The sequence below is a fragment of the Pinus tabuliformis genome, chromosome 3_1 (assembly GCF_031772625.1).
Source record: "Pinus tabuliformis cultivar Carrire ecotype Pingquan chromosome 3_1, CPIR1, whole genome shotgun sequence".
Lineage (NCBI taxonomy): Eukaryota > Viridiplantae > Streptophyta > Pinopsida > Pinales > Pinaceae > Pinus > Pinus tabuliformis.
Genome location: NC_142301.1, coordinates 759,134,671 through 759,278,849, shown reverse-complemented (window position 1 = coordinate 759,278,849; position 144,179 = coordinate 759,134,671). Strand labels below are relative to the sequence as shown.

Sequence of the window (144,179 nt, the reverse complement as noted above, 5' to 3'; positions counted from 1 at the left end):
CCTCCCATTCACATTCAATTCTTTGTTGATTTAACTAATAAGCTCTTCCTTAGATAGAGGTTTTTTATAAAACTTCAACCTGTAACCATTGACAAGTAAGGGAAAACCTTCTTCATTAATTGTTCTGATTTGGACAGACCTAATCTCATGACATCTTTCCACTCAATAGGGACCCAACCATCTTGTCATTAATTTTCCCTTGAAATCATTAAATCTAAAATCATACAGTAGGTCCCAATCACCTTCTTGAAAATTATTCTCCCTAATGTGTTTGTCATGCCAAACCTTCCTCTGTAGCTGGATTACCTCAGTGTGCAGGAGAACTAGCACCTAAATTCATCTAAACCATTGAGTTGGAGAAGCCTCTCTTGTTGTGTTGCAATCATGAAGTCCAAGTTTAACGAAGTTTCCATCCTTAAGGTATTGTATTTAAATTCAATGGAAAACAAGGCCTTCTTCCCATAGACTAGTTCAAATGGATTAAATACAATGGTGGTCTTTCGAGTGGTGTTGTAGGCCCAAGTGGCTTCTACAATTATTTCTTCCCAATCCTTTCTGCTACTGCTAAAAACGTTGGTCAAAATGTTCTCCAATGCTCTATTTCTGACCTCCACTTGCCCATTTTTCTAAGGGTGGTGGGTAGTGGATGTCCTATGCTTGATGTGGTGCTACTTCATGAGATCTTTGATTAGATTTGATGTGAATTGTGTTCCTTAATCAGTGACCGACTCTCTTGGAAAACAAAATTTGTAGAATATGTTCTCCCTTAGAAACTCAACCACCTTCCCATTTAGTCAGGTAATCAGTGCACACAATGACATACTTCTTCTTTCTCGATAGGGGATCAATGGGCCTAATGAAATCCATGCCCCACTTATCAAATGCCTCTAGAGTCACTTTAGGTTGTAAGGGAATTTCATCCTTAGGTGTGGCCCTACCCATCCTTTGGCATTGATCACACCTAATGGTGTACCTTCTTGCATCTTGATGTAAAGTGGGCCAGTATTAACCTACTTGTAGAACTTTTAAGGTTGTCCTCTTAGTAGCCAAGTGGCTTGAGCCACAAGTTCCATCATGGCATGATGAGAGGATGTCAAAGACCTCTTCTTCCCTCACACATATCCTCAAGATATGATATGGCCCCAATCTGAAAATATTTTCCCTAATCACCCCCAATCCAATTGAATGGGTCACTTTTCCTAACAATCTTGTTTTTCTTCTTGGAGGACAGATTAGGAGGGAAACTCCCAACAACCAAGTAGTTGGCTATACTATCAAACCAAGTAGAAAGCATCGAGATAGAAAAGAGGTGTTCATCTGGGAGTTGATCACCTACCATTTCTTCCTTTTTTGCAGGCAAGGTTAGTCTTGACAAGAAATATGAAACCATATTCTCTTTCCCTGGTTTGTCAATATTAGTCAAATCAAATTTCTGCAATGTTAAAAACCATCTAATTATCCTACCATTGACATTAGGTTTATTCATTTCATTAAATAATTAACGGCTACATGATCAGTGTGAAGAAAAGTTTGATAACCAGTGATGTAATGCCTAAACTTGTTTAAAGAATGTACCACAACAAAGCGTTCCTTTTTAATGACTGTATAATTTAACTCAATTGTAGAAAGGTTCTTACTGATGAAATAGATAGCATAAGGCAATTTTTCTTCCACCTATCCTAAGGAAACCCCTAAATATTTATATAATGCATTTGTGTGTATATGGAAAGGTAATGCCCAGTAGAGACCTCTAAGGATGAGTGCAGTGATCAAATTTTATTTTAGCACTTTGAAGGCTTCTTGACAATTGCTTGTCCAACAAAAGCCTAAATCTTTAGTCAGTAGTCCAAACAAAGGTGAAGTCAGTTTACTAAAGTCTTTAATGAACCTTCTATAATATCCAGCTGATCCAAGGAAGCTCTAGATATCTCTTTTTTTTTTAGGGATAGGAACCCTTTTAATGATGAAAATTTATTTTGGGTCAACCTCTATCCCTTCCTTGGATATGGAATGGCTAAGGAAAATCCCTGCATTCATTAAAAATTCACATTTCTCAGGAATCAATGAAAGATTCATTTCAATGTATTTATTTAAGAATTTGCACAAATTAGAAAGAGATTCCTGGAATTCACATCAATAAGGAGTGAATTCATACATGTACATCTCGACAATATCATGAACAAGTTCAACAAAGATGCTTTGAACACCCTATGGAAGGTAGCAGGGGCATTACAGAGACCGAATGGAAGGACCCTATAGCCAAAGGTACCCCAAGGACATGTGAATGTGGTCTTATCTTGGTCCTCAGGGCTGATCTATATTTGGTTGCACCCACTAAATCCATCTAGGAAGGAGAATAATTTCTTCCCTAAAATGTCTAGGAGTTGTTCAATGAAGGGAAATGGAAATGGTCATTCTTTATAGCCTTGTTAAGTTCTCGGTAGTCAACACAGATCCTCCACTTCCCATTTTTCTTGCGGACTAAAATAAGAGGGACACCCACTCACTATCTTAAATGGGCTATATGAACCCTACATCCAGTAGCTTTTGTAATTCCTCTTTCACAATGTCCTTAAGATATGGGTTCATCCTTCTATGGGGTTGGCGCATAGGCTTGCATCTCTCTTTAATATAGATAGGATGAGTATAGACTGAGGGATGCACACCCTTCATCTCCTTATAATCCCAAGAAAAAGCATCCAAGTGTTTCCTCAACACATTGCATAATTGTTCTTCCTACTTGATTGAGAGAGAGGGGTTGATCTTTAGATTTATGGATGGGACAATCTCCATAACCTTGGCATATTCTAGCCTAGAGTCAGCAGAGCACAAATCAATCCAAGGATTACTCTCATATTCTTTCATCATTTCATTAACTATCATGGTAGTGGGGGGTTTATTATGTAATATGTGGTCGATAAGATCATATTCATTAAGTTGTCCCCCCTATAACAGTATCTAGAGTCCAGACTGGGTATCGGGATGTTTGATAAAATTCTTCCTCTTCCTCATCCTCTAACCACAAGGGAAAATCATGCTCAATAGAAGGTTGAGCAAGAGGATACAACACAAATTGTTTTGATAGGTGCCCATTCTTAATGGTCATGTTCCCAACCCTGCAACTAACGTAGGCATCAATAGTGGCCAACCAATTAAACTTGGTTTTAGGATAGAGGACCAGGAAATCAATGGGGTACTCCCAGGAGTCAACAGAGACCATGACATCCTCAATAACTCCCTCAGGAGCTATTGTGGATATGTCTACAAGTTGCATCATTGTAGTGGTCTTCCTCAAGGCCCCTTGGAGCTTGAACTTCAGCATGGTTTCCCTGGTCATCACATTGATTGCATCCCCAAGGTCAATTAAGGTATTAGGGGCCATAATGAAATCAATGTGCACATCCACTACTAGGCTACTAGGATCCAAGTACTTTGGGGAGATTACCCTTCCAAGCATCATATCAGACATTTGTACAACAACATTGATAATGGGTGTATCTCTTCTTCTTCTCCTAGGCCTTTTGAAACATTCTTCCTTAATAATATTGTTGTAAGTGGGAACATCTTTGATGGCTTGGAGAAGGGGTATCTTGACACAAGTTCTTGAATTTTCCCAGAAGTTAAACCTATTCTAGTGTGTGTTGTTTAGGGTTGACCAACCTTTCAGGATAAGTAGGTGCATGGGCTTGAGGAGCACTCTCTTCCTTCTATTCTTCAAGCTCTTCGAGTGGAGAAGGTGGTTGATTATCTAGGAGAACCTTCCTAGACTGAAGCTTGGTCTCTTGGATTTCAACAGCAAAATAAGGATAGGATGTCTCCCCACTATAAACCTATTGCGCCTACTTATTATTCGGGTTCAGATTGGGTTGATCAGGCATTTGAGTTTTCTTAGGTGGGGCATGGTGAGGGAGCTATGACTAAGATTGAGGTGGAGGTAGTAGAGAAATAGGTTGGGTTGTTTGAGGCCTCCACCCTTGTGAGGGGTTTCCCCATTGGGAAGATTGGGGTGGATATGGATGGAAAGGAGGGTGAATAGGTTGAGGAGGATATTGAGGAGTATAAGGCCAAGGATGAGGTGTGAGCCATACCAAGGCTAGAAAGGTGCATTTTGATTTGGATTGTAATGAGGATAGTGTGCACCTTGCATGCCTTGTTGATATGGTCGAGGACCTTGAGTCCTTCTTTGGTTAATGAAATAGATCCGCTCTTAACCACCTCTTGCCACTTGGTATAAATCCTTTAGACCTGGAAGAGAGGGACATTTTTATGTTGCATGGTTCTCTTCATAGAAAGAACAGACTTCTATGACATTCAATGGGCAATCATTCTTAGGGTGTCTCTTAGTGCATCTATGACAGGAGATAGCTAGTGCCCTTTCTTCTTCCTCTTGCTTCCTTTTAATTTGCATAGTATCCATTTGCAGGGAAAATTTATGCAAAATTTCACTCTTAAAATCCTCCAAAATACTTCATATCTCATGTTCAATGGTTGTTGTAGAGGGAGATGAACTAACTAAGTCATGGCTAGACCTACCCTTTTTCCTAGCAGCCCTAGAGTGATTCCTGAATACATTTTTGATGTCATCATAAGGAAATTGGTAGATATCTCCTCTAGGCAGCATGTTGAGGGTTTCCATTACATCCTCCCTGATCCCTCAGAGAATAACTAGCTTGAGTGACTCAGGGTCAAGGGTATAATTAGCCCTCCTATAATTGAGTTGGAATCTTTCCTCATAGTCCTCTAAGGATTCATCAGGTCCAAGGGTCATCCTAAAGATGTCCTACTTTGTTTCTTTGGACCTACAATAATCCCTATATTTGTCATTGAAGGCTTGTTGCATTTGGGCCCATGTAGTGATACTTCCTCCAGGTAAAATCATAAACCATTTCAAGGATGCATCTTTGAGGGTACGAAACAAATTCAACTTTTTTTCATTAGAGGCATAGTCATAGGTCCTATAGATAAAAAAAACTCAAACATGAAGGTATCAGGATCCTCAGAGGTTAGGCCATGGAAATTTGGAAGGGAAGCATGGCTTATATTCTTCATTTTGGCCTCTCCATTGGTTTCTTTGATAGGGAAAATCTCATTGTGCATATTCTCAGCCATGTTTGGGGTAGGTGAGTTAGGTTCTTCTTCCCCTATGGGTTCCTCAGAATTTTTAGGTTTCTCACCTAGAGGGTCTTCTAACTCCCTTGTATTTAGAGAGGAAAGTTCACAATCACCAAAGAAGAACGAAGGTTTATTGCTTGAGGGGGTGGGGGTTTTTGGTAATAATTTCCCTTGACTATCCCTACTGATCCTACGAGGCATGAAAGAATTAGCTCTGTTTTTTTGAATTTGCTCTTTTTCTTTTTCTTTTTTAATTTTCAAATCAATAAGAGGATGTAAAATAGAAAAAACAAGTAATTACTAAGTGGAAACAACACCTACCTAGACACCTCCCCAACAATGATGCCAAAAAATGATGAGCCTTGGTGCAATACCAGAGATCATCAAGCTCCAAAGTAAATATCATCCAATGCAACTTACTTGGACACATTTTCATGATTTTCATGCTATTTACAGGGTAATAGGTTGTTTACTTTGATATAACCTCTTAATTTATAAGAATAAGAAAAACTCATAAAAATATCTCTCACTTATTTGATTGTAAAAGTAAAGTGATAAACCTATGGAAAAGGAAAAAAAGTGATAAAACATAATGTTTTAAATTTCAAATTTGTTTATTTATCTAAATTAAAGTATGAGAATCAATAATTTATTAGAGTGCCTTGGCTAGGTCAATTAAACCTACTAGTTTCCACTATAACTCAAGAGTATATCCAACAACTGGCAAGATAGATATACCAATAACATGTAACTTAGCAAGTGTCCAGGTGTCCCTAAGAACACCTAAATGAACATCTATGTTTGAGACATCTATCCTTCTAACCTTATCACAAGTGAACACTCAAATATTATAAATAAAATTAGTATTATTAATAATAATAATTATCATCGTCATTATCATAAAATCATATCTAATTATAAATTTTGTCTTTCCAATAAATCACCACACGTATTTTACAATAATAAATACAAATTTTTATATCAAAAAATAAAAAAAATACAACACAACCCAAACTTAAGCATCTAAATAAAACATTCATAAAAACAACCTTTGATTCAAAAATTTGTGGGGCTATCAAGTTCAACTGGTTAATTTACCTTCCTAGCTCTTATATTAATCTCCCTCCAACCAGCCCCCATGTAATTTTGTCCTTCTTTTCTTATTACTTTGTTAATTAATCCTCATTTCTAATCCTTTCATTAAAGAAATTTTGAGGTCTAAAATGGGCTTCAAAACAAAAATGTACAACCAAAATCACTTTATAAAAACCAATAGGATTCAAGATGATGATGTCAACCATGGGGAATGATTCACCATTTTTGGAGTAAAAAAAAAGTAAAAATATTAAAAAATAAAAATAAAAATAAATGAATTTTTCAACTCATATTTTCAACTTATCTCTCTACGGGTTTACTTAAATTTCGAGTGGGAGCACGCATTGGATGCATAATTTAACTCATCATCCAATAAGTACCCATGTTGCATATTTTAGATGTACCATGCTACACAAAAAATAAGAAATACATGAAAAATGTGATTGCAATCACATTTTTTCATGTATTTATTATTTTGCATGTATCCTCCATCAAAAGTATGCAACATGGGTACTCCTTAGATGAGTAATTAAATTATGTAGCCAACCAATGCTGTTGCTCGAAATTTGAGTAAACCCGTAGGGAGATAAGTTGAAAATACGAAATGAAAAAATAGTTTTTTCCTTTTTCCCTCTAAAATTTGATGATGTAATCTAATCTTATTTTATTATTTCCACTATTATTTTATAATATTCTTGAAGAGACTCATTTTAGACTTCAAAATTTCTCTAATGACTTGTTTTCTTATTATTTAATTTAATTAATATATTCAAAAATTATTGTTATTTGAATTTTCTAATTTTAAAAATTTCTATTATCTCATTAATCTAAATTAGTTTTCTATTTTTATTAAATTTCCTATTATTATTTGATTAATTTTTTATTTTTTAAATTACTTTATATTTTATCTTCCAATTAATTACTTTTTTATTTCTATCGTTTCTTTTGAACATTCGAATTCCTAATGATCTTCTAATGGTACACTCCTAACATTCCTCTAACAATCCTCTCCTTTCCCTGCACCTATATAATATTTTTGCACTCTTTTCTGATCATCTTGCTTCATTTGATTCCTCGAGATGGGTAAATTGTTCACCTAAAACATTGGACACATTCCTTGCACCATTCACACATCAAACACATCTAGAAATATTATTACTAGAAAAACACTTAATAAATATATATTAAAAACAAATAAGGAATGTGTAAATTTAATGATGCTCATGCTCATGATAAAGATGGTGTACAATTTTCTCTCTCACACACACATATATAAATTGTTTCAGATCAAGGTTTGATTTGCAAGTTTAATGGATTTTGGACATGGTTAATTGATCTTCACAAATGGATCTTTGAGTCTTGGAAATCTCTCTTGATGGATGATTTGAATATTTATCCTATGGCTCAAATTTTTTGTTGTTGTAGTTTTTGAAAATACTAAGGATAAGAAGATTATTTGTGATTCTGAGTAATGGTTATGGGGTAGTGTAGGTCTCTTCATACAACCATGGTATCCCACCTTTGATCTAGTTACAACATCAATCTCCATGACTCTAGTTTGAGTAAGACTTCCAAACCTTCCCTTGCATCTTTTGAATATGCCATCGTTATCCTCCATTGGGAATGCATTAAGAAAGTTGTATTGTCGTAGCCCATAAACTAAAATTTTTATTAAGACTACTTGTGCTTGAATATGTGTGGAGATGGATTTCATTAAGGATTTTCCCACTGAGATTAATCTAACGACTCTATTGGAAGAATTTGTCACTGATGTCAAAGGAGAATTAGCTTTTTATATGATGATAATATGGTTGCAAAATGTCAGTGAATTTGGATGCATCTCCACCTAGATTGATAGCCTTCATCAAACCATTTCATATGATAGGTTTCATGCCTTAAGTGTCATCTTGGTTGAAGAAATATTCAAGGTTAAAAATTGATTCCCCAAAGAATCCATAGTTTCAAAGGTTCATCATTGCCATTAGAAGAAGGCATAATGTGTAATCAACCTACCCATGTCCAAGTATCCAAGAAAGGAGACATTTGAAAAACAAATTTAATATTTTTATGAAGTTTAATCCTCCTGCTTCAATTCAACCTCAATTGGTTTTGGTTATCTCTAGTCAATAGATGTTTCTTTTTAAGGTTTATGTCAGCCCCAAATTAGGGCTCCCTCAAACAATATTTATACACCAGTTGTTGTAATTCTAGGGGCAAGAATTCAGTGATTCATCTGAGATTCAAGGAGCAGTCTAAGACAAAATATGTTAGGCCTTGTGCTTAAACAAAAATACTAAGAAAGGAAAATGTTTTTTTCTTTTACCTTTGCTTTTGGCTTAAGGTTTTTAGTTATGGGTTTTTGGTGAGATTTTTATCTACATTTGAAGTATATCATTAGAGCTCTACTTGGAAACCTTGTATCGTTAATCACAAGTCCTTTTGAAGAGTAGAATTCAGCTAGGCATTGGAGGAATTTCAGCCTCTTTACAATTCATAGTTTCAGCCTCTTTAAGGCCTGTAGTAGACTAGAATTCGACCCATCTCTGTGAATTTTGGTCCTATGGAGAAACAAACTCTTAGGCCTGAAAAATGTGTCCCTCTTTTGTGGCCTCCGATGTCTCGGCTTGAGACAAGAGATTCGACATCATAATACAGAGGAAAGAAATATTTTATTGAGTTGTGTTTTGAACTTATCTTGGAGCAGATTTGATACATATTAGAAGGAATTTTTCAAGCAAAATTTGACAACAAATCATATTTTGAAGTGCATTTGTGGAGCAAACTTAGAGTATTTAGGAGCACTTTTATTTTGAGTAGAATTGACACCATCTGAAGTAGACTTGCACTGCCTTGAAGCATAATTGTTGAAATAAACTTAAAGAAATTTTTGTAGCATTCTTGAAGGCACCTTGAAGTTGTTTTTGAAGGAATTCTTGAGCAAACCTTGGAGAATATTTTTTTGCAGACCTTATAGCCCTTCTTGAAGCAGACCTTTGGACTAGAATTTGAAGAATCCTCAAAGCATTGTTGGAGAATTTTGATGCAAATGTTGAAGGCCTTTTAAAGTAGATTTTTGGAGTATCTGTTGAAGCATTCTTATGGTCATATTTATAGTAGAACTAAAGTTATTTGAGTGTTGTTGTAATTGGGCCTTTATCCCTGGTATAAGATCCCAAGAAGATCTTATTTTATCTTTTATTCTATAACATGGTAGGGTGGTGCTAGGGAAGGAAGTTGTAGCTTCCTTTGTAATATAAAAATATTGTACAGATATATATATATATATATATATATATATATATATATATATATATATATATATATGTATTCATTAGATGTGATGTTATTGGTTAATAATTTTGATACTTAAATTATTGAAATTTACAAAATATTGATTCACCCTGCCCTCCCCCGCTCAGTATTTCCAACGATTGGTATCAATGCAATTTACCTTCTAATAGTGCAATCAATAGAGGGAAGATCATGAGCAGATATGGAAAAGGAAGGCATCTCTTCAAGAACAATTATGGTGTTTGATGGAAATGATTATCCATTATGGAGAAATTGTATAGAAACCCACTTGAAGGCTTTAGGAGTGGATGTTTGGCTCTTCATTATAAATGGTTACAAGGTTCCTAAAAATCCTCCAAACGATCCTAATAGGAAGAAGTTGTTTAATCGCAATTCAAAATATCTTCTTACCATCCTGGGTGGTTTCTCAAGAACCATTAAGTCCAAGTTGATGACCTGTACTACAATAATAGAAGTCTAGGATAAACTTAAAACTTTGTATGCCGGTGATGATACAGTCAAGCATGTCAAACTTCAAAATTATAGAACCTACTTTGAAAATATGAAAATGGATAAAAATGAAGAAATTGTGACTTACTTACTCAAAATTGATGAAGTTGTCAACTTCATCAGAGGATTAGGAGAAAACTTGAAGATCCTTTGGTCATACAAAAGGTATTGAGATCACTTCCTTTGAAATGCAATGCCAAAGTATTTTCCATAGAAGAAACCAAGGACTTAACCAAGATGACAATGGAAGAATTACATAACACTCTTACAACATACGAAATTAGAATAGATACAGAATATGGACCATCATCTTGAGAAACAACTTTTAAAGTCACTAGAAAGACAAGAAACAAAGATCTCAAAGTCGAATGAGCTCCAAACAATGATTCAGATGTAGATGAAGAAAATTTCATCAGGAAGCTATAAAGGGGACCCAAAAACAAAAAAGTAAGTTACCTTTTAAATGCTTCAAATTTGGTAGAATAGGTCATTACACTTAGAGTTTCCTTTTAAGGAAAATAATAGTTTCCATAAGAAAAATATTTATTCCAAAGAAGACAATGGCTCTTCAAACGAAAGTGATACAAAAGAAACAGATGCAAGAGAAGTCATTTTCATAACCAAATAAAATCATGATGATGATGATTTAGATGATGAAGAAGCAAATATGAGAATAGATCCTTTTTGGGGAATCAAAAAAGATTCAAAGACTGAACAGGGAGATGAATATTTTCAAGAAAGTTGAAGAATAGTGAAAAAGAAAATGCCTTGGTTAGAAATAAAAATAGAGAATTGAGAAACTTTCTTAAAAAGTGTGATGAGGAAATTGTCTCTTTAAAATTTCATCTTGAAGAAGCAAAAATAATTGAGGAAGTGATGAAGATCTGGATGAAGAAGCGTGTAAGAAGCTTGAAGAGGAAGTTGTAACACTAAAATCTGAAGTTGGTAAGCTTAGCAAGAACTTGAACATCTCACTATTACTAGATAACATTCTTAGCTATCGAAGATCTCCAAGAGATAAAAACATATCTTGGTTATGAAGGCACATCTTTAAGAAACGAAGGCACCAACTCTAAGCCTTTGAAGGGAGAAATTAAAAGGGAATTTGGAATGTTACTACTTCAAGAAGTTTTGTTGATGTTCCAAAGAACATCCAAAATAAACAATGGTTTTAACCTCCTCTAAGACAAAATAACTTCAGAAGGTCATCCAAATCTTCCATGGGGTTTCACTCAATGAACCTCTGACATATCACATGTGTTCGTGGCATGTTAAACAATACTCTTAATTTGACTACATATTGAAAAATACCTCTAAAATTCACATTATTTAACGCCCTACAAATATAAAACCAATACACCTTCCCAATTTAAAAAACCCCTACTTTCACTAGATATTGTAGATATCCATTTTTTTTATTAACATTTTTTATACCCTTTTATATTTTTTCATTAAATTTGAGCTCCATTTTTATACCTAACAACATAGAAACCCTTTAACCCCTATATATCCCCCAGTATATTATGTCATTTTTTCCTCAATATATATCACCAAATATGAACCCGCATGGTATGGCATCGCTCCCCTAGTGAAGATCATGTGACTCTCCTAGGTATGAAAATATTTTTCTTTGTCATTGTTACTCCTACTAAAATTTTGGGCATAAATAAATCCATTGTAAAATCAATACACGAAGCATGAATGATTATGGAAGGAACCAATTAGGAAACATTGATGTTTTTATCAATAGAAACTAAAATCCATTTGAACCACTAATGAATTAAATTAGAGTGTGCTACAAATGCAATAATATTGATCACAAGGCACAAGATTGCAGGCTTGAAAATGCCCCAATCATAAAGACAAAAAAACTATTTATGAAATGGGAAAGGAAAAAGAAGGGAGATTGCAACTTAGCATTTATCGGTGAAGATAAAGAAGATGAATGGTACATAAATATTGAATGTTCGACACATATGACTGGAGATCAAAACAAATTTGTCACCCTAAAAGAAAAGATCAACAATATTGCATTTGGATAAAATTATTTTGTCAAGATACTTGGAAAAGGTGTGACAAGTCTTGGAAGTGAACATATGAAGGCACCAAATGTTTTTCTAATTAAGGATTTGAGGCACAATATTCTCAGTGTTGGAAAGATGTGTGATCATGGGTAAAACATCTTGTTTAACTCGTAGAAATGTAAAATCAAAGAATAAGACTAAGGAAGTTTGGTTGCAACGGCCACAAGAAGACCAAACAACATATACATTCTATACCAAGTAGAGCAAAAGAAATTTACATCCAAGAAAAAGATTCATAAGAATGAAAAATAAGGAAAGGATAGGAATAAAAAATTCATTTTGAGTGCCATATGTCCAGGAGGAGCATCCCCAAAGACATGTCACCTTTTCCATTTATGTCAAAGGGGGAGAGAAAAGGAAGTGTAGAATGTAGATGAAGGAAGTGAAGCATGGAGATAGGGGGAGAATGAGTGTTGACATCAATGAAAAAACGAGACATTGCTGGAAGAATTTTTCATTAATGTCAAATAGAAAATGGTATTTTGATATGATGATAATATGATTGCAAAAATTCATCAAGTCCCGCTAGCACAACTGGTTGAGGATGGGCCTCATCAATAAGGCAACCCAGGATCAAACCTCATGGGGGGTGGTTGTACCCTGTGCTCGGGGGAGGAGACATGCTAAAAAGTACATTTAGCTAAGGGCTGGTGTGGCCCAGGCCGAGTGCGATCCACGGGTGACTTTGACAGCTTAGATGGCGGTCAGGTGATTTGAAATTGGAGGAGAACTTCTCCTTCCTAAAAATTGGTCGTCCTCTAACGCCTTGCAAGTAAACAAAAATGGGTCTTATGTAAACAACTTTTATGCTCTCTTCAAGAATGATGAGTTAGTTTTCATATGAAATTTAAACAAGTAACATATCCACATGTAAATCACAAAGGAAATCAAGAAGAGAGACAAAACAAAATTTGATGACAAAGTTCACACCTCCTGGGATGCATCTCGAGGCATGCTAACACAACTAGGCCACTCCATAGATTTTAGTGATAAAGAGTACATGAAATGTGTTGACAAAATGAGTGGTTTGCTTCCCCTTCAAGGAAACATTCTCCTACAATTAACTCTCGCTATAAAAAGTATGACCACCTATAGTTAGTCATAAAATAGTCAACATGAAAAGGGCTCTCACATCAAGACCTTGTACTCCATTTGAAAATGAGCATAACATGTACAACAACTCCACATTGAAGTACTACAAATATCTTTCCTCAAAACAAATAATGACAAAATACAAATAAGAGATCCACCATAGAAGTCACAGGTGCTGTAGATAACATATAAAGGTTGGAAAACCCTTACAAGGTCCTCTCCATGCTAAAAAAGCCTTCAAAATTGCTTCAAACCATTGATTGTCCTAACACTCAAGTAATAAAGCTTGCAAAACGTCCTCCTAGAAGGGATCCAATCAGTAAACAAATGTTTCCAATGTATTCAGAATGCCCAAAAACCCCTATATGGGGCCTTATTGAGCTCAAAAAGACCAAAAACTTATCAAGTTATGGCTCTCCCAAGTTTTTTCTATTATTCATCCTCCAAATTGGCTGAACCTACAAATTGAGCAACAAATCCACCCTTTAAACTGTTCGGGAGGCAACAATTTCACTTGTAATAGGTGCATTTTATCACCTAGTTTAATTTCCCAATAACCCCTTAAGCACAAAAATAAGGCCACATGGCACCATAAGGCCGAGGGCTAGGGCAATGGTTTGTCCTCAATGACCTTAGCACCTTTCCCATCGGGTGGTGGTCGCATGGAGCATGATGTGGCGAGGAGTCGGGGCTAACCTCCCACCCCCACCACACTAGCTCCCGAACCTCCACCAATGGTTATTGCTCCTGAACCTCTGTCAATGGTTACGTGCTAGTATTGTGACCTGGTGAAAGGCCTCAAACTCCACTCAGCTCGACCCCAGTCATATGGTATGTCATAGCATCAAGGGCTATGGATGAATCCCCTCCCCACTTTGATAGCACCTTTCTAATTGTGCACAGGGTCCTTTGGGAGGTTCCATGACCATGGGTTGGGGTTGGTCCCCTCCTTGCTCCTCTGATGCGCCCGCACCAGGGTTCTATGCATGGTGGTCGTGACAGAGGGCTTAATGCCTATCCCTCTCCGTCGATCCCTCTCCCTATTCGCCTATGGTCCCCTGGACTGGTTTGATGACTAGGGGATAGTCTCCACTCCATTTCAGTCTCCGCCATGGTTCTGTCGGTGTGATACGACTGAGGGTCTAGGCTCACTGCCCAACCCATCCTCCCAAGGCTCCTAACCATAAAATTTAAATAGATGCAAAGATCTTATAGGTTAAGAAACATGGTGTAGACGAGATGGTATAGGCTAGAGTTGTGTTACGGTAGGTCATTGGTTTGATCTCCTCCGAGTCCTTCTAGCCCTTAACAAATTTTTAGCCAATGTGGAGGTGCCATGTGGCAACCCCCGGTTGGGACACATGGTAGCTTCCCATTGGGCCACTAAAAATCACATCGACCAATCAAATTGTGAAAACCTACACCTATATGATCATGACATTTGCCAAGCTCTGATTGGTCAATTGTATGCCCAATAGGAATGATGACGTCAGCAATAAGGACTACCTAGTCATCAACCCAGTGAGCGCACCTACAAATTTTTTAATTGCTGAGCTAAACGATCAGAACATCACAATTTTTTCATACGACATCGGATTGAGACGATTCAAGTGTCATTGGAATCATAGCGATGAACACTACGAATTGAAGTTGGTTTTGAAATATTTTGGGAACTTTCATTTTTTGAGAAAAAAACTGATCTCCAAATCATACCTCCCCACTAGGAACTTTTGGACTCCAAAAGTTTATCTTCTCCTAGCAAACAAAATAAGGAAAAATCTCATAAAATTTCCCAATCTCAATTCTTTATGTTCTATTTTAATTGGTGCCTTCAAGCTCCAATCAAGGTACTCCACCTATCTTCTGCATGAAGTCCTTACCTTCCTGTCGAGAATCAAGCCACAATTCTTATAACCATGCAAGAACAAAAACATCGATGGATGGAATCTAAACATTCTCTCCAAACCATCTTTCATGGCTCAAAAAACTTCATCTTGAAGTTCCTCTTTGTTGAAGAAAAACATGACTTTCCATCTTGGAAATCAGAAGCAACTCAATGCTTGTCGTGCATTTATTCAAATTTTTCTTTACTCCCCTCAAATTGCACTTGTACACAAAGGTACTCTAGCTACAATAATTCAGTGACACATTTGGCTTTGTCCACAAAAACATAGTCATTTTCTATACAATTTTTATCAAAGAGTTCATTCACAACAAGCTTCATCTTGAAACACTTGTATTAGTGAGTACATGACGCAGCTGTAGACATTTTGGACAACATACAATGTTCATCCCAAAATTCCTCAAACAACGACTCAATAAAAAGCCAACATAACCATGACATGTCAAAGAAATACATACTTGTTGCAAATAATTGATTATTCTTGTTTCACTTTACAAAGTACCGAAAACAGGGAATGAACAACAAGTATTAAAAATTTACAAAGCAAGCAAACTATAAAAAACAATCTACCTAATCTTTGCCTCTCCTAGGCTTATGGGTTCTCTTTCTGCATCTATTCTTCTTTGAAGGATGCCTTAGGAACTATACCAGTATCCTCTTTGCCACCTGTCGCTTTCCTTGAATTCGATTGCATGACCTCTTTATCCTTTGTTGGACCATGCCCACAAATTAGATTCATCTTGAAGGAATTCTTTGTTTTTTCTGGACTGGAACTCTCACCAACTTGTTCCTCTAGTACATGCTGCAACTGAAGGCGCATGTGCCTCTTCTCCTCCTCCACAACTTCAAGCAATCTCCTTAGCTCAACATTCTCCATTTGAAGAGACAAGTTAATCTCCTCTAGCTCTTGGAATTGAAGTTTCTTGCACATACCTGCAACTTGTTTAGAACCAACTTCGATACCAAATGATTTGAAATTGGAGGGGAACTTCTCCTTCCTAAAAACTTACCATCCTCTGACGCTTTGCAAGTAAACAAAAATCGATCTTATGTAAACAATTTTTATGTTTTCTTCAAGGGTGACGAGTTAGTTTTCATATGAACTTTAAACAAGAAACATATCCACATGTAACACATAAATACAATCAGGAAGAGAGACAAAATAAAATTTGATGACAGAGTTCACCCCTCCTGAGCTATATCTCCAAGCCTACTAACACAGCTAAACCGCTCCACAGATTTTAGTGATAAAGAGGACATGAAATGTGTTGACAAAATGAGTGTCTTGTTTCACCTTAAAAGAAACATTCTCCTACAAAGAACTCTCACTCTAAAAAGTATGACCACCTATAGTCAGTCATAAAATAGTCAACATGAAAATGTCTCTCACATCAAGACCTTGTACTCCATCTAAAAATGAGCATAACATGTACAACAACTCCACATTGAAGTACTAAAAAGAGATACCATCAAAACACATAATGAGAAAAAAGTTGCATCATAGAAGTCACATTTGTTGTAGATAACATATGAACGCTGGAAAACCCCTCCAATGTCCTCTCCATGCTAAAAAAGCCTTCAAATTTGCTTCAAACCACTGATTGTCCCTAACACTCAAAGACTAAAACCTACAAAAATTCCTTCTAGAAGTGCTCCAACTAGTAAATAGAGGTTACCAATGGATTCAGAATGCCCAAAAACCCTATCTAGGCTCTTCTTAGACTCAAAAAGACCAAAAACTCGTCAAGTTATGGCTCTACCAAGTTTCCTCTACTATTCATCCTCCAAATTGGTTGAACCTACAAACTGAGAAACAAATCTACCCTTTAAACCATTCAAGAAGCGACGATTTTACCCACAATAGGTGCATTTTTTCACCTATTTTAATTGCCCAATAACCCGCTAAGTGTAAAAACAAGGCCATATGGTGCCATAAGGCCGAGGCTTGGGCCAACAGTTTTCCCCCACCTACCTTGGCACCATTCTCGTCGGGCGGTGGTCGCATGGAGGATGATGTGGCCAAGGGTCGGGGCTAACCTCCCACCCCTACCATGCTAGCTCTTGAACCTTCGATGGTGGTTATGTGCTAGTATCATGACCTAGGGAGAAGCCTCAAACTCCACCCCATCGGACTCAGCTCCACGTCGGTCATATGGTGTGCCATAGCATTAGGGGTTGGGGCTGAATTCCTGCCCCGCTCTGGTAGCACCTTTCCAATTGTGTGGAGGGTCCTATGGGAGGTTCTATGACCAAGGGTTGGGGTTGGTCCCTGCCCTTCTCCTCTTTTTCACCCGTGCCATTGTTCTATGCATAGTGGTTGTGACCGAGGGTCGAGGATTAATTCCTAGCCCTCTCTGCCAGGCCCTCCCCCTATCCACCTATGACCCCATGGACTAGTGTGATGACCAAGGGTTAGTCCCTGCTCCACTGCAGTCTCTGCCATGGTTTTATAGGTGTGATACAACTAGGGGCCAAGGCTCACCACTTGACTCCTCCTCCATAAACTTTAAATAGATGCAAAGATCATATAGGTTAAGAAATGTGGTGTAGGCGAGATGGTATAGGGTGGAGTTGTGTTGTGGCAGGTCATTGGTTCAATCCCCACCGAGGCCTTCCAACCCTTAACAATTTTTTAGGCAATGTGGAGGTGCCACGTGCTAGCCTCCCTGGTTGGGCACATGGAAACTTCCCATTGGGCCACCAAAAATCTCATCGACCAATCAAATTGTAACAACCTGCACCTGTACGATAATGACACTTGGTGAGCTGTGATTGGTTGATAGTTCACCAAGTAGGCATGCTGACGCCAATAGTACAGACTACAGAGTTAGCAGCCCAGTCATCACACCTAGAAGTTTTTATTTTTTGAGCCAAATGATCAGAACATCATAACTTTGTCATACAACATCGGATTGAGGTGATTCAAGTGTCGTTGGAGTTGTTGGAATCATAACAATGAACACTGTGTGTTGAGTTGGTTTTGAAATATTCTAGGAACCTTCATTTTTTGAGCAAAATTTTGATCTCTGGATCATCGCGGCTCCTCAAGCCACAGGTCAAGCCTGGAGGATCAAAGACAACTTGACAAACAAACAAAAAAATATGGTTGCAAAAATTTAGTGATTTGGATGCATGTCCAACTAGATTGATAACCATCATGAAACCATTTCATGTGATAGGTTGCATGCCTTAAGGGTCATCTTGGTTGAAGAAATATTGAAGGTTAAATATTGATTCCCCAAATGAATGGGTTCATGCCCCAAGAATCCATAGTTTCAAAGGTTCATCATTGCCCTTAGAAGAAGGCCTAATTTGTAATCAATCTACCCATGTCCAAGTATCCAAGAAAGGAGCCATTATGATATATATGTGTGTGTGTGTGTGTGTGTGTGTGTGTGTGTGTGTGTGTGTGTGTGTGTGTGTGTGTGTGTGTGTGTGTGTGTGTCTATAAAGTCTAATCCTCCTGCTTCAAGTTGGCCCTAATTGGTTTAGGTCGGCTCTAGTGAATAGATGTGTCTTTTCAAGGTTTAGGTTGGCCCCAAATTAGGGCTCCCTCAAACAATATTTATACACCAATTTTTGGCATTCTAGGGGGAAGAATTTGGTGATTCATCTGAGATCCAAAGAGCAGTGCAAGATAAAATATATTAGGCTTTGTGCTTAAATGAAAATATGATAAAAAAGTATATGTTTTTATTTTTATCTCTTTTTGGCTTAAGGTTTTTGGTTATGGTTTTTGGTGATATTTTGATATGCATTTGAAGTCTATCATTAGGTATTTACTTGGACACCTATTAATCACAAGTCCTTTTGAAGAGAATAATTTAACCAGGAATTGGAGGAATTTTGGCTTCTCTACAACTCACAGTTTCAACCTCTTTTAGGCCTGTAGCAAACCAAAATTCATCCCCTCTGTGGGTTTCGGCCTTGTGGAGAAATGGACTATGAAAACTGCAAAATTCAACCCCGAGGCTAGAATTTTGGCCCTCTTTTGTGTCCTCTGATATGTCAACTTCAGGAAAGAGATTCAACCACCTAAGACAGAGGAAAGAAAGAGTTTTTTGAGTTGTGCTTTGATCTTATCTTGGAGCAGATTTCATACATCTTTGAAGGCATTCCTCAAGTAGAGTTTGGAGCAAACTCTAAACCTAGATAACATTTTGAAGTGCATTTGTGGAGTAGACATGGGGTATTCAAGAACACTTTTATTTTGAGCAAAATTGAAACCATTTGAATAAGATTTGAATCGCCTTGAAGTAGAATTGTTGAAGTAAACTTGAAGACATTTTTGTAGCATTCTTAAAGGCACCTTCAAGTAGCTTTTGAAGGCATTCTTGAGCAAACTTTAGAGAGTGCTTTTGTGTATACCTTATAACCCTTCTTGAAGCAGATTTTTGGATCAGAGTTTGAAGAATCTTTGAAGCATTATTGGATCATTTTGATGCAAATCTTGAAGACCCTTTAAAGCATATTTTTGGAGCACTTGTTGAAGCATTCTTGTGGTCATATTTGTAGCAGAACTGAAATTATTTGAGTGTTGTTGTAATGGGCCATTGTCCCTGTTATAGGTTCCAAAGACTATATTCTTTTATCTTTTATTCGATAGGGTGGGAGGGTGGTGCTAGGGAAGGAAGTTGTAGCTTCCTTCAAGAGGTTGTTGTCTCCTTCTAGTAGGACCTGGTAAATCTTGAGGTTGTAGTCCTTCTGGTTATAGTTGGTAAACTAGAAGTGGTATCTTCCTTTGTATATATATATATATTCCCTTAGAAAAAATCGTAATTTCCATTAATTTTGAAAATTACATTTTATAGATGCCGAAGCATTGCAAAGACAAGGCTGTGAAGCCTGACAAAAAATGGTTGACACAAGTGTCAAATACAAAGAAGAAAAAAAAAACTGGTGAATAATAAACCATGACTGGAGCACTGAGATGCCTGGTGGGGGAAAGATCAAGTTTTCCTCCCCTTTTTCTTCTCTACCTTGCGCCACTCACCTTGAGCGGGATGCATGGGAACGAGTTGAAATGGGTTTTCCTCACCAGGTCGAGGGTTTTCCTTGTCTGAGTCCGAGGTGTCCGATTTATGCTGCCTTTTGGTTCCACTGAGTTCCATTGTGTCGGAAGCCTTTTCCGATTGCGATTCCATGGGCACTTGTGGAGTTTGTTCCTGCGGTTCTGCTTGGCTGTTCTCATTTGGGATGGGTTGTTCTTCCTCACCTTCTTCCTCTTCCTCAGGGTCTGGTGGGGGGAATGTCCACCCTTTTTTTTTCCAGATTCTGGGCAGGCATTTTGAAGGTGCCCTGTCTGCCGGCATATTCTGCATCGGAATGTTGTGTTTTCATAATCTATTGTTTGCATCCAGCAGTGATCTTTATGCTTCAGTACTATGCGGTCCGGTAATCCTTTGCTGAGATCAACTTCCACACAGATTCGTGCGAAAGTGTAGATTCCATCTTCCACTCGCTGGGTATCCATTTTTATATATCTGCCAAAGGAGTTTCCAATGCATGCGATTGTCTTTTGGTCCCAAAAATGTGCAGGGAGGTTATGTAGTCGTACCCACACTGGCACCCTGGAGACAATGAAGGTGTTTGCGTCAAACTCTGGGGTCCAAGGTGTAATGAAGAGTCCTGAAGATCCCCAAAACCACGGTCCCTCCTGTATAACTGCGGCCCTGACCTCTTCTGAAGGAAGTTTGACTATAAAAAAGCCTTTGGAGCAGAGCATGACGTCACAATTAAGAGACCATTTTGTGAAAATCCAATGAAACAGGTCCATGGGTTTTGGCCAGAAACCGTTGAAACGACAGATGAGGGCTTGTCTTTCGTAAATGTTACGTACCTCCTCTGCTTCTGCTGTGTCTATTGTTAGTTCAGGTGTATAGTTCAGTTGCTCCACGATATATGGGCTGGGTTCTGTTCCGACCTGCTGTGGGGTTGTAGAGGAAGATTTTCCCCCTTGTAGAATATGCTTGTAAGATGTTCCTTCGCTTTTGCTCTGTTGATGTGGATCTGGGCTGTGTTTTGCTTTAGATCCACTGCCCCCTTCTGATTGTTTTCGTGGGCCACTGGCTGCTGCACCTCCCCGTAGTCGCATGTTTACAATAATATTAGATCCTGGCTTGATGTTGTAGAATCCAATTGCTCTGTGATCTTGTAACGATCTGCCTTCGGAGAGCAGATGTTGATATCCTTCCGGGAGGCCGATGTGATTGGCAATGTTTTTCTTCAGATTTGAGACACTATCTGAGGCATGAACCCAGATTAGGGTTGTTTTCCCAGAGGGGGGTTTTATACTGATTTGAAAGCGTGGATCTGGTGAGGTTGCCGCCACAGAGACTATGGGAGTTGTTCTCCTCTGTTTTGTGTTCTGGTTATCCTCGTGCCATATAGCCCCTTCTGGGATCTGGGGGATCAGATCGGTGAAGAGTGCCTGTACAGGTCCCATCCTCACTACCGAGGCAGGGTTCTTGAAAGCACAGTGTAACGGGTGGCTGTAGAGTTGCGCATCCCCGTTCGGCTGGCCTTTCGCAGCCCAGAGTTCCAGGGCACTTGAGATTTGGCGATTCTTTTGCTTGTTGACCGGATTGGGTAGATCCAGTCCAGATCTGGAAATTTTGTATCTGTTCACAGCAGGCAGGTGCAGATCCACTTCATGCAGTCGGCCTCTGTTGTTTTCAGCGCTGGATCCGATGGGAAAACCCATCTTATCCAAGCCTTTTGCATTTTCATCTCCAGGAATGACATCTGTATCCCTTGGAGGGGCTGAAAGGCCAGCCTGTGCCAGGCCGGGAAAGAAATACCCTGCAGAAACATTGCTAGAGACGATTGCATATTCCTCTAATGATCTGTGGACTATATATGTACCTGAGGCCTCGAAGGATTCCAGAAGCTGAGCTTTCTCAGAGATTGTAGAAGCCGTGAGCTCCCTGGCGGGAAAGAAGGTGGGATGGCCGAGATCGAGGCTAGTCTTGGCTGCATGTCGTCCTGTGTAGTCTGTCGCGTCGATTATATGCACTCCGTTGCTTCCCATCTCGGATCTTGCAGAGAGAAATCGCTCCAGCGATCGAGTCCCGGCAGCTCCCGTTCTTTCAAATCCGTGTTAATGTCAATATATATATATATATATATATATATATATATATATATATATATATATACACATACACATATATATATATATATATATATATATATATATATATATATATATATATATATAGTGTTCATTTGATGTGATGTTATTGGTTAATTGTTTTAATACTTAAATTGTTGAAATTTATGAGATACTGATTCACCCCGCCCCCCGCTCAGTATTTATAACAGCTCCAGAATATGTCTGAGTTGAAATGATCAATTATGAAATGTTCTATTTCGATGTAAAGCATGTTATGAGACTAAGCATGTAATAAAAAATATCCCCAAGCATTTGTACAACAACAGAGTCTAGAAAAATAAATACAAACCCAAATGGTGGGAAGGAACTCAAAGCGAGCATTATATGACATACAAAGAAGAAGATCCTCAAGATAAGAAAGAAGTAGAAGATAAATAGGAAGAAGGCATCATAAAAGAAAATGCATTAAAGGTAGAAATAACCAATCGGGAAAAAATGAGTGTTAGTGAGGACCCTCCAAATTCAACAATAGTGGAAATATAGCAAACTCACGTGAAAGATGGATCCCCTCATAATATCATAAGGAATAACGCTGAAAAAATAACTTCTTGGTTAGACAAGCAGATGAGGGAAATCCTAAAATTAACAATGCTCACTCACTGAAGAGCGAGTCATCAGAACTAGCAAAAAAAAATGAGTTGGATTCAAGTTGGGAAGAAAGGCAAAAGTATTCTGCGAAAGAAAACAAGAAGCTAGTCAAAATCAAATAAAAAAATAGTGAAAATAGAATATAAATATATTTCGATATAGAAATTTTTTGGGAAAAAAATTACCATGATATACCAGCTTGAGAATTCGAATTGAGCCTATGTACTCAATCTCAAACTTACAAAAAAGAAAATGAATAATTTTAAATATATAAAAATTCTAACCTTATAACCATATTAATTTTTAATATAAATCTTTACCCATTTCTTTCTCTATATGTTAGAGATTGAAAAATAAATATTTATCACTGCACATCGTTAAGCCAATAAATATATAAATGTTAATTCTATGTTAATTCATTAAAGTTTAATTTTTTTTATGGATTAATCACCTCATCATTCCTTTCCTATAATCACTTTATGTATATTTTATTTATATTAATAATAAAAACAACTTTATTTATATTAATTAAGTTTATAGATTTGAAATTTTAATGATATTTATTACTACACATCGTTTAAGCTAATAAATATGTAAATGTTATTTCTATGTTAATTCGTTAACATTTAAATTTTTTGTTATGGGTTAATCACCTCATATAATCACTTTAATGTATATTTTACTTATATTAATAATAAAAACAACTTTATTTATATTAATTAAAATTAAATTTATAGATTTAAAATTTTAATATTACATTGTATTAAGTATAATATATATTTTTAATTTTAAAATTATTAATAAAAAATATAATATATTTTTCATTAAATTATATAATAATTAAATATATTATTAAATAAATATATAAATTAATATTTTACATAAAATTAATAAAATAATATTATTATTAAAAGTAATTTTTTAATTGAATTTTGATATAATACAATTGATTAAGCACTCACTTCTGAAAAACTAACTAGATGTTGGAGATTGAATTGACAATATGAGGAGCAATAGGGAGCTAGGGTTTGGAGCTATGCAGGGTTCAGGGCCGAGGGCTTAGGGCTCTGCAGGTGGAGGACGAGGGGATTGCGAATAGGACAGGGAGGTGTACGGGAAGTGGACCATGGTAGGAATGGGGCTGCAGGTGGCGTGCGCAAGAGCGGTCAAGGACAACAGGAGTGCCCGTAAATGGAAGTTCTGGGAACTAGGCATCGTCTGATGCCTCCCCTCAGATAATGGCAGCTGGAAGTTTTATGAGGTTAGGAAACCTACTAAGCTGCGCTGCCGCCTTCCCCGAGCAGCACGTGATTGTTAACAGCACGACGAGAGGTAATAGGAACGGACCGTTTTCATTTTGGGGATTTCAACAGTTACCAAGCGTAAGATAGTTAAAAAAATGGTCAAACCGAGTGATGTTGTTGATTTAGATCCCGAACCTAGAGATATTTTTTCGGTTTGGGGTTTGGAGGTCTCAAAACAGAACATTGAAAAATATATTTGTCCAGCTGGACGCTCTGGGAAGGAGAAAGCAGGCTCAGAGGTGGCTTGGAACCAAAAGAAAACCCTAGGCTTGCTGGAGGAGAGCTTAGGGCTAGCTTTTTTGAGCGGCCAGAAAGATTCAGCAAATTCTCTTTACTAGGAGGCGACATTTCAGTGGGCAGGGGCAGAGAAAGTGATGCTCCGACGAACCCTCATGTAAGTATGAGATCCCACACCTGCTTAGTCAATTTTACTCTGGGGGGCTCGAGGATATAGTTATCAGTTGTGGGTTAAGGAATTCGTAGGAAAGAAGGCCAGGTTTTAGGCCAAAGGCAGAACTAGGGCTTGTGGAGGTGGATCAGCCGTCGGCTTCAAGGAAGGAACTGAAATTATGGGGTCCAAGAAAACCCAAAGATTTATCTTGGATTGATGAATTGGGGCTTGAAGGGGGATCGAGTTTAAGGAAGGAAGCCAAGGGATTTGGAAGGGGTCTTGGGCAAAGGGGGAAGGAAGGAGGAATAGTGGTATTAGAGGCACTAGAGGAAGGGTTAGAAAGCAGGTCAGCAAAAGCAAGGGAGGGAGGAGTGAACCTTTTCATCATCGCAGGGATGAGTGCAAGCACACAACAGGAAGGATTAGCAAATGTTGAAGCATCCACTCAGAACAGGGAGGAAGGGTCATCCAAGAGGCAGATGGGGGAGAAGAGGAAAAAGCCAAAAATAATCAAGAAGAAGGAGATTGTTGCAAATCTAGTCCTGGGTATGGATGTAAAGATTGATGAAGCCATTGAAGTGGCAGAGCTTACTCTGGTGGGAAGGGAAAGGGGGAAGAAATATTCAGCCCAGTTCATTCAGAATTGGGATTTACAGCAATGGAAATCGACACCCAATAAGGAAATCCAGGTAACAGCAATGGCGAAAGGATGGTTTATGGTGAAATTTGAGAAGAAAGAGGTAGCAGACTGGGTTTTGGAGAGGAATTGGGCTTTCAGCAACCACCTAGTACTGTTTAAATGATGGAATCCTCTGTTTGATGTGCAGAGAAAGAAAGTGGATGAAATCCGAATATGGATCTGTATGCCTGGACTTCCACCATTCCTGTGGGTGGAATCGGTCTTTAAATCAATTGGGAATCATCTTGGCACATACTTGGAAACAGACATGTCTTTCATTTAGACGAAGGAAAAGGCGATGGCTCGGATCCTGGTAAGATTGACCCCGCGGGAAGGTTTAGCAGAAGAAATTAAGCTTCAATACAAGGAGTTTAATTATGTTCAACCTCTTGATTATGAACATTTTCCCTTTCGCTGCCATAGGTGTCATGTTTATGGACACCTGGCAAAAGAATGTCTGCTGGGTTATAGGCGACGGAGGAAGCAAAGGAAGGCCGATACTGGAACGACCGGAATGGAGGAGACAAGGACACAACAGACTAAGGACTTGGGGACGGGCCATATTGAAATTGATCAGCCTCAGGAGGATAAGACTGAGGGCATGAAAACGCAGGAAGATCCCTTACTGATAATCTACCAGCTCAGCCGCAAGGAAATGAGGAGCAAGACTAGGCTATTACAGAGGCATATGTTATTCCCTACTCAGTCAACATTAAGGGTATGAGACTGAACTCTAACATTCCTTCTCATTCTCCTTCTTTCTCGTTAAAATCTGTTAGTTGTCATTCTAGTGCTTAGAATATTATATTTCCTATTTCTAGTTCTGAAAACACTCATGTGGATAGCATTATTACTTCTATCCCCAATCTAGATTTGAACCGTGAGTTGGCTAAGGGTGAAGAGGAGGGTGTGAGGGAAGATCTTTTCCCTGGCTCAAACCATTATAACCTTAGATCTCGCGAGAGAAAACCGCCACCATGGGGGGCTGTGGGGGGTTTGGGAATGGACCTTTCTCAGATTAGTGAGCGGAAAGTGAGAGGTAGGAAAACTAATTTGTCAAAGGCTCAGGTTCGAGCTAAGATAGACATTGTAGATGGAAAACAAATGTCTATTTCTAAGGTGCTTAGAGCAGTGAAGCCCTGTGCTGAGGTTGACAAATGATCATTCTATCTTGGAACTGTAGGGGTTTAGCCAGTAAACCTAAAAAACTGGCTCTCAAAGAGGTTATCCATCAGTACAACTCGGATTTCCTCCTCCTATAGGAAACTTTGGGTAGGGGAGAAGATGTCACAAAATCTTTCTCAATCCTCCTGCCGAGGTGGAATTTTCAGGCCATGGACGCCAAAGGTCACTCTAGAGGTTTAGCCATGGGTTTCAAGGAAGGAAATTTTAAAATTCAAAATTCGTGGGGGATGGATCATGTAATGGGGATGGAAGTCCACTCCTTAGAACTATGTTCCCCTTTGTTGTTAGTAAATATATATGGACCGTGTCAAGGGAGAGCTCTGTTCTAGAATTCATTACTTTCCAAATCGGTTATGAGAAACCCCAATCTTGTGGTAGGAAGAGACCTAAATTTCTCAATTGGAGCTGCTGAAATTTGGGGTCCCACTGCTAGTGAAGACTCCTTATCTGACTTTTTCTACAATATCCTTAGCTCAAACAAATTGGTGGATATTAACCTGTTGAAAGTAAGGCCCACCTGGAGGAATCGAAGAACAGGGTAATATAGAATAGCAAAAAGATTGGATTGTTTTCTCTTATTTGAAGAGGTCGCAACAAAGGTTCCAGCTTTCCGTCAATGGGTGGGAGAGGGAGGGACCTCGGACCACCTTCCAATACTGCTTGAGCTTTCCAAACCTCCTAAAAATCTGGCAGCCCCCTTTTAAATTCAATCCCGCTTGGCTGCAGGAGGACTCATATAACAATCTTTTCAAAGAAACCTGGAGAATGACGAGGACCAGCGATCCAGAGGATAAAGCATTCCTTTTCATGGAGAACCTCAAGCGCCTGAAAAAGCAACAGCGAAATGGGTGAAGGCAAAGAAACAAAAGCATGATGAAGAGTTAAGCAAAATTGGGTTGAAGCTACAAGACCTGGAAAGTCAGATGGCTATGAAACTCAGGAAAAAAGGGATAGAATATTGTTATTGGAAGGTCAAAGGAGTAAAATCCTTCTAGCAAGAGAAGAACAATGGAGATTGAAAAGTAGAGCTATATGGCTGAAGGCAGGAGATGAAAACACCAAGTTTTTTCAAAATTATGCAAGAGGAAGGAAGAATATAAACACAATCTGGAAATTGAAGGATGAAGAAGGCAGAGAAGCAAACTCTTTTGAAAATCTGTCATAGATGGGGATAAGCCATTTCCAAAAGCTCTTCACAGGACAAGCGGAAGCTTCACTGGCTAAAGTTATCAGGACAACCCAAAGTTTCCCTCGTTATGTGGATGAGGAAGAAGCAATGGATCTGATGGGAGAAGTCACGAAGAAGGAAGTGGAGAGCATCATCAAATCAATGGCAAGGGACAAGAGCCCTGGTCCAGATGGGTGGACAATTGAACTATTTCAACATTTTTTCGAACAAATTAGACAGGAAGTGACGGATGTGGTTGAAGAATCCAAGAGGAAAGGACTACCTATTCCCCTTTTAATGCAACTTTCATAGCCCTAATTCCAAAAAAGGAAGACCCAGTCTCTTTTGAAGATTTTTGACCAATCTCCTTATGTAATTGCATTTACAAAATAATCGCAAAGGTGATAGCTGTCCGATTAAAACCTATCTTGTCTAGATGCATCTCAAAAGAACAGTTTGGGTTCCTGGATGGTAGACAGATCCATGAAGCAATCGGGGTTGCACAGGAAACAATCCACAGTGTCAAACAGAAGAAGGGGAAAGGAGCAGTCGTGAAAATTGACCTTTCCAAGGCTTATGATAGAATAAGCTGGATATATATCCGAATGTTACTAACACATCTGGGATTTAAAGTTGATTTCATAAATTGGATCATGGGATGTCTAACAAGTGTTAGTTTTGTGATGATGATAAATGGGGTTGCTTCTTCTTTTCTCAAAGGGAAAAGAGGGCTGAGATAGGGATACCCCCTTTCGCCACTTCTCTTCCTACTGGTTGCTGAAGGGCTGAGCCAATTAGTGTTGAAAGCAAAAAGGGAAGGAGTCATAAGAGGACTGGAAGTGGTAGTAAATATATTTATATCCCATCTTTTATTTGTAGATGACATTTTGCTCTTCAGTAATGGAAACATCAATGAAATAAAGGAGTTTAAGAGGATCTTAGACCTTTTTATGAAGGCTACAGGAATGCAAGTGAACCAAGGGAAATCCCAGCTGATTCTGGAAGGTTTTAATAGACAAGAAATAAATCAAATATCAAAAGCCTTGCCTTTTGAAGTTCGTAAGCTCGATGATCCTTTTAAATACCTGGGTTTTTGGCTAAAACCAAATGCCTATAGAAAGCAGGATTGGTACTGGCTATTAGCAAAAATTGAAGCCAGAATAACACATTAGAGTTTTAAGTGGCTCTCAAGAACTGAAAGATTGACCCTTATTAAATCTGTTATTTTGGCAATTCCAGTTTACTAGGCAGCTTTGACATGGGTTCTGAAAGGCATCTTGGAAAAAATAAGAAGGATATGCAGTAGATTCCTATGGGCAGGGTCTAAGGAGGAATCAATTCTCCCATTGGTAGCATGGGAGAAGGTGGCAAAGCCCAAAGAATGGGGAGGTTAGTGAATTAAAGATATCACAGTTTTCGGGCCTTCGTTAGCAGCGAAATCATGATGGAGGATTATAAAGATGGAGAACCTATGTGCGATGGTGATTAAGAGGAAATATATCGACCCTATTCCTTTAGAAGATTGGATAAGAAGTCCAAACAAGAAAAAAGGGAATGCATCAGTTGTTTGGAAGACCACCATATATGCTTTCAAGATCATAGAGAAAGGTTTGTCTTGGCAGGTAGGGAATGGGGAGAACATCCGGATAGGGAAGGACCCATGGGTAGGCTGTAACAAAAACTTTGCTCTATCCCCGGACCTCATTATGCAACTTGATTCAAAAGGAATTCACTTCCTCAATCAGATCAAGAAGTAATGTCACTCCACCTTTTGGGGTCAAGCTTGGCTCTCAGGGAGGGACCTAGATTTGATGCCACAATGGTGGGAAGAATGGAATGTTTTTATCCAAGAGCTATCCAGATCAAATGTGAGGCTGAGAGAAAGGTCGAATCAATTGGTGTGGGTTCATGCCGACTCCGGATCCTACTCTCCAAAATATGGATACAAGTTCCTTATGTCTAAGAAAGGTTAGGGAAACCCGGATTAGTGGGCCAAACTCTTGTGGAAGTTAAAAATTCCTGCAAAAACTAGACTTTTCTTCTGGTGCATACTCAAGCGGAAGGTACTAACATGGGACATCCTTCAGGCCAGATATAAGACAGGACTTGGGAGATGCCCTTTATGTAAAAATGAATCTGAAACAATAAGGCACCTATTTATAGATTGCCCTCTTGTTAAAAAGGTGTGGATGGAGGTCGGAAGACTGCTTCAAAAGTTTGTATCCTGGGAAGGTGATTCTTTTCCAGAAGTCTGGCAAAGATGGTGGCAGCGATATCCGGAAGGGAACATGTGGAATCTGCCTCTTATCATAGCCTGGGGCATTTGGATAGCAAGGAACAGCTGCATTTTTATGGATAAGTATACTCCCTATGAGGCCATTGCAATCCAATGTACTTCAGTCTATGCAAGTATACCCGAGCCTGTTAAAGAAAACTCCTCCAGGATATCTAGAGTGGAACACATCAAGGAAGGAATACCGTGGGCTTATTTTGATGGGGCTTCCCAAAACAATAGAGTTGGAGCAGGTTTGGTAATTCACATAAATCAAAGCAAATGTCTTAAAGCCTCAATGGGGCTGGGGACTGGAACAAACAATTTTGCGGAGCTATCAGCTCTCAAATTTCTCCTTTGCTAGCTTATTCACCTAGACATTCTCACGGTTCAGATCTTCGGGGACTCAATGAACACTATAAAATGGTTCAATGGAGAGAGCAGATGTCAGAATTACATTTTATCACCATTATTAGAAGAGACAAAACATCTAAAGTATTCCTTTAATGTTTTTTCTCTTTGCCACATCTACAGGGATCGCAATGATGCAACAGACAAGCTTTCTAAAGTGGGTTTGCAACAAGATATGGGTAGTTGGAGGATAGAGGATGAGGACTAGGGCAAGATCATGTGTCGCATCATCCACCATATTCATAGCTCTTTATTTACTGGTTTCCATGTCTTTATACCAGATCGCGATTCTGGTGTGGTTTCATTTTTCACATGCTCTAGATTGTGTCTGCTATTGTTTTTATTTCAGACTCTTATTTTCATTGTTCTTCTTGTTTGGGTTGTTTTCCTCTTCGATGAGGCCCGGGAAGATACAACAACTATTTGGACGCTTTTCAATCCTATGGACAAATTGGTTTTACTGTTATGAACTGAACAAAGGGGTTGTTTTCCTCATAGAGGAGGCCTGTGCAACAGATCAGTGGTTTATTTTCATGTATTTTTTACAGGACTGTATAACCTACATCCTGTGAGCTCTATGATCTACAAATCATACAACAAAAATGAATGCTTATGCATATACCATGTAACTTTTTATTTCGGTTAATAAAAAGTTCAATTTTTTCTTTGCAAAAAAATTTGATTAAGCTCTAAAAGTTCTTTAATATAGGTAAAATTCGTTAACCATTAAAAGTCCTTTAATATAGTTATGGTTAAATTTGTTATCATCATCGCCTTGTCTCGCACTCAGCTCTTTATTAAGAATTCATTTATAATTTGGTTTGTTTATTCTAATTACATTTTTAAAATGATGAAGGTGGGTTTAAGCTTTTATTTTAAGTAAATTTGGTTGAAGAGTAATTTTTTAATTGTGATTATAAAATTATATGTTTAAGTAATTTTGTAAAGAGAGTTATTTTTTTAATTTAATTATAAATATAAGTTGGAGTGATTTTGGAATAGTATTTTTGGTTAATTAATTAACGTTTTTTTTAAGTGTGTAAGATCATAAATTGTGTTTTTTTTGTTCTATTGGTGAGACATGTTTGTGATTTTGGAATAGTATTTTTGGTTAATTAATTAATTTTTTTTAAAGCATGTAAGATTATAATTTATTTTTTTTTTTGTTCTGTTGGTGAGATATGTTAACTGGATTGAACTTCCAATTACTTAGATATACAAGGGTTTGCCAACATGTTTTTTGCCAATTGTATTACCACCACTAACAAATTGTGATTTTAAATTAATTTGTGTTATTTCATTCTTTTTTTTTTTGTAAGTTTGGCAGGACTATAGCTTCAACATGTCCAATATATCACATCAAGGAGTGTCTTAATAGAGCACCCCATCATCGTCTATCTAAGACCCAGTGGACTGTTGTTTCATTCAATTTTGATTGATAAAAAAATGTTAAAAATATATGTTATCAAATGTTTTTTTTTTTTTTTTTTTTTTTTTTTTTTTTTATCAGTACAAGGGTTATTGTTTAAATTTTGTTTTTTTTAAAGATAACCACACACACAGGTGCACACGCACACACACACACGCGCACACACACAAATATAACTAGAAAAGTGTATTTGTATTATATTATTCTAGGTTCAGTTCACAACAAATACATCGGGTATTACAAAGCTAATTTATCAAAATTTTCCAATTTTTTTTCCTTTTCAATAATAATACATGATTTTTTTAGGAGAATATATCTTAGCAACAAAAAAATGGGTTTAGTAGGTGAATACCTTACAAAACTGCACCAACATAACACAAAATTTATGGCACATAACACTAATAGGGAATATTTTTAATAGATTTGATCTGAGATTAGGGAATTGTAACAGGCTTGATTTGGCCATTAATCTTTCATTCACCTATCTTCAATTTATACCCCTCATTAGCAAACTTTTCCGCTTTTCAATTGAAGGCTCTCAGGACATGGAAATATGCATTAGATGGGATAACTTCTATAATTTTCCTAATTCTTTTCATTATGGTTTCCATAGATTTCTCCTTTGGGAGGGAGCATTTGACCAAATTATGCAGGATTACAAGAGAATATCCCATAACCATAAGTGTGTCCACTCGATATTCTTTGGCTAACAAAATCCCTTGGTAGATACCATATATATTTTCTTGATTATCTTTCATGTGACCAAGATCCCAAAAGTACATAAACACCTTATCTTCCTCAAGGCCATAGAGTACACATCCCTCATACACCTCTAATTACACATGAATATTTAATTAATTATTAATTAACAATTTTATTATTATTATTATTTTAAAGTTGGATTCTATTTCCGTTGATGGGGTGATTAGCGGTGAAGGAGAGGGAGAGGGGACGGGTTTCCACCACCCCCCATAACCAATAGGTAGGGGGACGTGACAACACACCCCCACCATATGTAACAAACATGCAAACAATAATAAATCCACAATCCTTGGGCTAGATGAAGGGATGTTGAAGGATTGAGGGGAGTTGATTTACGCATGCGAGGAGAAAGGAATTGACACTATACATGGCTACAACTCTTCAATAGTTGGATGTCGGTACCCAGACAACATTGGATAAAATTTGGTGTGAATGCTATATTAAGGTTGGCAAGGAGGCGTTGCAAGGAAAAGGGTCAAAAAAATCTAGTGAAAATTGTAGAGTGCAACGACTCTCCTCACCTGAGAGTGTTGTGTCAAGGAAGAACAATGTCTGTAGGTGGTGGGGTAGTTTAAGTCTAGTAATTCCTCCTCACGAGTGAGCGACTTGGAATGTGAACAATATAGTCTACAGCCAAAGGAGTGTGACACTAAATAGAAACTTACTCATCAACTCAAATAATTATGGAAAAGCCTCATTCAATCTGATAATTCCTCCTCTCTTTCACTCATGCATTCCATTTTAAAGGTTGCAGAGCTTCTTATCAACCCTAGATCAACATTATCATAAGGTTTGAATCAGCTATAACTCTCCAGGAATGTTGAGAAACTAAAAATTTAAGCCATAATCTCAATCCCTAAGAGAATCTTTACACATGTGATCGAGAGAATGGTGAAATTTAAAAAATAAATTTTTAAATTTGGTTGTCATTTATTATTTTTTTAATATATATGTGTGTGTGTGTGTGTGTTAATTTTTTAATTTATACCATACCCACTTGAATTATATAAATTTATATATTTATGAATACTTATATCCAAACGATAATAACTCCACCAACCTTGGGCTGTATGAAGGGATGTCAAAGGACTTAGGGGAGCATATATACACATGTGAGGAGAATGGCATTAACAATATACATGCATGCAATTATTTAATAGTGGGGTGTTGGTACCTAGAGAGCATTGGAGAAAATTTTGTGTGAATTCCAAATGAATGATGGCAAGGAGGTGTTGCAGGGAAAAGGGTTAAACAAATGTAGTGAAATTTGCAAAGTGTGGTGACTCTCCTCACCTAAGAGTGTTGTGAAACATACAGTCTATAGCTGAAGGAGCAGGACACTAAATAGAAGCTTACTAAGTAGCTCAGACAATTGCGACAAAGCCTCCTTCAATCTTACCTAGGTAACTTTTATTTTGGAAATGAACATGTTTTTGTAGTGTCTTTATGTTGTTCAATCTTTCTCCAATCCTTCCAAGGGACCTCCTCCCTCCTATTTTGGGTTGTGAAGGGAAGATGGGAATTTCCTATTTTTTTTTCCTTTATTAAGTTGGAAGTGGAGTAGGGTGTAGGTTTTGAAGGGAATTTGGCCTGAATTTTCTTTGGTGGGAGATAAATTTTGTGGGATTAGGTTGAATTATCTATTTTGTAATTTCTTGAGTGTATGTTGTTTTCTGATACTAGTGTGATTGGTTTGGTGATGTTATCCTTACCAAGTATTGGTGGACTTGGGTGTGGTTTAAAAGTCTACTAGGAGGAAGACAATGTATAGCATTGTGGGATGTCCCTTGCTTCAAATGACATAGTGACTGTCATCCTTGGGTGTGGGTTGGGAGGATGTTGTAGCCCTATCCTCTTGAAGTTGTGTGTGTATTCGGTGGAGGTCGTGTCATCGCCCTCTGGGTTGGGGTCTGAAGCCAGGCTGGTGCAGGTGGTGGTTGAAAAAAGTGGTGCATAATTGGTGTTTGTAAGCTGGTAGTGGCAAGAGTTTGGAAGAGACATCAATCGATGTTTTCTTTCCTGAGTAGGGTGCCCCTTTCGCTAGTTTACGAGCCACGTATTGTGCAATATCTAGCTACTTATAGGCAATGTGGATTAGGAGGAGAGAAGCCCTTGCAACACATCATAACTCTTATTTTCCCTAGGGAGGTAAATTTCACAATGCCAAGAAAGAGAGGTTGAGTGAGGAGAGGGGCAGCCTACTATGAGGAGAGAGCCCACAGAGGAAATTCCTATTTACATAATAGAGTGGAAAGATTTGCAGCTAGATACCAAGTTGGAGTGACCTAGATAAATGTGCACCTAAGGTGGGATGCTCTCAAAGATAAGAATAAAGTAATCCAAACCTTGCATCTCATTTGGAAAAAGAGGAGGGAAATCTAGGAAAGTGTGCCAATGTAGGAGGGTTAGACTATATACAACCATAAATGACCATCAAAGGATGAAGGTACTCTAGGAAAGTGTGAACATGTGGAGCATTCTTCAATAAAACATCTCATCCACTCAAGTAAACCATCACAAATCTCAAGGTGCATAATTCAACTAACACTATGCCAAAATTTAGGAACCCCTAAGTTAATGGGTGTTTTTCTCTAATGTAAACTAAGATTAACATGAATGTACACATGCCCAACAACCAAGCACTATCTTAAAACAAAAATCCAATAAAGAATCATAAGACTTAGGAAAACCTTTATTTGGTGGGTTTCTTTTTCCATGCCATGTGCTAGTGGAACAATCAAGTACTCACATATATATATATATATATATATATATATATATATATATATATATAAGTGGACAACATCTCATTAAACACATCAACACCCATAGTGTTCAATAAATGTTATTGTTACAAAAGAATGCCCTAACAAAGTGCGCACAAGTGTCATCTAAGTCACCTGGTTCATGTTCGTGTTCAAGTTTGATGACTTTAAAGTTCAACAAAAAATCGATAGTTAAAATTTTGAAATAAAATTCGGTATTAAATTCTATGTACTAAATTTCAATTCTGTTTGAGTGACATGATCATGAGAAATATTGTTGTAATTGCTTTGTGCCTTTGAATAATGTTACATTGACCTTAACTCTCACCCTTCTAAAACAGTTAAAATATTTTGTAATATACATATGTTTCTTTTATATATTTAGATGTTAAATATTTTTGAAATATATATATATATATTCCAATTTTAAGGTCACGGAAGCTAGCCACCAAATTGGTGTATGAGACTTCTTTGTTTGTGGGACAAGGGACCCACCTCCCCGCAATGATTTGACTACTAAATCTACAAAGACATATATACTCTACCTCTATAGTTTTAAACCTGTAACCTTTAGGAGGAAACATATGCTCTTAATCATTAAGCCCACTCAAATTGTATATATATATAAATAATAAAAGACAATTATATATATTTAATTTTTTTATTTTATTGAAATACTAAATTTCTACTTCTATTATAACTCTCTTTATATATATTAGATTAAAATATTACAATTTTATTATAACACGTAATAAATATTTATAATATAATTATGTGTTTATATATATAACTTTTCTATTATATTATATTGAAATATTGCAATTCTATTATAACAGGTAATAAATATATTTATAATATAATTGATACACATTTTTTATTTTTTATCCTATTATGACAGTTAATAAATACATTTATAATATAAGTCAAAGTGTCTGGTATACGTAAAACAAATTTAACGTATATATTAAAAAATAACCAATGATAATTAAATTTTCAAATTCACAATTCTCAAAGATTCTCATGCTCAACTATTCTCTCAGGGATTGAGGTTCTGGCTGAAGTTTTCAGTTTCTCATCGTTGAGAGTCATTGAGAGTTATAGCTGATTAGAAGCTACTGATAATCCTGATCTAGGGTTGATAAGAAGCTCTGCAATCTTTAAAATGGCAAGCTCAAGGAGAAGAGAGGCAAGTTTTTCCATGTCCACTGTTTAATTGCCATGCATATAGGTCAAAGGGGTCCAGCTCGTTACAGTTTTCAATCGCCTCAACGATTATTGCTTCAGTGTTTCTCCTGTTTTCTAGATTTGCAGCGTTAAAATATGATATGTGCTGAAATTTTCTGTGTTTTCATCATCATGCAAAGCTCCGTTTGCATTTTTATGTGATGTTTCTGGGTCGTTCTGTCAAATTCGTCGTCAAAATACCTTAAATTAGTGTGCAGCAATCTGTGGTACTCTCTTGTTTTTTTAGTGCACATTTGTCTTCCTGATTCTTGTTGAGAAGTTCATTGATATTCAAAGTCATTATGATACAGGAAAAGTGAGAAATTTGAACTTTGCTGCTTGTGGCAACTTTTCATTCAATTCAAGGGAGTCAAACAAAAAAACATGATGACATTAAACTCGCAAAGTTTGAAAGCAGAATATTTAAAATCCTTCCATTTGACAAAAAGAACCATGCATTCTTGATTATTTGGTGAAATGTTTTTTTAAGTGAATCCGCTGGTTTTTTGTTGATTTTTTCTTGCAGACCGCCGAGAAAGAGGCAAGCAAAGATGACTGGCTTCCTGTAACAGCTTCTCGAAATGGAAATTGGTGGTATGCAGCATTCCACAATGTCACAGCAATGGTCGGTGCTGGAGTCCTCAGCTTGCCTTCTGCAATGACATGGCTTGGATGGTAAGTTCAATTTTGATCTATCATATCTCTTGTGCCTTGCCTTTAAGATCTGGGTGTATGCATAAACATTGGTATGTATGTTTGTACACACAATTCTTCTGTGTACAGACAACTATGCATGTGCATATACTTATTAGGTACAGCCAAGGTAGGGGACTTTACAGCGCAGGCAGGTTGAAATGTGCTTTGTGTCTGCCCTGTCTCCCTGTAAGACCCCTACCCACATAAGAGAAGTCCTACATATATACTATATAGAACATAAATTCATGTTATCCTGGAATGAGCTTCTCACCTCTAGTTATTTTTAATCCTTATTTTCTCTTCTTCTTAAAGCAGGGTTAAGTTGAGTCTATGCCCATATGATATTCATAGGTGATAACTGTTGTTATTTTTCTGTTTGATGTTCAGGGGACCAGGTGTGGCAGTTCTGGTGCTTTCATGGGCAATTACTTTATACACACTCTGGCAGATGGTGGAAATGCATGAAATGGTTCCAGGGAAGCGCTTTGATCGGTATCATGAGCTTGGGCAACAGGCATTTGGGGAGAAACTGGGTCTATGGATTGTTGTTCCTCAACAATTGATAGTGGAAGTGGGGGTGGATATAGTTTACATGGTCACAGGTGGCAAATCACTGAAGAAGTTTCATGATTTGGTTTGCCCTTCCTGCCATGAGATCAGACAGTCTTATTGGATAGCCATCTTTGGATCCATTCATTTTGTCCTGGCACAGTTGCCAAATTTCAATTCAATAGCCGGGATTTCACTTGCAGCAGGAGTCATGTCTCTAAGGTGAGTTTAAGTTTATTTGGTGCCGTAGATGGTTGTATTTCAATATAGTTTCGGGTTTGCCTGAATCTTTGTTTCCCTTTTATTTTGAACCGTTATAATAACTATTGATATAACAAATTGCAGACTACAATAAGCTTTGTATGTAAGTTAGTCCATTTTTAGAGTCTTGTTCTCCGATAATAAAAACTTCGTATCCTTATTCTCAATTATCCTATATCATGAATTTTCTCTCTGCTATATAAATCCTCAATCCCCGGGTATAGATTAGGATACACTTTGAATATAAGTTAAACCATTTTAGAGGTTGTTCTCTGATATGATTGTGAAAGAATCAAGAATTTACTATATAAAACCTTAATCTTGGCGTATAGAATCAGTTTTTTGCTTAGAGAAAGCAAGATTCTCTACAGAGCTTTGTTCTCTAATTTAACTGTGCATGAATTAAGCTAGTGCCTAAAGAGAAAGCAAGAAGGTATACAGAGTCTTGTTCTCTGAGTTGACTCTGCAGGAAGGAATTAAGTTATTTTCTAAAGAGAAAGCAAGATGGTCTACAGAGGTTTAGTCTCTGATTGTGCTGTCGTATAGAAACATGATCAGAGTCGGCCTTTGGAAATGCTAGGAGCTCTGGTGTCATCTTTTCTGAAAATGGTTGCCAGCAAGAGTTCAGTAAGTCATTCCAAAGTGCAGTTTGAATGGTTATTCAGAAATTTAAAGAACATATATCTGCTAAAGATATTTAACCAACGATGAAGTTAGAAAAGCCCCAGAATGTGCTGTGGAAGGGTTGCATTTTTAATGTTCTGTTTATCCATGCTTTTATAATTCGCTTATTATCTATTGACCTTTGAGTGCTCAGTGCACCCAACATAAAGCAAGCAACCCATGTCTAATGGTTAATGATGGAGGGTATCTACTATCGAGTGCTCCAATTTGTGGACTTTTGAAGCAAATCATTTTGGTTGTAGAGACCCCAGATATAGTTTCTGTTTCAGATATTTTGGCTGTTGTTGTGAGCCGACTCTTAGATTCACCTTTATGCCTACTAATTAGTGCCTTAACTGTGGTGGATTTCGACCCCACTAGTGAAATGATGCCCCATTGCAGTCTGGCCTGGCTGGCCAAGACCATCTACAGGCAAAACAATCTCTGTTGTGGCATGCATATGGTTCTGGATTTGAAGGTAATTAGCTGCTGGGCGTCAGACACAATTATACAAAGCAGAATATACAGGAAGATTCCATTGTACCTGAGACCACCTGCTGCTGTCTCCCGAGGAATTGCGAACATAATTTCTTGCTCTTATATGGGATCTGAAACTTCCACTCGTTTGTTCTGTTATGCAGCAATCATGCTGAATCAACTGTGTGGTATAAAACACTCAATATGCATAAAGCACATTACCATCTGGCTTATCCTTTACCATGAAATCTTATATCGGAAACTAAGCTAGTTATAAAGCCCTGTATTCTATGATATATCTAATACCAACTTTCTAATTTGTTATGCTTTTGCGCTGGTAGTCCAGAGTTACATAACTTTTTCTTATAAATTTGATATTAGCCTCTAATTGTGTGAAATTGATACCATGTCAGATAATTGAGTTTCAATATTTTATATGGTTACTTGAACTTGTCATGCAGCTTTAAATGGTATGCATTAGGGTCTGTATTCCTTTTACATATGCCTCTGTTTAGAAGCAGCAATGACCTTTTGTCTATGCTCATGCTCTGGCCTAGTTGTTTTTGCAGTCCCGTGTAAACTCCAACAGAATCATCCAGATTGTGGTCTGCCTGTGACATCTGCCAAAACATTATGCTCTGCTTGTATTAAGTCATACATTCCTGCTCCGGCGTATGGTGTTCCTTTTGTTTGTCCTCTAATTTCCCTATGTTTTAAACCTTGGATACAACCTGCATAATTTCATTCATGTCAACAATTTGTTCATGTTGCCTGTCTACACCACTATCTAGTATCAAGCTGCCTTTTTGGATGTTTGCTACGCTTCCTCATGTTCTTGTCACACGCCTGTCTGCCTCAGATGCAAATCTCCCGCATGAGTTTTTCTCTGCCTGGAGACAACACTAACCCTTCTAGCGCTCCCTGACATTATTATTTTACAACAGATAGCAGATGTCACAATTATGCTGCCTGATGAAATCCATTGCTGGGCTGGTAATCTTCCTCCGTGTTAAAATTTGCTGATCTGTAGCCATCATCTCTGTGATTTTCTTTTCTAGCCAGGAATGTTTGTATCTGTCCTTGGGCCCAGCGCTGTGAGTGTTGAATGTGGTGGAGCCGAGACATATTGGTTAATCTACTCTTGTGGGCTTTCAAAGCCCCAAAAAGTCTGGTGAGGGGTAACTTCCCGAGACATATTGATTAATCTACTCTTGTGGTCTTTCAAAACCCCAAAAAATCTGGCGAGGGGAAAGTTCCCTATTGTTTCTGTTGGTGTGTATTCCTGCTCTACTCTCGCTAAGCTGTGGCATGTATAAGTGGAGGGATGACAACTGGGAGATTTCTCGTTGAGTTTATTTGTTTGTTGGTATAGGTATATTACACAGAAGTCATCTACAGCCTATGTAGGGGAAAATGTTTGTTACTTCCATGTGTTTTGTATTTTATATTATCTGTATTCATATATAAACACATGTCCAACAGAAAAGAAAGGAGAGGGACAGGTGCTTTACAGCTTGATTAAGAAAAGATGTTTGTTACTTCTGTGTGGTTCTTATATGTCTGTACACATATAGAAGATAAATCTATGTTAATTTTCCTTTTCACTTGTTCTACTCAACCCATTGGCACCCTGTTAATTGATTGAAATATGGGTGTTGTTGCTTTGTGCAGCTATTCCACTATCGCTTGGGTAGCTTCTGTTCATCATGGTCAAGAGCCTGGTGTATCCTATGCTTATAGGGATACCACGACAAGCAACACTGTTTTCGGTGTGTTTAACGCACTGGGAGACATCGCATTTGCATATGCTGGACACAACGTGGTTCTGGAAATTCAAGCCACCATTCCTTCGAGTCCTGAGAAGCCATCGAAGATCCCAATGTGGAGGGGTGTACTTGTGGCATATTTAATAGTTGCTATCTGTTACTTTCCTGTTGCGATTGCTGGCTATTGGGCCTTTGGACAAACCGTCGAAGACAATGTGCTTTTGACACTCGACAAGCCCACCTGGCTTATTGCAATGGCAAATCTTATGGTGGTTGTCCATGTCATTGGAAGTTATCAAGTATATTTCTAAGGCTTTAGACCCCTGTTTCTTTAGTTGTGTAAGTTCTGTTTGTTTAATATCAACAATTGTAAATATATAGCGAGTGGTAAGTGGGTGAGACAGGTGTTATTATATAAATAACTTAGACTCAAGTAAATCAGTGAGGGGTTGGGACAGAGTGCAATAGGTTCAAGTCAGAGTTATTGTATGGTAAGTGGGTGGGACAGGTGTTATTATATAAATAACTGAGACTCAAGTAAATCAGTGAGGAGTTGGGACAGAGTGCAATAGGTTCGAGTCAGAGTTATTGTATGCAGTTTAAATCTTGTCAGAGTATAGAGTTATTGTATGTGAGGAAAGTTGTCGAATTTTTTTAAAGCTGGCTTTGCTGGAGTGTAACTAGGTTGCAGGTTTTGAAATATATAGGAAATTCTATAAACATGAGCTAAGTCGACTTTATTCATATCCTTAAAATTTTCATAATATTTTGAAATTTACAAGATAAAGATGATCCTTTCCAAAACAGATTAACAAATATCAGTCAAAAGCTACAAATTTTGTTGCGTATAGAGATAAAGATGATCTTTTCCAAAACAAATTAACAAATATCAGTCAAAAGCTACAAATTTGGTTGCATACAGAGCTATTGTATGAGAGAAAAGTCGCTCTAACTTTTTAGAGTTAGTTTTGTTCCCTAAAACTTGAGTGTAACTAAATTGCAGATTTTGAAATATTTAAGAAATTTTACCAGTTTGACTTTTGAAATCTATAATCAAGATAAACTATTAACTTTACTGTGGAATTTCTTATTTATTTCAAAATCTACAAGCTAGTTATACTCAAGTTTAAAACCCAAATGTAATTAGATTACAGATTTTAAATACAATTTAGTTATACTCAAGTTTAAAACCCAAGTTTAAAACCCAAATGTAATTAGATTACGGATTTTAAAATATTTAAGAAATTTTACAGAAATAAGAGGAGTAAATAGTTTGACTTCACTTTCATATAGTTGAAAGTTCCAAAATATTTTGAAATCTACCATCAAAATAAGCATAGCACTTTACATATCAGTGAAAAGCACTTGCAAGTTTAAAATGCCTTAAAAACTAGTCTAATGAAAGTGAAAGTTCCAAAATATTTTGAAATCTACCATCAAAATAAGCATAGCACTTTACATATCAGTGAAAAGCACTTGCAAGTTTAAAATGCCTTAAAAACTAGTCTAACATATCACATAAGTCAGTGAAAAGCACTTGCAAGTTTAAAATGCCTTAAGACTAGTCTAACATATCACATAAGTCAGTGAAATTCATATTTTTGGCCACCCTGTTGTGATACCTTAACAAACACAATTTGTATAGTCATGCTATGTGATATTCGAAATCTTGTTGTGTGCACTCTGCAGCTATATGCCATGCCGGTATTTGATATGATGGAAACTGTTCTGGTCAAGAAATGGCACTTACCTGCAGGATTGCCACTTCGCCTGGTAGCTCGATCTACCTACGTTGGTAAGTCTGCCCCTTCCAGGTATGGAATTACAATGAAAAACTATTGATGGCTCGTTCAATCGGTACAACACAGAGGCTTTAGTGTACTATTGCAATTATTATTCTCTTACATTCCTTAACCTTTCTTATTGGCAGCACTCACTTGTTTTATTGGCATCACGCTCCCTTTCTTTGGGGATCTGCTTGGTTTCTTTGGAGGATTTGCTTTTTCTCCAACGACCTTCTTTGTGAGTAACTCTGCAAACCAATCTTCTTACTGTTTCTTCATATGGTTTACCATGCATTTTGTTTCCCAAAACTGCAAAAGGAGAACATTGCATTTATCTAAATTATAATATTTGTTTTTTTGAGCTGAATGGAGGATAATGCATTTATCTAAATTCTTTTTTTTCTTTCGTAGAAACCCCAAATTGTCAATCTAGGATACTAAATCTGCATGCTTGTGAATGTAATGATGTTGCAGTTGCCTTGCATTATGTGGTTGACCATTAAAAAGCCCAGGATATTTAGCTTGTCGTGGATCATAAACTGGGTTAGTTTTTCAAAACTCTTGTTTTTTTTAATTAAAAAAATATATTTATAATACAAATGAACTTACCATTAATAATAATTTTCTAATAGTATTAGAGATAAAAATAATATTATAGAATATGCATTTTCAAAAGTATATTAAAGAAACAATGAAATTACAATTAAAACAAAATATATTATCATACTTTTAAAGAAACAATGAAATTACAATTAAAACAAAATATATTATCAAAAATATAAAATGCTCAAAACAATTAAAATAAATATATAAATATATTATCAAAAATATAAAATGCTCAAAACAATTAAAATAAATATATAATTTTAATGTGATGTAGTGTAAGCAATTATGTATAAGTTTTTCTTTTTATTATTTATAATAAAGATATTTAAATTATATTAATTAAAGCATTTTTAATTTTACACTTAGATTTATTAGTTTAAAAGGGATGTAGTTGTTTACCAATAAATAAATAAGGCAGTCAACCTTATATTTTTAGTTAATTATTTATTTAGAGATAATAAGTAGAACATTTTTATTTGTTAACTTATTTGTTAATTTAAAGTAAAAAGATAAATTTGAAATAGTAACTTTGAACTAAATTACACATTCATTGCATTTTATTACTTATTTTTTTTTTTGGGTTTTATCTTTAATATGATATAATTTATTTTGTGGTATTATGGAATAGTTTTACAATTATAAAATTGTCTCCTATCATGTTATATAGGGTATTTTGTGGTATCATGGAATACCTTTACAATTATACAATCTTCTTCCCTCATGCCATATAGTTTGTTTTGTGGTATCATAGACTATCTTCTACAATTACAAAATCTTCTTACTTAGTGCTAATAAACCCCACCATGCTATGATCTTTAAATGCCAATAGGATTGTCCATAGAGATTTTTCACCCCCTCCCACATTAACATAATGGTTGATTGGTTACTATTAGCAATCATATTGTGTGTGTAAAATCACCCAAACTTGCACTTTTTATTGAGTCTTTAGACTAAAACTTCCACGAGATAAATGTCTTAGTAAGATTAATCCTACACTCTCTATATAGTGCTAGTCTTAAAAGGATCCATTTTTTTAGATAAGCTATTTTACTTTCTTAAAAAACATAAATTTGACTTCTGAACCGATTGCATATACAATGGAAACCAAGTATCATTGTGAAATATTAGTGTTACTAAGTGAGCCTTAAGAAAATACAATGATATAATAAGGAGTAACACGATTATATTATTAGTTACCTTTAGCCATTGATATCTAATTGGAAGGGAGTTGTAAGGAAATAAAATGATATAATAAGGAGTAACAAGATTATATTATTAGTTATCTTTAGCCATTGATATCTAATTGGAAGGGGAAGTTTTTTCTAGATACGCTAATTTACTTTCTTAAAAAACTTCCTAAAAAGCCATATAACATAATTTTGACTTATGAACATATTGCTTTTACAATGGAAACCAAGAATCATTATGAAATATTAGTGTTACTAAGTGAGCAGTAAGGCACTAAAATGATATAGTAAGGAGTAACAAGATTATATTATTAGTTATCTTTAGTCATTGATATCTAATTGGGAGGGAAAGTTTTCCCTTAGATATCATATAAAGGTGTTATTGAAAATTTCAAACAAATGGTCCAATGAGCGAGTAATTTTAAAAATAAATAATCTTTTAAAATATCTTTAGGACAGAGGATAGTTAAAAATATTATTAGGTTCAAGAGATGTTTAATCAGGAAGAACCTTAGATTAATAGTCTTATATATTTGTACCAATATAGATTCATCATAAGCATGGGTTTAACATGAGCCTAGGGAGATCAAATTTCTTCAGATGCAAACTTATTTTAGACTGCAGAAAACAATGTGTAATTTTTCATTGTTTAAATTGTATTTTTGAATGTTATAGAGATTACATAACTCGTGCATTAAGCCATTTTATCAATCCACATTAAAATGGTTTTTTTTGTTATTAATATATTTTTAAGTAGACGTCAATATTAATTCATATTAAAATATTTTATTAATAACCCACATTAGATATTTTATTATATACAACATACAATATTTTATTTTCGAATTATATATATATATATATATATATATATATATATATGAAATTGATATCACGTGTTAAAATATTTTTGAAAAGTATAAAGTTTAAACATTTTACTCACATATTTTTTTACTTCTAATTACTTTACATGAAATTATATTAGGTCATATGGACAACTAATTAAACATGCATAGCATTTTTTTATTATAACCAACATTGTTTTTCCATTTAGAGCACATTTATTTTTATTTTGAGAGGGGCACGTGTCAACTCCAAGTTGAGGAAGAACATACTTACACATCCCCTTCACATTGGGCTGTAGAATGAGCCTCTTAGCTCAATAAAAGTTCACATTGAATATATAAATAAATAAACATATTTTTGTATTAATGACCATTTCAACAATATGGAAAGCTTATGGATAATGGGATAGGTATTTCTAAATAGTGTTTCATTATAATTATTACTCACTTTAAATATACAGAATATATTTTTGAGTTATAATAGTATTTACTTGCACAACCACATTAGTAAATGTGGTTGATAAACGCCGATAGACCTACATAAACCACATTTATAAATACACATCAATACGCATTTATATAAAGGTATATAGATATACATTTATATGAACTTCCATATACAATATTGTGCATTTATATATATGAAATGTACATTATTGTGCATATTAGTATATTAATGTATTTAAATATACATTATTGTGCATTAATGTACTTTAGTGTATGTACATTATTGTAATGCACACTAATGTATATTAATTAAAGTACATTGATGTATAGTAATGTATATTAATGTACATTAATGCACTAGCAAAACCACATTCAAAATATTAATGTGGTTGATATAGGCAAAGGCTTCATTTGTATCTACCAATGATAAATATATAACAATAGAAATAACAAGGGATTAATACTAAAAACCTTGGGGTTTATAATCCCTTGGGTTTTTACTATTAATCCCTTGGGTTTATAATATCAATCCCTTGGGTTCAATACTAAAACCACAAGGGATTATAAACCCAAGGCAATAATATTAACCCAAGGGATAATAAACCCAAAGGATTAATACTAAAAACTCAAGGAATTATAAACCCAATCTTTGAGACAATCCTTGTCACAATGCAACATTGGACCATGGAATAATAAACCCAAGGGATACAAATTGTAAGCCTAAGGTATATAATCCCTAAGATAAATATTATAAACCCTAAAATAAACATGTTTAACCATGGTTGACCTTGGTTGATTTCCATATTGAGATAATCCTTGGTTGAAATTGCTTGACCATAACTGATTTTCACCATGGTTGAAAATGATTGACCATAATTGATTTTCAAATCGAAAGAATCTTTGTCACAATGCAACATTGAACCATGGCTAACCATAGTTGATTCTTTATCATCATGTGACGTTGTACCATGGTTGAGACAATGATTGATTTTCATATCAAGACAATCTTTGTCGCAATGCGACATTGGACCATGGTTGATTTACATATTGAGACAATCATTGTCACAATGTGATATTCTACCATGGTTGACTATGATTGACCATGGTTAACCATGATTGATATTATAAAACCAATGGATTAATATTATAAACCTGAGGGATTGTTATTATAAACCGAAGGGATTAATACTAAAACCCCAATAGATTATGAACCCAAGGGAATAATATTAAGCCCAAGGGACTAATATTGTTGATTCTCATATGGAGACAATATTCATCACAATGCGACGTTGGACCATGGTTGACCATGATTGATATTATAAACCCAAGAGAATAATAAACCCTAGGGATTAATACTAAAAACCCAAGGGATTGTAAATCTAAGGGAATAATATTAAAACCTAGGAATATGAACCCTTAAATTAATAAACCGAAGGGATTGATATTATAAACCCAAGGGAATAATAAAACCAAGGGATAAAAATTATAAACCCAAGGTATATAAACCATAAGCTAAATATTATAAACCCTAAAATAAACATGGTTGACCATAGTTGGCCATGGTTGATTTCCATATTGAGACAATCATTGTCACAATCCGACATTGGACCATGCTTGACCATGATTAACCATGATTAATTTTTATGTCGAGACAAACCCTGTTACAATGTGACAGTGGACCATGGTTGATTTACATATTGAGACAATCATTGTCACAATGCAACATTCGACCAAGGTTGACCATGTTTGGCTATGACTAACCATTATTGACTATGATTGATATTATAAACCCAAGGGATTGATATTATAATAAACTCAAGCGATTGATATTATAAACCAAAGAGAATAATAAACCCTAGGGATTAATAATAAAACCCCAAGAGATTATGAACCCAAGGGAATAATATTAAACCCAAGGGACTAATATTATAAACACAAGGTATATAAACCCTAAGATAAATATTATAAACAATAAAATAAGCATGGTTTACCATGGTTGATTTTCAAATTGAGACAATCCTTGTCACAATGTGACACTGGACCATGATTGAGCATGCTCAAGCATGGTTGCTTTTCATATCAACACAATCTTTGTGACAATGCGATGTTCGACCATGATTGACCATGATTATCATATTGAGACAATCTTTGTCATAATACAACATTGGACCATGGATGAGACAATGATTGATTTTCATATCGAGATAATCTTTGTCACAATGCGACATTGGACCATGGTTGACCATGGTTGATTTTCAAATGAGACAATAATTGCCACAATGTGACATTCGACCATGGTTGGCTATGATTGACCATGGTTGAGCATGATTGATGTTATAAATCGAAGGGAATAATAAACTCAAGGAATTGATATTATAAACCCAAGGGATTAACACTAAAACCCCAAGGGATTATGAACCCAAGGGAATAATATTAAACCCAAGGGACTAATATTATAAAACTGAGGTATGTAAACCCCAAGATATATATTATAAACACTAAAATAAACATGGTTGGCCATGTTTGACCATGGTTCATTTTGATATTGAGACAATCCTTGTCACAATACAATGTTGGACCATGGTTGAGCATGCTTAACCATGGTTGATTTTCATATCAACACAATATTTGTGACAATGCGATGTTCGACCATGTTTGATTTTATAAAACATGGTTGACCATAGTTGGCCATGGTTAACCATGGTCGACCATGATTATCATATTGAGACAATGTTTGTCATAATACAAAGTTGGACCATGGTTGAGACAATGATTGATTTTCATATTGAGACAATTGTTATCGCAACGCGACGTTGGACAATGGTTGACCATGATTGATTTTATAAAACATGGTTGTCCATGGTTGAATAATATTAAACCAAAGGGAATAATATTATAAACCCCAAGGTAAATATTATAAACACTAAAATAAACATGGTTGGCCATGGTTGACCACAATAGGCCATGGTTGATTTTCATAATAAACATGGTTGGCCATGGTTGACCACAATAGACCATGGTTGACTTTCATATTGAAACAATCCTTGTCACAATGTGATGTTGGACCATGGTTAAGCATGCTTGACCATGATTGATTTTCAAATTGAGAGAATCTTTGTCATAATGCAACATTGTACCATGGTTGATTGTCATATCGAGACAATATTAATCACAATGTGACGTTGGACCATGATTGAATTTATAAAGAATGGTTCACCATGATTGATATTGTAAACCCAAGGGAATAATAAATCTTAGGGATTAATACTAAAAACCTAAGGGATTATAAACCTAAGGGAATAACATTAAACCCTAGGAATATGAACCTTTAGATTAATAAACCCAAGGGATTGATATTGTAAACCCAAGGGAATAATAAACCCAAGGGATAAGAATTATAAGCCCAAGGTATATAAACCCCAAGATAAATATTATAAACCCTAAAATAAACATATTTGACCATGGTTGACTAGGGATTACCATGGTTTATTTCCATATTGAGACAATCATCGTCACAATGCGATGTTGGACCATGGTTGACCATGATTGGTTTTCATATCGATACAATCTTTGTTACAATGTGACATTGGACCATGGTTTCCCATGGTTGATTTTCATATTGAGACAATCATTTTCATAATGCGACTGTCGACCATGGTTGGCTATGATTGACCATGGTTGACCATGATTGATTTCATAAGCCTAAGAGAATAATAAACCCACGGGGTTGATATTATAAACCCAAGGGGTTGATATTATAAACCCAAGGGATTGATATTATAAACCCGCTAGAATAATAAACCCTAGGGATTAATACTAAAACCACAAGGGATTATGAACCCAAGGGAATAATATTAAACCCAACGGACTAATATGTTGACACCTAATCATGGGGATTGGGTGAACAGTTGTAAATAGTGTAAATAATAAATAATGGAAAAGGAAGAGTCATTGGGAGATGAAACCCAAGAGTCACTCCCTCATGTATATAACTATGAACAATCTAAATGAATAAACAAATTTCATTTGAGGAGTTACCTCCTAGCCTGACATGGTATCAGAGCTAGCCTCTATTTTTAGTTTCTGCTCTTGTAACTCCCTTATGCCATTTTTCTGGCAACTCCAGAATCTGTCATTTCTGTCAATTTCTTTGCCTGTTATCATTCTCTGAGTTCTGTCCTATCTGAATTGACTATTAAAATCGTGACTTATTTGTTGCATAAGTTCTGTAATGTTGGTCATAATGTTGGTTAAATCATGTTGAGTGTGAAGACCATGGTGTGAGCTATATGTTAACACTCTAGCGTTGTCTATGCATTAATACTGTAGTGGAAGACCGACAGTTGTGTTCAAATACTGTGATGGTCATGTTCCTACGTCCTACCAAGGCAAACCATGGTGTTGAGAGCTGTGCAACGGAACCGTGGTGTCAAGAATGGGATTGAACACAAACCCTTTCAGATGCACAACTGTGGGCAGCTATTAAGGAACACAGGGCTTTTGTAGTGACTCTGCCCGGAGGAGCTTCTGTCATTGATGAGCAGAGTCCTGGTGTGCATCACGTGAGGTATCATAGTACATTGCATTGTTTCTTTTAACGTTGCCACTATTGTATAACAACGTTACCCATCCCAGTAGGACATCCTGCAAACATTGTTCATTTTAATATATTGGTCTGTGTGTTTTGTTTAACACTACCACTATTCTTCCCACACCACCCTCCGTAACCCCCTGGTTCATATAAGTCCAACACTGCAAAACCACTCTCCATGGCTCTCTGTTGCCCCACCCTCCAGTCGAACATTTCACTACACAGTCTCCCCATGGCATACCATTCCACTCCCGTTTTTAATACATGCATTTTTAATATATAACGTTGACCTCCATTGTGGCATCACCCTCCGGCGTGATAGTCCCGAACCCGCCTCCTCCAAACACGCTGCTATGTAACTCTGCCTTCACATGTAATGCCTCCCCCTATATAACCCCTCCCCCATATAATACCTCTACTCCTTATATATCAGATTGTAATTTTTTACACCAGAACTGCATTTTATACGAAGTGCAAATTTTATACATTGGCAGCAGAAGTATTTTTTTACAGTACACAGATTTTAAAATGCATTCATTGATATCTATTGTGGGAGTGGTTCTCACTGGAAAGGAGAACTATCCTGAATGGTCGCGGAAGATCAAACACACTCTCATTTTTAATGAGCTGTGGAAAGGAGTGTGTGTTGGAGAAGGAGACAAAGAACCAGAAAAGCCTACCTCAGACAAGGAATTCGCCATTTGGGAAAATAAGAACAGCAAGGCTTATGCCTTGATTGCAACATCGGTGAATGAAGAGGTGAGTCGCCATATTTTTCCATTTTCAAATTCTTTCGAAGCCTTACAAAAACTGAAGGAACTCTATGACTCGCACTCTGCATTTGAAGTTGTTCAACTCATGATTAAATTTTTCAGCCTTGAATTACAAAATGATGATCCTCTTGCTCTTGCATCAGAAGTAAAATCTATTATGCATGATATCAAAGTCATTAATGTTGAACTGGACATTTATCTGATAGCTTTTGTCAAGGCACTTTATCCCACTTACTCAAATTATGTTGAGTCATTGCAAGAAAATGGAAACCTCATAGAAATTACCTTTGACTCCCCTGTGAAGAAAGTTTCTAAGAGAGAGAAAGATTTTGGGAAGAAGACAACTCCTTAGTCTTCTGAAGAGGTTGTGTGTCTTGCACATAGAGAGAAGAATCTTGCTCAAGATTCTTCCAAAGGAAGAGGTGGTTGAAGAGGAAGAGGAAGAAGAAATTTCAGAGGTAGGGCAGGCATACACTCTCAAGGAGAAAAGTCAGATTTTCATTTCATATGTTGCAGTAGAGATGGATCACATGATGCATCCACATGCAAGTTTCCTTGGGACAGAATTAGGCAGGAAAGAAATCAACCCAAAGATAAAACTAATTACAAAGGGAAAGGTAAAGCACCTGAATCCTCTCACTATGTTGTGGCACATTGTAATATTGGAGTAAATGAAGACTTGTTCAATGCTTCACTTGCTTCTTGGAAAAATGATTGGTTGCTTGATTCAAGAGCAACTTGCCACTTGACTTTTAGAATATATTTTTTTGAAGAATTTACTGACAATGTTGTTGGAGCAATATACTTTGTAGACAGATCAAAACTCAAGCCATCAGGGCTTGGCACAATCATGCTTAAATTTCCTGGTCTTCCAAACTTTCTTTTGCATGTTGTTTTATATCTCCCACAACTGAGGAGAAACTTGTTGTCCTTGGTCCACATCCGACAGCAAGGACGCTCCATTCATATGTTTGATCGAAAGGTTGAGGTGAGGAAAGCATCAAATCACTCACTTGTCATGACAGGCATATAAGAAGAAAGGCTTCTCAAGCTGCAAGGTACCTCCGCTTGTGCACAAAATTTCTCATACAATTCTCATTATGATGAAGGTATATTTCCATCAAGTTTATTATGGCATGCTAGATTTGGACACTTGAACTATGACAACCTTCGCTTGTTGAAGAAAAATGGTGTTACTGGTTTGCCTACAATTCCTAGGAAACTTAAACAATGTGATGCTTGCATTCTAGGAAAGCATAACAAATAATCTTTTCATGATTCACATTCGAGAGCACATAGAAAAATTAAACTCATTCATTTAGATTTATGTGGTCCAATTCTTATTCCTTCTGCAAATGGAAATAAATATATGATGACATTTATTGATAACTACACAAGAATGTGTTGGGTTTATTTATTGAAGAACAAATCTGATGCTTTTCAAACTTTCAAGAACTTTCATACATGGATTGAAAATGATGCACAATCTCATATTGACTCTATTCACACTGATAATGGAAATAATACACTTAAAATGAATTTGAAAACTATCTTCAAACAAATGTGCCTTATAATCCCCAACATAACGGAATTGCTGAAAGAATGAATAGGACAATCTTAAATATGGTGCGCTCCATTATGTTTTTCAAGAATGTCAAATTGATGTTTTGGGATGATGCAATTCTATGTGCAGCATATGTAAAGAATAGATTTCCATCTAATACTATTACAAACAAGACTCCTTATGAAATGTGGTATGGCTACATTCCTTCGATAAATCTTCTCAGGGTCTTTGGTTCCACCTGTTATGCCTTGATACCAAAGGTACATAGAAACAAACTTGGTGCAAGGAGTCGTAAGTGTATCTTCTTGGGGTATTCAAACACCTCCAAAGCATACCATCTCTATGATGAAGTTAATAAAAAGTTTTTTGTATCTAGAGATGTAATCTTTCTTGAATCTTCCAAAGCTGACAATGTTGTTGAGTGGCAACTTGATCGCTTGGATAGATTCGCAAATGCAAAATCATTTCAAGAATTTGATAATCAGATTCCACATATTGAAGGGGGGGTTCCTATATTGGATCAATCTGTGTAATCTTCTTCTAAAGCACTCTCTCCCCCACATGAAACTCCAACCACTGATGATACTTTGAGTGATGTGATTGACAGAATTGGGAGACTCAATCTTGATTCAGTCCCAACTCAATCAATTGAGCAGTTTGGACCATCTCAGAAAGGTCCCCCAAAGTGGCTGACAAAGACACTTGAAAGTGTTCATCCTGATGAGGTTGGAAAGATAGGAACAAGAAATTCAACCCAGAAAAATGGAGGTGATGTAGATGACTCTGATTCACCTGTTGATATGGATGTTTCTTATGATTGTGAATTGAATTTGTCTACATATTTTTAACCAACTTCCTTCAGAGAAGCTTCTTCTCATGGTGAATGGAAAGAAGCGATGCAAAAGGAGTATGATGCCTTGGTAAAAAATGGCACTTGGAAGCTTCTTGATCCTCCATTGGGAACAAAACCAATTGGTTGCAAGTGGGTCTACAAGAACAAGTATAAAGCTGATGGCTCACTTGACAAGCACAAAGCCAGGCTTGTGAAAAAATGTTTTTCACAGAAGGAAGGGATCAATTATGAGGAGACTTTTGCCCCCACAACAAAATGGGCTACCATTCTGATACTCTTTGCTCTAGCATCTCAGAATGGTTGGAAAGTCAATCAAATGGATGTAAAAACTACGTTCTTGAATGGAGATCTAAAACAGAATATTTTTATGTCCCAACCTGAAGGATTTGCTGTGAAAGGACATGAACATAAAGTATGAAAACTTGTGAAATCCTTGTATGGGCTCAAGCAAATACCGCGAGCCTGGTATGAAAAATTAACTGAGCATCTTCTGAAACTCAATTTCAAACATATGATCTTGATGATGCAACTTTGTTTGTCAAGAAAGTTGGGAAAAAATTATATATCTAGTGGTAGATGTAGACGATCTTTTGATGACAAGGAACAATAAGAGCTACATTGCATCCATAAAGAAGGAATTGAGGAAAGGTTTTGAAATGACTGATTTGGGCTATGTTCATTACTATCTTGGTATTGAAGTAACTCAACATCCGAAGTCTATATTCCTTTCTCAAAAGAAGTACATTAGAGATCTGTTGAACAGGTTTGGCATGGCTGAATGCAATCCTCTAACTACTCCAATGGAACAAAACTTAAAGCTCACATCCATTGAAGGAAAAGAATTTGAGGATGCAACAAAGTATAGACAGCTTGTAGGAAGTCTCAACTACCTGACTACTACCAGACCAGACATTTTGTTTGTTGTTGGAATCCTCTCCAGGTTTATGCAAAAGCCTTGTGAGGGACATTGGTCTGTTGCAAAAAGAGTTCTAAAGTACTTGAAGGGAACTCAAGACTTTGGACTCAAGTATACACAGGTGGGCGACTTCAACTTGATTGGATACTTTGATTCAGACTTCGATGGAGACAAAGAAACTGGGGTATCTACTTCTAGTTATGCTATGAGTCTTGGATTAGGAGTTGTCTCCTGGAGTTGCAGCCGAGGCAACAAAAGAAACTGTGTGGCTCAGGAAAATCTTGGAATATTTGCAAGTAAAACAAGTACATTCAACTCCACTCATGATTAACAACACCTCTGCAATAAAGTTAGCCAAGAACCCAAAGTTCCATGATCAAACGAAACACATCAATACAAAATACCATCTGATTCAACATCATGTTGAGGCCAAGGCAATCCCTCTACGCCATTGTTCCACTAATGAGAAAATTGCAGACACCTTCACCAAAGCGCTTGGAAGAGAAAATCTTGAAAGATTCAAAACGATGTTTGGACTCACCAACATGCCTTCAGATTAAGGGGGGGAATGTTGACACCTAATCATGGGTTTGGGTGAACAGTTGTAAATAGTGTCAATAATAAATAATGGAAAAGAAAGAGTCATCGGGAGATGAAACCCAAGATTCACTTTCTCATGTATATAACTATGAACAGTATAAATGAATAAACATATTTCATTTGAGGAGTTACCTCTTGGCCTAACATAATATTATAAACCCAAGGTATGCAAACCCTAAGATACATGTTATAAACACTAAAATAATTATAGTTGACCATGGTTGATTTTCATATTGAGACAATACTTGTCAGAATACGACGCTTGACCATGGTTGACCATGATTCATTTTTATATTGAGACAATATTTGTCATAATGCGACGTTGGACCATGGTTGCCCATGATTGTTCGTGTCTAACGATGGTTGACAATGGTTGATCATGGTTAATGTTGATATTGAGACAATGCGACATTGGACCATGGTTAACTATAATTAACAATGATTATAAATCCAAGGAATTTATATTAATCCCTAGGATTAATATTATAAACCCTATGAATAATATTATACCTAGGAATATGATCCCTTAGATCAATAAACCCAAGGGAGTGATATTATAAACCCAAGGGATTAATACTAAAACCCCAAGGGAATAATATTAAACCCTAAAATAAACATGGCTAACCATGTTTGACCATGGTTGATTTTCATGTCTCTGTCACAATGCAATGTTGGACCATGGTTGACCAAAATTGATTTTCATATCGAGACAATCTTTGTGATAATGCGATGTTGGACCATGGTTGACCACAGTTGATTTCCATATGAAGATAATTTAATGAAATAGTCCAATAAGAAAGAAATAAGTAATTTTCCAATTAAAATATTTTGTTTAATAAAATGAAATAAAATAATTTAAGTAATATTTTTCTAAATTTAATTTATTCATTTAATTTTTCTAAAATTATTTTTATAAAATTTTAAAATTAAAAATTTAAATTAATGTAATTGGAATGAAAACTATAAATATATTTATATCATAATAATTGATTACAAAATATCTATTTATTTACTAGATGATGTTTTATAGATGGGAAACTTTTTCATCCTCGGGGACGGTGGGATTCACGCTACCTTCTGACCACAGTAACAATAATTTATTTATTTATTACATATTTTAGGTTTATATAACGGAATAAATTCATGTTAATAGTTTTGGGATTTATCAATTTTTATGATATAACATATTTATGTTAGTGATTTTTCGGATTTATTAAATGGTTTAAAATTTTTATGCATAGAGGATCATTATAATTAAAAATACAAATGATTTGCTCGATCAAAACAATCCATTTGACTCGTAGACTTCATTAAAGGCAGATTTCAAGTTTTACATGTTTTCTCCTCCATGGAGCTATTTCGAATCCTGAACCAATTAATCTCCACCAATATTCTTCAATAAAGATATTTGAAGACTTTAAAATTTGAAAGGAAGAGTTAGGCTTCTTTTAGATATTAAACAAATTCACAAATGGGATGACTTTAATATTGACAGGAAAGTGAATGTAAAACATAAATGATATGTAAAAACTTACCTCTACCTAAATGTGCATTGAATAAAAATTGTAAATGTGAGAAACTTTGTATGGAATCTGTAATAGAGATTAAAAACAAAAATTCGATGCTCCTTTTCACAACCTTACTTTATTATACATCTTTATCGTACTTCCTTATACCTTCTTAAGTTCCTATGGTACCTGTAATTCATCACATGGAATGATTTCAGGGACTCGCCGGACTATGAAACTGAAAGTGCAATCGGTGGAATAACAACTGCAACCTTCTCCAAATAAATAATTCGATTAATTGCCCAAATCCCTTCTCCAAATAAATAATTCGATTAATTGCCCAAATCCCTTCACGCTGCATCCATTCGTTCGCCCTACGCTCGGTGACGTGCAAGGAAGGCTCAACCACGTCACAAGCAGCAACAGGATTGGCACACGTTCAAAATCATTTTTTCTAAAATTGAAATTATAACCCTTCGGTCTCCCTTCACAACGGTCGTTCATCCATGACTCAGACGAAGGATATTCCCTTCAAACTCAACGTCTTCCAAAGGCAATGAAATTGACGTCAATCCTTTTTAATATCTAAAGCCCTTAATTAATCCTTGTGGTTTCACAGGAAATATTGATACATGGTGAAGAGTATGGACGTCTCGAGGAAGAAAGCTTCCTCTGCAATTCCACACTCCGCATAATGCATCAACATTATGAAGACTTGTTCAACCCCTATCATCAACATTATGAAGACACTCCGCATAATGCATCAACATTATGAAGACTTGTTCAACCCCTATCATCAACATTATGAAGATTTGTTCAATCTTCCACTTTTTTGTTTCTTCCTCCGCACGTGGCACAATTATCATTAGGGAAATTTTGAGGTTTAAAATGGGCCTTCTAAATAAATTATAAAATAATAATGGAAATAATAAAATAAGATTAGATTACATCATCAATTTTTTTTTAAAACTCGTATTTTCTACTTATCTCCATATGAATTTACTCGCGAGAATACTTATTGGATGCATAATTTGATTCCTCATCCAAGGAGTACCCATCTTGCATATGTTCGATAGGCCCTGCTACATGAAAAATGAAAAATGCATGAAAAACATGATTGCAATCACTTTTTATCATGTATTTCTCATTTTTCATGTGGCATGGTCCATCGAAAGTATGCAACATGGGTACTCCTTGAATGAGGAATTAAATTTTGCATCCAACGAGTATTCCCACTCGAAATTTTAGTAAAACCTTACGGACATAAGTTGAAAATACAAGTTGAAAAATTAGTTTTATTATTTTTTAATCTTTTTATCTTTTTACTCAAAAACGGTGAATCATCCCCATGGTTCACATCATCATCTTGAATCTTATTGGTTCTTATAAAGTTTATTTTGGTTGTACATTTTTCTCAGGAGGCCCATTTTAGATCTCAAAAGTTCTCTAATGGGATATTTGTAAGACATAACAATGTGAGTGTCATGTCAGAGCACTCCATAACCCCCTTGAGAGCACCGTGTCAATGTCAATGTCAAAGCACTCACCGACAAAATAGCCACTCATAAAATTAGCCTTTTTTTATTTTAAAATGATTTATTAGGCACTCACAAAAACCGAAAATAAATCTCCTTCCACCATGGGAATTATGTCACATTAAGGCTTATTCACACAATGGAAAATTAGAAATAACATTTTAGAAATTAGAAAACTAGTTTTGAATTTAGAGAAAATTAAAAATTTCAACATTTTCCCAAAACTTTGGTTAAAATTGCAAAAACTCTGCAAACTATTTGGAGTCAACAACTTTGATCATGAGATGAGCTTACCCAGAAACACAAACTCTTAGAAAAGTGTTTTTCTCCAAAATAGTCAACATAATTTTAAGTACAAATATTATTATAAAATATATAAAATCGATAATTATCCCCAAAAAAACAACGATAATGTGTAGAATATGAATATTATTTCAATAAAACAAACTCAAATAAAAATTGAAGAAATAATCGATAAATAAGGTGTGAGATTTTGGTTATCTATATTATTTATGAATTTGGAACGTTTTAACTAAAATATATGATCCCCTACTTAGGTTTAACAAAAATTGACATATTGGGTATTCTTCAATACGTATAAAAACTAAACCAATAAAAAGCATGGGAACAAAATTTGACATATTGGGTATTCTTCAATACATATAAAAACTAAACCAACAAAAAGCATGGGAACTTATAAGTAATAAATTTTATAGGCTAGAAATTGTAAGTTTGTATTGGATCTTTTAACATAATAGAAACCATTTCAAAATGTGGTTTATATATTTGGAATGATAAAATTGTGCAAATAGATTTTTTTATTGTAGGAAAATGAGGGTGGAATTGGGTGAGAGCTTTGTTATGGTTGTGCTTAAGGTTTTGTTTTAATTAGAGTTTTTCAATCCCCACATTTAGAGGAAGGATTGTCATGTCATGTAGATGAAATCACTTTTCAATCTTTTACCTTGAGAGAAAGGATTTTTCTCAAGGATTTTCCCATAATATAGATGCAACTATTTAGTAAATGCATCATTTGTCCCTATTAAATATAGATGTTGTTTTTAGATGTTTAGTAATTCTTGTAAGTGATTCAAATATCAATAAATGTTGATTAAAATTGTAAAAGAGTTGAATGGAATTCCAAATTTCAAAGAAAACAACTTGTAATTAGATGAGCAAGTTTTTGCACTGAGAGGTGTATTCTACCACCCAATATGATAGTGATGTATAAGTATGTCATGTCTCCAATAAATAAAAAATAATAAATAATAAATCTCAAATTCCATTTTTTTTACCTTATTAAAGTTCCAAATTAGGTAAAATTATAAACATCTGTAGTCTTCACTAAAGCCAATTTAGTCTTTAATCTTTTAATATTTCTTTATTAAATATTTGTAAAATGAATCTTTAAGAAGAAAAAGCATATCCTATTGATATATTAAAATCTTTAAGGACATAAACATTTCCACGTTAAAGTTGTAATATTTGAAAATATTAATTTGATCCTTCTCGGGGCATGATATATCTCGAATTAGATGGATCTAGCTTGGTGCTAGAAAAATTCATGGGGTGTGATTGAACTTTTTTTATATTTTAAATTTTAATTTATCCTCCCATAAGAATTTGAGTCAATTTGGAGCTACTTCATATTTGTTACTTTCTTTAAAAAATGGTTGAATAGTTTACTACTGATATGTAATTCAACTTAGTAGTATCGAGAGAATTGAACCTACAACCTCTCAATAGAAAATGTGCTTTAACGATGAAAACTCGACGAATTAATGCAAATTAATAGTAATATGCAAGTAAAGCATTAATATTAATAAGTGTTATATACATTTCATTTATCACTGAATTTAATAGTGTTATAAAAAATTATTAATAATGGTAAGAAAAATATTAATATTACTAATCATCTATATATTCTATTTTTATAATTAATAATATATAAAATGGCCACAGAGGCAGAGGTAGATTCACCAGAGTGGCATCCCGGCCAGTGCCATCTGGCGGTACGTGAGCTATATCGAGAGTCATGTCCCGTGGCCTCACGCCACACCAAATCTAGCTAAGCGTACAACAAATCCTAGGCTAAGCGACTCGCCCAAGTTACAAAGTAATAGCTGGTAAATTCACGTGCACTCAGTACCCATAATGCTAGTTATCATCAAGGTCCCGGAGGGGCTTGCGCTTCCTAGTGCAAGGACCCGACAGGGGGCTCGACTGATAAGGACCTTTAGGTGCTCGACTGTTAAGGTTGTAATAATAGTAAAAATGTATTAATATTAATAATTATTTCATAATTTTATTTATAACTTAATTTAATAATGACATAGAAAAAGTATTAATATTAACAAGAGGAATAACTACAATGCAACATAGTCCTTGCCTCTACCACCAATTAATTGATTAAGGCAGTGTGGGGTCCATTTATTGTCATTTTTTGAGAATGCTTCATTCTCGCAATCATATATGCAATATTGTTATTATTCTTACCTCTGCTGATATGTTATACTAACTTGACGGTGATAGGAAAAATTTTAAGTAAAATTTTATGTCTTTTAGGCAATGGATCAGTTTGCAAAAGCACATAAAATAAGGTTTTTAAAACTCAGTTAACAACATAAAAATAGAGACAAATATATCATATACAGTAACACAAGACAACAAAATGATAAAGGAGTTCACCCCTCGTGGGTTACATCTCCTAGCCTAGCTTCCAATGTTTGCATCTTTCATTAAGTGCTCAAATTCATGTTTACATGGATTTACAGTGCTCATAATGTAAAATTATGTCTCAAATGACTCCAGAATAGTCAAAAACCCCAAGATGAGCTCTTCTTGAGCTCAATTTGGCAAAAAACTGAAGAAGTTATGCTCTAGAGAAGTTTTCCTGCTAATTGCTCTACAAACTGGACTACTTTCCTAACTATTCTACGAATTCTACCATTCTAGGGACCGTCGAGTGCTAATTTTGCCCGACACCAGCGAGATTCTCGTCGGTTCAAGTGCAATTTGTTCGTTCGTTTAAATTCCCAATGACGCCTTCTAGCAGAAAACTGGGGCCACATGGGGTCATGCGCCCAGGGGTTGGGGCTAACCGCATGTCCCCATCGGCATAGCCCCTAGTTTTTAAGGCCATGGTTTTGTTGTGCCATAAATCCTGGGGTTGGCCCCCGAATATCCCCACCCGTCCATCAAGCACCCTGCTCTGATCTGCCTCTGGTTACATGACACATGGTAAGACCTTGGGTTGGGGCTAAGCCCCGAGCCCTTGGTCACTTCGCCTGCGGTCTTGTGGATTTCGTAGTGATTAGGGGCTAGAGGCTTAGCCCCGGCCCCTTCCCCTAACACTTAACCGTAGAAGGTTTAAATAGATGTTTGTTGCTATATAGGTTAAGATTCACCCGCAGCCTATTGGTAAGGCACTTGACTTGTGTGCATGAGGTCCTGTGTTTGAACCCTGTGGAAGCCAGTTTAGCCCTTAACCAAAATTTTTTACAATATCGGGGTGCCATGTGGAAGCCCGTGACTAGGCCACATTGTAGCTATCCATTGGTCCACATAACAACTCAAACCACCAATCAGAACTTTCCAAATCGAACTAATAAAATGAGACCAATTGGTAGCCTACCATTGGTTCGAGAATCCCAATCAACCTACACAGTGAGCATGTTGAGTCATCGTACGGACTGCCCAATCAACAGTCCTACACCCAACCTGCAAAAAAATTACATGTTTGGGAAAATAATCAGAACGCGAACGATATCAGTTTCGGGCAATTCAAGTTTCATTGGATTCAAGTCGGCACGCTCTACGCGTTGGCACTAGTTTCGAGAACTTTTAAACACTTTAAATTTTGAGCACTTTACTAATCCCTTGGATCATCCACACAGGCTTCCTCTGCACATTTGCACTCCACACAATGAAATTCATCTCCGCATAGCTTCCTCTGCACACTTTCTCCAGACGCTCTTCCTCCGCACAACTTCCTCTCCACATGCTTATTTTGTTTAACATAGCTCTTGAAAGCATCGCTTAAATTACATTTAAATTAGCTTTGATATTTTCATTTACATAGATGTATGTACGGTATGGTCAGAATTCTCACAATTTATTAAGTCTTATTATTAAACAATGGGTTATAGTTGTGAGTTGCATCGAAATCTATGCACTGGAATAACTAAACTGAATCATAAGATACCTTTACATTTTTTTTTTATATATTTCTCTTGGGCATTAACACATATGCCACTTTGCTCATATCTTTTAGAAAAACTACTTTCTTTTATGAATATATTTTTCTTTTGCATAACTTTTTCTTTAATACATATGTTACTTTGGGGAACAAGTTTTCTGTGTTTTAGGTCTAATCATTGTGGTAGATTATTTTTAGTTTAACGATGTTGTTAGAACTATACATGTGAAATAAAATAAAAAAATAGCCAGTCAATCCGCCTAGCCCCTAGATGACTCATAGTAGATTAATTGAAGATGATGTCATTTGGTTAGCAAAAACAAATGGGTCCATTCCTATCAGAGGCATATCGCATTGTCATTGCCAATACCTGAAATTCACAGAACTGGGTTGATGGTTCACTTCCTAGGATGGTCCCTTTTCATTGTGCAGAGCTCCACACAATGAGAAAATGAGGAGGCCCACCTCTGCACTCCACACATGGGCTTTCACACTCTACACACACAAATAATTTTTTTGTAAGAACATATATTTACATTATATTAACACTAGAAAAATATAGTTTGTACAATCTTGAGAGCATGGGGGGACTATGCCTCTCACCCATCTGAAACCTCTACCCCTGAGCAAGGAATCTAGAGAAGATGTCCCAACATAATTCTCTTCCCCTCGGTGGGAACCATAGTGAAAATCTTGCATACAAAAAGGAATAGGACTGCCAAAAATCAAAATTTCATGTTGTAATCCTAGAGGCACTGAGCCATCTACCAATCAACCGAACCATAGGAGCCAAAGTCCAAAATTGACCAAACTAAGATAATTCATCAAACCTGATAACACCATCCTATGGAAGTGTCGCACTGGAACTTCATTACACCTAAAAGTTTCCTGCTTTACCTGACATCTCCTAAAAAATATAGAAATTGTAGGGACTAGGATGAGGAGGGGAGGAGGGGGGAGCATTTGCAGCAAGAGGAGGCAGGTATAGTATGCATCTCTATGAGTGGGAGAGGGATCGCGAACAGGGGCTAAGATGATTTGGGGAGAGGAAGAACCCATAGGAGGGAGTGCAAAGGCGAGGGAGAAGGAGAAGAGGGGGATGTCATATTTGGAGGGAAGTCGATGCTTAGGTCCTTGGCAAGCCTTTTAAAGGAGGATGAGGCATGGTTGTGATAAGCCAATAGCTCTGCAATCTAACCAATGGCTCTCGATTTCTCCTTCTCTTGTTTCTTGAGCTAGCGAGCGAGGAGGTTGCAGAGATCGCAGAGCATGGGCCGACCACAAATCATCTCAACTTCCTCATATTCAAGCACTTGACACCTAATATGGGGGAGGATACCATAGTCGAACAAAGCAGAAATGGTGTTATCCTTGGATGTGATGGTGGGTCACCCTCTTCCCCGCCCTCTGCTCGCGCGACGCCCATGACCTCTGTCACGATTCATAGTGGATTTACGGAGGTGAAGGATGTGGACTGAGGCTCAGAAGAAGCATAGCTGATGGAAGGGAGATAAGAAAGCCTAAGAGACCAGCCTCTAAGTAAAAAAACTAAGGGAATGAGGCACAACGAGCTCATGTTGTTGAGAGATATATGCTCATGGGAGATAGGTGAGGCGGAGGGATAGGCGTGTGAGAAAAAGCCTCAATCGTTGTAGAATTTATTGAACATTGAAGCCACCTAGAGGTTGGTTTCTACCAAGTGGTGAGCATTGTTAGTTTCCTAGGAGCATGTGGCATTGTAAATGCGAGCACCCAGATCTGGGGAGTGTAGGTCTCTCTCCTCCAGTTTCTGGAACTTGGGGAGCTAGGATTCATTGGCAGGGGAAGAGGTTGGTCAGTTCTCCATGCTCTGTCGATCTTCAATTCGCTTATTGGAAATAAAGTCAGCGACAAAGTTTTATTTTCACTTTATGTGGGAAAATAATTTTTCCTCCTCATGGGAGATTACGTTGGCCAGGTGTTGAATATGGTAATTCGGGCGCCAGCGAATTGTGAATTTGGTTGTTGAGGAGCCATTGAGTATGCAGTTGGATGTTTGAATTATGAACTATGAATCTACTTCTGCAATGAGAGGGAAGAGGTGATTATTCTTGGCTAATTGAATTCCTTCAATTAGAGCCTCCAACCCTGCTACATTGTTACTTTTGAATCTGATGTGGCCCCTTTATATTCAGATGATATTCCCTGTGTGATCCCTAAAAACTTTTCCAATGCCAACATCACCTAGATTTCCTTTAGAGGCCTCGTCAAAGTTAAGCTTGAAATGGAGAGGAGAAGGGGGATGTATCAGTCATTCTGATAGGAAGAGCGGCACCTGCTAGGTTGGGGGGCTTGAGGTTCCACCAGGTTAGAATCTCACTTTCAGAGGGAGGATCTTGATGATCCATGGTTAACTAGTTGGTAACAACAATGGATTCCTCTACGTGCTTATGGAAGAGAAGTTAAACACTTTTAAGTGGCTTGTAAGAGTTATTGAAGATTCTATGATTACGCTCTTTCCATATTTCCGAGGTGAGGAAGATGGGGGTTATGGACTAGAGACCATTGAGGATGGGATTTCTAAAGGGGACATTAGGCCATTGCTTGAGGGTTCGATAAATGCAACTTTATTCCCTAGATGTTTTTAGGAAGCCATGTTCTAGCTTGAGTGAAACACTGTCAGTGAAGGGACATGATAGGAAGAGGTGGTCCATGGTCTCTTGTTGATCGTGGCATAGGGCACACCAATATGGGCCCTGCAAGCCCTTCTTGATCAAATTGTCCCACGTAAGGACCCGACATTTGGTGAAGATCCATGAGAAGGTCTTTCTTTTGGGCCATGTATTCATGCTCCATAGGTTGGCCCAAAAGGGGTCTAAATTCTAGTGATTTTAGCATGTTAGGAGGTTGTAGATCTCCTTAACTAAGAACCTTCCCGAATTTTGATAGTCCCAGCAAAAAGTATCATTTCCTCCTTTGTGCCCAATGGTTCTCTTTAGAATCTCTTGTTGAAGGAGATATTTGTTGATTTCAGTGTCTTCCTCGTCACTTAGGCTATTTGAAGCCCAATTGCGATGTGTAGTGTCCCCTGGGTTTGTCCAAATTTGATGGATCAAGATGCTTTCGTTATTGAGAGCTTAAGCTTGGATGAGAGGGGTAGGGAGAATAGTGGCAAGGCTCGATTGTTGCTTCCATGAGTTGTGCGAGAAATTGGTTGAGTGCCCATCCTTTACCTCCAAAAAACTGTGTGAGTGGATCAACTATCTGCCTTTACTTTCCAAATTCCATATGAGTGAACTAGGAGGGAGAGTGGAGAGATGAATAAGGTCCTGCTAGGGAAAGTTTCTAGCATATTTGGTGTGCAAGAGCTAGATCCATGGTTCATATTTGTATTTGATCCGTTTCCACCAAATCTTGGCACCCATCACTTCGTTGACTTCTTCTAGGTTCCAAACACCTAGTCCTCCATGTGCTTTAAGGAGGTAGAGAGTGTCCCACTTTACTAGGGGCCATTTATGCTTCAGATATGCTCCTCCCCATAAAAAAGAGAGCTAGATGTTCTTGATGCTTTTGAGAACCCATTTAGGGGTGGATAAAATAAAGAACAGGTAGAGAGGCATGGCTTGCAGAACATATTTGAGAAGGATAATTCTAATGGCTATGTTGAGAGCATGGTGAGCCGAGAAATTGAGTTTAGAGGCAATTTTGTCTAGGATATCCCTCCAGGATGAGTGCTTGATGGTTGAGTCTGTAAGGGGGACCCCCAGGTTTTTAGAAGGAAGGGAGGAAATAACAAAATTGAGGATGTGTTGAATGTTACATTAGGAGATGATGAGAGTGTTGAAGAAGAAGATATGGGATTTTCAAGATTGATAGTGGTTCCAAAGGCTAGGGAGAAGAGGTCAAGGATGGCTTTGATTTCTTTGGCTTCTTGAACCGAGGGGTGATTCATGAGGAGAGTGTTGTCCACAAACTATTGATGGATATGAGCTGAATCACTGTGAATGGAAAGGTATTTTAAGGATCTTCTTGATTTGGCATATTTGATGCTTCGACCAAGGCCTTTAGCCATTACAATGAAGAGGAAAGAGGAGAGGGGGTCTATTTGTCTAATGCCTCTGGAAGGGAGGAAGGTTTTTTTGGGGGGGGGGGGAGCCATTGACCAGAATGGAGAATAAGGAGGTGGAGATGAGAGACATGACCCATTGGATTCAGTGGGAACAAAATCCAAGTGCTTTCTGGGTGCATTCAATGTAGTCCCAGATGAGCTTGTCAAAGGCTTTGGACATGTATGTTTTCATGCATGTATAGTTTCTTGAGAGTTTTGAGAGAGTGGACGAACTCATGGGCAAGGATGATGACATCAAGAATTTTTTTGCCTTCCACATATCTTGATTGGTTAGGGGATATTAGGAGAGGGAGCAGGGGTTTTAGCCTATTCACTATGATTTGCCTGATGAAGTGACATTGTCCTCCTTGGGGATGAGGGCTAGGAAGGTAACATTGAAGTACCAAAGGATCGATTTGGTACCTCTTGAATCCTCCACAATGTCATGAATTTCTCTGCCTAGGAATTGTCAGCGTCATTTGAAGAAGGTGACTGTGAAGCCATAAGGTCTTGGGGCTTTTCCATCCACCATCTGAGTGAGAGATTCCATGATCTCTGATTCGACTATGAGTCTCATGAGAGTTGCTTTTTGTTCTACCGATACTAGGTGGGAGATGTTAGTTGTGATTTGGTCGATGGATTCCCTTTGCTCAATATGAGGTTCCTATAGGATGTCTGAGAAATAGTGGCGTAGTTCTTGTTCTATGTCTTCTAGTGTCTCCACGATGGTTTTGGTTTTTGTTCTTAGAGGACAAAGATATGGTTGTTGGCTCTATGCTTAATGGTTGATTTGAGGAAAAAGGAAGTGTTGCACTCTCCTTATTTGAGATAATGAATTCTCGACTTTTTCTTCCAATATATTTCTTCCTGCTTGTAGTCTTCCTCTAGTTTCTTTGAGATGTCTTCCTCTTTTGCATTGGACTTCTCAGAGTGGCCATTCAGGATGATTTATTGTTGTAAAGTGGCCATGACTTTCTCAAGAGATTCTTTCTAATGAAAGATCTTTCCAAACACCTCTTTATTCCATCTTTTGATGATAATTTTGATTTGTTTTAGTTTCCATTGAAAAATTAACATCTTGGATCCTTTGAAATGATCCATCACTTTCCACCAGCATTCGACCTTAGAGATGAGGTTGATATTTGAGAACTATAATCTCTCAAATCATAAAGGTCTCTTCATTGGTTTGCTAAAGGTTCTCCAAGAGAGGGAAATGGGCCAGTGATTGAAGCCAGAGGAAGGAAGGATCGCTACTGAAAGTTCATTCCCATTGACCAAGAGGGATTCAAAATCCAGAAATATATCTAGGCATGAAGATATTTAAGCAGATCCACCTATTTTTTGTTCCAGGTGAAGAGGCCATTGGTTGTTTTCATATCAACCATGTTGGCTTCTTCGATGAAAGTGCTTAATGCTTCTGATTCTTGTTCTAATTGTCTTCTCCCTCCCTCTTTTTCCCCAAGATATTTGCTGATGTTGAGGTCACCCCCAATGAACCATTTGGTGGGATAAAGTTAGTTCTTCAGTGAGCAGAGATGATTTATCATGTCCTGTTTCTTGGAAGGGGCTTGAAGTTCATAAACAATGGAGAGGAAACTGTGGATGTCGGATCCCAATAAGTGAAATGAGGAAGTTAGGAAAAAAAGATTAAAAAAGAGAGGTTCCATACCTATTTGAGCAAGATTCTAGGTGATTCCCAGGCCACCTGAGGCACCTTTAGCATCCACTCTAGGCTATGGCCCGATTTCCAAAATTTGGATATGATAGTAGGAAAATGAGTGTTAGAGAACTTACCTTCTTGGATGAGAAATATTGTAGGAAGGTCCTTCTGGATCTTCCTACGAAGGACATGATGCTTTGAGGGGTTTGTTAGGCCCCTTATGTTCTAGGAGATGATCTTCATGGGGAAACCCTTGATTGGGAGGAACAAATCTCTGTGATCTGCTTGTATTTTCCCAATTAAACTAACTTGCATCCTAGGGTGTCTAATCTTTGCAAGGTGGAATTTCGTCCTCTTTTCTTAATTATTTGCCACTTTTCTTTCCATCTTGGGTGGTGATGGTTTTCACTCCCAACTGCATCTTGGCCTTGGCTTTCTGAAGAGTTGTAACAAGAAGATGGATTTGTTTATCAGGAATTGTCTTTGTTGCATCTCGACGACAAGCATCTTCCATGGTGATGAGATATAGTCCTTCTAGGTCAGTGAAATCTTCGTCTTCTTCCATGGGAGCATATTTTCCTTGGGGCTATAGGTCCTTCTGGTCTGGGTGCTCGATGGTTGTCGATCCTTTTCCTTTTTCTGTTACCATTGGTTGGTCCTCTACTGAACTTAGATCCGCTTCTGTTGGTTTCTTTGCATTTTATGGGGGTTCTTCAAGGAGATCCTCTAACACTTCAAAGTTGTTGCTAATTGTTGGATGCTTGGGATGTGTTGAGGGGCCTTGGATCTTTGTGTGTCTTCTTTTAGAATGGATATTTTTGAAACCTTCCTCATCGGTAGATCCAGAGTTAGTGATATTGGGCTTGGGATCATTGAGGGGACAATCCTGAATAAGTGGCCATGTTGGTAGCATTTTCTGGATCTAAACAGGACATGCTCATAATCAAACATTTGGAACCTATCATTGTCTTTTGATTGAAGAGCTATAGATTTAGGGAGAGAGACAGAGATATCCATGTAAATAGACATCCACACATAGGTTGTGCAAGAGCCTTGCCAAGTCTGTTCTGAGCACATTCTAAGAGGAAAAAAAACTTCCCCAAGTTGTTGCCTATGTCACGAAGGGTGTCAGGGTCCCAGTATTCATAGGGTAAGGAATAAAGTTGGATCCATACCAGTCCCCAAGAGAAGTCCTCCTTTTCTGGGATGAAACACAGTGTCCTCTGTCGCATGTATAGACCTACAGAGTTGAGGAAGTATGGGTCACCCTCCATGATAGATTTGAGGTCATCTTGATGCGTGAAGATCACTGTAAAAATTACCTTGGAGCCAAGCTTGACATCATAATGGGATTTTGGTTTCCACCTTGATGCAATCTAGTGCGGGAGCATCTTATCCATTAGCCAGACTCCGATAAATTTGCAAATGATTGCATGGTATTGTATTTATTGAATGTTGTTATTTAACCTGGCCGGGTGAATGTGCAGTTTGGGAATCTTCTCTGATCTGGCCTTGCATGGAATCGTATTCCTTTTTTCGAGTTGAGGAATGTTCCACCATTGTTGCTTCAACAGATTTATCCACTTATGAGTCAAGTTTGGTAGTTTGTGCAAAAGGGTTAGAGGGCTTTGGGTCATAATCTACAAAGGCACCGACATGATGTTGGGGAGCTAAGGAGCCTAGGGCTCCCCCCAAGCGATGTTATGCTGGCAAGAGCTCATCCACATAGGGGTTTAGGGAATGTTGGAGGGAGGTGGAAGAGCCGAGGAAGCAAAGTCGATTGCAGGAAGGCGGGAGGAGTGCATATTCTCTCTCTACAGTAACTTGTTAGATGAGTCTCAACATCTGCACACACAAATATTACTAATCACAACAAAAAATAATTAAGTTTTAAAATGAAATGCAAAGGAAGCTCATTGTGTGGAGCCCCGCACAATGAAAAAAATCACATAATGAGCTACGTTATTTAATGACATACAATTTATTTTAATTTAAGAACTACTAAGCTTGTTACAGTGCCCACATATATTACTCATTTAGAATTTTTCCAGTTTAACGAACGTGTACCTACAATAAGTGCTAATGCATCACTGTAAGTTGGGCTCAGATCCAAAGAAAATTAGAAAACCAAGAAACTCTGCTTTGAGTGAGTGATAAGTTATGAAATATTTATGAAAAAATATAAAAATTCAATCTATGCTTCCCTTTTTTTTATCGGTAGTGCCAAGACGCCTCATAGTCTAAACATGTTTCAGTATGGACAAATAAATTTATAATTAAAGTGGAAATCGAGACAAAATAAAGTCACTTTCATATGGAACCCATAGCTCACAATCAAGAGAGGAAAGGGGTTCTAAAGGTTGACAGATAGACAAGAAATTAGGTATAGCATGAGATTTTGTGAGTACACGACCCCGACCTGGTTTTCCAACTTGTCCTTGGCCATCTTGATTCCTTCAACTTTAATTAAATTTTTGACATCCTCGGTATCCACTAGCCGCCAACCAAATCGTGCTCTTTAGTAAATCCTGTAGTCGTTAATTATAAAAGTGATTTGGGCCTTTTAGTAAATCACGTAGTCGTCAATTATAAAAGATCTGAGAATATGAAGATATATGGTAGGAAATGTGAGAGGTTAGTGACCAAACGAAACCACGACAAATTCGTTGTGATTCGTAATTTATTCGGGGTCTGTTTCGTTCTTTTATAACCGTTCTTGCTTTCAAGTGATTCATAATTTATCCATGACACCCTGCAAATTATTAAACAGGATGAACTCCATGGTAACACAAATACTCCATTATTGTTTTGTTGTTTTGTTAGCAAATTATGATAATACAATGATATTGTAAAGAATTGTTCTTCATCGAACATTTTGTTTTTTTTTTTTTTTTCATTTTAGGTAAAACCCAAGAGCCTGCGCAGGTCAAAGAGTTTGGAACATTTGAGAGGGGACAAAACTATTCCTAATCATTCGGACGATGTCGTTAGAGAGTGCTTCCTTAGAGTTCGATATAGATGGCACTATAACCTCAAAGTTGTGAGCGAAAAATGGAAAGATATCGTAAGTAGTCAAGGGAGTTATAAGGACGGGATGACCTGTGGAACGAGTGATCACTTGATCCGTATGATTTAGTATTTCACACTTCCAATACCACACACTAAATATAATTATAGTACCTGTAGTATAATAGGATTCGACCCTCTCACGGGTACCTAGGAAATGCTACGTCCCATTCCAAACTTTCCTATTGGAGTTCCATTGCATTGTAAGTATGTTTTTGTTAATGGGAAGCTAGTTTTTGAGGTGGTCTTTTTGGCGGAGATCACATCATAATATTTTTGTTGACGTGTTTTGAACTAATGAGTGTGGTTCATCATTAGGACAAGTTGAAGAATCAGATCATGGCTGCAAGTTAAATAAGGAGAGCAGATCTTTCAACAAAAAACTAGTTCCCATTGACCGAATAAATCTGACAAACTTGGAAACCATGAACAAAGTTTATATTTTTTATTTTGTCTCTACCAAATGGTGTTGAGGAGCCAACATGTGTTGTGCTCCCTGTTAATTGTGGCGTTAATCCAATGCTCCCGTGTGTTTCGTGGCATGTGCTTAAATCTAGCGATGTGTCTGTTTACTAACACCTACAGGTTTTGGTGCAACGGCAATCGTGACTCCAACAAGTGGTATTCGGAACACACCTGGCTCGCGTTGAGGGGGGAGATTGTTGCACTCCCCGTTAATGGCGATGTTAATCCAACGCTCCCGTGTGTTTCGTGGCATGTGCTTAAATCTAGCGATGTGTCTGTTTAATAACACTTGCAGGTTTTGGTGTAATGACAATCGTGACTCCAACAACATGCTACACCAAGGATCCGCTTAGCCTACTCTTTATCTTCTACCAGTGGGATTGTAACATCCTACGGATGTGCGACGTGTTTGGGCACCGGGAAAACTGGGCGCGCGTGCGGGTAGGCGACGAGTTGGAGCGCACGGCAGTTGTGCGACAGAGGTGCGACAAAAGACTTGCGATGAAACCTGCGATACAAATGAAATGCGATGGAGTTTATACCCGGATTAGAGCGTGGAGCGTTTAACTTGAGGCCGACTTGCGATGGTGGGCAGGCCGACTTAAAGTTGGGCGTTGAACGATGGCTAAGGGGTGTGTGAACGATGGTTGGGTGGTCGGCTGGGCAAGCCCCACCCACACTTGCGATGAGTATAAATGTAATGCGTTTGGAGAGCATTTGGACATCACGAATTCGATCATCACTTCGCACCAAGAGAAGAGTGCGCAGTCTTGTGCGCAGGAACAAGAGGAGGTAAAGGCGCATATCTCATGCGCACTTCTTGGTTTAGCCGCACGGTTTGGAAACGCACTTGGAGTTGGGTGAAGGCGTTGGGCAAGGTGTGCTCGGTGATCAGTTGAGGCGTGCACGGTGAACATGTGGTGCCCGTTTTGTGCGAAGGCTTGGCGTGGGTGTCTTGCTGGCTCGGGTGAGCGCCCGCCCATTGTGCAAGTGTGCACGAAGTCTTGTTGGTGTGTTGGGTTGTGAAAGGAAGTGTGTCTCGGGTGGAGGCGCCCATGTGTGGCGACTTGGAGGTGCACCCAAGTTGGGCAAACGACACGATTGTGTGACGAGGTGAACAAAGGGTTGGAGAGTCGTGCGGCGACCGTGCGGAGGTGCCGACGAGTTGGGAAATCGAGTTTGCCGAAGTCGTGAAAATTGACTAAGTGTAAATTTGGGGTTTCCCAAGATTTAACTTGTACATTGTAAAAGTGAAGATTGTATAATATATTGATATTCGGGCAGACTCATATTGCACGGAGTTGCCCCTCCCTTTATATTGTTGTGCATTTCTCTTGTATAATGTTGTTGATAATGAATGTGTATGGGTATTCATTAGTATAAAGGAACACATTAATAATACTTGGTTGCGAAACACAAACTAAGTAGGATAAGTGGAATGTTAGGCGTAGTCCACGAACATAAGTATTAGTGAAAAGAAAGTGTTCGGTGGTGCCGCACCTCGCTATAAGCGGTTGAAAGACTATCGCAGGTGCAGGGGCGTGACAATTGGTATCAGAGCTGGTACATGACGAAGTGTAGGTGTGGATGCACTTGACAGTTCATGACAGTGGAAGTAGGTACTTGCAGGTGAAGGAAGCTAGTTTCGCATACAAGTGGAACAAGGGCCAGTTCATGGTTGCAGGGAACTTGGTGAAGATGGTGAATGGTAAAACAGGTTTAGCAAGGGTGAAGCTTAGTGCTTGGGCCAAGCTGAACGACAAGGCATGGCAGGTTTGGAAGAATGCAAAGGGAAGCTCTTGCTTACCTTATACAGGTTGAAGCGGACGAAAGAAGAGAACCCCTGGATTTGAGATAAGCTTGAGGTCTTGGAAAAGAATGTTGAAGACGAACTTCTTCAACTTGGTTGGACAGTGGAGCAAGATGAAGTTGCAGATTGTGCTGACAAGGAAGAGGAAGCCGTGATGTTTGAAGATGTTGCACACATGACAACGATGGAGGATGAACTTGAGATTGATCAAGTTGGACCAGGATCGTGTAGTTTGCAGACATGGATGGATGAGGATACTCACATGGAGGAGCCTCATGATGATGAAGTAAGTATTGATACTTGTGTTTCACTTGAGCATTTGGTAGATGGACCGTATGCAAAGAAGGGAAAAATCAGTTTGCCGATGCAGGGGAGAATCTTACCATGGATGTCTATGATGAGACCTTGTATGGAGAAGCATGGATTGTTGACTGTTGCAGGACTTGTTGGGGTTGTTTGTGACCTTATGGTAGAAGGTGCAAAGGCCCGTGACAAGGGAGGAACATGATGATCATTATGGAGGATTGGGTCATGCTTTAGCAACTTTGGCTAAGTGCTTGGCATGACTCACGGACAGATTGAAGGGCACACTCTTGAGGTACGATGATGCTTGGGTGGACTTCTCATGGCCGATACCAAGAGATAGTCTTGGTGGAACCTTTAGTGAGGGAGCTATGATGGAAGGGACTCGTGATGATGATGATATGGTTGAGTGACCGAGTTCACTAGACCGAAGATTGCAGACTTGGGTGAGGATGACCAATTGTTGTGATGGGTCTACTTGGTTGGACTACATGGGAAACTTAGTCATGGACATCAGGTTGGAGACATGGAACTTGGCAGTCTTATGCAGGGACATTATGCAGGATCACTTGTAGAGGTGTCACTTATGGGCATCCAAGGAGGAGTGCTAAGGCAGGGATGTTGTGTAGGTAGATTTGTTGATATGACATGGAGACTTATTACTTATGAGCCGATGGAGAGGTTGTGCACTTGCGTACAACAAGGCCATGGACTTGGATGGAGTTTTGAGCAGACTATGGAGCATTCCTACTACATGGAGAGCTGAGGCATCTTGTAGAGACCTTTGGGCTGAGACTTGTATGCTTGCTGAGGTGTTGGTTGGGGATGGTTTATGGAGCTCATGATGACATGAGATTGTTGTGACTTTTTGGGACTTCATAGATGGTGGACTTAGAAGATTTGATGCATTAAGGAGCTGAGGTCAGGGACTTTGATGCAGGTGCATACTTTCAAGTACATGCATGGGTGTGGCTTGAAAGAGTGACTTGACGTGGAGGATCGATATGAGACACTTTGGAGTGGAGTTACAACGATGAAGATGCCTTGGTGACAACACTTGGGCATGGGTTGAGCCGAGACTCGGCCACTTTGACATAGGAGTTGATTGATCTATGATCATGGGCAGCACATGGATAGATGAGACAGGTGTATACTTGTTTCTATGGCAGACTTGAGGAATGGCACATTACAGATATGATGAAGGTTGCTTCATGGACCTGCATGTGGCATATCGAGAGTCGGAGTTTGACGAGATGGTCTCTTCATATGGAGGAGATACACATATGAATGATGTTGGGATAGATGTGGCTGATTTCATGTAGCACATTGACACCAAACATCATGGACAGCATGTTGCAGATGAGATGAGGACTACTTCATGGACCTAAGCATGGCTTACACTTATATGGAGATGGATTCTTGATCGAGTTGAGGATGTGACGAGATGTTTTGAGAAACAACTGATGATGGCATGAGGATGTTCACTCTCATGGTTTGAGCGTGACAGTTGGATTAGCTACCCAACTAGTTCAGACATGGGGTCGCGAAGTGTGCAGAGATGTGTTAGCATTGTGTTGGAGTATCATGGCAGCAGTTCACATGATGACACATGATGAGGTCGACACAAGATGTTGCAGTGAGCATGTAGCTTGGATGGAGGGGCCAACCTTCCATGATGGGGAGCAACATGTGGAGATTGTGACAGGGTGATCGATGGTCATGGATTGAGATGATCTCTGATGTATGACATACCGATGAGGTGTATACCTTGGTATGGTGAGCTTGGTGATAGATGGTTGTTGAGGCGAGACATGGTGGAGATGGAGTTCTACATATGTTGCAGGGATGTTTGCAGTATGTGGAGGAGTTGACATCATGGATATTGATGATCTTGGTGGATGGCTACCAGGATGATATGTTGTCGAGGACGACAACGAATTCAGGTGGAGGAGGATGTAACGTCCTGCGGATGTGCGACGCGTTTGGGCGCCAGGCGAACTGGGCGCGCGTGCGGGTAGGCGACGAGTTGGAATGCACAGCAGTTGTGCGACGGAGGTGCGACAAAAGACTTGCGACGAAACCTGTGATACAAATGAAATGCGATGGAGTTTATACCCAGATTAGAGCGTGGAGCGTTTAACTTGAGGTCAACCTGCGATGGCGGGCGGGCCGACTTAAAGTTGGGCGTTGAACGATGGCTAAGAGGTGTGTGAACGATGGTTGGGTGGTCGGCTGGGCAAGCCCCACCCACACTTGCGATGAGTATAAATGTAATGTGTTTGGAGAGCATTTGGACATCACGAATTCGATCATCACTTCGCACCAAGGGAAGAGTGCATAGTCTTGTGCGCAGGAACAAGAGGAAGTAAAGGCGCATACCTCACGCGCACTTCTTGGTTTAGCCGCATGGTTTGGAAGCGCACTTGGAGTTGGGTGAAGGCGTTGGGCAAGGTGTGCCCGATGATCGGTTGAGGCATGCACGGTGAACATGTGGCGCCCGTTTTGTGTGAAGGCTTGGCGTAGGTGTCTTGGCGGCTCGGGTGAGCGCCCACCCATCATGCAAGTGTGCACGAAGTCTTGTTGGTGTGTTGGGTTGTGAATGGAAGTGTGTCTCGGGTGGAGGCGCCCGTGTGTGGCGACTTGGAGGCGCGCCCAAGTTGGGCAAATGACACGATTTTGCGACGAGGTGAACAAAGGGTTGGAGAATCGTGCGGCGACCGTGCGGAGGCACCGACGAGCTGGGAAACTGAGTTTGTCGAAGTTGTGAAAATTGACTAAGTGTAAATTTGGGGTTTCCTAAGATTTAACTTGTACATTGTAAAAGTGAAGATTGTATAATATATTGATATTCAGGCAGACTCATATTGCAGGGAGTTTCCCCTCCCTTTATACTGTTGTGCATTTCTCTTGTATAATGTTGTTGATAATGAATGTGTATGGGTATTCATTAGTATAAAGGAACACATTAATAATACTTGGTTGCGAAATACAAACTAAGTAGGATAAGTGGAATGTTAGGCATAGTCCACGAACATAAGTATTGGTGAAAAGAAAGTGTTTGGTGATGCGCACCTCACTATAAGCGGTTGAAAGACTACCGCAGGTGTAGGGGTGTGACAGGGATCATCCAAGTTTTGGGTGGGAGTCATAACCAAAATGATTTGCTCGTGACAGCAAAGGCATACAATGTGGAAAAAGACAAGTGGGAAATTTTTACCTCCAATGAGCCAAGAAGTAGGCAAAAGGCGACGATCGTCCCGAGATTCTATCTCTGCCTCATTTCCTCTCAACTCCTATCCCCCGAAACAAAGACAGAGAAGACCACAAATACCATCATCTCTTTTCGCTCAGTTCTACCACGTGTGGCGACATGGACATCAACATGAACAAAGAAAAAGAAGCATATTTTTTACCTTGAAAATAAGAATACCCAAAAGGTTTTTATGGCAACAATCATAGAGGAAATTTCGATAGCTCGTCAAGTCTAGTGGCCAAGACATGGTCAAAGGTGAACGACTTGCTATCAGATTATAAACAAAAGAATTCCCCTACTTCTGATCATTGACTGGAAACGAACGAAGAATAAAAGGAAGAAATGTCAGTGATGATCGATGCCAGGGAACTCATGGAAGGGATAGAGGATGATGAACACAACATAAATTTTTCCAAAAGATAGAAAACCCCTTTGGATGCATTTTGTAGACGATTCACCCAATAACTTGTTCGATCCATAAATTGTTTCTTGTTTCAGAAAAGCCATCGACGAGCTTTCGCCCAATTCAGTGGTTTTGGTTTCCAAAACCCTCAAGAGTATCAATGAGCTCGAGACTCTCATCTCTGCATGTAGTAGCAGGCTTCAGTGTACCAGTTTTCGAAGGCCTGTTAAGAAATCCCATCGAGTTTTTCTGCTAGGAAAATTGTTTTTATTCGGCGAAAATGGAAACAATGCAGAAATTTATGATCCAACAACGGGCTTGCAGAGACAAGTTATGATATGCGGAGATTTGTGTCATCATTCAGGTTGTCATCCTTAGTTGCTTCTAGGCAACTTTATACCTTCAATGAACAACGATTGATGAAATATGATGCAGAGGAAAACAAAAAGGCTCCATCTACATAGCATTCAAGGGATTTCAATTCAGAGTTCATATATCAAACAAACCATTCAAAGATATTCAATGGCATTCCAACACAAACCATAACCTTTGCCAAAAAGCCTCCATATTCACCCATATGTCACTAAGGATAATAACTTTTTTGCACTAGTTAATTGTGAGGAAGTGCAAAAAAACACATTTCTTCGCACTCCGGTACAATCAATTTCTTCGCACTCATTCTCCACACTTAAATGAAGTCCCCACCGCTAATAGTTTAATCGGTTAGTTTGTCACTAAAGATAATAACTTTTTTGCACAAGTTAATTGTGTGGAAGTGTAAAAAAACACCTCTCCCCACTCTGGTACAATCAACTTCTTCGCACTCATTCTCCACACTTAAACAAAGCCCCCACCGCTAATAGCTTAATTGTTTAGTTTGATTTGAAAAAACATGAGAAAAGAAAAAACCAAAGTACCCAACAAAAATCTCAAAAGAAATCTAATAATAAAAAAATGTCAAAGTCGAATGATCTATGATTGTTGGTGCGAATAATAATTTTTGTCTAAAAAAGTCAAATTTATAGAAGTGCTATGTATCATCAAGAAATATGGCCAACATGGTTTTTCATTAATTTCCACTTTCGGAGGCTTTTAGTAATAAATAAGAACATTTTAATCACAAAATAAACTCTGCACTCCCGCACATGAGATGTCTTTCTCCTTATGTGCAGAAGTTGATTGTTTTTCTTGTGTGGAGAAATTGATTCTACGATAGAGAAAACACATTTCTCCACACTCTCACAGATCAATTTCTTCATACCCACTCACCGCACTTAAAAGAAGTCCTCACTGCTAATACTTTAATTGTATAGTTTGATTTGAAGAAAATATGACGAAAGCAAAACAACAAACTACCCAACAAAAATCTCAAAAGAAATCTAATAATCAGAAAATGACAAAGTTGAATGATCTATGATGTTCGTTGTGAATAATAATTTTTTTTCTAAAAAATTTAAATTTATAGAAGTGGTATGCATTATAGAAGCGGTATGCATTATCACGAAATATGGGGATGTGGTTTTTCATTAATTGCCACTTGTAGGGCTTCTTTTAATAAACCAACATAGATCTATAAGTATGGATCTAACATGACTCGAGAGGGATCAAATTTATTCACATGCAAACTTCTTTAGAGTGCAAAATACAATGTGAAAATTTTCATTATTTAAATTATATTTTTGAATGTTATATATAATATATAGGACGAAATAAATGTTTTAACCATGAAAACTTAATTTTTTCCATAACATATACATATTTTTTTTAAAGTTATATAATATATACATAATTTCCATTAAAAAATTTTATATGACATGTACATCTAGACATTTTATCAACCCAAATTAAAATGATTTTTTTTATTACTAATATATTTTTAAGTATATGTCAATATTAATTCGTATTAAAATATTTTATTATAACCCACATTGAATATTTTCTTATATGCAACATTAAAATATTTTATTTTAACAAAAAAGATTATATATATAAATATATATGAAGTTGGTATCAAAATAAATAGTTTAATTAAATCTCTTGTTGAAATGTTTTTGAAAAGTATAAGATTTAAACATCTTACTCACACATGTTTTTTTACTTCTAATTACTTTGTAGCATCTTCATTTTTTTATTGAGCCGAGAGGCTCATTCTATAGCCCAGTATGATGTTTAACGATGTTCGTTTGTCATCAAAATTGAAATTTTGCTCACGTCGGCCAAAATAAAAATAAAAATAACTATTAAAAACATTTAAATAATGTTGGTTGATAAAAAAATTTGCACGTGAAGAAATTGACTTACACATCCTCCTCATAACCAACATAGATCCATTTTAAATATGGATTGAACATGAGCCGAGAGGGATCCAATTTCTTCAAGTCCAATTTTTTTTATGAGTCGACATTATTTAAATGTTTTGTATAGCTATTTATTTATTTTTATTTTTAGATTTTTATTTTGGCCGACATGAAATTTTTTTTTATGACAGACAAAAATCCTTACACATCATATTGGTCTTTAGAATGAGCCTCTCGGCTCAATGAGCCTCTTAGCTCAAAAAAATATTTTAATCACAAAATAACTTTTCCCACAATTTTGAGTTACAGTAATTTCCAAAAGTTGAACTCCAGACCTCTCGCACCCTCAGTAAGAATCACACCAGAAAACATGACGAAAAGAGAGTTGAACTCGGGACCTCTCGCACCCTCAGTGAGAACCACACCAGAAAACACGACGAAAGAAAAAGAGAACATTTTACCATATTACGAGGCATTCTGAGAATTGAACTTGTGACCTCTGACTCTTTATCTTTGATCACCTAACCTTCGTATCATGTGGTCTTTGTTAGAAAATTATATATTACGGAGCAATGGAACACATAAAATATTGCAGAAATATAAACACATAAAACACACAAAACAAGAGAGACACAGATATACGTTGTTCACCCAGTTTGGGCTATGTCCACCCTGAACAGCCAGTCCTTCCTTTCTATTGTCCATCAAAATGAAGAGACACAACCTACAGCAAATCCGCTGTAATATCCTCTGTTTTCTCTCACAGTCTCACCTCCCTGTTTCTCGCTCACAGAATACGCATCTATATCTCAGCCTCAAATACAATACCCTCATACAAAGAGAGGGGTTGCCTTCTAGGGCAAAAAACCCTAAACTAAACATAAGTTCTACCGTCAGATCATCTGCCTAATGAACGGCCCAGATTGACTAGAAATTACTATACTTTTACAAGGAAACTTTACATTTGTTTTTAGCTTCGGGGGTGCTGCCCCTGAGCCCCCGCCAGGGGACCGCTAGCCCCCGAACCCCCCAGCCCGGGGGGATAGCCCCCCCCGACCCCCGCGGGGGGGGACAAGTCCCCCCCGCGTGGAGGGGTGTACAAACTTCCTGAGGTATACATCCGGCTGAAACAAAGACCTCTGAACAATCATGCTCCACACACAACAATCTCCCACTTGGAGAATGATTGTAGAAACTCCACCGTTGCTTCATTTGCTGGACAATGACTCCTCTTTGGACCTGGCTGTTTCTCATCTTCATCGTCATCCTTGAAGACCAATTGAAACTGAGCATATTCCCAGTTTCTCCCTGGTTACAACTTTTGTTAGCATATCTGCAGGATTCTGGCTAGTGTGTATCTTTTCCAGCTTCAACTCTCTATCTTCCAACACTGATCGTATGAAACGGTACTTGAGCTATATGTGTTTAGTCCTGGAATGAAATGCTGAGTTCTTTGCAAGATGAATGGCACTTTGGCTATCACTGTATAACATGCCCATATCATGCACCTTACCCAATTCACCCATAAACCTTTGTAACCAAATCATTTCTTTACTAGCCTCTGTAGCAGCAACATACTCTGCTTCTGTTGTTGAAAGTGCAACAACACTTTGTATTTTTGAAACCCAACTGACCATTGTTCCTCCAACAGTAAATACATATCCTGTAGTGCTCCTCCTGTTATCTCTGTCACCTGCCATATCTACATCAACATATCCTTATAGGGAGATGTTTGAACCACCAAAGCATAATGCTTGATTTGTGGCACCTTTCAAATATCTAGGAATCCATTTCACTGCCATCCAATGTTCCTTTCCTGGATTGTTCATGTACCTTCTTACAACTCCCACTGCATGTGCAATATCAGGCCTTGTGCAGACCATTGCATACATTAAGCTTCCAACTGCTGATGCATATGGAACTTTAGACATATAATCCATGTCTTCTTGGGTTTTTGGGCACATTTCCTTGCTAAGTTTGAAATGGCTAGCAAAAGGTGTACTAACTGGTTTTGCATTGTGCATGTTAAATCTTTTCAACACCTTTTGTATGTACTCATTCTGAGACAATGTTAATTTACGATTTTTCCTGACTCTAGTTATTCTCATACCAAGGATTTGTTTTGCAGCTCCCAAATCCTTCATTGCAAATGAATTTGCCAATTTTCTTTTGAGCACATTTATTTCCTGCATGTTAGATCCTACAACAAGCATGTCATCAACATACAATAACAATATAATATAGCTGCCATCATTTTGCTTTTTCAAATAAACACAATGATCATAGTGACATCTAGTATAACCTTGTTCAGACATAAACTTGTCAAATTTTAGATACCACTGCCTTGGAGCCTGTTTTAAGCCATACAAGCTCTTCTTCAACCTGCACACTAGTTTCTCCTTCCCTTTCACCTCATATCCTTGTGGCTGCTGCATATATATCTCTTCCTCCAAATCCCCATGAAGAAAGGCTGTCTTTACATCTAACTGCTCAAGATGCAAATCTTCAGCTGCTACAAGACTTAAAATAGTTCTAATTGAAGTCATTTTAACAACAGGAGAAAATATTTCATCAAAATCAATACCTTTCTTCTGTGCAAACCCCTTCACCACAAGTCTAGCTTTGTACCTCTGTTTTCCTCCATCTTCTTCCTTCAGCCTGTAAACCCATTTATTCTTCAATGTAGTTTTTCCTGCAGGCAACCTGACTAAATCCCAAGTCTGGTTATGCATTAAGGAGTCCATCTCTTCTTCCATGGCTACCTCCCACTTCTTCCATTGCTTCTTCATAACATTCGGGTTCACCGGAATCAGTCAACAATAAATAATATAATGAAGGAGAGTATCGTTCAGGGGGTCTACTTATCCTGGTAGATCTTCTAACACCACTTTTAGGTGTTTGGGGTGCCTATTGCTGTTGTGGTGGTTGCTGTTGTTGATTATTATTATTTTCAAGCACCTTTACCTTTTCAGTGATTTCATCAAGAACTGTGTATTCCTTGTTTTCTTTTTCCTGTTTCTTTTCCTGCAACTGGTTCTTATACAAGACCTTTTCATTGAATATTACATCTCTGCTCCTAATGATTTTGTGATTTTCGTAAACATATAAGCGATAACCAAAATCATTAACACCATATCCAATAAAGGTACATTTCTTTGACTTTGCCTCAAGCTTTGTTCTATTTTCTTTATCAATATGGACAAAGGCCTCACAACCAAAAGGCTTTAAAAAAGAGTAGTTTACCTTTTTACCTGTCCATGCTTCCTCCGGAACACCACCATCCAAGGAACTTGAAGGCCCTCTGTTTATTAGATAAACAACAGTATCTACATCATCTGCCCAAAACTGTAAAGGCAATCCTGCATGCAATCTCATGCACCTTGCACGCTCCATGATTGTTATGTTCATTCTTTCTGACACACCATTTTCTTGTGGTGTTCTTGGAACTGTCTTCTCTTTGCGAATTCCATGTTCTGAACAATACCTATCAAACTCTTTGTTGCAATATTCACCTCCATTGTCTGATCTAAGACACTTCAATTTCTTTCCTGTCTCAATCTCAACCAAAGCTTTCCATTTCTTGAAAGTATCAAATACATCAGATTTATTCTTAATACAATAAATCCAAGTTTTTCTAGTTGCATCATCAATAAAAGTAACATAATAACGAGAGCCACCGAGAGATGATACCTGAGCAGGTCCCCATACATTTGTATGCACAAGCTCTAATTTTTCGCTCTTCTTTTCTTTCCCAACTCTGAGAAATCTGACTCTCTTCTGTTTTCCATAAATGAAATTCTCACAGAAATCCAAATCAACATTCTTCAAACCCGGCAACAAATTCCTTGAGTGAAGAATCTTCATCCCCTTTTCACTCATGTGTCCGAGCCTATGATGCCATAATGTTGCATCTGCTCCTTTGGAAGTTAAAGCATTAACAGAGTTAGAAATACCATTGCATAAATACAATGTACCAACCTTTTCGCCTTTTGCTATTACCAGTGCTCCTTTGGTGACCTTCCAAGCTTTATCTGTGAAAGTTGTCACACAACCTTCACTGCCTAACTGCCCTGTTGAAATCAGATTTTTCTTTAGATCTGGAACATGCCTTACCTCCTTTAATAGCCATTGGCTTCCATTTTGTTGTTTTACAAGAACCTTACCCATTCCAACAATTTTACAGGGTTTATCATCACCCAGACGAACTTGTCCAAAATCTCCTTGAACATAGTCATGAAAGTATTTCTTATCAGTTGTGGCATGGAATGAAGCCCCTGAATCTACCACCCAGGAATCAGTAATATTTTCGAAAGAAAGAATCAAAGCATCTTGTAACACCTCACCTATCACATTTGCTTCATGATTGTTTTCTTGTTGTGCATCTCCTTCGTTTCCCTTCCGAGATCTACAATCTTTCTTTAGGTGTCCTTTCTTTCCACATTTCCAGCACACTATCCCCGATCTGGACTTGGATCTGCCTTTCCTTGATTTACTGCGATATACTAAGCTCTTTCCTCTTTCCATTTTTCTTCCTCTAGACTCTGCACTTAAAGTATTTCCCGATGTCTCACCGGAGCTTTTCTGTCGCATTTCCTCGCTAAGGATAGCACCGACAACATCATCAAACTTTAAAGTACTAGATCCAGAAACGGAGTTACTAATGGCCATTACCAAACCATTCCAACTTTCTGGTAATGAGCACAAGAATAACAGAGCTCTAACTTCATCATCAAAGTTTACCCCTACAGAACTTAACTGACTTGTAACTGTATTAAAATCATTTAAATGGTTTGCAATAGATCCACCTTCTAACATATTCATATAAATAGCCGTTTCATAAGAAATACCTTGTTTGAGGCCGAGGGTTTTTCATATAGTTTCAACAACGTCTACATCAAACCCTCTGTCGTGGTTTCCTTCGAAATGTTGAAGACGACTGACGCAGCAAGGCACAATTGTATTGTTCCGAGTGCCTTTCTATCGAGAAGGTTCCATTCTTCGTCTTTCATACCCGTCGGCATCTTTGTTTTTCTGCCCAATGGTAGGTATAGATCTTTCTGATATAGATAATCTTCCATTTGCATCTTCCACAGCGAGAAGTTTTGGCCGTTGAATTTCTTGACCCTAAACTTACCATCTCCGCCATTGCTCCCACTCGAACTAGGAACCCTTCTTTCCTGCGAGTTTATCAGCCAAATAGACCTTCGGCTCTGATACCAGTTGTTAGAAAATTATATATTATGGAGCAATGGAACACATAATGTATTGCAGAAATATAAACACAGAAAACACACAAAACAAGAGAGACACAGATATACGTGGTTCACCCAGTTTGGGCTACGTCCACCCCAAACAGCCAGTCCTTCCTTTCTAGTATCCAGCAAAATGAAGAGACACAACCTACAGCAAATCCGCTGTAATATCCTCTGTTTTCTCTCACAGTCTCACCTCTTTGTTTCTCGCTCATAGAATACACATCTATATCTCAACCTCAAATACAATACCCTCATACAAAGAGAGGGGTTGCCTTCTAGGGCAAAAAACCCTAAACTAAACATAAGTTCTACCGTCAGATCATCTGCCTAATGAACGGCCCAGATTGACTAGAAATTACTATACTTTTACAAGGAAATTTTACATTTGTTTTTAGCTTCGGGGGCGCTGCCCCCGAGCCCCCGCCGGGGGAGCACTGGCCCCCAGACCCCCCAGCCCGGGGGGATCGGCCCCCCAGACCCCCCGCGTGGGGACAAGTCCCCACCGCACCCCCCCGTGTGGAGGGGTGTACAAACTTCCTGAGGTATAAATCCGGCTGAAACAAAGACCTCTGAACAATCATGCTCCACACACAACAGTCTTGTAAGTAACAAGAAAAATATATGAAATATTGTTTATTTAAATAAAATATGACAAATCACACTATATCTTTGATCTCTTGACCTCCATATCATGTGTACTTTGCAATGACGTGAAACACATTCACTGTAAGTAACCAGCCTAGATCCATCTAACTCCAAATCTATTATGCGCCAAGAGGGATCAAATCCCTCGAGGTGCAAACCTTCTTTTTGGAGTATAGAATTTGAGGAAAGGTTTGCACCTCGAGGGATTTTATCCTCGAATGGTTTGTACGTCTATGTTTGGATGTTTTCAGTGGTTTGTGTGTTTCAGTGTTTGGATTTGGATGGTAATGTTTGTAAATATTACAGTTTTTTTGTTATATTTCAATATGTGTATGTAATTATCTATTAGTAATTAGTTGGAGATGAAGAAGGAAGACAATATTGTCAATAACTTAGATGAGGATTGATACTTCACATCTATTTCATTTAATTTTAAGTATCAAATTTTTTGACAATTAATTAATTCTTAATAGTGTCCCTTTGGGTATTACTAAATATATATTGAAGAGTAGTTTTAATTTTAAATTTTATCACTTATCTAAATCTGTTGAGATGATTGATATTGTTAATAAATTTAATTATGAAAAATGATGAAATAAAAAATTTGAATGCAAAGTGACAATGTAATAGTGTTGAATGAAAAAAATGTGAATAATAAGAATGTAGTCAATTAAAAATAGTCTTCATTGTGATCAATCTCAAACTATTTTCTTCTACTATTTTTATTGTCACCCTTGTTAGTTTTTCCATATTTTCATATTGATTATATGAAAAGTGTAGTTGAAATCATAAACCATTCAAATCTTTAACTAGAACTATTGTAGTAAACATCTTACCTTTTCTCTCTTTCTCTCCAATATTAATAGGTTGAATTACTATAACACAAAAATAAATGCACATTGTCAATTTTTTTTTGTGCTTACACTAAAATCAATTACACTGTTAATTCAATAACTTTAAAATTAATGTACCATCATACATCCAGTTACATCAAATCAGAAATCAACATCTATACTAAAATCAATGCATCTAATGCAAGCAATCAAATAATATTAGAAATGAACATCTAATCTACATGGAAATCAAAATTTATTAAGTTGAATAATATTAATATTAGATTTAATGATGTTTTTTACATGGCATGATAACAAAATTTATAATAAAACTACATTAAATGAACATTTTCGAATATTACAACTTTGACGTGGAAATATTTATGTGTATAGAGATTTTAATATATACATAGGATATGGTTTTCATTTTAAAGATTAATTTTACAATTAATTAATTAAAAAAATATTAAAATATTTTAGATTCTTTGTGTTGAATTAACCTTTTTACTTTGATTTAAGAAATGGTAGTGGTTTGAAGTAGGTGAAATTGGAATATCTAGGGTTTGAGTCAAGGTTGGAAGCTGGAAAGCATGGCGAGTCATGGAGGAGGGAGTTCTGCTCCCTCCTACAATCACATAGTAGCGAACAAAAACAAGGAAACTGATCTGCATCACTTCAAGAAACCAACAGAGGGGATCACTGAGGACACTAACACGGAAAAAAATAAAACTCACGAACAAAGAGAAAATCATGAGGAAGATAGCAGGGAGAAGAGGAAAGAGGGCAGCAGTCAGAAAGATGCACCTTTGAGGGTGACAGGGGGCTGCAAACCCAAGTGGACTATCACTCCCTGGGTCGTTTTAAGTGACCCAGCGCTACAGGTCCACAAAGATCACATGGTAGAACATGCGATCATATGCAAATTTATGGGGAACTGGCTGATGGAGAAGGCCTTACATGCATGGATAGGGTACCACTGGAACTTGAAAGGAGAAATAAACCTTCACCTTGGATCCAAGGGTTTCTTCACGATGGTGTTCACGAGCTTAGAAGATAAAGACAAAGTGTTCAAGGGAGGACCTTATTTTTACGCTGCTACAAGCCTGTACATGTGACCTTGGGTGATGAACTTTTTCCCAGAACAAGAAACGTTCACTTCAGTATTGGTATGGATAAGACTTTACTCCCTTCCTTTAGATTATTGGCTACCAGAGTCTCTAAAGGCTATTGGCAATAAACTAGGGCATTTTATAAAGATATCAGATGCAACATTAAGAGGAAAATACACTTCCTTCGCCCGGATCTGTGTGGAAATGGACCTATCTGGGGCACTCCCAGACGAGATCATTTTAGAAGTTTATGATGAGGAATGGGTGCAGGTGGTGGACTATGAGCATGTCCCATTTAGGTGCTGCAAGTGCCATGAACATGGGCACCTATATAGAGAGTGCCCATTAAACAAACTGGAAAGCAAAAAAAAAACCACCACAAGCAAATATTCTGAGGGTTTCACTCAAGTGGGGGGTAAGGGAAAGGAGGAAAGTGGCACCAAAATAAAGTCGACGAGGACAAACTATTGAGCCATAATAGTTTCAAAATCTTAGAAGAAGAAATTGGAAACAACGGGGAAAACCAGAAATCGAAGACTAAGACCAATGAGAAGGATAGGGATACTAGCATGGAGGACATACCATAAAACAACCAGTAATAGGATGATCTACCAAGCAGTGTGGAGCTCAGTGGGGACCATGAGATGACTCCAAGTGAGGCGAGAACAGAGGATCATGAACTACAGGAGATTCTTGAGAAGGAAAACTTGGACCTAGAAAATTTTCTGGAGCAGGGTATTACCAAAGGAGTTGACTCCCTGCCAAAAGAGAAGTTTGATAGGGCTCAACAACTATTCCTATGGAGATCCCAATCGAAAATATCTAGAGTCAAAAGAAACCATGAAAGCTAAGAAAATAGAGGGGTGAAGAAAATGGAGGATACACCAGGGCACTCTTCCAAGAACTTGGTTACGAAAAGAGGAAGGAAAAGACAAAATGAGTTGCTGACAAAATGTGGAAAACTCATGATCAACTCAGGTAAGATGAAAGATCTCACCAGTTACTCTTTTACAAACCTTTCTTAATGAAGTTCACAACCTGGAATATTAGGGGCCTAGGAAGTAAAAGGAAACAAAGAAATCTCAGCAGTAGAATAAAAGAAGAAAAACTAGACATGGTTTTCATTCAGGAAACAAAATGCTTGATGGATTAAATTAGAGAAATACATAGCAAATGGTTGAGCAGGTATGAGTATCTCGAGGTTAAGGCAGACAACTTGGCAGGAGGGATCCTTACACTCTGGGATCCCCAAAAACTTGGAATCCTGGACGTGGAAGTGTCTAGGAACTATCTTTTGCTGGTAATACAACCTATGGGTGATAAGGAGAGTTACATGATTACAAATGTCTATGGTCCTCAAAAAATTGAAGACAAACTCAAGTTTCTCACTTCCCTTGAGGAGCTAAGAGAGAGATATCCTAATATACCCTGGATTCTGGCCGGGGATTTCAATATGATCAAATCTCTTACAGAGAAAAAAGGGGGTACCAGAACACTAGGCAGAGACTCCATTGCCTTCCATAACTTCATAAATAACATGAGATTAGTGGATACTGAAACAATAAATGGCACCTTTACCTAGAACAACAAGAGAGGAGGGGCTTCTCAAGTTTCCTCCAAACTAGACAGATTCATGATCTCAGAGGACCTATTTCTCACAGGCCCTGACATGTCAGCTTTAATCCTTCCTTTTAGAGGCTCAGACCACTAGCCAGTCCATCTTGAAGCCACTTTTATGGGCACACTGTGGAACATACCTTTTAGGTTTAAAAATATCTGGCTTTCTCACCCTGACTTCACCAGCAATATTGATAAATGGTGGATGGAAGAGTTGCCCTTTCAAGGCACCAAAATGTTCATTCTACAACAAAGACTTAAACACATCAAAGCTAGACTCAAAGATTGGAACAAAAAATAGTTTGGTAACATTTTCAAAGACAAAAAAGAAGTTGAATAAAACTTTAGGGGATTAAGCAGCTCATGATCATAGAGGGCTTTAACAAGGAAAGGAAATCTCAAGAAGATATTCTTCAGAAGGAATTGGATGATAGGTGCAGGCAAGAGGAGATTTTCTGGAGACGGAAATCAAGAGTACAGTGGATTAAAGAAGGGGAAAGAAGCACAAAGTTTTTTCACAAGTCAACTTTGAGTCACAGGTCACACAACAGAATTATAAAACTCAAATATTCTCAAGGGAAGGAGCTTGTCACCCACAAAGAAATGGAATCTGTCCTACTAGAACACTTCCTAAGCATTGCAAAGGAGCCTCTCTTAGACAAGTCACAATTCATTAACAAATTCACAAGGTATATTCCCAAGCTTTTCATAAGGGAAGACAACCATAATCTCAATAGGCCAGTATCCGAAGATGAGTTCAGTGAAGTTATCAACGAGATGCAAAGTGAGAAAGCTCCTGGCTCGGATAGTTTCAATGTGGACTTTTTCAAAGCATGTTGGAAAATAGTTAAACAAGACATCCTTGAGGTGGTGGAAGACTTAAGAAGATCCAAATCAATCTTGAAGGCTCTCAATGCCTCTTTTATAGCTTTGATTCCAAAGCAGGAGAAAGCCATCACACCAGACAGATTCAGACCCATAGCTTTATGTAATGTGGTGTACAAAATTATTTCAAAAGTAATTGCTAACAGACTCAAGCCCCTTCTTCCAGCTCTCATATCAGAGGAGCAAACTGGTTATGTGGAAGGAAGACAGATTCTCAACAATATCATACAAGCTCATGAGATGGTACACTCTCTGAAAAGCAACAAGCAAGCTGGTATGATCATACAGCTTGACCTAGCGAAAGCTTATGACAAGCTAAGTTGGTCTTACATCAAGGCAATGTTGAAAGCTTATGGTTTTGACCACAATTGGATCAAATGGGTTATGGCCCTTGCATCCACAGCCAGTTTCTCAATCCTACTTAATGGCTCACCCTCAAGAACCTTCATGCCTTCTAGGGGACTAAGACAAGGAGATCTACTCTCCCCCTTCCTCTTTGTGCTCATGATGGAAGGGCTAGGCAGAGCAATAAAAATGGCAAGTGCTGAGGGAAGAATCAAGGGTTTGAAACTCACCACAGATGGAGTGACCTCAACTCACCAACAATTTGTGGATGACACTATGCTGCAGGGCATTCCCACAGTCAAGGAAGCCAAAGCTTTTAAAGAAATCTTGAATGACTTTGCTCTGGCCGCTGAAACAAAGGTAAGCCTTGAAAAATAAAAAGTTTTTTTTTTAACACTAAAATTGCTATTTAGAGAAATCTTACCAGAATTCTACGGCTCCAATGGGATCAGTTATCCTCTAAGTACTTGGGAATGCCCCTCATAGACAAACCTCTAAGCAGGGGAGTGTGGGAGCCGGTCATTAACAAACTTCAGGATAAGGTCAGGAAATGGACATGCAGATATTTAAATTTAGTAGGGCGCCTTTTGCTCACAAAAGCTATCCTACAGGCCATACCCATTTTCATAATGTTTGCTCTTCCTGTTCCTAAAGGAGTTTTACAACAGATCAGGAACATTCAAAGAGATTTTCTTTGGGGCAAAGGGGAAGAGAAAAAGAAGTGGGCTTTGGTAGCTTGGGATGAGCTATGCAAACCTAAGGCCCATGGAGGTTTGGGGCTTCATGACCCCAAAACCCTCAGCAGAGTTTCGGGTGCAAAGCTTTGGTGGAGGTGGCTCAAGGAATTGACAACCCCATGGGCCAAGATTTGGAAATAGAAATATGCAAGAAATTGGCAAGAAACAGATCATATTCGAATGTCTGGGCTTATCAAGGGCTCCCACATTTGGAATCTTGCTTGGGAAAATAGAGGCATTGTCTAGTAGCACAGCTTCTGGGAGATCCGAGATGGGAACCTGGCAAGATTCTGGGAGGACAACTGGCAGCAAGAACCAAACTTGTTTAGGGAAGAACTAACTGATCTCAAGAATGACACCGACAACAAAGGTTTATGCATGGTAAGTGACTTCTGGGAGCAGGTAAGGAATAATGGCAAATGGAGAATATGGAAGGATCTAGGCTACAGGGAAGAGAGCCCTTTGAAATCACAGAAAAACTCTCTTGCTATGGACTTGGAACAAAGGAAGATTTTGGTTTCATCCTCGCCTGACCAAACAAGATGGGGAAGAAAAAAAAAAGGTAACTTTGACGTAAAAGAAGCCAAATAAATAGCCCTAGGGTTCGATCATCAAAACCCTGATAAGGCATGGAAGAACCCCTGGCAGCACCCGCATTGGATGAAGATAAAGTTGTTCATGTGGTTAGTTCAACAAAAGAAAATTCTAACTTGGGAAAATCTTATGAAGAAAGGCTTTGTTGGCCCATTCAAATGCTATCTGTGTGGCACACAAGAGGAGACGATGGAACACTTACTCAACCTTTTCCCCTTCACCTCAACATTGTGGGATTGGGTGGCCTCAGTCTTCAGGCAAACTAACAGGGATGGCCTCAGTATTACCAACACTTTGAGGAATTGGAGAAGGAACTTCTCAGGCAATGAGATCATCAACAATGCTTGGACTTTGGTTCCAAGCTTCTTAATCTAGGACGTCTGGAAAGAACGCAATGGCAAGATTTTCAAGGGCAAAACTGGCTCAACCCAGAACACTATTGCACATATATTAAGACAGCTCAAAGACACTGTTGGTGCCATGTTAGGGAGACCTCCTAAGAACCTGACCTTGCCCTAGGACACTCGTATACTGTTGCAATTGGGTCTCCATTCGATAGTTCCTCAGAGCATATACAAGGATGTGAGCCAGATAAACATTGGTAAAGACTTTTGGCAACCTCCTCCTCATGGTTTCTTGAAAATTAACATAGATGGAGCCTCTAAAAGAAACCTAAGGATGTCGGTTTTTGGTGGGGCTCTTCAGAGATGAGCAGGGGTGCATAAAGGATATCTTTCATAGTCATCTGGGAACTGCCACAAGTAACATGGCGAAGCTCATGGCCTTAGAGCAGTGCCTGGAAATACTAATTGAGTCAAATTCTCATAATGTCATCATTGAAGCAGACTCGAAATTGGTTATTAATGCGGCCAAGAAGATTTGAAATGGTAAAGCACTTGGAAAAGTATCAAAATATTGGCAACTTTTGCAAGTCTTTCAGCGTATTCATTCCCACCTACAAACCCTAAGAACAACCAGCTTCGTTCATGTGCGGAGAAAAGCCAATATGCTAGCTAACCATTTGGCGAATGAAGGAGTGATTTGCAAAGAAATTTATAGCAGGTATGCATGGGACTCGATACCCTCGGGGAAATTACGTGAGGATTGTCAAAGACAGGCAGACAAAGACATGGAAAACTTCCAAACTATCAAGACTGAACAAGAAGGAAGACCAGTGGAAGTAGGAGAAAGCAGAAGTGTAAGTCCTTTTAACCGTTAAATTCAAAAAAAAGAAGAAAAGGAAAAAAGGGAGAAGATAAATGCTTAAAACAGAGCTCTCCACAGGGGAGAGGCACTGGGTAAACAACAGGTTTCTTTGTGGGTCGTCGACCATGGATCTTGACAGCCTGTGTAATCTAATGGCCATCGGGTGGAAAAGCAATCGACGGTTAACCACAAATCGGACATGATGCTCTTTAGTCTAATGGTTTATAATCCTCATGGGGTCCAAAAAGGAAATTATAGACCGTGTAGGTTTCCGCTCCGATATCGCGAAGGATCGTCAGATCAATCGCCGAGTTCCACAAGTAATCGAAGCATAAGCTTCAAAAGGGACTCGAACTTTTATAAACTAATGGCTCACAATCATTTCAGGTCGGTGAACAGGGTAAAAGGGGCGCATGTTGATGAGATGAGAGTGTTGGTGATCGTCAGATCTCACGAGATCTTAGATGGTTTTGGGTTAGTTTCGAGTTATGTATTTGGTTACCCTTCATAGGGTTAGCCTCGTTTATCCTTACTTTGTAAAGCCATGTAACATATGTAATCTTTCTTGTGGTTAATAGAAGGCTCCACTCTTATTTGACCAAAAAAAACGGTAGTGGTTTTAGTAAAGAGTAAAGATATTTAAAATTTTACTTAATTTAGAATTTTAAAGTGGTAAAAAAAAAATTTTTGTTGAAGGTAAATTTATGATCCATTGAAATTTAAGTATATGATAAGAGAACTATTGAAATTGTATTGTATTTTTTTTTAATCTAAATCCATGAGATAATTTTGTTGTAGTTTTTTTTATCTATATGGTTATTTTCATTTTTGTTTTTAGCCAACATTATTTTTTTCTATTATTATTATTATTATTTATTGGAGAGACGAACATAAACATTATTTAGATTTCTAATTTTTTATTTTTATGTTGGCCGGCATTAGTTAAAATTTAAATTCAAGCATAGACATACTTACGCATAGGGATCATACTGGACAAACATACTTACACATAGGGGTCATAATGGGTTGTAGAATGTGCCTCTCTACGCAATAAGACAAAACCATATGAAAAATGGTTGATCTGAAAAAACATAACTAAAGTAAAAGAGAAAACATGACCATATTATGTGGCATTTCCAAAATTGAACTTAGAGCCAGCTCCCTAAGGGAGAATCATACTAGAAACTTGAAGAAACCAAAAATCATACCAAAAAGAAGAAAACATGAGTAAAGTAAAAGAGAAAACATTACCATATTACGTGGCATTGCTAGAATTGAACTTAGAGCCCCTCTCCCTAAGCGAGAATCATACTATAGAATTTGAAGAAAGCAAGAATCATACCAGAAAACATGAAAAGATAAAAAGAGTAACATTACCATATAAATGTGGCATTCGGAGAATCGAACACTAGACCTTTCACACCCTAAGAAAGAGCAATAGTAAATGTCCTTAAATTAGTTGCTTCGTTAGTCTTTTTTATTTTATCGTCTTCGTCGTATTGTGTACTTGCATTTTGAAATTTTTGTTTTGAACATTTAAAACCTTCTGTAGCTTATCTCCCCGCCTTATTTTACTCCGAATTTCATCATTTCTATGGGAGATTTTAAATAAAGCTTCTCAGTTCTTAAAGTAAAATTTGCCATCTACTTGAATAAAAATATAACTATCATTGAAGCTCCAACCAAAGTTTTTCTAAGCTCCAGAGGTCCTGAAAGGCTATAATTATCATTGAAGCTTCAACCAAAGTGTTTCTAAGCTTCAAAGGTCCTGAAAGGCAAAATTGATGCAGACTGTGATCCAGGAGCTTTTCTGTGTTTCATCCAAATGCAGCCAAAAATAAAACCCCAATCATCATTAAGATTCTTATTGGGTGGATCCCCTGACCTGGAAAAATAGAAGTTTTAGAAAAAGGATTATGACGTCCACAACTATGTAAATGAAATTTCCAAAGCCAATTTAAATGTAATTTAGGCGCAGCTTTCAAGATCTATGCTAAACTAAATTTTTAAAGTGAACTTAAATATAATTTTGGCCAAGTTTCGTCCTCTGATATTACTTTGAAAGTATAAGGTTCATTCTGAGAAATGATATTACTTTGAAAGTATGAGGGTCATTCCCAGATACAAAGGGGAAAATCTCAGCACAGTGTGAAGATTTCTTTGTGCGGAACTTTCACTATGCTGAGGAAGTTTTTTCTGCATAGTGAAAGCTTTGTACAATCAAACATAATAATTGTATATTTTTTCAGCTCCCCCTCCTCTATGTAAATGGCTTACAATTATTTCTGACATCATTGGGCAAAGCATTAGCATCAGAGCACTCACCGATGAAATGACCACTAACATTTTTTATTTTTTTAATGAGTTGTTAGGCATTGAAAAACATTGAAAATAAAACACCATCCTCTAGGGGAATTGCATCCCATCAGAGCTCGCCAATCCAATCGAAAATTAAAAATAATATTTCCAAAAACTAGAAAATTATTTTTAAATTTACGGAAAAATATAAATATTCGACATTTTCCCTAAATTTTGGTTAAAATTACAAAAAAAATCCAAATAATGCAGATTCAACACACTTTCACTGCAAGGCCCATATCTTCACTCCCTCCCCTCAGTGATCCATTGCAGCGCAAAGCCCTTCAGAGCATCCACGCCCTCCATCCGTCCCTCCCATTATCTCAACCCTCCTCCCTAAATAGTCCTTGGCTAAAAAAAGACTAATAATTATCATATACATTCCATTTGTAATTATCAAAATTATAAATAATAAATTAAAATATTCATATGAAGAAATTTTGGATCTTCATTACCTTGTTGGTTCTTTTGAAAATTGTAAGTTGTAGGCTTTTTTTAAGAATGAACAATAACATTTCGATTAGAAAAAGAATTAACATGTAGGGATCATAAATATTCCATCAAAGTAAGTTTTGGTAGGGATCATAAATCTTCAATCAAAGTAAGTTTTTCCTAGAGTGACAATAACATATTATGTTGAAAGGTCATACATGGAATTCAGATATAGAGCTAAGACGAGACAAAATTACATGTTATTAAAATAAAATAGTAATCTTCATTGTTCACTCTCAACTTAGTGAGACATTGAGTCAATGGATTCAATAGTAATCATAAGAGTTTTTATTGGGTAATCGAATCACACTCTACAAATACTAAGCTAGATTGGGAACTTTTGATTGATCTTTCCTTATGAGGAGAAATAGTTCACATAATTAATATTAAAAAAAATAATACCAATTTAATTACATTATAAATTAATACTTTTTTTTCTGCAAAAAAAATATTATGATGGTTAGAAAAGAAAATCTCATTTTTTCGATACATGTCATGCATGTATTCATTTGATGGTTTGTAATACTATTGAAATAAGAGGTACTGATAGTGTTGATGATTACAAATCTGATTTGCAAAAAAGGTAATGTTAGCTGAAAAGAGTGTTGAATATGACATCATATATTTTGCTTCTAATATAGTTACAAAATATAAAAATTGGGTTTTGGAGGTAACCCCTTGACTATTCTATAGTTTAGAATATTAAATTAAAAGTAGATCTAGAAAACCAAAAACAATTGTTCTGAGTTCCTAATATGTGTTATCATTCTTAAAGAAGTGCATGTGATAGAACTTGTAGGTCTCGCCTTCAAGTTTCTCTATTATTTCCCATGTCCCTCAAGTCAACGGAATACCCTCTTTAGAGAGGTGTTTGTAGTTGTGTTGTGTTCCCTGTAAATATGAGAGATGGGGAATGATGAGAATGTTTATTTTAGGTGGGTAATTTCATATAACAATGGATGAAGCCCGAGGTTATAACATTTTTTCAATTCTTTTGTCCATTTTATGGTGAGCTGGGAGTCCCCAAAATTTTGTAGAGATGTGATGTTCTGTTCGTGAGCAAAAACTAGTAAAAGTTTTAGGGCCATGAGTTCAACATAGTTGTTTGTTTGTTTGTTCCATCAGAAGTATGCAACATTGGTACTCCTAGGATGAGGAATTAAATTGTGCATCTAACGATTTCTCCCGCTCAAAATTTGAGTAAACTCATAGGGAGATAAGTTGAAAATATGAGTAGGAAAAGTATTTTTTTCTTTTTTACCTCTAAAATTTGATGATATAATCTAATCTTATTTTATTATTTTCACTATTATTTTAATAATCTTCTTTAGGAGGCCCATTTTAGACCTCAAAATTTCCTAATGATGATCAGGTTCATTTTCCCTTACAAGATTCTCATCTTGATTCCATGGCATTAACTGTTCTTTTTTTTTCAAGGATTTCAGGGATTTCAAAAGGATGTTTTTGAATTCTATGATCTAATCTATGATTGCCTCGAAGCATCCTACTTAGCAAGCCCCTTTGCTAATAACAATATATGATCTTTTCTTTTTCTTGTGAAATAGGACAAAACATGTGTAGATGCACTCAAAAGAAGCTTTCAAGGTTTGTTTGATTATTCTTCTCATCAAAAAGGTAAGGTGGTAGGTCGGTTAAGGTTGATGGTTTTGGCACATCTTTCTACGTCTAGCAAAGATCTTCTATTTTCTGGGCTAGCTATTCAAGTTCTTATCTTTTCCTTTGCAATATGTTTTATATTGGTTTTAATCAATTGTATCTTTGTGTATGTACGTCAGGAGTAGTTACAGTGGCTACGTTACAAATTTCATTACACTTAGTTGTGACCTTCTAGTTGGTTAGGTTAGGAGTACGTTTAGATGCATCCTTATTTCCCTTGCATATTCATCCTGCACTTGCCCCCCATCTAGTCTTTGCATTTGTTTTATTTTTCTTATTTTTTCTCACATGTTGCTTTCTAGTTCTTTGTCATGTCTTTTCATTCATGTTTGTTTAATAAGACTCTACATGAAAGTGTTCCTTTTGGGTCAAAATACAATGTGGCGAAATTTGAAAAGGAAATTGTGATGATGAACAATGCTTGGCTAATATGTCATCATCTTCTTTGTTTTGGGTTTATATATATTTAAAGTCAATAATGTTTGAATGGAAAATATGATTCGTTCCAGATAGAAAACATTTGGTCAAACTAGGAAGCCCATATCTTTATTAGGATCTTCATTCTTGACTCGGCCTTGTATTGAATGGTGTTTAGACCTGTCAACTCAATCGAGTAGAGTAAGGAAAGGAGAAAAAATTTAAACGAGCATATTAACTTCAATTATCATTCAAATCCCTTAAACAAGGAACCAAATTCTCTTACAATTAAATAAGTCGGGATCCCTCTTCCACCGTCAAAATAAATATGTGCCCTTGCACATTATATTAGTAAATAAATAAAGAGGTGAAGAAGAGAAAGACTTCCTGCATAAAGAGGTGAAGCAAGCAACTTCGTCGGGGTATTGAACAAGTCTACCGGCAACAAAGAAATGCTTGTGTTTCCTTGAGGTGACTTTGTAAGGGTTTTGAAAAGGCTCAATGGAAGTGAAACAACACTAGGGAATGTGCTTAATTCTGATTATCAAAATCCTGGTATACTTATTATCATTCTCCCGTAATGAAACAATTGAGGTGTGACTAGTATTATGTTGATGTGTTTGAAGCTAAGAAAGGAAAAAAAAAGATTGTATCTTTAACCATGATAAGTGGTAAAGTCTGGGCAACCCATATGCCAAATCAATACTTCCTAATAGACTAATACCTCACACTTAAGGATAAAACCTTAACAGAGAAGTTGGAGTTCTACTAGTATGTTGCCAAGTGTTGTAACTGCAAAAAAAAACCCTCCAAAATTTTTCCTACATTTGAATTTTGGAGCCTACTTGTGATCCTATGGTATTCCATTCCTTGATTTCTCATAGTCCCTTCATGTTCTGTTGTTGCTTCTTAACTATCAGAGTGACTTGCTTACACATGCTTAGCTTTTGATGCATTCAAAAACGCTCTTCATTAAAGCAAGCCTAGCAGTTTATGTGTATCTTTGAGGGCATTGATTGTGAAATCACTGGAGATAGGCACTACACAATCCTTGTTGACAACCAGTGCACAATCCCAAGATTGATAGTTCCCTCAATGTTGGTTGCAATTGAATAATCTCTTGGGTGAGTTTTATCAACTATCTCTTTTACGCGTTTTGGCCTTTATAAGTGTCACTTTTATGTTTGTGATTGTTGTTTTTGCTTTCTTTCACTTCTACAAGTGACGCTTTTGCATTCTCTTCGCTATAGCATGTGTCACTTTCACTTTCTTTAGCTTTTGCAAGTGTTATTTTCACTTTTTCTTACTCTCACCTTTTGGTAAGGGAAGTTGCACACCTAGTAAAAGTGACTCATTTGTACGTTCTTAAAGTGTAGTTCTGATGCATTCTCTTGCACTATTATGTTCTATCCATCATACATACATGCATTAGACACATTACCCAAGTCTTGAGCATCGTTTCACTAGTGTCGTCACTTGTGTCACAAAGTGTATCTGAAGTGTTGCACTTGGAGGTAAGTGTTGTTCTGTTGTCGTTTCAATGGGGACATGTTGATTTTGGGTGGTAAATGCTTCCTTGTCAAGTGGTTGAGCATCTATAAGTTTGTTATCATGTTTAATTCTTGTTATGGTTCCATCTCTCACTTCTTAGATCCCACACTTAGTCATTTTCTGTAATTGATCCTTCTCTAATCAACCTCTTCGCAAAATTCCTCCCTAAACTACGCATTCCGTAGTCTTAGCCCATAGTAAGCCTATCTCGTCTCTTGGAATTGCACAATGTGTAGTCATTGCCTCCAAGGACTATTCATTGTGAAGTCACAATTATCAAGAACCACCTCCTGCTCTACAAAACTACGCAATCTTACCTCTCATTCAGTCTTTCACTGTGCATTGCGCAATTTCACTGAGCAGTTTGTCTCTTTATCTCTCTGAACTATTCAACTGCGCAATCTAGTGGCTCACTATCTCCCTTCAAATATGCATTTTGTAGTCAAAGTGCAAGCCTCCCCTGTTTTCCTGTTTGACTTTCTCAATGACGCAATTTTCAGTCACTGGCTTCCCTGCGTTGTGCATTTCACAATCACAGTAAGAAAGTCTTCATCACTATCTCATTGAGTTACCCAACTGCATAGTCATTGTGCCTCCTTGTTTCCCAGCACTGTGCACTGTGCAAATTCAATGAAAAATCCCTCACTCATGTCTTTTTAACTCCCTCAACTGTGAAATATTCCTTCTCTAACTCTCATATATTGCTCATTGCGCAATCAAAGTCATGAGAGCGTCACTCTTTCTTCTTGGGACTGCGCACTATGCAATTTGTAAGCCTCCTCCAGAATATCATTGGTATATTGTTTCAGTATCCACTAACTATCTTTATCCAGAATATCTGTTGTAGCTCTGATACCAATTGTTGTAGCTCTGATACCAATTGTTGTAGATCTGATCCAAAAGATATATGAGAATAGAAATAACCCAAGAATAACAAGATAGAAATAGATAGAAATGCTTCTTTATTATCAAACCCTTAAGGTAGGGCAACACCATACATTCACTCCTTAAGGAAGGAGAACACTCCACAAGCCATATGCCTGTTCATACAAGAATACTTCTCTTCATCTTCATATCCTCCATGTGGAGTCTCTAGCCTTTATATAGGCCTCATACATACAATACCATGTATCATTACCATGGTTTCCTCATACCATCAACTAATACCATGGGCCCCTTACATTATTATTAATTACTTGTGGTCCCTTACATGACATGGGTTAACCACCTTATTTATTACTATGGCCCATCCCATTATTACATTATTACCTTGGGTACCTCCCTTGGTACCCCATATTATCCCCCCTAGGTACATAACAATATCATTAGTAAACCTGACATGTGGATCCATATTAGTATTTTTTCCCTTTGCTCCTTATTAAGATTGAAGAGAGGATTCCACTTTTTGAGTAGTAGAGGGGTAGAGTCTATATGCTAGGGTTTCTTGAGAGCCCAGGAGGCCTCCTCCTTGTCCACAAAAATCAGAGCAAACCATCCTTTGACTAGTGAGTGAACTTCAAGAAACTATTTAATGCAGTTCCACCATTCACTTTTGACCCACTCTTATAGAGTAGACTAGTTGAAGTGCCTTCCCCTAGCACAACCTACTAGGGAATCCTCCAACGTGTGGAGGACTTAGTGTATTTTGGCGCCCTCTGTAAGCACCATTGATTTTTTTCCTTTAATTTCTTTCACTGGGGGCTTTCTTCCGGATTCTCCTATAGTCTTAGTTGGAGTGATTAAATAAGGGTTCGAGAGAGGAGGGTCGGATCCCTGATCATATCTTAATGGCTTCTGTAGTAAGGAGAACAAGATCCCTAGAAGGGGAGGGGAAGAAAAAAGGGGATGAGTAAGGCAGGAGGAAGGGTTCCAAAAAATGCAGAGGGTCGATAATTCCTATATAGGAAGGGCTCCACTCACCAAGTTAGCAAAAAATCAACAGGACTGGAGGCTCTAGGAATTGATGGAACCTTAAATATGAGGAAGATGGAAAGAGGCGGGGGTATTTGCAAACAGAGATAGGGGAGGGACACCAGAGGTGAAATCCACATGCGAGAGCAGGGGTCTGGGGATGTTGGTGGATGAGAAGAGGGATATCAAAGGTGACTGGTTAGGGAAGCTCATATACAATCATTCTTCAGAGTGTGACCATATGTGGGGGAAATTTACATAGCTTAGATAACAAGTTACATCCGCAAATTGATCGCAAATTAAATGGACATTTAGTTGAGATAAATTATGGGAAAGTGTTACAGAATCATCTAAATATGAGGAGGGGTTTTTCTAGACTTACAAGGGGAAGATCCAAAAGCTAGATTTGTGACCTAATCAATGATGGAGTTGGCGTTACCTGAGGTAAATCCCGATCCAACGACAATAACCACCTATTTGATTGATTCTATTCCCCTTCCTTATTGACTATCCATCTCACTCCCATATAAGGGAAGATGCGCCTTCATTCGATCCATGTCTTCAAAAACATTAGGGGTTTTCTTCATGTTCTGAGGATTGAGAGGTAATGAAGTAAAAATGGAAATACCTTTAAGGGTATCCTTATAATATTGTACTAAAATTTCCTCCATGGGTAAAAAGACCTACCTTTGACATTATCATGCAATGGTAACCCGAGTACCCTTAGCCATTACAAAAAAACGTGGACGTAGTTACCCTCACAAAGCCTTGGGAGAGTCGTGATCACACTCATGCAGTGAAAAATAAAATAAAATATGGAAACATTACCATGCACGGGAGGTTTATAGCTTAACCTAAGTTGTCTTTGGAGAAAAGAAAAAACATGATTGGTAGGGGGCTTTGCGAGGTGTTGTGGGGACTTCTAATGTAGATATCTTGTCAAAGAGGATCAGAGGAGAGTGTAGTAGGTACTGTAGCTACCTACAAGCCCTCCTAAATCCCTCAATCCTTCGATGCCCCCACCTAGAGCCACTTCCTCCATCACTCCATCCAGATTATAAATTAATACTTATTCTCAAATAAGTAACAATTTAGATTTGACATTATTATAAACACAAATACATAATATCTTCACCCCTACATGGTACTTATTATTAATAGGATAAGTATCATTAATAACAATAAGTCTTCATCATTATTAAAGGGTTTTTGGAGACATCACATGCTTAGATGAAGGTAGTATCATTCCTTTCAGGAAGTGACAAATCATGAATGCATTTTTCAAACATTCTAATTTACTTTATTAATAAAGGGTTTTGGGAAGCATCACATGTTTAGGTAAAAGTGGTATCATTGGTTTTATTAGGTGGCTAATCATGGATTCATTTTTCAAGCATGTTGATCTACTTCATAAGAATTTTTATATAGGTATTGGGAAATTAACTAATTTGTAAATTGTCATTGATATTCCACTAGACAATTCGTCACAACCGATCTGATATTATTATATTAAAAATATGAGATTCTACACTATTACAGTTTTATTTAATTTCTAGATTTGTAGATTTTACTGTAATTTAGTGCATGCATGCAAATATAAATTATGCAGAAAATTAGAGAACAAATAAAACAAGCTCACACACACATAAGACACAATATATGCTCTCTGGGAAACCCTTTCAGGAGAAAACCTAGCTGGAAGGTGAAGTCGCTTTACTCTCTTTCTCTGTCTGGAAATATGGTTGTTGCAGATACAAAAAAGTAATGTCTCTAGCTCGTGGGCTGCTACAGTGCACAAATCCTCTTTGTGTGCTCTACCTCGTATTTCTCCTCTCTATCTTTGCTCAACTATGGACAAAATGTTCTTGAAAGAATGGACCGCCTCTACCTCTTAGGGCTCCGTTATAACACAGATCGATAACCTACCAGTGGTTAAGTTTGACTACATCAACTCTTAACTAGAGTTACAAAATAGACTCTTCTAGAGTCTTCTACATCACAAACATGTGGCTAGCCCCTTTTCCATGAATAATGAGGGCTGACGCAACATCCTCCCAAACTATAGGTGTGAAAACAGAAAGGTCAACTTCTAAGTGACATAACTTTTTCATACGGATTCCGATTGATGTGATTCTTATGTCGTTGGAAATATTTCTGTGTGTAGAATAGCATGGAAAGTTGTGGCACTTTGGCGAAAAATTTTTAACCCAAAAAAATGTTGTTTGATGCCTCAAAACACTCCTTGAATGTTTTAGACCCTGTTTTGCCAAACTGGGTCCCACCAGTGAAAACTATCTCGTGAGCTTGTTCCTCCACTTTTTCCACTCCAAATGCATTGGGATGGATGAAAAACAATATAATGATCCAATTTAGGTCATTAACCTTAATATATGATTCGTAATATTTTGTACTTTGTAGACATTTTTATATAGGTATTGGAAATCTTTAACTTTATTATATGGTAATACAACATTTTTTATTAATTATTAAATTTGTGTTTTTGAAAATAAGATTTTCATTGTGATTATCCCCATTTTCCATGGTATTCCTTGCATATGGGAAATGATGCCTATAAAATCTATTAGTGTTTCCTTATTAGTCCCTGTTGCATGTAGCATAGGACTATAACAATCAAGTTTAAGTCTTCACATTAAACCGTTCACATTGTGATCTAAAGTTTGTCAATGAAATATGATTCGTCAACCTATCAAATAAAAACATTCATTTTTATGGCCAATAAGAATATTTATCATCTTATTTGTCCTCTTCCCAAAACTAGAATACATATAGCGAGTAGTGCGACTCTTGCTATTGCTTTACGCCATTGATGGATAACTAGGAGTTTGGTTCGAGTTGCTATGGCTCTCTAGTCTCTAGGGTTTAGTCGAGTATATACGCTGTTGATAAGCGACTCAACCCACACAACTATCTCATTGCTGCTATACTTTGTCAAATCGTGATTAAAAGGCTTAAAAGGTGTTTATGAAAAAGCGTAAGTCACATGCTCAACAGTCTCAGGTGCGATAGAACTATTCTTACTTATAAAATTATAACTAATACGTATTGATCCACAAGAACAGCTAGCAAGCTACTTAGTCTCTGAATACCTTGGGTACTGTTGGTCTATACGTGTGGTATGTCAGGCTCTATACGTAAACTCTCTATCATGAGTTTCTGTGACGTTTACAAATAACGAGAAGTATCGGCAGGCTCTTAAGCAGAATAATCTGGTTTTTAATAAGGTTACTAATCTAGTGGATAACCCATATAACGACTTGCGTTCCTATTCTCACAATTTTTTTTTGCCGTGAAGGCCTGCTCAAAGGCAGGGACTTGCTGCCCCACAACCCTCGTTTTAATGTTCAAATGGTTTAGAGAAGTTCTCTATCGGTTTTCCTTTTTCATGTTAGTGTTCTATACATAACTTGAGAGTAGAACTTCTATTAAATATTATCATTCTTTTATTTATATTTATTGTATTTGTAAAATTTTGTCCATTTTAGTGGATTTAGTGTTTTTAGTTTAGAGTTTTATTCTTCCACATCAATGAGATTTGTATTTAGTTTAGATTATATTTTTTCTAAAATACTAAGAGAATATTAGAGAATACATTTGTTATATATATATATATATATATATATGACCATGGTAAATAGTGATTACAATGTTTAACCTTATTTTGTTTCTTTTCCATATTAGTGAAATCTCCACGAGAGTTAAAAAAATTATAAACTTTGAGCCTTTAAATTTTAAAGGCCAAGAGAGGAAGCATTGGAAAATGAAATGGAAAAGATAAGGGGCCTTGAATTTTGGAATCTTTTTAATTAATATTCAAAAGGAATCAAGAGATTAGAAGATGTGACATCTTTCTATAGAGAGACAAATAGTTTAAGAAATGGAGATTTTTGGAAAAAATAAGGAAATTTATTTAAGGATTTAAAGGAAGAAGATTGTCCATGGGGTTTTGGATAGACAGTGATCAGTATTTTGTTAAGGCACTCCTTGAGGTAAAGCCACATGTTCAATTCCCCGCCCTGATCGGGGTGATATATTGGACATGTTGAAGATGTAGTCCTAACAAACTTACTAAAAAAAGGAAGAATAGTGTTCTCTTCTTTGTTGAGAAGAATATTATGCACACTTATTATGGGAAAATAATATTTTGTTTAGTAGTTCATTTCATTTTCCAAGGAAATCATTGCAAAATTATTCCCAAGCACTTCCACACATTTTAAAAATGAAACCTAGTGTAAACCCTTCAATGTTGATTATGATGTCTAACCCAATACATTGGCTAAGGCACACAACAAAGTCAACAAGCCTAAAGAATTAACCTCAAGACCTCTTTCATGAAGCTCAAAGCACATAACCACTTAAGCAAATTCATTGAGCTATTTCAATTGGAAATCATTATTGAATGGGTGGTTTGGAACTTATTTCTAGCAACCTCTAGAAATGGGAACTTATATTTGTTTCTTATTAAAAAAAATAGAATTTTTCCTTACTATTGTTAGGATTCATAGAATCACTCACAATGGAGACCCCAATTGAAAGTGGTTAACCTTCTAATTCTAGTGTAATGGTGATTTATCTTAATGACATGGTTCCCCACCCAACCAAGATGAAGGTTCCCAAATGAAGAGAGAACCTATACGAAGCCCTCAACTTTGGGACTATTTGGTAAACTGGCTTTCGGACTATTTGGTAAACCATGCAAGAAACTAGAAGTAACACAAAAGCTTCAAGAAAGACAACTTAATTTATGTAACAAAGCCCCTTAATGTTAAAGCAAGTTAGAAATGAAAGATCCAATAATACCCATTCAAAATTCGAAGGAAAAATGGGAAACTATAGTTGACTCCAACACCCCATCCTATAATGACAAGAAATAGGCACCAAAACCTATTTACATATGTTTTGTTTTTGCATTATCATGTACTTGCAATGTATTCATAATTTTATATTTTTGGATTAAAAAAAAAAACTTTGGACACATTGAGCTAGTAATAGTGGCAAGATCATCTCAATTATATAAAGCTAAAAACCAACCTCAACATAGATGTTTTATTTTATATTGTTTGGTTTTAAAAAACCTTTTTAAAATATAGATCTCTTATAATTATTACAAAAATAAATAAATCTCAATTTAAAATAAATAAAGATGAAAATATAAGTCTAATGTGATTTCTATATTTGTGAAAGAACACATTTGAAATTTTTATTATTAAAAAATATTAATATTTAAAATATTTTTTTAGATAATAATTACTATATAAATTTAGATTTTTTAAATAATAACATAGAAACATATTGATTGTTTTTATTAATTAATTGTAGATATTTATTTCCTACCAAACGTTAAAATTAGTGGTACCATACATTTTTAAAGAGAAGATTTGTCTTTTAAATAGATTGCCACGTGTACAAATATTTCTCAAATGTGAAAAGTTTTAGCTAATTTTATTGATATATAATATTTTTAAAAAGATATTCGATCTTTTTTCCATGTGCAGATATGTATTATCTTGGGAGTTCTCCTCATGTTAACGGCCTCTATTGGTGGCCTCAGAAGCATTATCAACGATGCATCAACATATCAATTCTATCAATAAGATTAGAACAAGGTCATTGTTCTCACATCTGGATATGTAAATGTATGAAGTTTACATTAATTTGTGGTTTTGTGTTAAAAGGGTATGCTTTGAGGTTGTTTTAACATCTCCTCTTAAACATCATTTATGATGAGGGAAGTCTTGTTAATTAAGTTTGACCTTTAATTAATATCTCAATGTTTATTTGGATAATAGTTTAAAAAGAGTTGTGGGGGCATGTTAATATTTAATTGTAAACATGAATTGTGCATTTAGTAGGGAAGTCTTGTTAATTAAGTTTGACCTTTAATTAATATCTCAATGTTTATTTGAGCATTCTATAGGATTGAATATGTGAGCATTCTCAAGGCTAAAAAGGTGATATGAAGGTGGGAAAGGGTAGTGTGAGGTAGAATAAGGTTTTATGAGGTCCTTCCAATCTTAGTACCCCTCGGGAGCCCATCTTGTACAAGGAAAAATGCATACGGTGGCCTTCAGCAAACCATAAATGGATTCTCGATGATCAATGTTTTTGAAGAAGATTTTGAGGGGGGAAGGAAGGATTTGATGGTATGATGAGGAGTGTAAATGACAGTGGTACACCCTGTAATCCAACAGTAGGACATGCACACCACAAAAGTCACTCTATCTTGCTAAACATCTAGAACATGTTAACAATACAAATTGAAAAAAATTGAAATAACAAGGAAAGGATGAGTTGAATTTTACTCAAGATTTGATTGTTGCATTAAAAGGAAATATATCTTGTAGTCTGCACAAGACCTACAACCACAAGAGATTATGCTTCCCATGCTTGAAAGAAATTGATAAAACAAACTATCAATTTGTAAAGAACAAATATGTAAAAACAAGGCTAATCAGAGATCTAAATATTGCAGAAGAGAATAACTAATTTCTTTTGGCTTTCCAACACAAAATCTCCAACCACACTTCCCACAAGAGAGGTGATTGAGAAACATGCACAAGAAATTTTCTCATAAACAAGTTTTGCTAGAAAGGAAAGGAAATATTGCTAGTTAGATACATTAAATAAAATACATGAATAAAATACACTAAGGAGTGAGACTAGAGCCTCTGGGTTGGGCCCTAACCCAAGGGGACTCAGTCCTCTAAAAAAAAATTAGATTTAAAATAACAAAAGGCTTCTCATTAATATAAAACAATTCTTAAGTACACGATGAAGGAATGAAAATGATAAGTATAAGCTCCTAGCTCTTAATATACTCTATCTTCTCCAAGAGTTTTAGTCCTATTGAGCCCTTGGGATCCCTTATTTATAAAAAAATATCTAAGGGGCATCCTCTTTGGAAAGAGGGATACTTCCCTCCAAAATCCCAGAAAAGGTGGATCTAGCTCCCTGAGATCCCCACAATCCTTAAGTGCATCAGTTGCTAGTAAATCCATAAATTGTGGGTGAGTAAATATAGGGAGCAAGTCGAGTTGTATGTGAGTAGATGCAGGGGCTTCCTACATCTTTTCCAGCTACCCCCAACATATTTATGCATAGTAAATGCACTCTCTTCCTGCACATTAATCATGTTAGGACACAAGATGTGATAAACATCCTTTAGTCTTCCTAATAAACACATTATAGTAAAAAATATGTTATAAAATGTGAGGAAAGAGGTAAATATATGTTGAAGGATGGTAAAATGGGCTTTTTTATATACCTATTAATGAGGCCCATCATCACCCGCCTGATGAAGGTGTTGCTCACTCTCTGAGTAACTCAGCCAATTAATTCCATCTCATGCATAACCATGGTGGTTTCCCTAACATCCCAAGGTGTCTTTGAAAGAGTGCTATATTGAGGGTGGAACCCTACATTTTTCTCTATCTCTGCACACTCTTGTTTCTCTTCCATCTGCTCTTTTATTTCTTGTAGCCCTAGCAAGAAAGGAGGGCTGAACTTAAGCCCAATCTAGTTGGCCTCCAATCTATGAACTATCCTCTTGTATAAGAGTGTCTTCTCCAGGGCATTTATTAGTCTCTCTGGAGAGTGGTATTCTCTAATTTGCAATTTATGTGGTAATGAGTGCCATCTCCTATGACAAGACTGCAATTCCTCGGTCCCTAGTAGTCTAAAAATTTCTTCAATGTGCAGGATGACTTGCTCCTGATTCTGTATGTAGCAGGGTGCCAATTTGGGATCCTTAGAGATGAGACTATGATTTCTCATGATAAGGTGTGGGGCCCTCAACTCTGCTCTGATGCATAGGGGCTCATTAGTTTCATTGGATATGACACTTTTTTCCTCTTCATCCCTTGCCTTATCATGGGTTAGCCAAGAGGCTAATGCCATAGGTTGTACATTCCCCATCCTAGAATTTGGATCCTAGAAGTTCATATCAATCAAGATGAGGTTGTGCATGTCGAATTATGTCATCTTATCTCTATCCTCCACACTAGCTTTATGACTAAATTCAATGAATTATTTGTAGTTTTGGAAGCATGGTGAACCATATTGTGTTATAGTTTTGATTAGAAATTGAAGCCATTGCTCTTTGAGGAACACGACGTATGTTTTTGAGGGATATCTGCATTGGGTGGCCTCCATAGCCAAGCTTGCCATTTTGAAAAGTTTCCCTTCTTTCTCCTGCAATTTCTCTTTCAATCTTTTGTTCTCCATTTGCATTTGTTCCCTCATGGTTGACTCTCTCAACCTAAAATCAATATTTATTCACCCATCTTCTTTATTTTCTCTTCCATCGATCCCATATCCTTAACTCCCTTGGATTTTTCAATATACATCCATCAGTGGGTTCAACCTCTTTCTGTTTTTAGCTCAAGTAGGATTGGGACTGCAAATTTGGTGGGAATTATTTGTCCCTACTCATAAAATTTGTAGTAAGACCCAAGATTTGGCTAAGGATCAGGCTCTTGTAGCTCCTACAATCCTGCTCCTCCCTCTTGAGTTTGTACAACACTTTCTTGTAGCACTACCTTATTTTCCTCTAACGTCTTTCCCTCCTCCTGTAGCGTTGTAGTTTCTTCTTGTAACTGCCTCATGTTGGATCCCTTAGTCTTTGGCTTCTTTTATGAGGTTTGGGGTTGCTTTCCTTTAGTTTTGAGGGAGGTCACCTCTTCAATTTGTATCGTATCTTTCTCTAATCCCCACTCAATGGTGACTGGCTAACCCCTCAATGGTGATGGGGGTAGTTGTGGAAGGGTTAAGCTTCCCTTGCTTGAGTCTACTACTACTCCTCCTTATAAAATAAAAAGGGCCTAACTTTGGCAAACTCACTTTAATCTTGACACATGTGCTTTAGGGTTGCCACGGTGGAAGCCACTTCTTGTTCAGTGTTTCCCTATGAAAGGATTACTTGCTATTATTGTCTCCTCCTTTTTTGATGCTTAGAAGGTTCCCTAGATATTTCTATTTCTATCTTTGGTTTTTCCTCTTACTTCTCTTCTTCAATTTCTTTCTTTTATTCCTCTTTTTCCTCTTTAGCCTCTTCTTCTACAGAGCTATGTTTTGTGGTCTCTTCATGCTCTAACAAATCTTGGGCTTGCATATAAATGAAAGCCTCCCTATCCATGTCTACAAAGTATGTCCATGACATAGGGTTCTTGATATGTTCCAGAGCATCTATGACAAGGAACCTTATGAGCCCATGAGTGAAATGTACCGATGTTTTCCCTCTCTCACCCTTTGGCTCATATCCACAATGAACTAAATAAGGAAGTGGGGAATACTAAGTATGCTTGGGATAGGCAATTATGTCTAGAATCTAAGCTCATAAAGTAACCTTAATTGATAAGAATAGACAACACTGAGCCTCACTTCACACAATATGTATTTCAAGATGTGATAGGCTACTTCATCCCATTGGTAGGGTAGGCTTTCCCTTCTAACCCTATTCTTATCTTCAATTGGTTTCTCTTCAAGGAGGAAGATGTTCTCTTTAGTTATGATGGCTTCTTTCCTACCATCCTTTTCCCACCTAACTCCTAGGGCCAATGAGGTCACCCTACTAATGATATTTGCATGTAAATGGATGACAAGCCCCCTCACAATGGTGGTGACACTATCTTCCCCTTGAGGTTAGAGGGCCACTACAAATTCATGGGTAATTTCATCATCATACCCCTTTATTTTCTCAAATAACCCCATCCACTGGTGGTTTTTGAAGATGTCCCTGACAAGCGAGTGTTGGAGGATTCTTGTTGAGTCTGTGGGCTCTCTTCTATTGAAGCCTCCTCCCATGATCCCTACTGTATCTTTTTCACAGTCTTTACAAGGAATATTTTTATCAATTCTCAAGTTTTTTGATCCAGGTGGATATTGGTGGGCACCCGCCTATTCCACTTGGACCCCGAACATTGTTTCTTTCAATTTCCTTAATTATAGCATAATTTACTATTTTTTGCAGTTTTTTGGGTCTTGAACTTCCGATTTGTTTTGATTCCCTAAACGACGTTATTTTGGAAAATGGGCAAACCCATATCTTTCAATAGGGGTTTGCAATTGAAAGTTGTATTCCTCGGATAAATCTTTCTAATGAGGTATCATATGTTTCAAACAAAGATCATATGCCAAAATTACAACCCCGAGAAGTTGATGTACCAATTTACCCCAACAGGGCCCACAGACTTTTGGCACTGATCATCTCCTAGGGTGATTTGAAATTAAAAATTGAAGGTTTCTTGAAAAAAAAGTCGCAATCTAGTTTATGTCATGTGGTCAATGGATCGAAATTGCAAAAGCACATAAACTTAGTAATCTTAGTTAAGTTTTGCATATTTAAAACAAAGAAAAATAGAAAAAATGCAACATCACAAAACAACAATTTGATGACATAGTTCAACCCTCATGGGTTACATCTCTGGGTCGATCTTCCAATGTATTCCATTTATATTATATTCTTAAAATGTCAATTACATCAACATACAATTCTCAAATCACAAAAATAATGTTGCCATTGTGTCCAGAACAACCAAAAACCCTTGTGCAGGCTCTTCTTGGGCTAAAAAAGGTTGAAAAATGGCCAAGTTAGGCCTCCATGTTCATTTCCCTACTAACTTGCTATGCAAACTAGCAAAAGTGGCAAAACTAGGAACAAATTCTCTTTTGGCAGAACTGCCAGGCGATAAATTGGCATGAGTTTAATGAATTTTTTGCTGCAAATGGTGCAATTTTTTGAATAATTAAATGTGCCAATAGAGTCTTTTGCTTTTCCTTTGCCCCCAGCTCTGGTCATATGACATATAAGGTGACCAGGGGCACAGCCAGAGGCCACGCGCGTTGTTGGCCCCAGAACTTGGTCCTGTGTAGTGGAAATATGATAATATGCAATGAATGGGACCGAGGGTTGGGGTAAATCCCCACCCCTTTTGCTATATGTCGTGGACATGTGACATACCATATAACCCGGGGACAAGACAGGTCAAGCGATCCCGTTGGCCCAACCCACCCATCCAACTGCCAAAATGTTACCATTTAACAATAATTGTTAACCACTACATGTTAAGAACTAATGCTTGGTCTCTTGGTATGTCATTGTAACGTAATTTCAGAGGTCGTAGGGTCAAGCCCTACTGAGGTCGTTCGACTCATAACAAAATTTTGAATGATTCCCGAGGGCCACGTGGTGTCTCCTGATTGGTCAAACCCAATAATCACTAAAAATTTCAAATCAACCTGTATGGTCATGCCACATGTCAGCATGGGATTGGTCCGTTTGAATAATGTATTGCATAGTCAGCTACTAATGGCATCGCCACATCATCATATGACCTACCTAGTCAACTTTCCAGTCAACACCGCAAGTTGACTTTTTAGTTGTTTGCCAAAAACTTTAGAATGCGATAACTTTTACATACTATGTCGGATTGAGGAAATTCACGCAATGTTGGAATTATAATGTCGAGATCTATGATTTGGCATTGGTTTCAGGACATTTTAAGAACTTTAATTTTTTAGCATATTTTTTATCCCTTGGATCATTCATCCCCAGTGGAAACTTTTGGACCACCAAAACTTTGTTTTTATTTAGCAAGTAATTGAGAGTACAACTCCCTCACTTTTCCAATCTTAATCCACCTTTCTTTACTTGGATTGGTACCTTTGAGCCCCACTCAAAGATACTCCACATTGCTTCTATGTGAAGTCTTGATCCTCTTGATAGGAATTGAGTCTTCTTGCAAGTCATTTAAATATTCAGGAGAAAAATATGCTATAGATGGAATATGAACATTCTCTTCATGATCATCAATCATTGGAGGCTCATTCAATATCAAATTTCCACATTCACAATAGAATAAATTTGCATATAAGGTGGCAACTCTAATTAGAAAGCATTGTTACTAATCTTCTCTAAGATTTTGAAAGGACCATATCTCATTGGCTTGATATTTTTACCTTCACCTTGAAGTATTTCCTTGCTAATATACAACCAAACTTGATCTCCCACTTGGAAATCATGATCAACCTTATGCTTGCCATGTCTTGCTTTGTACTTGGCTTTGCTTTTCTGTAGTTTCTCTTGTACTCTTTGATGCATTAGTTGAGTTATTTCAATGAAATGCTTGGCTTTGTCCACATCATTATGTCCATCTATTGCGTTATCTTTACCAAAGATGAAATCCAAAGGAGATTTTGGAAAATAACCCAAACAAGCTTCGAATGAAGATACTTGTGTAGATGAGTGCTTCGAACTATTGTAGGCATGCTTGATGTAATGAAAATGCTCATCCCAAAGTTTAGGATGCTTACCACAATATCCTCGAAGGAGATGCACTACTATTTTGTTTACTACTTCTATATGGATGTCAGTTTGTGGATGAAACTTCGTGCTCTTCTACAACTGTGTGTCCATGAGTTCCCATAAACTTGACCAAAAGTTCTCGATAAATCGATAATCTCGATCATAAATAATAAAAGTGAGAAACCCAAAGTGCACCCACACATTTTGGAAGAACATCTTTGTTGTCTATTCAACTGTAACCTATTTCTTACATGGCATCAACACACACATTTTTCTAAAATGATCCACAACAACATATAGATAATCATGACCTTTCCTAGACACTGGTAGTCCCCCTACAAAATCCATGGAAATACTTCACCAAGAACGAGAAGGAATAGGAAGTGGAGTGTACAAAACCAATTTCCTAATGCTAGTCTTGCTAGTAGCACACATGCAACATCCCTTTACATACCTTGAGACTATTTCATTCATGCGAGGCCAATAACAATACCTCTGAATTTGAGCAATTGTTTTGCCTACACCAAAGTGATCAGCAATAAGTGAAGTGTGATCTTCCCTTATGACATTGAATCTTTCACTCTATGAAACACATAACTTGCCAAGATGATCCAACAACTTGTTATGAACATGATAATCCAACTCTTCAACATGATTGCCTTCACTCAAAGTTGCATAAGCATCTTTAAAATCATCATCTTGAGCATACTATTCAATATAAATTTCATGCATGATTGAGTTATGCTTAAGAATAACAAATGCATTAACAATAGGCCTTGATAACATATCAACATTAGCTTTGTTGCATATACCTTTCTTGTACCTAATTACCAAATGAAATTATTGTGGAAATCTCGTCCACCCGAAATATGTAGCTTGTTGTAGCTTGGTTTGTGATTGTAAGTAAAGGTTGATGGTCAATATGAATAATCGTTTCTTTACCCATTAAATAATGCTTCTATTCTTCACGCGTTGTACCAAAGCATAAAACTCTTTATCATAAGTTGGATAGTTAATTACTACATTGGTAAAGATTTCAGAATGATAACAAATAGGCTTACCATGTTGCATCAAAACTTCTCCCATAACATAATCTCTTGCATCGGTTTGAATATCAAATGGTTGCTTAGGATATGGAAGTGCTAGAACTGGTGTTGTACTGATTTTCTCTTTCAATGAGTCAAAGTATTTCTGCTACTTGCCTCCCCACGGAAAGACTTGTTTCACACTTATCAAAGCTTGTAATGGTGTTGCAATGAGTGAGAAGTTAACTATAAATTTTCTCCAATATTGAGTTGCTCCCACAAAGCTCCTAACTTTTGTTACACTATTGGGCTTAGGAAAATTCACAATGACTTCAGCTTTTCAGGGATCAACCTTCAATTCACCTCTTCCTACAATATGACCCAAATAAACCAAAGAGGTTTTCCCAAATTCACACTTAGACATCTTCAAATACAACTTCTCCTTTTTCAAGACATCTAAAACGTGTTTCACATGCTTAACATGCTCTTCATGACTCATATTGAAAATCAGAATATCATCTAAGTAGACTAAGATAAAGTTATCAAGGAATGATCTCAACACATCATTCATAACTCTCATGAATGTTGCAGGTGCATTGCAAAGCCCAAAAAACATAACTAACCATGATAACCATAATTTTCCAAATATCATCTTCAGCAATCCTTATCTCATGATAACCACTTCTCAAATCTAACGTAGTGAAGTAAACAACATCCTTTAACTGATCTAGCAAATCATCAGTGTGAGGAAGATGATAGCGATTATTTACGGTGATCTTGATCAAGGTTCTATAATCCACACACATGCGCCATGTACCATCTCTCTTTGGAAACAAGATAATAAGAGACCCACAATGAGATGTGCTACGCCTAATGACCCCTTTGTTAAGCAACTCTTGAATTTGCTTCTTGATTTTTGCATTCTCCAAAAAAGACATTTTGTACATGCCAATATTTGGAAGTGGTGCATCCTGCTGCAAATTAATCTCATGTTGAATTCCTCTTTTAGGAGTCAACCCTTCAAATTCTTGAAACATCTTGTCATATGTGTTAACAACTTCAACCAAATCATGCTTGAGTTTTGAATCACATTCTATGAAAGATTCAGATTCAAATGTATCTTTAGCTTTAATCATCAACCGCATATAATTCTTACTAGTATTTACAAGCCTTTTCATTTGACCAACACTTATGAGAGATAAGTTCATATTCTTGTGATGTGTTCTAACAATATACTCAACTCCATATTTAAAAATATGATATTTGTTCCCATGACGATAAAATATGGCTTTTTGGTTGTAACAACCCTGATATAAAATCCATATAATAAAGTTAGAAAGGCAAAATAATAACCAAGGTCATGGGACACGTGTTCGAAGATGAATGTTGGGTAAAAACACAGTGATGGGGATCACTTATGATTAATTAATGGTTACAGAAATCAGAAAATGAAATGCAAAAGGCTTTGGAAAGGCATGAGACATTTATTTATGAAAATAATTGAAAATAGGAGAAAAGGCAGGTGAAAGGTCATCGATTGCATGTGAGGAGGAAAATGAAGAAAAAATAATGGAAATTGAAGAAAATAGAGGCCTCATTAATAAAAGTGCTTCTCAGGATTTGTTTGTAGCTTTTTGCCAGTTCATTTTTGGAGCTCTGAATCTACTCTCTCTCTCTCTCTCTGTCATACTCTTGGACACCTTGAGTTTCCTTGGAGCACTCTTCGAGGAGTGTGGCATACTTTGGATTTGGAGCAATAAGGAAAAGGAAGAGCAAGAATGTGCAAGAGGATATTGGGATCAACAACTACAACGAGTTTTACTTTCAGGTACTGAATTGCATGTATGATTTCCTTTGCTAGTTTTGGCATGCATGGCACATGCATGTGGTTTCTTAGTTATGATTTGTCATTGGCATGGAGGATTTCCTGGATTGACAATGGTTTTGGCTAGCCTTTCCATTTCCTAGATAGCCACGGTGTTGTGGGTTTTATCTTTGTTTTCAGGTTGGTTCTCAAGTTCCTTATGGCTATGGGTTGATTTAGTAGTTCTTGGAGCCTTGGTTGGACAAACACTTTGGAGACCTTGGTGGGTTAAGTTACTAGTTTTGGAAGCCCTGGTTGGAAAAACACTCTGGAGCAAGGCAACAATTGTGGGTTGAGTTACTAGTCTTGGAAGCCTTGATGGGAACAAACATTCTAGATCCTTGGACGACTTGGGTAGAGACCAATCTAGTGATGGTTATTGAAGCCTGACCATGAGGTAGGATCACTGGTTGAGGTTTGAGGCGGTTTCGTTTTGTAACTTTGGGCCCAAAATATTTCTCAAAAAACCAAATTGATACGTTTATTATTTACATTTCATAACTAATAAGGTTTCTACATTACATGAGCTCTTCTTCCTTTGCTAGTGTTCTATCTCTTTCTTTACTTTTACACTTCTCTTCATTTATTTTTCTTCCAACTATGTGGTACTTATTTTCATGTGTGAGCATGGAACTCTTCCCCATGTAATAGTATTCTGCTTGTGCTAATAAGACCCACTTCACTAATTCTGCAACAACACAAATAAATGAATTATGTTTTTGAATAGTATTTAGGTTATTTAGTCATGAAGAATCTCTTATACAAACAATTTAAGTCCATGTTTTGAGGAAAGTTGTTTGATAAATCCATTATCCAAACAATTTATATTAGATGAAGCTTATTATAAGCGAGAGAAAAGGTATTTGACTTGTTGGAGTTGGTTTTCAATTGTTATCTATAGAATTAAGAACATATCCCACAAATTGTAAAATTTATTTAAGTGGGCCATTAAAAGCATAACTCATAAATGGGATCGGTTAATTGTCAAATTTATTTAAGTGGGGCATAATAAAATACTTATATTTATGAAATTTAGTTTCTTTCATCATTATATATATATATATATATATATATATATATATATATATATATATATATATATATATATATATATATATATATATACTTACTTACTTACTTACTTGAGACATTTCACTAAAATTGATTTCAGTAAATAAATTTTTATATTTATTTTTGTAAGGTAGGAATGAATTTATATTATCTCAAACAAAAGATAACATTTTTATCACTATTAGTTTGTCGCTTGGAAAACCAAACCACTATCATAAGCATGATTTTTTTGTCAAAATTATCAGTTTAAGTACCAAACATGTTTATATAAGATATTGAGTCTAGCTCTATCAGAAAAACTACTAATTAACTTAAAACTTAAGCTATCAACTAGGAAAGTTTCCATGCTTAAGTGCAAAAAATCAAAACAAGTATCATGAAGTGGGGGGAGTTTATGTGGGTGGTTGCACAACTACATTTTTCCTTGTCACTATCACTAAAGTCCAAGTCTACAACTTTATTAACAATCACAGAAACCTTGTTGTCCAATTTTATGACATGCAATTGCAAGGCATCAACATTGAACGATATCTCTTATTAAGACTCATTGTGATTCACCAATACCTTATTGCAACATTGTTGATTTTCCAATATATATCAATCATTTTCATATACTAGGTCTACTGGGAGGGGGTGTTTCTTGTGTCTGTAATCCATTGACATATGTTTTCTTCAACCTTCGTATCAAATATGAACCAGCTTTATACTCTAGTTTCTTACTCACCGATGTCAGTTTATTCCCTTTATGTGTGAGAAGTGTGTTCCCAATAGTGGGTGTCCAAAACTTCTATGTTGGCTTGAGCCCTTGAATGACGAGGCCTCTGCCTCCCATAGCTTCCATGATGGTTATGAGAAGAGATATGGTGTAATACAAGGGCTTCATTGGGGAGAAATTCGATACCATGTGCATTGGGGGATATATATTGAGGAAAAAATGGCATAATATATTGAACATATAATAGGGTGTAAAAGGTTTTTAAATGTTATGTATAAAAAATGGAACTCGACGTTAATGAAAAAATATAAAGGGGTATAAAAAATGTTAATGAAAAGATGGATACCTACAATATTTAGTAAAAGTATCAATTTTTTAAATTGGGTAGGTGTATTAGGTTTGTATTGGTAGGGGATAAAATAAAGTTGTCGTTAAAGGTATTTTCCAATATGTAGTCGAATTAAGGGTATTGTTTAGTATGTCACGAATGCACGTGCTATGTCAAAGGTTCATTGAGTGAAGCCTCCATGTGGTGTAACAAGGTGAAATTGAAGCTAGGGAAGGGGAAGGATACAAAGGAGGTAGGCCATGAGAGTTTAGCACAAAGTGACCAAACCCAACACTAGCCACCAATTAGAAGCACATAGAGAATAAAGAGCATAGATCCATGCCCAATAAGGAGCCAAGAAATTAATGTCAGGAGAGTAGGGAAACAAATAGAGAGGAGGTTATGCCAAGATGATGGAGGAAGATGACAGTTTAAAGGTTGAGTTCAATAGGAGATACCTACAAGATTGTAAACTGCTACATAAAAGTAGAAAATGCTAAAGGCAATCATATGATTATTTAAATTTTTAGGCAATCACGTGTAAATTTTCTTATGAGGCGACATTATTTAAACGTTTTGTATCATTATTTAATTTTTAGATTTAAAAAAAAAATATTTAAGCCGACATGAGCAAAATTTAAACACAGACACCCGTACACATCATACTATTTACACGCAAAAAATTATATCACCCAAAAATTATATATATATATATATATATATATATATATATATATATATATATATATATATAGGTTACTCAGACATCCGCAAACAATACGTTCGACATCACATCAAATCTATTACAAGGTTTTTTTGAGTGTCTTCAAACCCTCGAACTGGACTCTGCTCTCGACTTGAGGTGGAGGTGAAACTGATTTGTGTTGAGAAATGGCGGGCAGGGGAAGATGGCTGGAAGATTAGCAGTTGCTGGGTCCCAGCCTTATCTTCCTAGCCTCCTCATTCTCCCTTTTTGTTTTTGTTTTGTCTTAGGATGTCTGTCTCCCCCCTCCTTTAATTTTTCTTTTAGCAGGTTTGTCAGATTATTTTGGAGTGTTTAGTCTTTATTAAATTAGGAATTGGTTTCGGGCTAATTATTGTATTAACCTTAACCTGTTTATGATGCTATTGGGCTTATTATAATTAAATTTGATTTTTCCATTATTTCATTAATTATACATCTATAATTACTTCTATTATAACCTTAGAATTAAGTTTCCCTTTAACTAATGTCTAACCTTTTAAACCTTATTAATAATAATACATTTACCTAATGACATAGTTAACTTCAATATTTTTGGAATAAATAAATATTGAATAGATATTGATTATTAATAGAAATTTGATTAATAATATACATGGACTTTATCAACCCTATAGGTATTAATATAATTACCTAAGGACTTAGTTACCTTAATATTTTTTGGAATAAAAATATTGATCGAATATTGATTATTTGACCAGTAGGTTTAAAGGATAAATTATGATAATATTAGTTATATTATGGGACTTTACCTATTTTAACTAAATTCTAGGAATAATAAAGTTTTAACAAGTTGTTTGGAATTATAAATTAATTAGTAGATATAGAATATTAATAAACATATATTATTTTATATACCTTAGTATTTTAATGGACCATTATTTTAAATAATAAATATGATATATTTTAAAGAACTAAATAGTAAGGACCTAACTTACCAATGGACCATTAAATAATTATTACTCATTTACCTAGTGTAACTAAATTATCAAAAGAATAGTGATTTATTACCTTTCAATTGAATTTAAATAATATTGGAATAATTTATTTAATATATATTATGAGATATAATGACCATTATAATTAATATATTAATATTATTTTTGGGATATTAATAATAATATATCTATTTATTTTTAATTAACAATTGAATTCCCTTATTTGCCTATTTAGCTATTTCTAGAAATATTGGTTTACTAATTTAGTGGTTTGACCAGGAGCATTAGGTCAAATTAGCCGTTGTTGGAGTCTATGCACGCTCTATTTAATCAAGTTAAACCAGATTGGTTCTTCAACTTGTCCTGACGATGAACCACACTGGTTGGTTCGAAACGCGTCGACAAAAGTTTGATTATGTGATTTTGCCGAAGATTATCTATACACTGAAATTTTTTAGAATAAGGTTTATTGTAATTCATGATTAAAACAAAATTTTAAGACTATTTTCTCAAATTTTAGTATTTTCACTTTATCCATTTTAGTAATCATAATGCAATCAATTAACAATTTATCAAGTTTTAGTATTTTCACTTTATCCATTTCAGCAATCATGATCTCATCATTTTTCTTATGAGTTTCTATTTATTTATTTTTTAATTTAAAAAGTATTTTTTAATAATAATAATAATAAATAATAGAATATATAGTATTTTTTAAAAGTTTATTATGATTAATTTCATTTTAATTTAGTTTTATGGAAATATTATGTGTGGGAGTTTGGAAGTCAGAAAAATAGTGAAAATGACACTAGCTTTAAGGGATATCAGTTGAGTGTGAATCATTTCTTTACATTAAGGATAACTGCATTAGTTTTGGAGGATATCACTTAAGTGTGAGCCATCTTGTTACATTAAGGATAATTGGAGAAGAATGCTTTCACAAATATAAATCTAATTTTTTTGGTCACTATGTTTATTTAAAAAAAACTTGTGACATTGTGCTCAAAGCTAACCTTTGGAATAGCTTAGAAGAGCCAAAAAAATCCTTATGAATTGAAATTTGATGCTATAGAACTATATAAGGGTCTCATTACCAGGTTTAGGAATATTAAGGGGCAGTCTAAATAAATTAATTGCAATATAAGAGTTTGTGTTCTACACTCTCGACATTTACATTGATTGATAAATTGGAATTTTAGTTGGAAAACATTGGTTGTATTGGTCTTATTCTTGCTAGTATAATCAATGTTAATAATATTGTTCTTATCCCTGTGACCTTAATAATCATCTAAAAATCCTCAATGACTTATGCTCTAGTATGGATATGATTTTGAAAATAGAAAAAACAAAAAATATAAAAATCAAATAACATAAGATCACTCATAACACTTTCATATATGACAATAATAATTTTGAGGAAGTGTCTTCATACAAATATCTTGGAATACATATTCATCATTAACTCATTTAGAACTATAGTATTGAAAAAGGAATAGTGGAGGGTGGAAAGCTTATTATGGACATGAAAATAAGTATAAATTAGTAGAATTTGAGTTGTGGGAGAAAAAAACCTTATCTAATACTTTAGTCACTGTTGCTATCTTATATGGATGTGAAGACTATGGATGCATCACCTCTTTAAAATCTTAGAGAAGGGTAAAAAAATTGTATAACTTAAAATATTAATATTAAAAGCAATGCACCATATTTTATCATTTTCATAAAAGCCGAACAACTCCCCCATTGAGTGCATGGCCATAGTTAGGTACCTAATATACAATAAGATGATAAACATGAATAATAATCTAACTTTAGCCATAATCATCAATGACTCAAGCAATGATGATATCAATAATCCATAGTGAAACTAATTGCAAGAATTTGACATCTTTCAAGGGTTGAAAGCCAAAGGCCCTTTATCAAAACATGGGATGCCAATATCCAAATTATAACTCAATATCAAAATATCTATCACAAAGGTGACATTTTAATCTCTTATAATATAATTAAATTATTTTCTTAGTACTTTTTAAACATATAAGTGGTGATCGATCTTAATGACATGGTTCCCCACCCATCCAAGATGAAGGTTCCCCAAAGAAGAGAGAACCTCTACCAAGCCCTCAACTTTGGGACTATTTGGTAAATCGGCTTTCGGACTATTTGGTAAACCATGCAAGGAACTAGATGTGACACAAAAGCTTCAAGAAAGACAAGTACTTAATTTATGTAACAAAGCCCCTTAATATTAAAGCAAGTTAGAAATGAAAGATCCAATAAAACCCATTTAAGATTTGGAGGAAGAATGGGCAACTATAGTCAACTCCAACACCCCATCTTATAATGACAAGAAATAGGCACCAAAACCTATTTACATATGCTTTGTTTTTGCATTATCCTGTATTTGCAATTTATTCATAATTTTATATTTTTGGATTAAAAAAAAAAAACTTTAGACACATTGAACTAGTAATAGTGGCAAAATCATCTCAATTGTATAAAGCTATGAACCAACCTCAACATAGATGTTTTATTTTATATTGTTTGGTTTTAACAGATGAGATGTTTTATTTTATATTGTTTGGTTTTAATGATATGTCTTATTTTATATGGTTTGGTTTTAACCGAACCTTTTTAAAATATAGATTCTTATAATTATTAAAAAATAAATAAAACTCAATTTAAAATAAATAGAGATAAAAATATAAGTCTAATTTGATTTTATATTTGTGAAAGAACAAATTTGAAATATTTATTATTAAAAAATAATAATATTTAAAATATAATTTTTATATAATATTTACTATATATTTAGATTTTTTTAATAATGAAATAAAAACATATTGATTGTTTTTATTAATTAATTGTAGATATTTATTTCCTACTAAACGTTAAAATTAGTGGTACTTTATTAATTAATTGTAGATATTTATTTCCTACCGAATGTTAAAATTAGTGGTACCATACATTTTTAAAGAGAAGATTTATGTTTTAAATAGATTGCCAGGTGTACAAATATTTCTTAAATGCGAAAAGTTTTAGCTAGTTTTAGCTAGTTTTTAAATCCGAAAAGACTAGATAAGAATATTTACACTGTGGAGGCTTTTGAACAGTAAAGCCCACGGGAATACTGGTCACAATTAAGCCCTTGTGACTGGTACAAAATCAAAATACAGTCAGATCAGGGAATCTGCCTCTTTTATAAAGTATATCATCACATGCTTTGGTGTAGATTCTCCAGACTATCATTGGTTTTCCCAGAATGATTTGATGCTGGACCTTGGTTAAGATGTACCATTCCAAGTGCTCTCTCATATACTCTTGGAGTGAATAATTTATTCTATGGAATGAATCTCGCTCCTTGACCGTCATCTCTCTGATTGTTTTATATATGTTATGAAATCACTCCCCAATATTATTTTCAAAACATCTGTCACAGTATTTTCTTTCATAATTTTCATGATATACTGGGTCCATAGTTGTTCTGCTAACTCCATAATCAGTCCACCAATTTTGGAACCACTGACATTGTTGATTTCGCTGAGATGCTGCTAGCGTACTGAATTTCAGCTTTGTGTAATGGGTCTCCTCTCTGTCATCAACATTCAGGAAGTCCCACCATAGCTTTTTGTAGTCTGCAAAATCATAAACTGTGTCAGGAAACATTACCTTGGGATCATTTCTGGGCCACCGGGCACATGGTTGGACAGGAAATTGTCTTGGTTCATTCCACAAATCTCTGGTTCAATAGATACAATAGTAGCTTTCATAAATTCCTGTGCTGCGACCTCCATGGTACCAAATGCCGGCAATGTCATGAAAATTTTGCTCTAGGGCCCTCCGCGCAGTTCCAGCGTCTGCTTTTGCCTTGTCATACATCATATCATGGATCCATTTTCTACCCTTAGGGTATACTTTTCTTTCTGGTACATAGTGCTGGAGATCAGTGTGGGGCTGTAGGTTGGCATCAAGGACCTTTGTATTCCTTAATTGCCATGTGGGTCTCCAGTTGTTTTTGTACGTTTCCCAGTCTTGGTCATCCGGAATGGTCCTCAAGACTTCTTGTTTTTGGTGCTGGTCCCATTCAGTAATAATCATCATAACATGTGCTTCCTTCTGATCAATGTACTCTCTGCTGAGGAAGTCAGGAAGACTGTTATCTTTTCCTTTGATGTGTTCTACAGAAAAATCAAAATTTGCAAAGAGTGCCTGCCATCTAGCAAACTTTGCTTCTCCAGCTTTCTTGATATCTTTAGATAAGACTCTCTGCATTGCCGAAGCATCTGTTCTGAGAAGAAAAGGCTTGTTTATCAGATATACTTCGAATTTGCTTATACAATTCCATGCAGCTTTTACTTCTCTCTCAATAACAGAGTAGTTTTGCTCTGCTGGATTCCATACTCCTGAAGCAAACTGTACAACTTGTTCTTCTTTGCCAACTCTTTGTTTCAAGACTCCTCCCCATCCAATATTACTGGCGTCAGATTTGACTATCTTGAAAGCTTGGTCATCGGCTACATATAGTATAGGCAAAGATTTTACCTTTGCTTTAATTTCCTGGACTGCTCTGGTGTGGATATCTGACCATTCAGGGGGGTTTTTGCCAAGCTGCTTATTGAGCACCTTCTTGTCGCTGGCACAATCCTGATAAAAACTGCTGACATAATTTAAGCATCCTAGAAATCTTTAAAACTGTGTCTTGTCTTTCAGCACGTCTGGGAATTTGTCTGCAAATTCAATAGCATGTTGTTGCAGAGAGATCTGTCCATTACAAACCTTGTGTCCTAAGAACTTTATAGAAGTCTGAAATACTTCTATTTTCTTTTTGCTAAGTACAAGCCCATTTTTCTGAACCAACTTCATGAAAATATTTACATGCTTGAAGTGGTCATCAATATTTTTGGAAAAACTTAAAACATCATCAATATAAACAATTAGCCAATCAAAATATGGCTTGAAAATATCATCCATGACTTTCTAGAATTTTGAGGGAGCATTTTTTAGGCCGAATGGCATGACATTCCATTCGTAGTGCCCTGCAAGAATACTAAGTGCAGTCTTGAATTTATCTTCTTCACCAATGGCAACTTACCAAAATCCCGCTTTTAGATCAAACTTTGAAAATATCTTGGCTCCTGCAATTCTTCTAATCAAATCTCCTTTATGTGGAATGGGGTAAGTGTCATCGGCCAAGATTGAGTTTAGAGGCTTATAGTTTATCACAAGTCTAGGAATACCTCTAATCTGTTCAGCTCTCTTGTTCACATAGAATCCATAGCAATTCCAGGGGCTATTGGATTCTCTGATCAATCCTCTGTTAAGCAATTGCTGGATTTCTTCTTGGCATATCTCTCTATATTCCTTGCTCATTGGGATTGCTCTACTCTTACAGGGTTTTCCTGTATATCCTTCTTTGTAGGGCAGTTTTATAGTATGTTGCTTTCTGTGCCAGAAAGCATTTGGCTCTTCTGAACATCATTTTTCTTCTAATTTCTCTTTTAGATCTTGGATCCTTCTCTTGATTTGCGGCATTTTTAGTTGTTCTTCAATTCTCAGTGTGCCTTTCAGATCTTTGAGATCTGATAGTAGAGATTCTACTTTATCCAATTTTTGCATAGCTTGGACCATTGTAGAAATTCTTGGGTTTGAAACATAAGGAAGTTCAATTCTTTTTCTTCTACCTTTTGATGTAGGCACCAAAATAAAATAGCCAGATCTACTTCCTTTTAGTCTGGTTGAGCCATGAGGTTCAACTGCAGCTAAAAAGACATTCCCTAATATACAATCAACAGGGATGTCTGCTATGGAAAACTTCATATATACACAGTGGGTATCAAAACATAGTGAAGCTCTAGGAATCTCATATTTGAGTTTCTTGTTTCCTAGACCTACTACTTCTCTTTCAGCAGAAACCCAATACTTGGCTGGAACATTCTTAATGTTAACAATATTAATATCTGCACCAGAATCTAATAATGTAGTCATGTAAAAGATTTGCCCTTGGATATAGATTTTTACCTTAACATGATGTTGCTGGTAGGTGATGGTGAACAACCTCATATCCTTGAAGCCAAAATTTGGGTCTTGCCTTCCTTCAGCAACTTACATCTCCTGATGATAAGCTGTAGGATTCCAGGAATCTTCTTCTTTTTCTTCTTTAATTTGCTTCCCTTTCTGTATTTCTGCAATTTGAGCTTTGATTGCAAAAATCTCGGCTTTGATATGGTGAATTTCACCACTTACTTCTCCCAGAGTCAGGGATCTTACTTTTCCTGGCTTTTGGTGATGCATTTGGAAAGATTTAGTATTCCTTTCATAAGATGCATCAACAAACAAAGGCTTCTTACCTGATTCTTTTGAAGCTTTGGTCTTGAGCTGGTCAGTGAATGCTTCTATCAGGTGATTCTTCATGTTTCCTTCCTCAATTTCCCTAATCTGAGATAGGATCTTCATTTCTACTTCTTCTTTAGTGGATGCCATTAGGACTTTTTCTTTAGGAGGCTTAGGTCTTTCTTCTTCGCTGGAGCTGGAAAAATATTCAGAGTCATCTTCATAGAAAATATGACAAGCACATTCTTCTGAGTTTGAGCATGAACATTCTGATGTATCTGAATCAGAATACTGGCCCATGTTAACCTGAAATTTTTCTTTTGATGTAGTACTAAAAGAATCAAGAGAGGATTCTTCTAGTTGGTGCTGCTGGGCTGTATCCCTGATAGAAAGGTTTGGGCACCTTTCTGTAACATGTGTCTTTGATTTGCATCTAAGACAAAATATTGGTCCTGAGTGTTCTTGCTTGACCTGTTTAGCTTTTTGAGCATAAACAGCTGTCCTTTTTCCTTTATTGAGCTTTGATTCTTCTCCTCGAGGACATCTGGAAGCTGTATGCCCATTCTGGCCACACAACCAACAAGTGACTTTATTCCATTTATCTTGTTTGGCTGTATGCAAATGAATATCAGAGGGGTTATAATAATGAGTTTTTGGAACATATATGTAATAACCCTTCTTCTTATATTTTTGATTTCTATCCTTTGTAAGATGCTTTCTTTTATTCTGTGGATAATTTCTTTTGTTTCTGTAGAAAGTCTCTTTAAATTCTCTTTTGGCTTTTTTCCTAGACTTTCTCTTTTTCACCAATGGGTCATCTACTGTAAGTCCATATTTGCTGCAAATGGACTTTCTATCTGGCAATCTGGAAAAATTTTCTAGAGATTTGTTAACCTTTGAACTGGTACAAAGACTCACCAATGTCTTTGTAATATGAGAATAAATCTCACCCCATGTGTAAGATTCAAAAGGTAACTGAAAAATCTCTTGCATTCTGATGTAATCAACAAATCTAGAGGGTAGAGCAGCAAGATATACCTGCTTCCATAACAAATTCTTGGAATATTTCACCTCATAGATCCGCTGCATCCAGTCTCTGTGAAAATCATCAAACTGCGACATCTTGTGGCATTTGAGGTTCATTAGGATAACCTCATGTTTATTGGCTATTTCTGTCTCACTGCCACACCAATGTTCCAGAATCATTGATGTTAGCGCACCAATCATATTACTTATGACAGTACCATCTGGATTATGAATGACATCTCCTTTCTCATCCTTGAGAACTTCTGCTTCCATGGTTTCAATGAGTTTAGGAGAAGATTCAGTCTCCCACCACCTGAGGAGAGTACCTGTAAAACATTGAATGATGGTTCTGCAAGCATCTATTTCTGACTTGCCTCTGAGACACATGAGTTTGTATTCAGTATACATTAAATCTATCATTTGGCGAATTTGGCCGATGCTCATGTTGTCTATGTTCCATTCTCTGTGAGAATCAGGGAAGAAAGTATGTGCTTCAGGCATTTTCCCTTTTCCTTCAATGTGAAGAGCAGAATATCTGGAAAATCTATGTTCTAGAGGCTCATAGATTGGGAGTATCTGTGTCTCCTGAGTTCTCTGTTCCTTTTCTTCTGCCTCTGGTTCCTTAAGGAAGCAATATTTATATTTTCCCCATGCAGATATGTATTATCTTGGGAGTTCTCATGTTTATGGCCTATAATGGTGGCCTCTGAAGCATTATCACAGATGCATCAACATGTCACTTCTATCAATAAAATTAGAACAAGGTCATTGTTCTCACATCTGTATATGTAAATGTATGAAGTTTACATTAATTTACGGTTTTGTGTTAAATGGGTATGTTTTCACGTTGTTTTCATCTCCTCTTAAACATCAATTATGATGAGAAAAGTCTTGTTAATTAAGTTTGACCTTTGGAGTGGTATGTTTAGTAATAAATTTTTTAATTAATATCTCAATGTTTATTTGAATAATATTTTAAAAAGAGTTGTGGCGGCATGTTAATATTTAATTGTAAACATGAATTGTGTATTTAGTTTTTAAATTATTCTATTGAAATGATATATATAAAGATGAAATTATTTGAAATAATTTTTTTATTGAAATTTTATATATTTAAAATTTTAACTATATTTCTATATTAAAATGTTAAAAATGTTAATTATACATAATGTTTTAACTAAGTTAAAACGTTAAATATTACAACAACTCTACTATATTGATTTGGAGAATTTTATGTTTTTTATTTTATGTTACAACAAGTCAAAATGTTAAACATTACAACATTTCTATTATACTAGAGTAGAGACCTATTAATATAAATATTTTTATTTTTTACTTGTCAATGAAAAAAATATTTTTATATCATCATATTATATTTGTTTTTTAATTTATATTTTATTTTTCCATATTAATAAATATACAATTTTTGTAATCTTCAACTCTAACTTAAAATTATCTGTGTGTTACATTTTAATGAATAATAATTGTAGCCACGGTAAATAAATATTGTATATATTACACAAATGACTTATTTTTATTGCATATTAAATGGCCTTAGTCAAAACATACTGCATTTTTGCCAAGAAAATCAGGATTTTTGTAAATCCAGGTTATAGCTACCGAACTTCAAGATTTTAAGTTTTTGATGATGTTGAATCTATTTCTACCATAGAAATGATTCAAACATGGATACTACAAGATTTTTTGAAATTTTTTTACCTATATTCCGACCACTTTTGACCATCCTGACAATTCCTTGACCTCTGTATCCTTATTCTATTAAAAAGATTTTGATCCACGGAAAATGTGATTAATGTTAATTTTGTACTCTTCCATTGCATTAATTGAATCACATGAAAAGTTTGTTCATAACCAACTTGAATTTGTGATGTGATTGTAATGGCAGGCAAACACATCCAGAAATTTCACTTGAAATCTTTTGAACCTACATTTTAATATCCCGAATTTGTTGAATATGCTCCTCTTTTTTCTGTCACATTTCCTCCAACAGAGGAGATATCGCTTCCAGACGAAGATCAACTCGTTCAACTCTTTATGCCCATACAGTTTGTTGCACTATCTATATGTCGAACAAACAATGATTCTTAATTTGCATATGAAAGCACTGGTCTAATTTGGAAAATAAAGATTTGTAGGAAAATAAGCTAATTCACACCAGCGTTGTTGATATGGAAATATTAGATGGATGACGAAATGAGAAAAAAATTATGTAAACCTAACCTGTGTTGAAGGTGATGTAAACATATTTGACACTGAAACAATTCTTTCTCCATGCCCAAATCTCCACACATATTGCATCCTTTGATGGCAATTTGTAATTCCATTTCTCCAAATATATTGTATGCGAAAATGGAAGATAGTAATATTCACATTGAACTCCACAAGGAAATTTCTAATCCACTGACGAAAAATGTCATGAATGCTTCTATCCAAGGGAGCTACTGACATCGATTGTCTTATAAGGTTACTCACTTTTTTATCGAAGTGTTTACCAGACAAGGAATTGAATCTACTCTGATTTTTGTGAAATTTTTGTTTTCTAGTTTTTTTGTGGGCCTCTGGGTTTTACTGATTGAAACAATTTTTTCGTTATAGGCGATGTTATATTCAGTTTACTTGTGGAGAGAGTCACTGACAATGCTGGAAAGGGATTAGTAGATGGACACAATAATTAAAATAATTTCATAAAGAGATATATCATTTTTTAACTTGGATGGATAATTGGATTTTAAGATTGTGAAATCCCTTGGTTAATATTTCTCTCATTGTAAATAATTGTAATTATTAAATGGCTAAGAGAGGGATATTGATTATGTTGCTTGAGGAAGGAGATTGCTTGAGGGAATGGTTGTTTTAAATGTCACTTTGGCTTGGTTAAAATGGTCTTAATGTGTTGACTATGCAATAAGTATAACAAACATGAAAAATGGCAAGCTGAGGTGTTCTTAGCCTCTAACAACAAGCAAGAAAGGATAAATCATTCAAGATGTGAATGGGTTGCGCTATCCAAGGTAGGGACTGCGTGGAAATCTAAGAAAATGATAGACACTTGGTTTGTTAGGGGCATGAAAACAAGTCGACAATAGGGAAACACATGAATGGACTCTCCCACACTTTCATTCTCTCATTTGACATGCATGTGCAGTGGAAGAGAACATAAAATAATTTCAGTTGAATAATACTCTAAGAGGAGCTTGTTGGGTGGAATATTACAAAGAGTGGAGGCTTACCTAAGGGTAGAAGAACCCACTAGGGACCTTGTCAGATTGATGAATCTACTTGATGGGAGCAGAGGGAATTTTGGGGTGGTTGTGGGGATGGTGAACTACCATGTGTTCCCTTAGGGGCTGAATAGAACTGGTTCTTGCCCCACTGGTGGACTACCAATGGGAGGATGCCTTTGTACTCCTTGGTATCTTATCCAACTAGTGAACCTTTTGTTTTAAGTGGGAACTCTTCTCCTAAAGTCAAGTCACACTCCATATGCTGGTGGGTGAAGGAGGTGCCCCGTTTTAACTATGATACTAGTTAAAATGTACCATTGGTATTGGTTGTGTACAAGTGAATCTTCACTAGTTCATCGATCATTCCAATATTTGGTGGGTGAACGTAGTGGGGTCCTAGGACACCCTGTTTTAGCTGGAGATTTGGTTATTTCCGCAAAAGCACTCCACCTCAAGCAGTGGAATCTAGATCGGGAATGGAAGTTATAAGAAAGACTTGGATGCAACTTGTCTATGACTGGGTGGAGAGTTAGTGTCTCAATCTCAGTTGTTGTGTACATTTAATAAGATAAGTATGATGAACCTCACAAGAATGTTGCAACTCCCAAGGCTACCAACTTTTATCATCCATGGGTTCGTATAAACTTTATGCACAATAGGCTAAGCTCTACTCAAGTTACTTTGAGGCAAGGGACCAAACCAAGGTATAAAGAGACCACTCTATCACTCGATCTAAAGTTACAAGAAAAAGAGATTGCATAAACAGAAAGTTCTAATCTACTTGCAAAAATGGAAATGTTAATATATTTTGCATTTTAATGTAAAAGCTACTTTACTTGCAAAATTTGAACAACAATCTACTTGCAAAATGTAAACATTAATCTACTTGCAGAATGTAAATATTGCATAGAAGAGAAACCTAATCTATGCATAATAAATAACAATGCTTGAAATGGAACCTTAGCTTATGAAGCATTAAACAAAGAAAGAGAACCTAATATAACTTGCATAAACCAAAAAGCATGAAATCAACCTTGAATCACTGCATTCAAAGTGGTATATCCTAGTAACAGATTTCATTAAGTGCTTCATTAGGTATTCATGTAAATCATCATTATTTCATTCAATTCATGAACCTGTTTACTAACCGTAATTGCATAAATGAATTGCAAAGGTGAAAACGAAAGTCTTAAGTGGTCTATAATATTCCTCAATCGTGGTTTCAGAGCCCAAGAGGCATTATTAAAGGCTAAGGGGGAAAAATCAAGCTTTAAGGGCAATTTTGGTCAATTTTGGAGGGCTTCTTCATAGTGTTACAGGATGCTACAAACTTGCTATAGTTTGCTAGAAGATTGCGTTATTTTTCTATAGGATTAAATCTGTGAGCATTCTTAAGGCTAAAAAGGTGATATGAAGGTGGAAAAGGGTAGTGGGAGGTAGAATAAGGTTGTATGAGTTCCTTCCAAGCTTAGTACCCCTCAGGAGCCCATCTTGTACAAGGAAAAATGTATACGGTGGCCTTCAAAAAACCATAAATGGATTCTCAATGAGCAATGTTTTTGAAGAAGATTTTGAGGGAGGAAGGAAGGCACTGATGGTATGATGAGGAGTGTAAATGACAATGGTGCACCCTGTAATCCAACAATAGGACCTGCACACCAAAAAAGTCACTCTATCTTGCTAAACATCTAGAGCATGTTAACAATACAAATTGTAGAAAATTGAAATAACAAGGAAAGGATGAGTTGAATTTTATTCAAGATCTGACTATTGCATTAAAATGAAATCTATCTTGTAGTCTGCACAAGACCTACAACCACAAGAGATTATGCTTCCTATGCTTGAAAGAAATTGATAAAATAAACTATCAATTTGTAAAGAACAAATATGTAAAAACAAGGCTAATCAGAGATCTAAATATTGCATAAGAGAATAACTAATTTCTTTTGGCTTTCCAACACAATATCTCCAACCACACTTCCCACAAGGGAGGTGATTGATAAACTTGCACAAGAAATTTTCTCATAAACAAATTTTGCTAGAAAGGAAAGGAAATATTGCTAGTTAGATAAATGAAATAAAATGCATGAATAAAATACACTAAGGAGTGAGACTAGAGCCTCTGGGTTGGGCCCTAACCCAAGGGGACTCAGTCCTCTAAAAAAAACCTAGATTTAAAATAACAAAAGGCTTCTCATTAATATGAAACAATTCCTAAGTACGTGATGAAGGAATGAAAATGATAAGTATAAGCTCCTAGCTCTTAGTATACTTTATCTTCTCCAAGAGTTTGAGTCCTATTGATCCCTTGAGATCCCTTATTTATACAAAAATGTCTGAGGGGCATCCTCTTTGGAAAGAGGGATACTTCCCTTCAAAATCCCAGAAAAGGTGGATCTAGCTCTGTGATATCCTCGCAATCCTTAAGTGCATCAGTTGCTAGTAAATCCCTGAACTGTTGGTGAGTAAATATAGGGAGCAAGTCAAGTTGTATGTGAGTAGATGCAGGGGACAAGCTTCCTACATCTTTTCCAGCTACCTCCAACGTATTAATGCATATTAAATGCACTCTCTTCCTGCACATTAATCATGTTAGGCCACAAGATATTATAAACATCCTTTAGTCTTCCTAATAAACACATTATAATAAAAAATATGTTATAAAATGTGAGGAAAGAGGTAAATATATGTTGAAGGATGGCCAAATGGGATTTTTTATATACCTATTAATGAAGCCCATCATCACCCCCCTGTTGAAGGTGTTTCTCACTCTGTAAGTAACTCGGCGAATTAATTCCATCTCATGCATAACCATGGTGGTTTCCCTAACATCCCAAGCTGTCTTTCAAGGAGTGCTATATTGAGGTTGGAACCCTACATTTTTCTCTATCTTTGAACACTCTTGTTGCTCTTCCATCTGCCCTTTTCTTTCTTGCATCCCTAGAAAAAAAGGAGGGATGAACTTAAGTCCAATCTAGTTGGCCTCCAATATATGAACTATCCTCTTGTATAAAGGGTGTCTTCTCCAGGGCATTTATCAGTCTCTCTGGAGAGTGGTATTCTCTAATCTGCAATTTATGTGGAAATGAGTGCCATCTCCTATGACAAGCCTGCAAGCCCTCTGTCCCTAGTAGTCTAAAAATGTCTTCAATGTGCAGCATGAATTTCTCCCGCTTCTCTATGTAGCAGGGTGCCAATTTGGGATCCTCATAGATAAGCATATGATTTCTCATGATAAGGTGTGGTGCCCTTAACTGTGCTCTGATGCATAGGGGCTCATTAGTTTCACTAGATATGACCCTTTTTTCGTCTTCATCCCTTGCCTTCTAATGGGTCAGCCAAGAGGCCAATGCCATAGGTTGTACATTCCCCATCCTAGAAGTTCATACCAATCAAGATGAGGTTGTGCATGTAGAATTATGTCGTCTTATCTTTGTCCTCCAAACTAGCTTTATGACTAAATTCAATGAACTGTTTGTAGTTTTGGAAGCATAGTGAGCCATATTGTGTTGTAGTTTTGATTTGAAATTGAAGCCATTGCTCTTTGAGGAACACGACATATGTTTTTAAGGGATATCTGCATTGGGTGGCCTCCATAGCCAAGCTTTCCATTGTGGAAAGTTTCCCTTCTTTCTCTTGCAATTTTTCTTTGAATCTATTGTCCTCCATTTAAATTTTTTCCCTCGTGGTTGACTCTCTCAGCCTCAAATAAACTATTTCTTCACCCATCTACTTCATTTCCTCTTCCATCAGGCCCATATCCTTAACTCCCTTAGATTTTGCAATATACATCCATCGGTGAGTTCATCCTCTTTTTGTTTTTAGCTCAAGTAGGATTGGGACTACAAATTTGGTGGGTATTATTTGTCCCTGCTCATAAAATTTGTAGTAAGACACAAGATTTGGACGAGGATAAGGCTCTTCTAGCTCCTATGGTCCTTGTCCTCCCTCTTGAGGTTGTGCAACACTTTCTTTTAAGACAACCTTATTTTTCTTTAACGTCTTTTCCTCCTCCTCTAGCATTGTAGTTTCTTCTTGTAACTGTCTCATGTTGGATCCCTTAGTCTTTGGCTTCTTTTATGAGGTTTGGGGTTGCTTTCCTTTAGTTTTGAGGGAGGCCACCTCTTCAATTTGTATCTTATCTTTCTCTAATCCCCCCTCAATGGTGATAGGTTAACCTCTCAATGGTAATGGGGGTAGTTGTGGAAGGCTTAATCTTCCCTTGCTTGATTCTACTGCTACTCCTCCTTTTAAAATAAAAAGGGCCTTGCTTTGGCTACCTCACTTTAATCTTGACAGGTGTGCTTTAGGGTTGCCAAGGTGGAAGCCGCTTCTTGTTCAGTGTTTCCCTATGAAAGGCTTGCTTGCTATTATTGTCACCTCCTTTTTTGATGCCTAGAAGGTTCCCCAAATATTTCTATTTCTATATTTGGTTTTTCCTCTTCCTTATCTTCTTCAATTTCTTTCTTTTCTTCCTCTTTTTCCTCTTTAGCCTCTTCTTATACAGAGCTATATTTTGTGGTCACTTCATGCTCTAACAAATATTGGGCTTGCATATTAATGAAAGCTTCCTTATCCATGTCTACAAAGTTTGTCCATGACATAGGGGTCTTGATACATTCTAGAGCATCTATGACAAGGAACCTTATGAGCCCATGAGAGAAATGTATTGATGTTTTCCCTCTCTCACCCTTTGGCTCATATCCACAATGAACTAAATAAAGAAGTGGGGAATACTGAGTCTGCTTGGGATAGGCAATTATGTCTAGAATCTAAGCTCATAAAGTAACCTTAATTGAAAGGCATATACAACACTAAGCCTCACTTCATAGGATATGTATTTGAAGATGTGATAGGCTACTTCATCCCAGGGGTAGTGTAGGCTTTCCCTTCTAGTCCCATTCTTATCTTCAATTGGTTTCTCTTCAAGGAGGAAGAAGTTATTTTTAGTTATGATGGATTTTGTCCTACCCTCCTTTCCCCACCTAACGCCTGGGGCCAATAAGGTCACTCTACTAATGACATTTTCATGTAAATGGATGACAAGCCCCCTCACAATGGTGGTGGCACTATCTTCCCCTTGAGGTTAGAGGGCCACTGCAAATTCATGGGTAATTTCATCATTATACCCCTTGATTTTCTCAGAGAACCCCATCCACTGGTGGTTTTTGAAGATGTCCCTGACAAGAGGGTGTTGGAGGATTCTTGTTGATTCTGTGGGCTCTCTTCTATTGAAGCCTCCCCCCATGATCCCTACTGTATCTTTTTCACAGTCTTTACAAGGAATATTAGTATCAATTCTCAAGTTTTTAGATCCAGGTGGATATTGGTGGGCACCCGCTTATTCCACTTGCACCCCCAACATTGTTTCTTTCAATTTCCTTAATTATAGCATAATTTACTATTTTTGGCAGTTTTTCGGGTCCTAAACTTTCGAGTTGTTTTGATTCCCTAAATGACATTTTTTTGGAAAATGGGAAAACCCATATATTTCAATAGGGGTTTGCAATTGAAAGTTGTATTCCTTAGATAAATCTTTCTAATGAGGTATCGTATGTGTCAAACAAAGATCATATGCCAAAATTACGACCTCGGGAAGTTGATGTACCAATTTACTCCAATAGGGCCCACAGACTTTTGGCGTTGATCATCTCCTAGGGTGATTTGAAATTAAAAATTGAAGGTTTCTTGGAAAAAGATCGCAATCTAGTTTATGTCATGTGGCCAATGGATCGAAATTGCAAAAACACATAAACTTAGTAATTTTAGTTAAGTTTTGCATATTTAAAACAGAGAAAAATAGATAAAATGCAACATCACAAAACAACAATTTGATGACATAATTCACCCCTCATGGGCTACATCTCTGGGTCGACCTTCCAATGTATTCCATTTATATTATATTCTTAAAATGTCAATTACATCAACATACAATGCTCAAATCACAAAAATAATGTTGTCATTGTGTCCAAAACACCAAAAAACACCTGTGTAGGCTCTTCTTGGGCTCTTGATAAGCGACTCAACTCACACAACTATCCCATTGCTGCTATGCTTCATCAAATCATGATTAGAAGGCTTAAAAGGTGTTTATGAAAAAGCATAAGTATCAAGCTCAATAGTCATTGAGCTTCGGCGCGATAGAACTATTCTTACTTATAAAATGATAACTAATATGTATTGATCCACAAGAGCAGCTAGCAAGCTACTTAGTCTCTGAATACCTTGGGTACTGTTGGTCTATATGTGTGGTATGTCAGTCTCTACACATAAACTCTCTATCATGAGTTTCTGTGACATTTACAAATAATGAGAAGTATCGGCAGGCTCTTAAGCATAATAATCTGGTTTTTTATAAGGTTAATAATCCAGTGAATAACCCATAATGACTTGCGTTCCTATTCTCACAATCTTTTTTGCCCTGAAGGCCTACTCAAAGGTGGGACTTGCTGCCCCATAACCCTCGTTTTAATGTTCAAATGGTTTATAGAAGTTCTCTATTGGTTTGCCCTTTTCATGTTAATGTTCTATACATAAATTGAGAGTAGAACTTCTATTAAATATTATCATTGTTTTATTTATATTTATTGTATTTGTAAAATTTCGTTTAGTTTAGTGGATTTAGTGTTTTTAGTTTTATTCTTCCATCAGTGAAATTTATATTTAGTTTAGATTTTATTTTTTTCTAAAATACTAAGAGAATATTAGAAAATATATTTGTTATATTTTGTTTATTATTTCATATATATATATATATATATATAACCATAGTAAATAGTGATTACAATGTTGAAACTCATTTTGTTTCTTTTCCATATTAGTGAAATCCCCACGAGAGTTAAAAAAACTATAAACTTTGGGCCTTTAAATTTTAAATGCCAAAGTGGAAGCATTGGAAAATGAAATGGAAAAGATAAGGGGCTTTCAATTTTGGAATCTTTTTAATTAATATTTAAAAGGAATCAGGAGATTAGAAGATGTGACATTCTTCTATAGAGAGAGAAATGATTTAAGAAATGGATATTTTTGGAAAAATTAAGGCAATTTATTTAAAGATTTAAAGGAAGAAGATTGTCCATGGGGTTTTGGATAGATGGTGATTAGTGTTTTGTTAAGGCACTCCTTGATGTAAAGCCACATGTTCAATTCCCTTCCTTGATCGGGGTGATATATTGGACATGTTGAAGATGTAGTCCTACCATACTTACTAAAAAAAGGAAGAATAATATTCTCTTCTTTGTTGAGAAGAATCTTATCCACACTTATTATGTGAAAATAATATTTTGTTTAGTAGTTCATTTCATTTTCCATGGAAATCATTGCAAAATTATTCCCAAGCACTTCCACACATTTTAAAAATGACACCTAGTGTAAACCCTTCAATGTTGATTATGATGTCTAACCCAATACTTTGGCTAAGGCACACAACAAAGTCAACAAGCCTAAAGAATTAACCTCAAGACCTCTTGCATGAAGCTCAAAGCACATAACCACTTAAGCAAATTCATTGAGCTATTTGAATTGGAAATCATTATTGAATGGGCAATTTGGAACTTATTTCTAGCAACCTTTAGAAATGGGAACTTATATTTGTTTCTTATTATAAAAAATAGAAATTTTCCTTACTATTGTTAGGATTCATAGAATCACTCACAATGGAGACCCCAAATAGTCACACGATCAATCAATTGAAAGTGGTTAACCTTCTAATTCTAGTGTAATGGTGATTGATCTTAATGACATGGTTCCCCACCCAACCAAGATGAAGGTTCCCCAAAGAAGAGAGAACCTCTATCAAGCCCTCAACTTTGGGACTATCTGGTAAACCGGCTTTTGGACTATTTGGTAAACCATGCAAGAAACTATAAGTGACACAAAAACTTCAAGAAAGACAACTTAATTTATGTAACAAAGCCCCTTAATGTTAAAGCAAGTTAGAAATGAAAGATCCAATAATACCCATTCAAAATTTGAAGGAAAAATGGGCAACTATAGTCAACTCCAACACTCCATCCTATAATGACAAGAACTAGATACCAAAACCTATTTACATATGCTTTGTTTTTGCATTATCCTGTATTTGCAATTTATTCATAATTTTATATTTTTGGATTAAAAAAAACACTTTGGACACATTGAACTTGTAATAGTGACAAGATCATCTCAATTGTATAAAGCTAAGAACCAACCTCAACATAAATGTTTTATTTTATATTATTGGGTTTTAACAAAACTTTTTTAAAATATAAATCTTTTCTAATCATTAAAAAATAAATAAATCTCAATTTAAAATAAAGAAAGATGAAAATGTGAGTCTAATGTGATTTCTATATTTGTGAAAGAACAAATTTGAAATTTTTATTATTAAAAAATATTAATATTTAAAATATTATTTTTATATAATAATTACTATATAAATTTAGTTTTTTTTAATAATGACATAGAAACATGTTGATTGTTTTTATTAATTAATCGTAGATATTTATTTCAATAATGACATAGAAACATGTTGATTGTTTTTATTAATTAATCGTAGATATTTATTTCCTACCAAACGTTAAAATTAGTGGTACCATACATTTTTAAAAGAGAAGATATGTGTTTTAAATAGATTGCGAGGTGTACAAATATTTCTTAAATGTGAAAAGTTTTAGCTAGTTTTATTGATATATAATAATTTTAAAAAGATCGACCCTGTGCAGATATGTATTATCTTGGGAGTTCTCCTCATGTTTACGGCCTTTATTGGTGGCCTCAAAGCATTATCAAGGATGCATCAACATATCACTTCTATTAATAAAATTAGAACTAGGTCTCACATCTTGTATGTGTAAATGTATGAAGTTTACGGTTTTGTGTTAAAAGTGTATGTTTTCAGGTTGTTTTCATCTCCTCTTAAACATTATTTATGATGGGGAAGTCTGGTTAATTAAGTTTGACCTTTGGAGTGGCATGTTTAGTAATATATTTTTTAATTAATATCTCAATGTTTATTTGGATAATATTTTAAAAAGAGCTGTGGTGGCATGTTAATATTTAATTGTAAACCTAAATTGTGTATTTAATTTTTAATTTATTCGATTGAAATGATATATATATTAAGATGAAATTATTTGAAATAATTTTTTTATTGCAAATTTATATATTTAAAATTTCAACTATATTTTTACATTAAATTGTTAAAAATGTTAATTAGACACAATATTTTAACTAAATTAAAATTTTAAACATTACAACAATTCTGCTATATTGATTTGGAAAATTTTATGTTTTTTATTTTATTTTATATTACTTTAATTAAGGCAAAATATTAAACATTACAACATTTCTATTATACTAGAATGGAGACCTATTAATATAAATATTTTTATTTTTTACTTGTCAATGAAAAAGATATTTTTATATCATCATATTATATTTGTTTTTAATTTATATTTTATTTTTGCATATTAATAAATATACAATTTTTGTAATCTTCAACTCTAACTTAAAATTATCTGTGTGCTACATTTTAATCAATAATAATTGTAGCCATAGTAAATCAATATTGTATATATTACACAAATGACTTATTTTTATTGCATATTAAAAGGCTGTAGTCAAAACAGACTGCATTTTTGCCAAGAAAATCATAGAAATTCTGGCGAGATTTTGATAAAATCTAGCTAGGATTTTTGTAAATCTAGGTTATAGTTGTCGAACTTCAAGATTTTAAGTTTTTGATGATGTTGAATCCATTTCTATCATAGAAAATGATTCAAACACAGATACTGCAAGATTTTTTGAATTTATTTTACCTATATTCCGACCACTTTTGACCATCCTGACAATTCCTCTACCTCTATATCCTTATTCTATTAAAAAGATTTTGATCCACGGAAAATGCGATTAATGTTAATCTTGTACCCTTCCATTGCATTAATTGAATCACATGAAAAGTCTATTCAACTTGAATTTGTGATGTGATTGCAATGGCGGGAGTCCAGCACATGAAAAGTCTGTCCATAAACAGCTTGAATTTGTGATGTGATTGCAATGGCGGGTGGACACGTCCCAAAATTTCACTTGAAATCTTTTGAACCTGCATTTTAATATCCAGAATTCATTGAATATGTTCCTCTTTTTTCTCCCACATTTCCTCCAATAGAGGAGATATCGCTTCTAGTTGCTCCTTCCAGTCGCAGATCAACTTGTTCAACTCTTTAGGCCCATACAGTTTGTTGCACTATCTATATGTCGAAAAAACAATGATTATCAATTTGCATATGAAAAAACTAGTCTAATTTGGAAAATAAAGATTTGTAGGAAAATAAGCTAATTCACATCAAAGTTGTTGATATGGAAATATTAGATGGACGATGAAATGAGAAATAAATTATGTAAACCTAACCTGTGTTGAAGGTGATGTAAACATATTTTACACTGAAACAATTCTTTCTCCATGTCCAAATCTCCACATATGCATCCTTTGATGGCAATTTGTAATTCCATTTCTCCAAATATATTGTATGCGAAAATGGAAAATAATAATCTTCACATTGAACTCCACAAGGAAATTTCTAATCCACTGATGGAAAATGTCACAGATGCTTCTATCCAAGGGAGCTACTGACATCGTTTATGTTATAAGGTTACTCACTGTGTTATTGAAGTGTTTACCAGACAATGAATTGAATCTACTATGATTTCTCTGAGATTTTTGTTTTCTAGTTATTTTGTGGGCATCTGGGTTTTACTGATTGGAACAAATTTTTCGTTATATGCGATGCTATATTCAGTTTACTTGTGCAGAGAGTCACTGACAAGGCTAGAAAGAGAGCAGCAGATGGACACAATAATAACATAATTTCATAAAGCCATATATCATTTTTTAATTTGGATGGGGAATTGGATTTTAAGATTCTAAAATCTCTTGGTTAATATTTCTCTTATTGTAAATAATTGTAATTATTAAATGGCTGAGAGAGGGACATTGATTATGTTGCTTGAAGAAGGATATTCCTTGAGGGAATGGCTGTGTTTAAATGTCACTTTGGCTTGGTTCAAATGGTCTTAATGGGTTGACTATGCGATAAATATAACAAACGGGAAAAATGGAAAGCCGAGGTGTTTTTAGCCTCTAATGACAAGCAAGAAAGGACAAACCATTCAAGATGAGAATGGGTTGCACTATCCAAGGTAGGGACTGTGTGGAAATCTGAGAAAATGATAGAAACTTGGTTTGTTAGGGGCATGAAAACAAGCCGACTATAGGGAAAACACACGAATGGACTCTCCCACACATTCATTCTCTCATTCGACATGCATGTGCAGTAGAAGATAACATAAAAGAATTTCAGTTGAAGAATCCTCTAAGAAGGGCTTGTTGGGTGGAATATTACAGAGAGTGGAGGCTTACCTAAGGGTAGAAGAACCTACTAGGAATCTTGTCAGATTGATGAATCTACCTGATGGGAGCAGAGGGAATTTTGGGTGGTTGTGGGGATGGTGAACCACCATGTGTTTCCTTGGGGGCTGAATAGACTGGTGCTTGCTCCACTAGTGGACTACCAATGGGAGGATGCCTCTGTACTCCCTCGTATCTTAGCCAACCTTCTGTTTTAGGTGGGAACTCTTCTCCTAAAGTCAGGTCGCACTCCCTATGCGATCTCAACTAAGATGTCCTCATGTTGTAATTTTCTTAGATAGTTAGTGGGTGAAGGGGGTGTATCCTCGGGGAAGCCCTGCTTTAGCTGTGATACTAGTTAAAACATATCATTGGTATTAGTTGTGTACAAGTGAATGTTCACTAGTTCATCGATCGTTCAAATAGTTGGTGGGTGAACACAGTGTGGCTTTAGGACACCCTGTTTCAGCTGGAGATTTGGTTATTTCCACAAAATAACTCCACCTCAAGCAGTGGAATCTAGCTCGGGAATGGCAGTTATAAGAAAGAATTGGTTGAAAATTTTCTATGACTAGGTGGAGAGTTAGAGTCTCAATCTCAATTGTTGTGTACATCTAAAAAGATAAGTATGATGAACCTCACAAGAATGTTGCAACTCCCAAGGCTACCAACTTTAATTATCAACCATGGGTTTGTATAGACTTTATGCACAATAGGCTAAGCTCTACTCAAGTTACTTTGAGGCAATGGACCAAACCAAGGTATGCATATACCACTCTAACACTGGATCTAGAGTTACAAGGAAAAGAGATTGCATAAAAGGAAAGTTCTAATCTACTTGCAAAAATGGAAATGTTAATATATTTTGCATAAATGTAAAAGCTACATTACTTGAAAAAATTGAACAACAATCTACTTGCAAAATGTAAACATTAATCTACTTGCAGAATGTAAATATTTCATTGAAGAGAAACCTAATCTATGCATAAGAAATAACAATGCTTGAAATGGAATCTTAGCTTAAGAAGCATAAAACAAAGAATGACAACCTAATATAACTTGCATAAAGTAGAAAGCATGAAATCAAACTTGAATCACTGCATTCAAAGATGTATATCCTAGTAATAGAGTTCATTAAGTGCATCATTAGGTAGTCATGTAAATCATCATTATTTCATTCAATTCATGAACCTGTTTACCAACCGTAATTGCATAAATGAATTGCAATGGTCAAAAGGAAAGTCCTCAGTGGTCTATAATATTCCTCAATCGTGGTTTTAGAGCCCAAGAAGCATTATTAAATGCTAAGGGGGAAAAATAAAGCTTTAAGGGAAATTTCGGTCAAGTTTGGAGGGCTTCTTCACAGTGTTACACGATGTTACAAGCTTGCTATAGTTTATCACAAGATTGCCCTATTTTTCTATAGGATTGAATCTGTGAGCATTCTTAAGGCTAAAAAGGTGATATGAAGGTGGGAAAGGCTAGTAGGAGGTAGAACGAGGTTGTATGAGGTCCTTCCAAGCTTAGTACCCCTCGGGAGCCCATCTTGTACAAGGAAAAATGCATACGATGGCCTCCAGCAAACCATAAATGGATTCTCGATGAGAATGTTTTTGAAGAAGATTTTGAGGGAGGAAGGAAGGATTTGATGGTATGATGAGGAGTGTAAATGACAGTGGTACATCCTGTAATCCAACAGTAGGACCTGCACGCCACAAAAGTCACTCTATCTTGCTAAACATCTAGAACATGTTAACAATACAAATTGCAGAAAATTGAAATAACAAGGAAAGGATGGGTTGAGTTTTATTCAAGATCTGATTGTTGCATTAAAAGGAAATGTATCTTGTATTCTACACAAGACCTACAATCACAAGAGGGTATGTTTCCCATGCTTGAAAGAAATTGATAAAACAAACTATCAATTTCTAAAGA

The 144,179-nt window shown here is 36.5% G+C and overlaps 1 protein-coding gene across 1 annotated transcript; it reads left to right on the top strand.

Moving 5' to 3' along the window:
- Positions 1-36,969: 36,969 nt before the first annotated feature.
- On the top strand, positions 36,970-106,972 carry LOC149189602 (lysine histidine transporter 2-like). Its single transcript, XM_089413246.1, has 7 exons — positions 36,970-37,114; positions 37,523-37,906; positions 40,757-41,150; positions 42,541-42,646; positions 42,782-42,873; positions 43,110-43,178; positions 106,748-106,972. Exons 1-7 carry the CDS (start codon positions 37,062-37,064, stop codon positions 106,844-106,846), a joined length of 1,197 nt encoding a protein of 398 aa, XP_089269372.1. The 5' UTR covers positions 36,970-37,061; the 3' UTR covers positions 106,847-106,972.
- Positions 106,973-144,179: the final 37,207 nt, after the last annotated feature.

What these genes read in the sequence shown, in the direction of transcription:
- LOC149189602 (XM_089413246.1), top strand. Translation starts at nt 37,062, where the DNA reads ATGGTCGGTGCTGGAGTCCTCAGCTTGCCTTCTGCAATGACATGGCTT. An exon ending in GCAATGACATGGCTTGGATG is followed by an intron (nt 37,115 to 37,522) that starts GTAAGTTCAATT and finishes TTTGATGTTCAG; the next exon opens with GGGACCAGGTGTGGCAGTTC. An exon ending in AGCTCGATCTACCTACGTTG is followed by an intron (nt 42,647 to 42,781) that starts GTAAGTCTGCCC and finishes TCTTATTGGCAG; the next exon opens with CACTCACTTGTTTTATTGGC.